Below are 144179 nucleotides of genomic sequence, written 5' to 3' on the forward strand. Positions count from 1 at the left end.
TAAGCAGATAAGAATAGAAGGTCGGCTTTGAGATATCTTCTAGAGATGGAAATTGCTGCCTATCGTCTGGAGATGGTACGTCCATCTTGGTAGAGTGAGGTTGCACAGGTTGCGAAGAGTGGTGCTTTTTTGGCGGTGGCGATTTTTGCTGACTGCGAGTGGTTCGCACTGGGGCTGGGGATCGCGACCGAGATCGGACACCTGCCCACGAACCCTTGCTGTTTTCGCGTTTATCAGTCTTGCTGATAGCACCAGTTGAAGCAGAAGGTGAAGGTGTTGTTTGTCCGGTGTCGATATCCATGGTCGTCTAAGTCGATGTGATGAATCAACAAAGTAAGTAACTCAGATGAAGGTAGCCTGAATGAGAAAAATGAATGATGCAATAGCCAAAAATAGCTGGCCTCTCTCGGGTGAAACCCTCTATCTCGCCGCACCACTACGCCCGTAGCAATGATGGCCTGGTTGCGTCCACAACTCAGGATCGATCAAAGCCTAGACTCGATACCTAGGTACCTCGGCCGGAGAGTTGAGAGCCAAGTGGAAGTATGACAAGCAACGCTTTTCTTTGTCCGTCGTCCCGCTAAAGGGTTTTGCCCTTTCTTCGGGTAAGTGCTTCATATAAAATGTAGTTTGCAGTTTAATGTGGTCGGTCTAAGAGGTGCACAAGTATATAATATTTATTTATTTATTAAATACATATACACAGAGAGGGGATGGAAGGGTGACAATAACATCTAATGAAGTACTAGTATACTATAAGCATGAGACAGCAATATTGTAGAAAATAATAAGTTTATTACCATGTAGTGCGGAGTTAAGACGAGTGCAAAACTGGAATAAATATGGTACAGGAGGCAATATGGAGAGAAGTAGATGAAGATGAAATGAAGTGCTCTGAACGCCACATCACAAGGTATTTGTTATTACAGACGAATGCAAGTTATTTTCTGTTCCTGGGGTGATTCAGGAACTGATGGAGACAGAGGAAGCCCATGTTAATAAGTGGTTACGGTGCGTATGATGGATATATGAATGATGGAAGCTCACGTGGCTCGTAGATGTGAAAGATTTCGGGATCCACTACACCATCATCGAGTTGCAAATGATAAAGAGTCATGAAGTGCTGCACGGGAGTATCAACGTAAGCTGAGGGTGCGTCGTGATCCCGATCGTACCGTAGGATATCAAGTAACATGGGGTGCTGCTGGTCAATTCGCTTGCAAACGTACCGAGTACGAAGCTGTTCGAGATGGTGCAATAAAGGTGGAAAGTCAATCAGCTCGTAAAGTAACCCTGTCGGATGCGGTAAGCTGATGCGATGTGCTAGGCGTAGAGCATGGCGCTCTAGGATAGCCAACTTCTGATAGAATTTGGGCGGTGCGGATGTCCAGGCAGTGTGACCGTATGTTAATGTACTGCGCATAAATGCTTTATATGTATGAAGTACTGTTAACGGTTTTAAACCCCAGGTTGTACCAACTAGGCGCTTGAGGAGGTTGAGCCGATTTTGCGCTTGGCGTATGATCTTGGTGAGGTGTGGGGTCCAAGTAAGTTTGGAGTCAAATATGACACCAAGATAAGTAAGAGTATTTGACGGCACGACGGGTCAACTTGGAGGTTTAATCGACTTGGATTACTGTAGATACGTGAACGGCGTCTACGTGGCAGGAAAACAATAGCCTGAGTTTTGGTAGAATTAATACTTAATCGCCATACATTACACCAGTCAACGAATGCATCAATTGCCGTTTGCATAGTTTTACTAATGGATTGTATTGTGCGGGCTGTCGTAAAAAAGGCGGTGTCGTCAGCAAACTGAAATATGTTGATGTTGTTTGGAACCACAAGGTCGGCAACATACAGTAGGTATAATAAAGGAGACAGTGACGAGCCTTGAGGAATGCCAGATTGGATGAAAATCGGATGAGAAAGTGTTCTGTTAATATAGATATATGCTAGTCGCCCTAGTAAGAAAGAATGGATGAATCTGATATGAGAGGATGGTAGAAAATATTTATGGAGTTTGTATAGTAAACCAGGGTGCCAAACTTTGTCGAAAGCTTTTTCTAGATCAAAGGCTACCAGACAAGAAGGAAAACCTGTGTTGTATTGATCATAAACAGCCGTAGATTGTCGTAATAACTGATCCATTGTACTAAAATGAGGTCGAAAACCGGCTTGATGAATAGGAAGTAGATTATTAGTTGCAAGATGAGTGTGCAAGCGGCGGACTAGAATGCGTTCTAATATTTTGCAAAGGCAACTGGTGAGATGAATAGGGCGATAGGACTGTACGTCAGTTGAAGGTTTGTTAGGTTTGGGAAATAGAAGAACTTTCGAGTATTTCCAGTCGATTGGAAAAAATCCAGTTCGCAGGATGAAAGTATATATGGCGCTGAGAAAAAGTAGGAAAGCAGGTGATGCTTGCCTGATGAGAACATAGGTAACAGAATCAAAGCCTGGTGCAGTGTTTCGTTTACGGAGCAATGTTTGGCGAATATCATCTGGTTGGATCGGAGTGGTAAGTTGATTATTGGGCTCTAAAGAGTGGCTGATAGATGGGCGCAGAGAAGCAGATGTTGGATCTGTACGTCGGTTTATTGAATTTTGTAGGCGCTGCGGTGTATGCCAACCAGGAAGAGGTGTAAAAATATCTTGAAAAAATTATGCAAACGTATTCGCTTTATCCATATCAGTGTTCACTGCCTGATTATTGTGAACAATGGGGTATGATGTGCGGGATATTGTACCGGTGAGTTGATGGAATTTGCGCCAATATTTACTGGGGTGTGATTCACTTGCAAGTGTGTTGCAAGTTTGAACCCAATGGCATTTCTTATAGGCAACAATATAATTGTGCGTAATTCTAAGGTATTGGCGATGAAGTCTAAGCGCTTCAAGATTACCCGTAGCGAGGTACTCACGATGTGCTCGACGAGAAGCGGATATGAAAGGTAAATAGTGCGAGGCAATTTTGGTTTATGTAATTGTACTTCTGCTGTTGGAATGGAACGGTGTGCTGCTTCTTGAATAGATTCAGTAAGATTAGCAATTGTGTGATCAAGATCGTATTGTGTAGTAGGCATGAGCAAGTTATTAACAGCAGTGTCCAGATCGGAGCGATATTGTTCCCAATTGGCTCGTTTGTAGCAGAATACTTGCTTAGGAGGTATGTTAGATTGAGAGCGAGGAGAACAGTGAAGTGTAAGTTTGATAGGCACATGATCACTACCAATTGAATCAAGCACATCGATATGAATACTCTGCGAGAGAGATGTTGATGTGATGACAACATCAGGAGTAGTATTGCTGACGGGGCGTGTAGGTTTCGGTAGAATATGGAACTCAGCAACTGTTGCAGTGTGAAGAAAGTCTAAAAAGTTAGTTTTGTCCCGCTGTGACCGACTATGAATGTTTAGATCTGCCATGATAATGTAGTGCCGAAAGGTAGAATCGATGTATCGAAAGAAGTCGTAGTTGATTGGTTTGCCTGGTCGAAAATATATGGTAGCGAAGGTAACAGTGCGGCCTCGAAAATAAATAGTCGTGACATTATGCTCAGGAAGGTGGAGTGTGAGCGGAAGTGGAACCGTGACTGCTCTATAAGGAAGGCGTTGGCTAACACCTATAGCTGTACCTCCGTGGACTCTGGGACCAGATGGAGCATCATGTCGGAGCAAGTGATATTTCGGAAAGTAACAGTTCAAATATGGTGCGAGGTACGTTTCGTTAAGTGCAAAGGCTGCAATTTGTTCTTCTTGAAGAAGTTGAGTAAAGAGCACATGGTGTGTTAAGACTCATCGAATGTTAAGAAAAAGTAAGTTAAAAACCATAATGATACGTATTATTCTAGCGTATGCAGAAGTACCCATATTAAACGTAGACTTCGAATGGTTGAATTTGGAAGTGAACTGTAGGTCCGGAATATGTAGCATGAAGTTGTAAGTGAAACAGTAATTTGGCTGCACACATGATCTGAGTCAGGATATGATTGCGATCAAAAGGATGGATATTTTGTAGAGAAATAGTGAGGAAGCGTAATAGGTCTTCAACGGTTATTGGATGGCGCAGCGAATTTGCTGGCGGTGTTGGAGAGTCAACAGAGCGTATGGGTACAACGAGTTCTGGCTTAGCTGGATCGGGTTTAGGTTTAGCTTTACACTTGTAGCTATAGATAGGGTGTCCCTCAGAACATCGAACGCAATGTGGTGGCTCCTTAAGATTAGGACAGCTTTTTGTGGGATGGTCAAGTGAACAGTAGCCACATTTGATGGTGTTCGGACACTCAGATGTCGGATGGGAATTGTATGTTGGCATTTCTCGCATCTAACAGGCAGAGGTGCTGGTGTGCGAGATGGTTCCATCTTGTAACGACGCCGGTATATATAGGCACCGTGGAGAAGCAGTTGGTCGATCAGTTGTTGTTGATCAGTAAGAACGCGGACTAAGTATGTTGGACCCTGGTTATTCTTGATACGTATACAACGCTTGACAGGTAGTCCTTCTTGGTGTAATTCGGAGTAAATTTCCTCATCAGTGAATTCAGGTTCCACTCCCCGTATTACGACAGATAACATTGGCGGACGCCGTGGTGGAGGTGGTGTTTTTCGTCCGCTGGAACTTAAAGTTGATATTTTTGCTTTTAACACAAAAAATTTCGAAAGTAGCTTTGTTGCGGACATGTGTAGCGAAGTTCGGATTTGTCGATTTCAGAATGATACCCCGGCGCGTCTTGATGATTTCTCGTATTTCTGGATGAGGAACATACTTTACTAGTTGTTGAAAGACAGCGCGCACTGTGTCGTATTTTGGATCGAAATCAGTTAGTAGGAAGTTATAAATTGTTTCTTGGTGTAAAGTTGATTGATTTCCACTGGAAGTGGATGCCCAATCCATATTGTTACTGACATTAGTAGCAGTAGGATCCGTTATTGGTGTAAGCCGTTGTTTCTTGGGATCTAAGATTTGTTCGCCGTCAGAAAGAGATCTGGATCGAATTCGTTGTCCGGTAGTGACACAGTTTGCATAAGTGGTAGGAATAGTGGTGGTAGTTGGTACTAGTCGTGTAGTGCCGGCAACAATACGCGGTTGCGTTTTTTGGTGACCATGTGGGCCAATGTTCAATGGAGTTGTTTGAAGAAGAGTCGATGGACCGGAAGCATTGCCAGAGTCCGCCATAGGGATGAGAAGTCCTAGGGCCAAAACACTAATAAAATCGGTATCCGGTGGAGGTGCCAAAGTCGTCAATTAGTTTCGGTGATATAGGCCTCCGAAGAGGAGAATATCAAAAACAAATCGTTAGCCCAAGAGAATTGCAAGTTCGTCAACAGTAAAGTCAATTAGATAAGTTAGCCTCCGTAGAAACTTAAACCAATTCGACGGTTGTTTCCTTAATCCTCAGTGAGGTAAGTAATCCAACCGTATTTCAGAAGTTCGCGATTCAACCAATGGGGATGGATAATTCAGTGACTCGCTTATTTTTCTCCGCCAGCTACGGATACCCTAATTTTTTACCTGGTTAGAGATTCCAGGTGGCCAGTTCACAAGCAACACGGTCACGGTCACGGTAATGCTGAAGTTTTATGCAGAGTATCGGGCCAAAGCCCCTGACTCTATGAGTAGAATGAAAGAGATCAAAATACAGAGGTACAGGTGAAAAACTGGGTATTACTATTGAGTTGGTAGGTATGGTAGGCTACATCTGCAACTGTCGCAGAGTGGCTGATGGTGACTTTAGGCGAGCATTATAGAGTCATTATATGCGTGGCATGCGATGGACGTTCCGGAGAGCGCATTCGGTGCCGATATTAGCAATAGCTGGGTTAATATGCCTGGATAAGGTACGCCAGAACTTATGGTGGAGATGGCGTAAAACTTCTCTAACAGGGGGAAGCTCTAGATCTTCCAGAATTTGGCGGTCGCGAGTATATCTGTCGTGACCAGTGATGATACGACCGGTTCTAGTTTGCACACTTTCGAGTGTCTGAAGGTGACTGGAAGAGGCATGTTGCCAGGCAGGGCATGCATAAGTAAGTGTAGACAGGACTATCATCTTGAATATGTGCACTCGGGCCTCATGAGAAATTGAACTGCAGCGAAAAATTGGATATAACGCGCCGTTGCTTCTTTCAAATATCTAATATGTTGCTATATTAGCCGCGAGTACTTGAAATTTCTACCTTTTTATATAAAAACGCAGAAAAATGTTTATACTTTAAACACAGCGTTCAGATAAAGTTTATACTGTAAGTTAAACTTGAAGTTTATATTAAAATATCTGCGATTCAGTCTACAGAGCAATTGTTACTTAAAAAAATAGACATACACTATTTCGAGAATCGAGATAAGACGGGAAATGTTTACGATAATTTTCGTGTCGTCTCGATTCTCATCTCCAAAGCGAAACGAAAATTTTGAGTTAGCCTTGTCCAGTCTCGAATGTAAAATGTTAATTATCATGTTATTTTGTTTGTTTTAGAAACGAGATTAGAAATTCTTCTTCTCGTGGGCAACATTAAACCAAACCGAAATATTCTTTCCAAATGTCACGTTCCTGCTTGTAATGGTATGACCTGAGCGATAATTTGCTCCTAGCGTTTAATCTTCTACGAAATAATAATAATTATTATTAGTTTATTATTATTACTATTATTATTCCTGAAGATTTCATAGTTCAAGTATTGAAACATCCGCGTATTCAAATAGCTGAATATAATCCCAGACAGTAATTTAAACTTGCTGCAAGTTGCCACAAACTTGCTGTTGCAAGGTAAATTAGCTTGCCGCAAGGTATACTATGCAAGCCAATTAGCTTGCTTTAAGCTTGTGGCAAGCTAATTAGTTACATCTGGGCAAGGCTTGGGGCAAGCTTGTCTTCACAAGTCAAATTATCTCAAACGCAAGCCAAGTATAAGCGTATTCTCAGTAATGGCAAACTTTATTAAGCTTATTGGAAGCGGAAAACACGCCAAAGAAGTTATATGGAATCTTGCACTAAGCGAATTTAGATAAAACAGTATGAAATCAGTATAATTTAACCGTGTGACTAAATATATGCTACAATATATTGTCCCCTCACCTCCCCAATTATTGAAGCATATGCACAACCATGAGAACACCCAAGTCTCCCATCCGCTTCTGCAAAACATCAAAATAAGCATAATTGTTACGGTTTAGTTGAGACTCGCAACGCTTTTTTTTAACAAGAGTTTCATTCCCATCCATCCCATCCAACACCTTCTCTGTGGCCAGAGATATTTTCAACCTTTTGATTTATAGGACATGGAGAATGATTTCAGGCTATATAATAATGTGGATTGAAGTAGGGAACCAATAGCAAAATCAAGTTGATGAGAATGTGTCAGAGTTGGCTATTGTGTTAAAATGTTTCTTGAGCACATGTACAGAGGTTATGGGCAATACATATGTGGATTTTCGTGGTAGATACGGCCGTCAGGATTATACTGATCTATGGCTTCGGTACTTTCGTATATTGCTAAGAGATGATCCAGTGGTGGGTAGGCATAGTGTGGTACAGCAGGAACTTGGTCTAAGAGCTCGTGGACGATGGGATGTGCCAATTGCATTCGTGTCGCTATGTAGCGTTGGCGTAGATGGTGGAGGTGTGGCAAAATGGTTGGAAATTGCGCCCGGCGATATATTTCAGCAGTGCGAGTATCGAAAGGGAGAGAGTAGGCCAGACGTAAGACATGTCTTTCGAGAACTTTCAGACGCTCATAGTAAGTTGGTGCTGCTGATAACCAGGCAAGATGTCCATACGTGAGTGCTGGGCGTACAAATACTTTATATGTTAACAGTAGTAGTTTTGTATTAAGACCCCACGTGGTGCCTTTAAGGTTTCGTTAAAGGTTCAAACGACGCCGGATATTAGCTTCTAATTGTTTCAGATGAGGCTTCCAAGTAAGACGTTTGTCGAATATTACACCCAGATATTTGAGACTGTTTTGAATTGGAATTGGAGAGTCAAAAAGGGTTAAATGTAGACGTTCCGGGTTGCGACTGTTACAGTATTTATTGCGTTTGAGCCCAAAGAGAGTCATTTGAGTCTTAGTTGAATTCAGCTTGAGCTTCCATTTCAGGCACCATGTAACTAGTTTGTCCAAAGCTGGTTGTAGGAGTTGATTAATGCGATCCACAGAAGATCCCAATGCTACATAAGCGGTATCATCAGCAAATTGTAGGGCATATAGTGGGGGCTGAGGTTGAGGCATGTCGGCTACATAAAGAATATATAATAGAGGAGATAAAACAGATCCTTGTGGCACACCGGTGCGGAGTTGAAAGGTGTGTGACTTTGCCCTGTTTATCTGAACAAAAGCCTGGCGGTGATGCAGAAAATTGGCTATTAATCGGACATAGCTATGAGGAAGCAGACGTTTGAGTTTATAAATTAACCCTTCATGCCAAACAGTATCGAACGCCCGTTCAATATCAAAGGAGATCAAAACAGATGGTAAACGCTTATTGAAATGGTTGACTAGTAGTGTAGAAAGTTTGTGTAATTGGTCAGCAGTGCTATAGAGTGGACGGAATCCAGCTTGAATAGTTGGTAGTTTGTTCGTGAGTTGTAGATAGTGATGTAGCCGTTTTACCATAATGCGTTCTAGTGTCTTGCTAAACACGTTATTAAGGCTACTCGCAACGCGCCGTTGCTTCTTACAAATATCTAACATGTTGCTATATTAGCAGCGAGTACTTGAAATTTCTACCTTTTTATATAAAAACGCAGAAAAAATCTTTATACTTTAAACACAGCGTTCAGATAAAGTTTATAGTGAACTGTAAGTAAAACTTGAAGTTTATATTAAAATATCTGCAACAGTTCTGTATTCTTTCTCGAAATAAATAGGCTCAAATCTGCTGCAATCTATGTTCACATTTATGCTTTATACGTAAATAATACAGTTCGTTATGCCTCATAGTTACCGAAATATGAGGAAATAAAGAGCGATATTATAGGTACGTGGGACTAGAGTACTAGAGTACTAGACGGAACAATTAAAAAAAATAATTAAGTTTGTCCTTTATTCAAGCTGAATGCTAACAATACACTAACAACGCGAACGCTGCCTTATCGCCGAAAGTAAGGAGGTCAGCGTCACGTGGATTTTGAGAACAACTGAAAATCGAACGCGCGCTGGATTTTTACTTCAATCTAAAGAAAAGCGTCTCGCAACCGAAGCGTGGGTTGCCCGCACTACGGCTTGCGCTAAGCAGAAATAAGCTTTTGTGTATAAGCCAAAGCGAAATAAAATCAAATAAAAGCGATAGGCAAGCTTGCGGCAAGCAAACATGCTGTCTGGGATAAAACGTATGTTGTCGCCGATCAATCGCCATTTTAATTCCTAAAGCAAAAAAAAATGTGCGACGTAGATTTGAACAAGCAACTTGACCACTGAACCGCGACTGCTACGTAAAAGATTCGTCTTTAGTCTTGTTACGTTAGGTTTCTTTGTCTCCTCTTGCAAAGTTGTATGTTATATTTCTTCGATTCGAAACGTCTTTCGTATTTCGTTTGTGAGTGATCTTCGCCAAACTTTATGTTAATAACTTGTTCTTAAAACTTTGGTTCACAAGTTTGTTTTTCTCCACACGAAACTACAGATACACAGATTAAATTCTCATATTTGCATTTGTTTCAAAGCAGTAGCCATTACCTGGTCAAAGACTTATGTCCGCCACGTTGCAGATTAACCAACATAAATTCATTTTCCGGAAGCGGAAGATTCATTTTCCGGATTTCGGAAAATTATGGAATTCGGTAAAATTCCGGAATTCAGAAAAAATCCGGATTTTTTCGAGTTTCAGAATGTTTATGATATCAGAATTTTTTAAATTCCGGATTTTTCGAATTCCGGAATTTTTCCAAAATCAGTTTTTTCCGAATTCCGGAATTTGTCCGGTTTTACTTTCGGGAGTCCGGAAAGTAAAAATTCCGGAATTGGACATCCCTAGTTGATACACAACCTTTCAGAACACTTGGCAAGTAGCTGTCTACAAACAAACAAGTAATGCAAAGCATTTTGTATCCTACAAAACGTCATGTATTAAAATCCGACAGCAGTTTCAGTATCTAACCAGAAATTGAATATATCTAGCTACTGGAAGTTGATGCATGAAGAATTGTATTGTGTCATATCTTTTTGTGTATTATAGAACCCTGCAAACCACTGAATGCAAACCGCGGCTTTCGTTAAATCTAAGTTTTAATATTCACAGTTACATCCATTTGTGTCTATATGATCTGGTTAGTGAAGCTTTCCATATGATTGGGTTAGTAAGACTTTCTCTGTTATCCACTAAAGTTGTGATGCGATTTACTACAGGATACAGAACGGATTATCAACTTAATCAAGTTGTATTACTACACATCTGCTTCCGCCTCTGTCAACTCTGGCCAATCTCGTTGAAGCGACATGTTTGGTTTCTATACCCTTTCTTCGTTTACTGAACTAAACGGTAACTATTCTGAATTATAGTACTGCGCATGCCTCGTAGATAAATATTTCTGATGCCAATAGTTTCCGTTTTCTCCAAGGAATGTTCTTTTTCTTATTCCCAGCATGACCCTTTTATTACATTATATGAAGAGCACATAGGTATAAATACCTCATGTATTACATACAATGTAGGTTTAACTCTTCCAGCAAAGAAGGAACATGTGATCATAGTATACAACACGCAGAAGTGAAAGCTGGTAATACAGTGGTCGTAATCCCTAATGACACAGAGGGTGAGTGGTGCCCTCACCGCTGGTCTAGTGGCAAGCAAGTGCGCCTTTGGTATAGGGTGTCCCGGGTTCATTCCTGGCGGGAGAGCCTTTATGATTTTTAACTGTCCTCGATGTTTCTGCGTTCGTGTCCCTGTCGTTATAAGTTATTAGAAAAATCAAGTTAAACGAGTGAAACAAGCAAAATTTTCAATAAGTAAGTTACTGAAACACGTTCGGTGAGTCAGTTAAAAAAAGTAGACAAAGCACTGGCTCTTCGCGCCGTGTATGCGAGTTGGAATCTATGTTGGACTGATTTTTATCCATTTGATAGAAAGCATTGTTTCTTTTCGCTAGAGGTAGTCACGCTTTTCGTATTTTTCGCCGTCCTTCACAGTTAAAGTAACTGGCTATTCTTATTCTTTCTACGAATGATGGATCTTCTCTTTGGTTTCATGTCAAACATACACACGTAATTAAAACACGCTGTTAATAATAATAATAACAATAATAATAATAATAATAATAATATGAAATATTACTAGGTAACTCGTATGCGTATTTCGCATAATACAATTTTATATTATCATGTGGAAATAACTGAGGCTGGCTGGCGAACCCCCAATTTTTTTTCGATGCGCCTTATGGGTCCACTGTGTCCCAGGTTGGTCCAATCCCACTATCACCTTATGTTCTCTCGATATAAGTTATCAACATTTTGCCTAAAGAGGGCTTTGTCATGGCCCCATGACTCCCCATGACAATGACTCTTCGTTGTTTTTGCATTGAAATCGCTTATTTTTCTGAGTACTATGAGTGCATACTGTCCAACGTTGCTCCCATCACTCTACCATTTGCCGTTCTTTCGATATAAATTGCTAATATTTTGTTTGTAAGGAAGATATGGCATTATAATCATTACGTTTGAAGAAGAATTGAGGAAGATATTGCTTTGCCACAAACAACACCTATTATTATTATTATTATTATTATTATTATTATTATTATTATTATTATTATTATTTTACTTAGCACTAATGTTGCCTACCACTATTTGCAATGCAATGTGTTACTAAAAAGCAAATCAAATAACATTCCTCGTCATTCACGCTCTCGAACTCGAAATACATGATTTACAGTTCTCTGTCTTAGGGGAAAGCACATTTCTTATATTATTCTCTCAAATAAAACGTTTCACAAGTTACTTCACTATCAATGTGTAACTTCATATCCTAACTAACAATCATCTTGTTCCGATAGGAAAGTATCCCCCCTGCAAAATATAATGGCTGACCGTAGCGAAAGGGTGTGAACCTTCTTTAAGTGATTTATAGGGTCCAATATTTCAATAAAAGAGGATAAGTTTCTGCACACAAATATGCCAGCAAAAGAGGAAATGTTACTCAAACTTCGTAAATACCCTTTATGGGCGAAATTTGGTTCCCTTGAAACTTTATAAGAGCTTGAAGGGCCGCCATTTTGAACATTTTCATCTCATTATTCTGAGTCAAGATATTTCAACAATTAATGTTTGTGCCATGTTCCGTCTCAATCCGCTGAAAATTACGCTGGTTATGGCATTCACAAATAGCGTTATATATATACAGACAGATAGATAGATAGACACACTGAGGGAGAGAGAAAAAGTCTCTTGCACCCTTCTCCCTTCTCGCACCTCTGCTGCATCTGAGCTAAACCGGGCCTCTTCGCAAAACGTATTGACCAGCCTAACCTAAACACAAGCCTCTTAGTAGTTAACGTAGAAACATCGTCGAGAGGTTTAAGGCATATAGTGATTGTATTTTTAATAACCATGAGTATCGGTTTCAAACCCCTCACTTCCATGTTTTTTTTTTTTTTTTTACTTTTTGCAGCTACGTCGGAACGTTCAATTTTTATTCTTTACTAATTGCAAATGGCGTTTACATTCAAAATAAGAGGAATTTTGGTTGCATTTGTTCGGATATTCTTCTCTTTCGAAATGAAAACAAGAATAAAAGCAATACGAAAAGACAAAAAGTATTATCAGTACTAAACAATACCAATAATATTTGCTGCGAAATACTAAATACGACCCCTTTTACCATTTCTCACAGCTGCATGCATCATTAGCAAAACAATTAAAAAATGTCCTTGCCGTGGATTTGAACTGGCGTCCTTTGCATTTTAACCACTTAACCACTACACCAAGATCATGGTTTGGTGAACGTTTAGTTGTTGCTGTATTTGTGTATTTGTGTTTTGTGTTCCCACTTCGACAATTTTTACTCTTTTTTTATCCGTTTAGCAGCTGTTTCTGGCTTTCTCTTTGGTTGTCGTCGTTTATTTACACTTTGCACTATTCGTATTCACAGCTTGTGCCCCTCTGCAATGTCTTATTCAGATTAGACTTTTTTTCTTGCTCCTGAGTAAACATTTGATTGATCTAATTCTCATACTCTCCATGGATGGAGCGCAGGAATGTCAGACTCGAAGAATAGGTGTACATTTACTTTCCTAACAGATAATACACACTTCTGTATTAGGGTAACTTTTTATAATAGAAAGTTGATGGGAAAAGTCTAAATCCCGAGTACTATATTTACTATATTTACTCTATCCAAGAAATTTTACAGTATTTATATTAGGTTAGGCAACTTCCATTTGACTTGCATTAAATTGTTAGTATTTATTTCAAGAACTTTTGGTTCAAGCTACTTAACTTCGTCATTTTAAATTTTAATGTTTTATTTTTTTTTTATTTGAGAGTTAATAAGCAAGTTAATTATAACACACAGATTTTCATTGAATATTTGTTTGGAAAATAATAGGAATTAATGATCTGGGATAAAAAGTTTAGAATTTTTGGGAGTGTTCATAATAGTCAAGTTAAAACCTGTTAAACCAAGGTCAGCTTATTTGTATTTTTTATGAATGATTGAAATCTAAATTTGGTTCGTTGCAATTCTTGATGCGTTGTTACCTCCAGTCTGTTAGAGTATTGAATGTTATAGAGTAGTGGTAGAGTTAACAGGTACATTTGTTATAAGTGATAATACTATTACTTTTGGCAGATATTATATTATATATGCATTTGTATTTCAGTGTTAAATTTATAATTATAGCATTTTTGAATGGTTCTGTGTTGATATATTTGGCGCGAAAAGCAAATATTTTGGTGCGAGATGGAACAGTTAGAATATATATTGGTGATGGAGATGAAGACATACCGTATTTTTCCGAATATAAGTCGACCTTTCTTTCCTTAAGAATTCTGCTTAACAATTAAGGTCGACCTATATGCGAAGTGGACTTACATTACGTGTCGACTTGTGGTATGTTCAGATCGACTTATATTCAGGACAATTCTAAAATAGCAACATTTGCATCCTCTGCAGATGTTTGTGGATGGCTCTTGTTGAACCCTAAATTATTTCACGTTGTAGGAACCTTCCCTTAACAGAGCTATTTTACTCCTTTAATATTTTATGTCATTCTTGGTTAATTTTTGTCTTAAATATGTTTCTTTATAGAAAGACGAAGTGTTTTGCCATAATTCTCACTGGTGTCTTTCGTGGAATCCAACTTATAGTCCATGGATGTGTGCTTTATCCAAAAAAGTGACGTGTAGATCTCCAGTTATATTAAAATGGATATAAAAAATATCATAAAAGCGGAAATAAGGGGTGCACAGCAAAAGCAGTTGAATAAGCAAGATCGAAGGTCTTACGATGTAAATTTCAAGCTCGTGGTGGTGAAATATGCAGAACGATACAACAACTATGAAACGTACAGATGTTTTGGGGTGTCAGAGAAAAATGTAAGGGACTGGAAGAAAATTGCACAGCAACTGATGAACTCTTGTGCTACAAGGAAAGCCTTTCGAGGCCCCAAGTCCGGCAAATTTAAGAACTCAGAAGAAGAAGTTGTGTTTTTTATTACAGAAAAGAGTGATCAGGGTCTCCCTGTTACACGTGAAGTTATTCACCTTAAATCTTTGAAACTTGCACGTGCAGCCAGCATCCAAAATTTCAAGGCAAGTTTAGGATGGTGCAGGAGAATTATGAGAATAAACGGTCTCTCTAAGAGAAGACGGACACAACGTTTTCCGAATGTTTTTGATGAAAATATACTTTAGTGTCAACGTTATCAGATAAACTTAAGAAAACTCACAATTACCTTTTGGAAGAGATTGGAAATGCAGAGGAAACTGTAGTTTACCTTGATATGTCAACTAAGGAGACTGTTAATATTAAAGGAGCAAAGTCTCTTCCGGTTAGAACAACAGGAACAACAAAAATGCGTATTACAGTGATGCTATGTGATTTAGCAGAGTAAAGGAAACTCCCACATTTCGCTATCTTGAAGCGTAAGAATTTGCCGGATGCTGTTATTGTGCGTGCTCAGGACAAGAAATGGATGACGGAGGAAGTGATGAAGGATTGGCTAGGGGTCGTTTGAAATCGACGTCCAGGAGCTTTGCTGAAACAGCGAGGAATGCTGGTGCTCGATGCTGGTGGACATATCGCGGATGGTGTCAAGAGGAAGCTCGATAATATGAACACTGATTTAGTCATTATTCCAGGGAATGTTATCACAACTTCAAGTCCTTGATTTTGTCGTAAACAAGCCGTTCAAAGACAAAACGCGATCATTGTACACGAATTGGCTTCCTGAGGGAAACCATTCCCTAACCCCTTCAGGAGAAATAAAGAAACCGACGGTATCACTTTTTGTATAGCGGATCATAGCTTCATGGAGAAATGTGTCCAGTGAAAGCATCATCAAGGGATACAAGAAGTATTGTGTGTCAAACGGCCTGGACAGGTCTGAATGTAATGTCTTGTGTGACGATACAAATGATGAGCAAAGTCTTACCATTTCAAGTGAGGGTGAAAAATATAGTGAGAGGTCAAGTGACAATGGAGAGGCACACAGTGAAACGTCAAGCGAAAATGAAGAGGAAAACTATAGCGGGGGATCAACTGGAAGTGAGTAAAACATAAAAGGAAGTCTTTAAGAAACCAAAATAACAGTAATGTGATCTAATTACGCTAAACACTCTACTAGTCCTACGTATAGTACGCACATATACATAATAGAGTAGATTGAGATTTAATGAAATTTGTAAAACGTTCTGTATTTTCTCAATAAAAGTTGTTACTTATACAAACTAAAAAATCGACTATTATTCGGGTATATATATTTTTTTTCCTGAAAGTGGTCCTAAAAACACAAGTCGACCTATATTCGGAACAATACGGTAAATATATTTACATTAGATATCACAGGATTAGTGGCTGGATTTTTTTTTTTTTTTTTTTTAGCATTCCTTTGAGCTTCACTCCTCCCCAAAATTCATTTTTTCAGGTAAATAATATAACGTAAAATTCTTCAGTTAATGCTTTGGATTATTTTCCTAAATATTAGGAGATGCAGTTTAGAAAATCCATATTTCATTAATATTGGTCGCACAGCATAATAAATTATAATAGGTACAGTGAATTGCGTAGAATTAACCAAAAGAAAAATAATAAATAAAAGCCGACTAGTGTTTCATTACAAAATTGTGCTGTCAACTGAGAAAAACATGTCCCAAAGTGGTCTACTTGCCGACTATGAAAATCACAAAGAAAAGTGTGTTATTTTTTAGAATATTGATGTTTGATAGGCATTAAAGAGCTGAAAGGAACAATTTAATCTTTATCAACTATATTATCAACCTTCAAATAAAATAAAGTTTGCATTTTTGGGACAAAAAGGTCAATGTGTTAGTCAAGAATGATGTTCGGTCATAAGAGGGAGAAGTGAAACAAATTGAATTTTTAAAATTTCTGAAATTAACTGTTGTGAGTATATGTAATTGTTTAATGTGGTATTATTAGCCATTAAAAACGGTTTTCCATCTTGGTTGAGCATTTAATATGCAAATATTTATTATAAAGCGAAAAAGTGGTCTATATGCGGAAAAAAGGACCAGATTTCGTCGAAAACCGGAATAATCTAATTTTATGTAAACGTTTACGGAAAATAAGGTTTGAAACGTATTTCCCTTTAGGGTGAGATATTACATGACAATTTTTAGTTCAATATTTTCATTTAAATGCTTAATAATGTATATACAACAGTGTTGGGCAAATTTCAATTGAATTAACAATTAACAATTAATCTGTAAATTTAATTGTTAATGGTAATTAACAATTGAAATAAGTAATGGTTAATTGTTAATTGCAGTTGTCCATTGAAAAAGGAGAATCAATTGCAATTGATCAATTGATTGAAAGTAATTGCAGTGGAAAGTAATTGCAATTGAATTCTGTAATTCAATTGCAATTGAAATTAATTGGCAATTGATTCAATTGCAATTTATTTCCACAGCAATTACTTTCAATTGATTGATCAGTTGCAATTGATTTTCACTGATTAATTTTAAACACTGTAGTTCAGAGAGGGCGTGGGGCAATGAAAACATTAGCCACGACCAATTGACTCACCACCCGTCGTGACCCACGACCCACCGTCACCCACTCTGACCCACCACCCACCATAAACCACTCTTATCCACTGTGACCCACAGACCCACCAAAACCCATTGTCATCAACTCTGACCCATGATTCACGCCCTCCTCTCTACTGACTAAAGAGTTTAAACTTGTAATAAAACAAGCCTATGAAATTATCACTCATCGGAGTTTGAATTTCTACGATCAATCGCTCAAGCACCGCACTAATACAATAACGGCGGATCTGACCTTTCTAATATAAATAAAATAGAGTTTGTTCGTGTGTCTGTCTGTCTATCTTTGTGCGGCCTGTGGACGAGACGAGTGGACCGAAACTTTTCAAAATTTGGTCACGGGTAGCTTGGTCTAGGCCCCAGACCAAGACGAAGACTTTTTTTTTAATTCCTTACTAGGGGGTCTCCAGAGGACGTTTACCGGGACCGGCCTCGGGACCAGAAAAGTCGACCGAGAGTTACCAAATTTTGGTCAAAGATACCTTGGTCTAGGTCCCACACCAAGGCAAAGCGTTTTAAACAAAATTCGAACCAGGGGCTCTCAGGGGGGGGCGTTTAACGTGACATGTAAAAGTAGAACGATATCAGTGTCGATTTCATAGTTTTCCCGGTCGCTGAGATCAATGGTGGAACTCCGATCGCATTAACTTCCAAATTCACCCAATTCGGCTGCGGGCCATGGGACAACGGGAGGGGGGATACCGAAACGTAAAAGTAATCCAAAATGACCGATATTAGTGTCAAATCCATAGTTTTCGCGGTTACTGATATCAATGGCGACACTACCATTAGCGATGACTTTCAAATTCATCCACCGATCCGGTCGGAGTTTGAATTTCTACGATCAATCGCTCAAGCACCGCACTAATACAATAACGGCGGATCTGACCTTTCTAATATAAATAAAATAGAGTTTGTTCGTGTGTCTGTCTGTCAAACTTTTCAAAATTTGGTCACGGGTAGCTTGGTCTAGGCCCCAGACCAAGACGAAGACTTTTTTTTTTTAATTCCTTACTAGGGGGTCTCCAGAGGACGTTTACCGGGACCGGCCTCGGGACCAGAAAAGTCGACCGAGAGTTACCAAATTTTGGTCAAAGATACCTTGGTCTAGGTCCCACACCAAGGCAAAGCGTTTTAAACAAAATTCGAACCAGGGGCTCTCAGGGGGGGCGTTTAACGTGACATGTAAAAGTAGAACGATATCAGTGTCGATTTCATAGTTTTCCCGGTCGCTGAGATCAATGGTGGAACTCCGATCGCATTAACTTCCAAATTCACCCAATTCGGCTGCGGGCCATGGGACAACGGGAGGGGGGATACCGAAACGTAAAAGTAATCCAAAATGACCGATATTAGTGTCAAATCCATAGTTTTCGCGGTTACTGATATCAATGGCGACACTACCATTAGCGATGACTTTCAAATTCATCCACCGTTGTATGTGGGCCTTGGGTGACCAGAGGGGAGAATTCCGAGACATGTAAAAATAATCGAAAATGACCGATATTAATGTCAAATCCATAGTTTTCGGGATAGCTGAGCTCAATGGTGAAACTCAAGACCGCGTTTACTTTCATATTTATCCCCCATCAGCTAAGAAAGGGGGGCATTAAAAGGGGATCACGAGACATGTAAAAATAATCCACAATACCGATGTCAAATCCGTAGTTTTGGCGGTGGCTGAGATCAATGGTGTTACTTTCATTAGCGATGATTTTTAAATTTAGCCACCATTGAATGCGGGCCGGGAGTCACCGGGGGTGGGGAATTGCGAGACATGTAAAAATAATGGAAAGTGACCAATATTAGTGTCAAATCCATAGTTTTCGCTGTCGCTGAGATGAATGGTGATACTTCCACATTCGTTGACTTCCAAATACAGCCCCCATCGGCTGTGGGCCAGAGGCATTGTTTTTTTTTTGTTTTTCAAAATTGGAACCAGAGGATTATAGAGACTAGGGACTTTTACCAACATATGTAAAAAGTAGTAGAAAATGGCAGAAGTTATTGTAACATTCATAGTTTTCGCGGTATTGGTTGGGGGTTAGTGGGGGCCAGAGGAGATTTTTTCACAATACGAACCTAGGGGGTCTGAGGGGTTTTTCACCGGGACATGTAAAAGTAGTAGAATTTGTGTCGAATCCATATTTATTGGGGTTGCTCAGACGTATAGTGACACCACCGATAGTGTATACGTTCAAATTCAGCCCCCACCGGGCTTCCCAATGAAAACACATGCACGTTGTTGGATATATATTCACACAAAATATATCCAATTTTAGAAATGTTTCTTAATTGTTCTCCCGTTGTTCAGTTAGTTTACATTGATATTTTATCAGATCCACGCGAAGAACGGGCATAACAGCTAGTACGAAATGGCAAAGTGTTTGTTATGGAACAAATTACAATGAATTCAATTATATAGATAATAATTATAATTAATAATTATTTCCTTGTTGAATTATAGATACTTTTCAGTGGAAAACTGAATAAAATTTAAAAGTCCCAAATCAACGTAAAGTAGACCAACGTAAAGGAAAAATGTATGAAATTTTCCATATAATTAAACTTACAAACTTAAATGGAAATTTAGCTTAGTTACATGGAAATTTTTTGTGTCGTTTTGTGCGCCTATTTCCTCGTTTTCTGCGTCACCGGAAATGGGTCAATGTTATCCTACAAATATGGCGGAACAAGTTAATGCTGTTCCGTCAGGAACGATTTCGAGGTCGTTTCCTTCACATCATCTTGTGCGTGTTTTCTACCGTTTTGTAAGCCTATTTCCACGTTTTGTGAATCAATGGTAGTGGGTCGAAATGGGCATTCAATGTGGGAAGAAAAATGATCCATTCTCCCACCAGTATCGAGTTTCAAGGTCGCTTTTTCGCTTTGTTTAGTGCATGTTTTTACCGTTTCTGCGCATCATTTTCACGTTTTGTAGGCCAACGAAAGTGATTCAAAGACGACCTACAAATATGGCAGAAAAAGACATATACATTCCACTTTCAAAGTCCATTTTGACCCTCTCCCACTGATGCACAAAGCGACACAAATCATGCATAAAAAATGTGAAGAAAACGACCTCGACATTCGATGGTGACGGAACAGCATTAAGTTATTCCGCTATACTTCTAGGTCATTTTGACCCATTTTCGTTGTCGCACTAAAGTGGAAATAGGAGCACAAAACAGTACAAAGCAGGCATTATACGATGCGAAAGAAACGACCTCCAAATTCGACAGTGGCGGAACAACGGCTCTATTTCCTCACACATTGATGGACCATTTTGACGCATTTCTGGTGATGCTCAAAACGTGGAAGTAGGCGAACAGAACGGTACAAAATACACACTAAACGATGCGAAAGAACCAACCCCGAAATTCGATAGTGGCGGAACAGTGAACCATTTAACTCCCACTTTAAAGCCCCGTTTAACTCCCCTCGGGTGATGCACAAGACGAGAAATAGGCGCAGAATTTTTTTTTTTTTAAAAAAGGCATTAACGATGCGAAAGTAACGATCTAGAAATTTGATAGTGTCCGAACAGTGGGTCATTTTCGTCACCCCTTGGAGGCTCATCTTGACACACTTCTGGTGACGAACAAAACGTACAAAACAGACACTAAACGATGCGAAAGAACAGACCCCGAAATTCGATAGTGGCGGAACAGTGAGCCATTTAACTCCCACTTTAAAGGCCTGTTTAACTCACTGACGCACAAGACTAGGAAGTAGGTACATAAAACTTTTTTTTTTTAAAAAAAAATAGGCACTAAACGATGCAAAAGAAACGACCTAGAAATTCGATAGTGTCGGAACAATGGGTCATTTTGGTCACACTTTAGAGGCCCATTTTGACACACTTCTGCTGACGCGCAAAACGTGCAAATAAGGGCACGAAACATTCACTAGTCGATGCGAAAGGAAGGACCACCAAATTTGGTAGTGGCGGAGCAGTGCATCATTTTCGTGCCACATTCGAGGACCATTTTGACCGTCTTCCAGTGACGCACAAAACGTCGAAATACGCGCACAAAAGGGTACGCGATGTGAAATTAACGACCTCGAAATTCGATAGTGGCGGAACAGTGGGTCATTTTCGTCCCATCTTGGAAGCCTATTTTGACCCACTTCTGGCGACGCACGAAACGTGGAAATGGGGGCACAAAACAGCACGAAAATTCAGTAGTCGATGCAAAATGAAGGACCTTGAAATTCTTTAGTGGCTGAGAAGTTGGTCATTTTCGTCCCACCTTCGAGGCCCATTTTGACCATCTTCCAGTGACACACAAAACGTCAAAATAGGCGCACAAAAGGGTAGGCGGTGTGAAATTAACGACCTCGAAATTTGATAGTAGCGAACTCTTGGACATTTTGGTCCCATCTTGGAAGCCCATTTTGACCCACTTCCCATGACGCACAAAACGGAAGTAGACGCACAAAACGACACAAAACGATGTGAAGGAAACGACCTCGAAATTCATTGGTGGCGGAAGAGCAATAATTTGTTCCGCCATATTTGTAGGCCCATTTTGACCCACTTCCGGTGATGCACAAAATGTTGGAATAGGCGCACAAAGCGACACAAAACACGCACAAAAGATGCAAAACAAAGTACCTCGAAATTCGTTGGTGGTGGAAAAAGTTAATGACGCCGTGAGCACCAGTATAAGTATATACTGTAATTCTTACCAGGGGGCGCGGTGGGTCAGTGGTAGAGCGTTCACCTCCGGTGCTTGAGGTCCCTGATTCGATCCCAGCTCGCGCAGTTTGGACTTTGGGGTGGACAAACACCGTGCTCGTGGATTTTCTCGGGGTTCTCCCGTTTCCTCCCACTTTCTTCATTTCATTCATTTCCCATCATCACCGTCTCCTTTAGCCTAACCGGCATAATCGTGGGACGTAAAACTAAAGATTTTTATATCATTTTTTGTAGTTCTTACCATCAAGGCTGAGAACTGCACGGTCCAATTTTTAGCCAAAGTAGAAGCCCAACCGGAATAGTGATGTCAACTGGCTCGGCTCGGTTCAACTGAGCGTACAGCTTGAGCTGGTTTGGTTGAGATTACCCATCGACTGGGCTCAATTGAGCCAATGGCTTGAACCGGCTCGGTAAAGACGAGTTATCGACTCGGCTCGATTGGAGCCAATGCCTCGAACCAGCTCCGTTGAAACGAGTCCATAGGCTGGGTTCGAGTTAGCTTAACTGAGTCAATGGCTTGAACCGGCTCGGTTGGGGTAAGCAATCAGCTCGGTTCGGTTCGGCTCGTGTGAGCCTTCGGCTAGAGCTGGCTCGGTTGGATAAGCTGTTGGCTCGGCTCACTTCTTGGTTCGGCTCGATAAGTGAATGAGCTGTGAGCGAGCCGCTTGAGTCGTTGACAATCCTAAACCCGGGTCGAGCAGTTTTAAACATGTTTGGCTGGAGGCTCATAACTTCTAACAATTTTTGGCTCGAGCCCGAATACTTGCTCCTCCTGAACTCAAACCAAGAACCTCGTGACCGATGTCCTTGCCTCCTGAAGATTTCTTGACTACCGAGATCGACAGTTAACTAATTTTTAGTATTCCGATACAAACCGCCTATATTCCATGTTTATACAGGTACACGGCGTTATAATAATAATTAGTTATAATAGTAGTAGTAGTATCAATGATAACTATATTGTCTATGTAGGATACTTGAAGATAGTAGTACTTGGAACTACACAAAGGATTTAGCTCAAATTGGCTCGACTCGACTGGAAACTCGATCCGAATTCGAGTCGAGTTGGGGGAAATTTTTCGAGCCGAGATCTCGAGTCGAGCTCAAAGATGTCTGCTTCGAGTCGAGTCGAGTTTTAAAGAAAACTCGCTCGAACTCGCTCGTGCTCATTCCTATTGTATGCATGACGGGCATATAGAGTTCTTTCGAGGGGGATAGAACCATAAACATAATATATTTAAAAAATACTTAGTTTCACGGCTTTCTTCCCAGGGGGGAAAGGGATGGTAGGTATCCAGCATTTCTTATAAGTACCTTATTTGCAATATGTAAAACAGTAACAATGGACAAAACAATATACACATATCTTCTTATCTTCAGTTTTAATTGCCGATTTCAATTGCAATTAACAATTACAATTAACAATTACAAGTTTCAATTGTCAATTGCAATTAACAATTGAATGTTTCAATTGCACCCTTTGCAATTGACAATTAACAATTAAAAGTTTCAATTGCCTGGTGACCAATTAACAATTAACAATTGACGAAAATTTAATTGCAAATATTATGATTGAATTCAATTGCAATTGAAATTAATTGTCAATTACAAATTGAAATCAATTGCAATTGATTTTCAGAGCAATTACTTTCAATTGATTGATCAATCGCAATTGATTTCAATTGATTTTTGCCCAACACTGATATGCAATAATTAAAGCTGCTTGTGCTTTATTTGCAGAATTCAGTGTTACCATCTCCAATCTGAAAACTTCAATGTCGTTTGACCGGTGTTTTAAATCAAATAGTTAAAACCGGGTGTAAGTTAATTTAATTTATGAACACGAATTCCTAATTCCTAATAAGACATGAAAAACAAACTTGACTTGACCTTTGAATCGAAATTTAAAAGTAGAATAAGCAGTGAGTAGTGGCCCATCAAATGTATTCTGTAAATATATCTTGTTTTTCGAATTTTTTTTCTTCAAAACAGTCAAAAACAATCGAGAAACAAATCACTTTTATCCAAACCACATCGTAAATATATTCTTATTTTTATCGAAACTAACTACCATTCTTCAAAATAATCAACAACTAACCCATATCAAAAGACTTATTTTAGTTTTCAATCGAAATTTGTAAGTAGAGGGACCAGGCTAAATCTGACCATATTTCATTTTTTTTTTCTAAACATATCTTTGTGCTTTTAGAAGTAAATATTTCTTCTTCAAACCAATCAATAACAAACGATTGGCTCTGGGTTTGGATCAAAATTTAAAAGTAGGGGAATTACAGTGAAATAATAAATATCTCTTCATAAGTTTTGAAAGTAACTATTTTTTTTCTTCAAAATGATCAATAAGAAACGAAAAACAAACGATTGGCTTGGATTTTGAATCAAAATCGAAATGTGAGAATCGAGAGTAAAGTTAGCTATACCCCAATCCAAAAGTTAATTACAGTTTAGTTTGTAAACATCTCAGTACGTTTATCGAAACACGATTTTTCTCCAAAACAATCAATAACAAACTAGAAACAAACGATTAAGATCGGTTTTAAAACAAAATTTGAAAGTGGGAGGACAGTGTGAAGTTGCCCCCAACTTTATTTTATAAACACCTCTTGAAGGTTTTTGAAACAAAAGATTTTTTCTTCAAAAGAATCGATAACCAATGAAAACATGCTATTGATTTTTGTTTTGAATCGAAATTTGATAGACGGCCACTTCACACTTCCACCACTAACTTAATTTTGTATATATCTCTATGTTTTCTAAACAAACGATTTATTATTCAAAACAATCAATAACGAACGAAAAGCAAATGTTTGTAAGCCCACATTCATAAATTGTGCGCCCCTGTGCTGTACATAATTTGCCGTCCCCTCCCACACAACCTTATGATTGATGATTACGATATTGAGTTTAACGTCGCGTTCAGCAGCGAGGCTATATGAGACGTGGACTTACTGAGTAACGTGAAATCCGAACCACACGAGCTCCCGCCGGGAATCAAACCCGGGTGTCCCACGCCATAGGCACGTACGCAAACCGCATAGTAGCGAATGAGCTCCACACAAACTTATGTCTGAAACAAGGAAACAAGCTTTGATTTTGCAAACATGCCAGCTCTTATTAAATAGAATTTAAGTATTACAAGCTACAAACGTTACAACGTAATTTTAAATAGCCTAATTCTTTCAACGATGACTACGACGTGGTATTCTGTCCAAAGGTAGGTGTTTGACCCGAAGGTTCCTGGGCAAGATGGGCCCATGGATAGTGCCATTCCCTTCCATGGGTTGATGATAACGTACCAAGGATTGGACCTACAGCTTAATTTGGGATTCGAACCTCTTGTGTCCCCACCGGGAATCTAATTAAGGACTTTTTGATTACAAGACAATGAGCTTAACCACTCATTCATTGCGGACACATTATCTCAATACTGGCATGTAATTTATTCATTTATGTTTTAATTTACTGTTCAGAGAAAATAGATGCTATTAATTTCTAGAGAGAGAGAGAGTAGCCTACTAGAGATCTAATGGGGACGTGATTGTGAAGTTGGGATTGGCTGACACCCTCTACTGAGACACCGATAATTATTGGTGATAATTGAGAAGAAAAATAACTGTTTGCATTATTCACCACCAGCAATGGTTTAATAGCATCCATATTAATAATACAATCCAAATGACTGCTCAAAGTTCTTAGCTCACACTTGAGCTGAGATATGGGGATCGTAAGACGCGTCGAGAGAATGGTAACTATAAAAGAGTTTAATATTCCTGGTCGACCGAAATCGGAGACAAACAGCTTGATGTTGCAATCATTTGTTGAAAATACTCATCTTAGCATTCATATATCTGCTGAACAGCATGAGATTAGTCACATGTCTGGGAAAAAAATGTTGAACAATATAAAGTTCCGCCCATAGAAAAGTCATCTGTTATATCAGCTAAATGAATATGTCTTTGATCACCGTGTAGAATTTTCTGAAGATATGATGAAACAAATCAATGATGATCCACCACCACCATTGTATTTCCTGATGAAGCCAAGTTCCACCTAATTGGTTACATTAACATATATGATTGCAAGTTTCGATTTGACAGCAATCTCATTGGTTCTTTGAAACGCACTCTAAATCCGGAAAACTTGAATATCTGAGAAGCAGTGCAAAATAATAAAATAGCTATTCCATTTTTTATTAATGACAATAAGATTTTTAACTGTGTGAGGAGATGCTTCGAAATCAAATAGTTCCGTCAATGAGACGCTGTAGAAGGCAATTTTGCCCGCAGATGGTTCCAGCAAGATGGTGCAAGACCACACTACATTATGAATATGCGGCAATTTCTTAACACGGAATTTCCTAAACAACGGATTGGCAGAAGAGGCGAGGTTGAATGGCCCGCTCGTTCTCTGTTACCCTGATTTATCGTCACTAGAACGTTTTTTTCTGGGGTTTTCTAAAAGTATACCAAACAACGCTAACCATTTGGGATAATCTTCGTCAAAGGTTATTGATGAAGTTGTACTTATTGAACTGAACATCATCAGGAATGCAGTATTTATCTTTTACTATCGAATTGCTCACTGTCAGGCCAAGAAAAGTGCGCAGTTTCAGCACAGGCTGTGAAACATCAGTTACATTTTGTTCATCTGCAAAATCTAGACAACCAAGTCGTGAGAGGGAAGGGGACTCACGATAATCAAGTTCTTCGGGAAAAACGGGAAGACAGTACGAGGCTGGTAAAGCTAATGTGTAGTTACGCATTCCGCAACTAGCGTAAGAGTAAATTAAAATAACAGGAAACAAAAGACAGGACAACGTTCTTTACTATCGAATTTCGTGTGAAACGGAATGTGGTTAGTGTTCAACGAAGTTAGGGTTATGTTAAATCCAAGTGTATCAGCCACACTTCCCTAAGAATTTAAGTGAACTTTGAGAACGCATTTAAAAAGCAAGTAGATCTACTGACTCTGGGATGTAGGGAAGGGTGTGCTAAAAATTAGACTATCAGACTGATGTATGTTGAACAACAAATGACACTCGTCTTGAGCATCTTTGACAAGTAACACAACAGACATGCGTTTATTAAAAAAAAACAAAAAAAAAACTTCTTGAGTTTTCTCTCATTTAACATACGCTGCATGTCATTGTGAGTAAATAACCGTTTGTTATTAACCCGTGAAATCAAGAAGATCATTTATAATATCCCAGTATTAATTAAATATATTTGTGCTTTATCCACGTTTCGTAAATTTGTTCTCCTGCGAAATCTCCGTCATTTTTGTGCTTTTACGTAGTAGTGTGAAATAATGATTTTATTTAATCTGTCTGTGTCACGTGGTATTTAACCAACATTTGGTCTATTTGATCTTTAAAGTTCCAGAGAAGATGTGTCTTGTTGTAAAGTACAAACACTTTACTTTCCATATCGTAAACGTTTACAACGGTCGCATAAAAATGTAAATGAAACCAATTTTATTTTATGCTAAGCCTTTTTAAAATATTGGTAAGGTATTCCGTGCTTTTTAGTTGCACGTGTATTTCTCGAAATATCTAGGTTATTATCAAACCCAGGTAAGTATACGGTATTTCTTTTTTTCGTGATTACAGCACCACCTAGATAGATAACGAAACTTACTTTAAATAAAATTTACGTACTTTCGGTCGCAAAATCAAAATCTGCAATAAAAATAGCGGTTTTCCATCTGAAATTTTCAAGTTGGCCCCTGGGCCCTGTGATGGGACCTCTGGGGGCAAATGTTCATAGGATTTTATAGGCCTCTGACATGGTTACATTCTTGCGTCACTAGATTTGTCACATTTTTTGTCATTTCGGAAATATTTTAGGTCTCGAAGCTAGGGAACGTCGGTACGATGATATTCATTTTTTGCGATTACAGCGCCATCTAGAAAGATAGCGAAAACGTACTTCCAGAGAAAGTTGCTTATTTTTGGCCGCAAAATCAGAATCAGTAATAAAAAGAGGGGTTTCCATTTGAAATTTACAAATCGGACTCTGGGGCCATATGATGGGACCCCTGGAGGCACTTGTTGTTTACATAACTTTATAGGCCCCTGACATGGGTACGTTCTTGCGCAACTAGATTTGTCACAATTTTTTTTCCATTCATTTCGGAAATATTTCAGATCGCAAAGCTAGGGGACGTCGGTTCGATGATATTCATTTTTTGCGATTACAGAGCCATCTAGTAGAATAACGAAGAAGTGCTTCAAGTACAATTTCTTAGTTTTGGTCGCAGAATCCGAATCTGAAATGAAAATAGGAGGTTTCCTTTTAAAATTTTCAAATTAGTCCCTGGGGATCTATGATGGGAGCACTGGGGCACTTGCTGTTTACAGAATTTTATAGGCTCCTGACATGGGTACGTTCTTGCGTAACCAGATTTGTCACGTTTTTTTCATTCATTTCGGAAATATTTCAGATCGCAAAGCTAGGAGACGTCGGTTCGATGATATTCTTTTCTTGCGATTACAGTGCCATCTAGAAAGATAACGAGAAAGTACTTCCAGGAAAAGTTTCTTATTTTTGGTCGCAGAATTTGAATCTCCAATTAAATAGGATCTTTCTTTTTAAAATTTTAAAGTAGACCCTCCTCCCCCCGTTAGGGAGGGGGAGAGCAACTTCATTTTATGTTAGTTGAATAGATCTTTTTAAAATGTTGGACACGTGTTTCGCGGTTTTTGAATGTCAAGTGTATTTCTCGAGATATTCCACTGTCCTGACCTTTTTGTTACGCACTATATACTATATACTATATCAGCCCTGCCCACGGCGAGCAGATAGTGGAAACTCTCCTCGTGAACGCTCACGAGCATTCTACGAGCAAATACCATTGTTCGTGCTTCGTGGATCTTCGGGTTTTGTCCTTAGAGGAGCGGAAGTGTTGTCAACCTTGGCGGTAATCACTAGCTTACCAAAAAAAAAAAAAAAAGTATGTATGGTAACTGATTGCCATTTAGTGTAAAGTGTTTTTTACAATGTGGTAACCGTTAACTATAGACAATGCAAACTTGTAACAGCAATCAAATGATAAACTATGTACGTTCCTTTTCTTCTTTTTTCTTTCCTTTTGTTAAAGAGGGATGTGGGTTTGTTATATCCGAGTGTGGGTTTGTTATATTATGTTGTTTCGCTTTTTAGGAAAAGAGATAATCTGTTGATAAGAAAAAACTGTAGCACTTGTTTGTAATTATCTAAGTATATCTCCAGAAAATTAGCTTATGCATGTATGTGTGTACAAATAGGCTTAGCAAGGGGTTGGTTGTGGAGATTAGAAGCCACTATTACACTATCAATAGGAAGAATAGTATTTCTTACTCCACTTTTAAAGTTACTTTGATCGCAAAGAATCAAACAAAATATTAAGAGAGCCAAAGAGATTTTCCATTTTTAAGTGTGACCGTTAGTGACTGCAATTAGTTTTTTTTTTTTTTTTTAACAAGGAGTGTCTTTTTAATAAGGAAAAATGTATTGTCCCTGGCTGATTGCTTGCCGGTGGCTTGTTAAAAGTGAAAAAGAATGTTAAATCATTTCAACGACTGAAGCTACACGCTTGTCTTTCTTCGATAGTTACTGACTGATTTTGAAAGTCACAATGTTGTAGGCCTACTGTAATAGCGTAGGCCTACTGTAATAGCGTAGGTCTACTGTAATAGCGTAAATTCGAAAGGAAACGTTCCAACTGAATGATACGAACAATTATTCCCAATGTCTTGAACATGAAACGTGGGTTGCACGGATAACGCTTAAAGTAGGCTGGACTGCACTGGAATTTCCTTCCGGCAAATTAGTGTTTGGTCGAAACTCGGTTCTTCTGTGTAATTGTCTCTTAACAACATTTGAACATTTCTTTTAGATAATAATAACTAACTAACTCTATGGTCTATGGAACCCGAAGGTTCAATGCCGCGTTTACAAAATATTTCCACTAACTTATGTCCTTAGCCAACTGGATCCAGTTTCTACTCTGTACTCTTATTTCTGCAAGATCCATCTTAATATTGTCTTCCCATCTACGCCTAGGTCTTCCTAGTGGTCTTCTTCCAATTGGGTTTTCAGTTAAAATTATGAAAGCGTTTCTAATTTCTTCCATTCTGGCTACATGGCCTGCCCACCTGAGCCTTCTACACTTCATAACCCTAATAATGTTAGGTGAGCGGTATAAACTATGCAATTCCTAGTTATGAATTTCCTCCAATCCCCATTTTCATCCCTCTTTGGTCCGAATAATAATAATAATAATAATAATAATAATAATAATAATAATAATAATAATAATAATAATAATAATAATAATAATAATAATAATGCGTATTATTATTATTATTATTATTATTATTATTATTATTATTATTATTATTATTATTATTATTATTATTATTATTATTATTATTTTCAACCTCCCGTCGTTCTCCTATCAATCTAGCAACGAAAGGCGTTTACAACTTAGCAAACGTGAAGCGAATGACAAATTACAGACCGAGTGCTAATGTAATACAACGTCACGAATTGTGTAAGCAAGCTAAAAAGGTCTGAAACAATTCGTTTCCGATTTTTGCAGTCGTTTTTACGTCTGTAAGATGACATGTTTAATATTAGTTTCTTTCTTTCTTTCTTTCTTGTTCATTTGTTAGTTACTTCAACGCTAACTGTAACCTCTATCATGCGTCTTCCTCAACCAAAAAACGTACCAATTTTATTTCCTGCAGTGTTTTCGCGTCACTGCTTTCGAAATGGGGAGGGGGAGAGCACACCTGCACATTTCACGCTTGCGTCTGCTCAATGCATATCATCGTGCGAATTTCTGGCCAGGCTTGGCCATAGGTTTTTTGCCATCATGTGTGGTTGGCAACACTTATCGGATGCAGTGGAAGAAGCGAAGCTAGCAGCACCTGTGCTCACCTGTTCTTATCTTCGCTCGTGCCCGCTCACGCTTTGGCTCCGGGAGCCAATTCATGGACAGGCCTGTACTATATATATATATATATATATATATATATATATATATATATATATATGTATGTATGTATGTATGTATTCACGGAAATATATACGTTTTAAGAAAATATCTGGAAATTCTTTAAGTTAATCAAAACAAATGTCGCACAAGATAATGAAAACAAAATACCGTATTGAAAACACCAAAAACGGCTGCCATAGAAAAGGCAATGTTGGATAATCAGCATGAAAGTGTTTTGTATGAAATACAGGGTAACAAGAAATAACCCGTACATAAATTGGCGTTTCATGCCAGGAATGTAATGTTCTGTAGCCAAATAATTGTTGTTTTGTTAGATTTTTGTGTATTTTTACATGTTTTTTCGACTTTTGCACGAGGAATTCCTGTTGTTGTTGTTCTGTTTCAAAATGGCAACCAAATGTAAAGCAACTTTGGACCTGTATCGTCAAGGAAAGCTTAAATGAGAAATTGTTCGTTTGCTTGTGTTCCAAAAACAAAAGTCTCAGACGCAGTTTGCGATTTTATTAGCTGGTCCTTGAAGGCGACCGTGCCGGAAGAAGAAGAAAGCGCACCATCAACACACACACACAAAAAAAAACGTAAGATTATCAAAAAGCGAGTGCATCGAAATCCGAGAGTTTCCGTGAGAAATATCTCTCGGTGATGAGGTGATTTTGAGTTTAACGTCCCGTTCAGCAGCGAGGCTATATGAGACGTCGACCTACTGATTAACGTGGAATCCGAACCACATGAGCTCCCGCCGGGAATCGAACCCGGGTCTCCCACGCCAAAGGCGCGTACGCTAACCGCTTAGCCACGGAGGAGCTCAAAAATCTCTCGGGAGACAGGGAAGTAGGGTATACATGTAGGTTCTGCAGACAACTTTCCCCCCTTCCACCCCTAACTACCAAAAAAATTATGAAGCCACCACTGACTATTGTACTTTAACACAGAAGGATAACCCAAAGTGAGATCGCATGGCTTTTATGACATTTAAAATCATAAAAACTTACATCTAAAATATTACAATGGAATCCTACAGAAAATACTGCATCTTAATCTCCAGTTTCTAAGCATTCATTTGACACTTGAATCATTAAAATCCGTTAAAAATTAACTTTAAAAAGTTGATGAGAAGGAATGTATAATAAAATAACATTTACTGGAATAGGTGATCTGTCACTGATTCATTTGATAGATTCCAGTACCAGCACAGGACCGTCCAATCCGATTCTCTTTCCTGCTGTTCACCCCAACATACATATATACATTAGCAACTCTGTTCCTTTAACACAGCTTCTAGGTAGCAATCGTAAGAGGGCGCTATATAGCAATTACGTTGTCTCCTCCAGGGAGACGACGCAATACATGACGTCATTGAATCCGTGACGAAATATCTCTCGAGTCTCTTTCTCTCTTTCCTTCCCATCAGCAATCAATGATATGCAAAACCATATATTGAATAAGTGAGTAACTGGTTGAATATGGTCACCTAACCGACAAATTTAGTTAAAACATCAATGTTCAAAAAAGAAAAAAGTCGGTGTTGCCAACTCAATATTTTTTTCGGAACGTTCCAGGGTTTTATTTTTTCAAGATATCGCTTTAAAACATATAGAGATGAATTCACACCATTACTAATAAATGTGATAATTGTTAAAAGTGAGTTGGCAACACTGGCAGCCTCACCCCAAATAACGTTAAAATTCAATAGCTCGGCCCCTAATAAACCGATTTCAAAAATTCAAACGGCAAATGAATACTAATAACATCACCAATTTTATAAAATGCATAAATGGTTGCATAATCCACAGGATATTTTCTTCTTTTTCAATATCTATACAAATTTCAACAAATCGAAAAAAAATACTACCATAATTTAAATAAAATTCTAAGACTTTTTTAAAAGAATAACATTTTCCCGAAAACTCAAAAATAAACACGTAAAAAATTCCCGAAATTTCGAATTTGTTATAACTTCATCAAATATTAACAGATTTTTAAAATTCAAACAGCAATCAATAGGCAAATAAATTTAATATTTATCGAATGTTTTGTAGGTTGCATAACTCTAAGGATATACTTACAAAAACTCAAATAAATCCCTTATTTATACATATATCTTTAAAATTCAAACGGTATTGTGTTCTGTATACCCAAAGGTCTTAGTTTTTTTATAGTCTTCATACTATAAAGACACTTATACACTTAAAACATACTTAAAATTACAAGTTTGGATATTGACAATGAAACCATAATAACACTTATACACTTAAAACATACTTAAAATAACAGGTTTTATTTTTGTTATTTTTTAGATTTATTTCTAAAGTAAAACTGATGTATTTTATAACCATTATCTAAATCTTTCAAACACTCATACTTAACAATCAGCTTATACTTTTTCAAATCTTTAAATACTTGCTCAGTTTCGTCATTATATCTTTGTGGTAATAACGTTTTATATTTCTCATCTAATGTACTAAAACTCTTTGACCATAACGCTGTGTTTGAATCAATTACCATAATGTTATCTCGTACGATTTACCTTTTTCTGACTCATCTATGCGAAGGAATCTCAATGCTTTAACGTCATTTTTTAGTCAAGTAAGTAGTCATAGCTTATTTATTATAAGGAAAATGCTCGTTTTATGAGAAATTCATAAAACCGATTCTCATTTACATACAGAAAATTTACATAAAATTTACATACAGAACTCAACAGTTGGATAATTATCTTTTAGACCAGTGTATTTGATTTTTATTCCATCTTTAACGATCTCATCAATCATTTTATCTGTTAAGTGTTTTGTAAATCTAGGTAGAAGAAAGACCTTAAACTCCTCACACTCAACTAAAATGCTCTTTCCAAACTTAGTTTTAATCTTTTCCATTTTCACAATCTTATATTCAGTATTTAATTCTAATTCTCTTAATCCAATAACTTGTTTTTGCTCAAGACTTCCAAGTTTATTTAAAAGCTCAACATGGCTCGACATCGTATTTATTATATAGAAAATCAATGAACACTATTCAATTTTTATATTCACCAAAAATATTTAATCATTTTTTATCAATTTCGTTTATGGAAAAACTTTAGTAAAACAATACAAACATACCTTTAACTATCTAAAACTCTTCTACTACTTTCTCATTCTTGGGATCATATGTAAAGTTCTTTTGTCCAATTAAAATCGCATAACATATAGTATCAGCAGCCACAGCTTCTGCAAAGTCTACTACAATCTTTATGTTTGTTCTCTCATTTACCGATACATTCTTCCTCTTACTGCAATTAATGACATACATTGGTCTGTTATCTATAAACTCTTTAGGGTCATAGTACATTTCGGTATTGCCACATGTTATTCTCTTAAATGCAGTATAATCTTCGTACATCTTAAAATAATCCCTGTTATAAATATCTAAGTTTCTTGATTCTTTTGGAAATACCTCATTCCTCCCATTCTTAAGATAGATATTCTTTACCTTACAATGATCAAACTTACTTGCATCTGCTGTTTGTTTACCACTTCTATCAGTTTGGAACATTACAACTACGAAATCAGGCATATTGAATTGTATAGAATTAAATTTAGTAGTAACATCAAACTTCAAGAAAGAACCTACACCAGTCTTCTGAACACATTGATAAGTATGGAATGAAAACATGATTTTAGGTTCTTTAAGAATATTCTACTTTAACTTGTTTTCATAATTAGATTCGTATTCAACAATAAGCATTCTTATCTCCATACTTTTTATTGTTATTTTTCCATCATGAGGAGCTGCTGCACCTGCTCCTGATGCAGTCCATTTGTACAAGACATCGTTATTGTTGTTAGCTTTTGTAAATGTTATTCTCAATCCACCTTTCCACATAACCTCTTTATAATCACTTAAAAAGCCTGGAGTTAATCTTAATGGGTACAAAACACTAAAGTCCTTTCTTAGACCAAGTTTATCATCTGTTTCAAACCTTGCTTGTTTTAGATATTCAACTTCTGGTTTGGAAATCTTTAATGTTCCGACAGCTGTAGACGTTATCCCTGGTAGTTCGATCTTATCTACAACAACTCCATGCTTTCTAACCTCAATTTGAGAAAAGAAGAATGGGAAGAAGTTATCTACTAGTTTTATGGTATCGTTTGCACCAAATATTCCTCCAACTGATGCACCAACAACTTCAAAAGTCATATGACAATCTGCTTTGTGTGGATGTATAAACCCGACCCCCACATCGAAATCAAACTCAATATATTTGTTAGCTTCATTCCAATTATTAAATGTTCTTGTGTTAGCTTTAAAACTCTGTAACTCGTAACTCTCAACACTATCCATTTATTATAAACAAAATCTTGAAACAACGTTTTATGGGATATACCCATAAAAGAATCATACATAAATAACAATTAAAAACTTATAATCCCCTTCCTAACTTAACCTTAGCATTCATAGCAGTACCAACCCCAAAAGCAGCTAATCGTTCGCCAATTGATGCGTCACTACTAAATGATCTTTTCCATGCTTTAGTTTATAGTTCCTTATCTGCAATATGTCTTGACTCTGTATCTTTATTGTCTCTGTAGTATATATCGTTTTCTTTACAAGCCTCATCTAATGGGTTAATATCTTTATCACCTCTTTCTAATCTTTCTTGTAGCTTAGTTCCCGGACCACAATACGAAAATCCTGGAATATGTAGTTCAAATGGGAGTTTATTAATCAAATCATTTACTAATCCTTTTCCAAGCTTCTCATCATTCCAGAATCGTGGTGGTAATGTATTTAAGATCTTAATCAAATAACCTATACCTTTTGGATCATTAGGAATAAATTGTGAAAGCTTGTTATTAATCATACTCACTATACCTACTTTCTCATTACAAAAGTTATTATTACCAGCCTTTTCTTCTCCATCTATAACTATTAACCGATCTATTAACTTTCTCACATCATCCATCCATATATATTCTTTAGTTATCTCTGTATATTGTTTAATTCCTTCACCAGTCCTTTTAGGAGTTGGAGGTAAAGATGGTTTAATATAATTATCCCAAATAGGCTTGATAATATTAATGTACTTAGAACCTCTATTCGATGCTACTTTTTTATCTCGATTATATTTTTGGAAGGCAGCATCTGATTCTATTATTATTTCCTTGTACTGTTCAAAATCGTCATCGTCATAATCTTCAATGGTTTTATTAGTATTCATTGTTAATAATTCCCATAGACCTTCAGTTCCTTTATAAGTTTTACCATTAATTATCAAATCATCACCACTCACTTTAACTTCAGAATTTCCTACCTTATTTATTGTTTTCCCATCTTCTTCTACAGTTCTTATTCCAAACACACTATCATTTTTACTATAATATTTTGTTGCAATCTTACCAAATGATTGTGCTGTTGTTAAAGGCTCTACTCCTTCAACTTTGTCTTTAATTTGTTTTCTCATTTGTTTTATTTCTCCCGTTATAGGCGTAATACTACTACTTGGATCACTATCATAAGTTATCTTTTTAGGTATTTCTAGTAGACTAGGATCTATTGAAGCCGTGTTATGTACAACTGGAACAAGTTCAGTTATTAGATTTTTATTTTGTTCTGCTACTTCTTTGGTCTCACTTCCCAAGTTTTGAATAGCATCAATTACAGGTTGCTCTTGTGTTTTAAATTTGTCATATATACCTGCTCTTTCTTTCTTCCAAGATTTGAAGCCCTTTATCAAGAACTCCTTTAACTTGATATTCTTATTAATATCTTTCTCATCCATTTATTATATAGAAAACGAACAAACGTTAATAAACATGAAAAAAGTCAAACGTTTATAAAGTGTTTTATCTTGTTCCTATACTTACCATTGTTTACCTTCCTTGTCATATCAATTACTATAAAACCATAATTTTCTTGCCAACATTTTGAACATATCTCTCTAAATTTATCATAAGACATATATCCTCCAACAAACTCATTATACACATGTTTAAGATTAGTATCATCTTGTCTAAATATGCATAGGAAGTTAACGTTATCTCTTATAAGCTGCTTAGGTACTTTTGAATATGTTTGTGCAAGATAGAAACAGTCTAAATGTCTCTGTCTACCTCTTGTAAAGTAATTTCTAACATTATCTTGATTCTCCAAAATGTAATCGTCAAACACAACTATAGAGTATTTTTCACATTCATATATAGGTGCAATAGAATCATTACCGCTTAAGAACGTTGCTATTTGCTTCTTAAACCTTAGTTCTGCTTTTTCAAATCGATCTTTTAATTGTTCATACTTTGGCTGATTCATGCTTTTAGAATATATATAGAAGTAATTATTGTTTAACCAACCTGGCTGTAATAAAAAATTAAATAACAAAAAAGATTTACCACACCCAAATGGACCCACTATAAGACATCGAATATCATCAGGTATAAGTTCTCCATTTCTTTTCTTAACTGTTGTTTCTTTTATCATCTCTTTTACATCCCAATTAATAGTTTTCTTACTCATTTATTATAGAGAAAATCGTCTCTTTTATGATCTTATATCTTTAAGTTGTTCTCTGATCTTAAGCAACGTATCTTTTATATATTCGTTATCCAATTCACCACTTAATGTTATTATCATCTCTAACTGTTCTTTAAATAAATTAATACAAGTTACAATGGTTTTATATTCATCTTCTCTTTTGTTTATGTTTAACTTAGAAGACAAACCTGTTATTATAGCACTTCCAGTTGCAAGAGATGTTGTTTATATTGAGTAAATTGTTACAGGTATAAAAATATTAATAAATCCAGTTCTTGCAGAAAGTATAACCGACAACGTGATCAAAGTGTAGTATGCATATCTAACAATTCGTAGTTTTCTCTTTTTCTTCTTTAAACTGTATTCTAACTTTTGGATGACATCTTCTATTAACTTGATTACTTTCTCTCTTGGAATATCTCTAGGTAAATCAAACTCATTCATTTATTATATATTAAATGGCTAAGGTATTTAAGTTAACGAGTGATACTTCTGTCTTAATGAAGAAACTCCATTACGAATTAGACAACAGTAGCAACTATTTAAGTATAGGACTAGTTGGGTTTTCTCTGAGGGAAGAACATAGACTGAAAGTATTTGAGAACAGTATCCTGAGAAGAATATTCGGACCCAAGAGGAACGAGAATGGGGAATGGCGGAATCTTCATAACGAGGAACTACATAGTTTATACGGTTTACCCAACATTGTTAGGGTCGTCAAGTCTAGGAGGCTTAGGTGGGCAGGTCATGTAGCTAGAATGGAAGAAAGTAGAAACGCTTTCAAAGTCTTGACTGGTAGACCCATAGGAAAACGACCATTAGGAAGACCTAGGCGCAGATGGGAGGATAATATTAAGATGGATCTCGCAGAGATAGGAATACAAAGTAGAAACTGGATGCAATTAGCTAAGGATAGAAGTCAGTGGAGAGCTTTTGTGAACGCGGCACTGAACCTCCGGGTTCCATAGGCCATAGAGTTAGTTAGTTAGTTAGTTAACTAGTTGGGTTTTACAGTACATATCTAACTCCAAACATAACAACAGAAAAAAAAACAGTTTCTCATATGGTGATAGACAAGTTTTTATACCAGAAGGGCAATATAATTTAAAATCACTTAATGAGTATTTAAAATCTCAATCCATCAACATAACATTATCAGAAGATCATTTAAGAAATAGAGTTAAAATAGAAACTGATAGTAATGATGCTACAATTGGGGGTATAGGTACTGTCCTCGGGTTTAATGTTCTTGAAGTTTTAGAAAAAAAAAAAACAAAACACATATTGGAAGTAAGTTGCCAAAGTTTCATCCCTTTGATACAATTAATGTTCATTGTAATACAGCAGATGGTATGTTTGTTAAAGGGGAACATAGGGAAACAGGAATTATAGCATCATTTAAAACAGATGCTGAGTTTAAACATAGTATTATTTATGAGCCTAATTATCCATTATTTTTTCCTATATCTAAAGACAAGGTTGACAATTTTGAGATAAGGATAACAGATGAGAATGACTCCTTAATTGAATTTGGTGGAACAACAACAACTGTACTTTTTCAAACTAAGATTTTCTCTTAAATAAATAAGAAGATGTGTTCTATTAAAGGTTGTATGTTTAGTGTTCCTTACAACGAACTAAAGGATTTAAATATTGATCATGTATTAACAAAGAAATGACTTAGTGATAAATCTAAGAAAATTAAAGAAGGTAAAGGAATGGATTTAACTTTAACTACTACACAAATGAAAAAGATTAAGAAAGAGCATATGGGTGGTTTTATTTTTACAATTCCAGCCATTCTAGCAGCTTTAGGAGCAGTTGGTTCATTAGCAGGCGGTGCAGCAGCGATTACTGAAACTGTACTTAATGCTAAGAAGAATAAACAAGAACTTGAAAAACAAAAAAGGCACAATATGACTATGGAAGAAAAGCAGGGAGCAGGTAAACCAAAGAAGTCAAAAAAACTAAAACCATTGACCAACTTCGATATAGAGAGGTTGGTTAAAGAATTAAAGATAAAACGATTTAGAGGTGTATTTATGAGTGATGAACTTCCACAAAAACAATATATAAATGAGTGTGGTGTAGTTAACCTCGATAAATCAGAGAACATTGGTACTCATTGGATATGCTATTGGAAAGATAACATAAAGTACGTGTTCGATTCTTATGGTGGTGTTCCTCCTAAACAACTAGTACAATATCTTGGTACCAAAAACTTATTTTACAATGACGAACGAATACAAAACTTTAATTCAGTTATATGTGGTCATCTTTGTGTTAAGGTTTTAAATCTTCTAAATCAAGGGTATTCTTTTAGTGATGTTATGTATATGATTAAAAATGATTAAATATTATTAAGTTTAAGTGCTTTTATGGTTTATATTTATAAAAGTTTTGTTTTAAGATAAATATGGAAGCTATACACAATAGATTTTTAGGTTATTTTGAGAAGCATGAGGATGAACTAGATGAACTAGTTAAATATAAATTTAATTGGTATTTTCGGGATGTTAGTAAGATAAACTTAAAAGATAAAAACAACGTATATAATGCTACTGGTTTATGGAAAATATTAATACCTAAATTTTTGTATACGGAAGAAGAGTTGGCAAAGTTATATCCAATAATTACTTTAAAGGTCATGTTGTCAAATTATAGTTCTAGACCATTAAAATGCAGTAATTGTGGTAGTAAGCAATTAACAAAAGGTAGGAGTACATACATTTGTGATGATTGTTCTGTAGCGAATGGTTTTGTTTACAGTACTAATGAAGGAATGAGAGCTGCTTGTGTGAGAAAACCATGGTATGATACTACAAAAAGATTTAAGTTACAGCTATTTCGTTTGCAAGCTTTACAGGATAGAATTATTCCCGAAGATGTGTTCAAGGTGTTAAATGATGAATTTAGAGATATATCAAAAGATTTAATATCAACAAAAGATGTTCTAGAAGTACTAAAGAAAAACAAATACACAAAATATTATGATGATGTTTATTTAATACACTATCACCTTACCGATCAAAAACCATTAAACTTACGACGTATGGAAGAAACACTTATAAATGAATTTGAAAACTTATACGAAACCTTTAAAGAACTGTATCCGAAAAGAGTATTGTTTATTAACTTAAAATGTGTTTTGTACAATGTGTTGAAAAAGCACGATGCTCATGTTGATATTGATTTTAATCACTCATCTAAACAAATAGAGATGTTAAAGAAATGTTTTGAAAAATTAGGATGGACATTTTCTGTATAATAAATGAGTATGGATATATTTGGTGATGTTAAAGATAGAAAAGATAATGTTGATATTAGTGAAGAAAAATTAAAATTGTTGGAGAATTTAAATGATGTTGTTAGCGTAAGTCAACTTAGATCAATAGAAGCACAATTAGAGAACGATAGAAAACGATTTGAAGATGCATTAGAAACGTTACAAGATACATACATAAAGAAAGAAGATTTTCAAAAGATTAGGATGGATACTACTAAATTGATCATGCAGAAATAAACTATACCTTTATTATATCGATTGAGAACTAAGAATGTTAAGGAGCCAATCTTTAAAATATTCAATCTTTCTAATGGTTACACATTTCTTTATAATGAAAAAAAAAATGCACATAGAATTAAGTTTGGATAAATACTTTCTAGAGATATATTTAGGTGATACTTTGATCGAAAATGTACCTTTTAACAAGAATGATATAATTACAATTAAACCAAATAAAAATTCAGCTATGGAAGAAGGTCGATTATTGTTTGTTGTAATTTACATAGAAAGAGAACTTTCTTAAGGACGTTTGTTATATAATAAATATGGATATTTTTGGTAACATTAAAAGTATAAAAGAACAATCTAGAGAAGTTTTTACATCCTGGGTTGATTTTAAGAACAAAAGATTGGTTAATGTATCTAATGCTATTGATAAACAAGATGTTGTAACATTAGAACAGCTTGAATCAGTGAAAGAAGAGTTTAATTTACTTACAAGAAAACAAATTGTTGAATTTCCATGTCGATTGGCAGAAGATGATCTTGGGAAACCAGCCTTTTTTGTATATAATTTAGCTGTTGCCTACAAATTTCTTTATAGAGATAGAGGTCTTAATAAACATCTTATAGACCTATTTTTATATGATGCTTTAGTTGAAAGTTTTCCATTACACTTTAATATGTATGATCAGTTAACAATTAGACCAACCAAAGATTCTGATTTAAAAGAAGGTAAGTTATTATTGATTATTATGTATATAGAAATAGAAGATGAAGGTGAAAACGAATCAAGTGATGAGGATGATAATGTTAAAAATATAGTATTAGGTAGTAATAAATTTTAATTTTTGTTGATTTTCTATACAATAAATAATGATGATGTATTGTGTTAAGTGTAAGAAATTGACAGATACGGATAAAGATACCATTAGAATTGAACAAACAAAGAATGGAAGATATCTAAAGAAAGGTATTTGTTCTGTATGTGGAATTAATAAAACTCTATTCGTTAAAAAGAATGATTGACTATATGACGGTAAAGGTATTAGAGAAGACATTATAAAAGAAATTCACAAACCGTCTAGAAAAAACTTTGACAGATTAAATGTGGTTATAAAAGGTATTGATGATCTTTGGCAAGCTGATCTTGTTGAAATGGATAGTGGAGTATTAAAAGGTGTTTCCAAATTAAATAAAGGTTATAAGTATCTGCTAACGATTATAGATGTGTTCTCGAAATATGCGATTGCTGTTCCTGTTAAAGATAAGAGTGGTAATAATGTTACAGAAGCATTCGAATCCATATTAAGAACGAGAAAACCTAGTAGCTTACAAACTGATCAAGGTAAAGAGTTTTACAATAAAGAATTTAAGAAGTTAATGGATGAAAATAGGATTAATAATTACTCAACCTATAGTGGGAAGAAAGCTTCTGTGGTTGAGAGATTTAATAGAACACTTAAGCAAAACATGTGGAAAAGGTTCACAACACAAGGAAATTATAAATGGATAGAGATATTACCAACATTGGTTAGTGAGTATAATAATAGAGTACATAGAAAAAAAATGGTTTAAAGCCTATGGAAGTTAATAAGAAGAATGAGCGAACAATATTGGAGAAAGTGTATAAGAAAGAACATAAGCGTGTTAAACCCAAATACAAATTAGGTGATCATGTTCGTATAAGTAAATCGAAAGGGTTATTTGAGAAAGGATATACACCTAATTGGTCAACAGAAGTATTTGTTATTAGTGAAGTTATTCCATCTAATCCACCTACATATAGAATTAAAGATTTAGAAGAAGAGGATGTACAAGGTAGATTTTACGAACCAGAACTATTAAAGACGAAACATAAAGATGAATACTTGGTGGAAAAGGTGTTAAGAAAGAAAGGTGATAAAGTATATGTTAAATGGCTAGGTTTTGATTATTCACATAATAGTTGGGTAGATAAGAGTAATGTTGTAGTGTAAATATAAATGTTTGTATTTTATGGAATAATAATCATAAAAGGTAATTAGGTTAAAACTTTATCGATAAATAAAATCATGGTGATAACAATCTATTTGTGTGGGTAAAAACTCTGAAAATGATTAAATTAACATTTTTATATAATAAATATGAGTACTATGGACAATTTGTATAGTTTAAATGATATTTGTTATGAACAGATTAAAGATAATTATTGGTATGGTATTTTTGGTGATTTCAAATTGATTATAGATAAGAGTACAGGATATTTCAATGCTACTAAGTTGTGTCAAGATGGTGGCTGGAGGTTTGATAATTGGCTTCAAAATAAAGAATCAACAACACTAATAAAAAGATTAGAAGAAGAGCATAAATCTCAAAAAAAATATATTACATGATTTTAGGAGGAAGACAAAGGATAATCAGGGGTACATATGTTCATCCAGAATTGTTCCAAGAAATAGGAAGATGGTCTCAATTGAAAAAAGATAATGATAAGTCAGGTTTTGTTTGTATAGCAACTACCAAACAGCACCAAGAGAAGAATATATATAAAGTGGGTTATACAAAAAACCTTGAACAACGCCTAGGTCAGTTTAATGAGTTTAGACTTGATTTCGAGTTATTTCATTATGAAGAAACGTATAAGACAAATGATGCTAAAAAGTTAGAGTCACTTGTGCATAAACAATTAGATGAATTTAAATATAAAGGTGAATTTTTCAAGTGTGAACTCAACACGATCAAAGAAGTTATAGAAGAAATTCAAGATGATGAAGTAATCGAAAAATTAAAAGGATTGGAGTTAAAAGATGAATATGTGTAAAAAGTAAAGGCAATGAGTTTTGGACACCCCTATCAGAAGAAGAATTTATTAACCGTATAGATTGCTTGTATGATAGGTTATTATCTGATAATTAAGGCTACAACTTTTATGATATAATAACCATAAAAGGTAATTAGTTAAACATTAAACAAACCATCTGTTGTAACATCGAATGCTAAATTTAATATACTACCTAAATCAGAATTATTACGGTATTTTCTTATTATATCTCTCCAATCTACATAATGTCTAAATAAATATATAAACTGTACAGAGAGGTTTTGATAAATTGAAATGTTATGCCAATGAACTCTGTCTTTGAACTGTGCAATAAATCCTTCTGTTAAATTTTGAGACATTGAAATCATTTCCCAATCTACTTTGTCAGCGTAATCTCTTATAAGGCTTTCTGATAATTGATGAGTTCCAGATAAGCGCCACCAAGAAACTTTATCTGCATGTTCTCGTATAAAGGCTTCAGAGAGTTTGCTTCCATAAGATATAGCATCAAAATCAACTTTGTCTATAAACTCATTAATAAATTCTTCGGATAGGTTTTGATTATACGATACTTCTTTCCAATCAACTCTATCTGCAAATTCTCTTATAAAGTCTTCTGATAAGTCTTGGCTTTCCGAAATAATCTCCCAATCAACTTTATCAGCTAATTCTCTTATAAACTATTCCGATAACTTTTTCCATGAACATATTTCACTCAAATTAACTTTCTGCAGATATTTACGTATGAAGTCTTCTGTAATGTGATCATAATTATATTCCTCCTCATAATCATCATAACCTATAGATAACCATTGTTCATCAGTCAGTGAATCTAATATTTCATCAGACAAATTCATAACATTTGCATAGAGATTGTTTTGTATAAGAAATGAGTTGTTTTCTTTAGTGGCTTTCTTGAACAAATGATCTAACATACCTATGGAGATGCTAAAATTTATTTTGTCTTCATCATTATAACCACCAATATCTAAATGTTTACATACACAATCAAATATAAGTTTGTAAGATAATATTTCCTTAGCACTAGTCATGTTCGTTTTTATTCTTAGATGTTTTAAATTTATCTCATTTTTGTTGGTTTTCTATATAATAAAATGGTTAAAGAATTTGATTTATTACATGATAGACTTAAACTAATTCATCATGCTCTTAAACTCTTAGCAGCACTACTAGAGAAGCAAATACTGTTAAAGGAAAATGAATTATTAATAATGTAACAAAAAATATCTGATTTGAGTAGTGATGATGAATATAAATATGGTAGTGATGATTATGATGATGATGATGAGTAAGTTTACAAAAATGATTTAATTTTAATATGTGTATATGTGACTTTGATGGGTTAATCTCATCAAAGTCGTGTTCTAATACAACGCGTAATATGTAGACAATGGCGGGAATGTACAATGTTAAGCGTTGTACTAGGATATATGGAACTAAAAATAGTACAAAAATGAACAGAAATAATCCGGCGAAGATAAAAATTGAGTAGTAAGATTTTCTATATAGTAAATAAGATGAGTAATTATAGTAGATTTACTGTAATAGAGTTAAGACGACAATGTAAGGAGAAAGGGATCAAAAGATATTCCCGATTAAGAAAACATGAACTAATAAACCTTCTTAAACAATATGATGATGAACAAAACAGAAGACAGATTAGAAATATATTCCCATTTAAAAAAGAAGTAATTGAAGAACCGAAACCAACACGTATACCTATAAAAGTAGAATTAGAAGAAACAGCATTAAAGAAACGTTTACAAACTATTAAAGTTGAAAACACAGGAGGATATAAAGACCCAATAATTTTTTTAGATACAAGTGGAAGAGTTGCTATTACAAAATCAAAGAGGAATTAAAATTTCACCCTGTTAAAGTTAACCTTGTTTTCATTTGTGACTATATTAAAGATAAAGAAATACAAGAGCGCAATTTCAAAACATCAAACGAGAGAATATTAGAATCAACTGACTTAAATGAATATATATCTTATGCAAAACAAAAACTTCGTAGAGAAATGGAAGAGTTTGAAGGTAGAGGATCAGGATGGACATTGCATCAAATTAAATATTTACAAATCAGATTAAACAAGTATGTACCATTAATAGCTTCTTCCTATATTGAACTTCCTAAACCAATTAAATATAAGAAAGCAGTGATTAATATTAAAAATAAAGACAACAAATGTTTCTTGTATTCTATTGCGAGCTATTTAAAACCTATAGACAGATGTTCTCAGTATCAAAGACCTTCACATTATAAACAGCTTGCTAATGAGTTGCAAAAGAAGTATTGTGATAACATTGAATTTCCAGTACAATTAAAAGATATTCCGAAACTTGAAAGAAGAAGTAATATTTCCATCAATGTTTACAGCTATGGCAAGAACTATAATGTATACCCACTTCAAATCACAAAAACAAAGCAAGAAAATCATGTTATTTATTATATATAAAAGATGATCAAAATAATAATCATTTTTGTTGGATAAAAGACCTATCACGATTAATAAGAAGTCAAGTGACAAAACATACTAAGAAGTTATACTTTTGTGATAGATGTTTAACAAGACACTTTCGAAATGAGAAGCAGTTGCAAAACCACGAGCTATATTGTAAAGAACATGAGGCTGTAAGAATAGAACTTCCAAAACCATACGACAATCAAATAGAGTTTCAAAACTATAATCGTTCATTAAGAGTTCCATTTGTCATATTTGCCGACTTTGAATGTATCTTATGTAAGTTAAAAAGAGAGCATAATTGTAGTAAAGCAGTAAAATATCAAAAGCATGGAACCAATGAGTTTTTGTTACTATGTCAAATATTCAAATGGAAACTATAAAGCTCCTGTTAGTTATATAGGTCCAGATGCCGCAAAAGTATTTATTGAAATGTTACAAAAAGAAGCAATAGAAATTATGGAAATATATAACAGGGTAGTTGATATGGCCCCTCTTAGTGAGGAGGAAACAGAAGCTTATAATAATTCAGATACTTGTCATATATGTGAGAAAAGCTTGAATGACTTACCACCAGCTTTTGAGAAAAAAATAAATATATTAAAAAAGAAAATAGAGTTCTATAAGGATAGAAATGAGTGAAAAAATAAAAGAATGGAAGCATGACTTAAAGAAGTGTTTGTATAAGATAAATAAAAATAAAGCAAAAGTAAGAGATCATGATCATTTAACTGGAAAGTTAGAGGTGCAGCTCACAGTTATTGCAATTTAAACTATAAAAATCCTAACTTTATTCCTGTATTTCTTCACAATTTAACTGGTTATGATACGCATTTTTTTATTAAGGAATTAGCTTATGATACACAGAAAATTAAACTGATTGCAAACAATGAAGAAAGATATATAACATATGAAAAATATGTAAAAGCAGGACCAAAAAAAGATGGAATAAATTTAAGATTTGTTGATTAATTTAGATTTATGCCAAAGAGTTTAGCAGAGTTAACTAGTAATTTAAAACCGGAACAATTTCGAGAAACATTAAAGTTTTTCCCAATTGATAAATTTGTTCTAGTTAATACTAAAGGTGATTAGCCATTTGATTATGTTGATTCATTTGAAAAATTAGAAGAATCTGTTCCATTATCTATAGACAAATTGACAAACAGATTAACAGGAGAAAAAATGAGTCCTGAACGTCATAAGCTTCATGTGCGAATTTGTAAAGAATTCGATCTGAAGTTAGTGAGGGACTTAACTGAACATTATAACAAAACAGATGTCCGTCAATTAACAGATATATTTGAAAACTTTAGAGATGTGTGTTTAAAGGCATATGGATTAGATCCTGCATGGTATTATACAGCACCAGGCTTATCATGGGATGCAATGTTAAAGATGAGTGAAATTAACTTAGAAATGTTAACTGATTATGATAAAATACTAATGCTAGAAAAGGGTATACGAGGAGGAATCTCACAATGTAGTAAAAGATATGTAAAAGCTAACAACAAATATATGCAAGATTATAATAAAGATGAGTGTTCAACATACCTAGCATATCTAGACGCAAATAACTTATATGGATGGGCAATGAGTCAATACATGTCTTATAAAGACTTTAAATGGATTAAACCTGGCATAGATATAATGAACATTCCAGATGATTCAGAAACTGGCTACATATTAGAAGTAGATTTAGAATATCCGAAGTATTTACACAACAAACATTATGATTTACCATTAGCTCCAGAAAATATGTGTCCACCAGAATCTAAACAATCAAAATTATTAACCACACTTTATAATAAGGAAAGATATGTAATTCACTATAGGAACTTAAAGCTATATATGTCACTTGGAATGATATTAAAGAAAGTGCATAGAATATTAGAATTCAAACAATCAGACTGGCTAAAGAAATACATTGATTTAAATACAAATATGAGAACGCGAGCTAAAAACAAGTTTGAAGAAGATTTTTATAAGCTCATGAATAACTCGGTATTTGGAAAAACAATGGAAAATATTCGAAAGAGGCAACCTATACAATTGGAATGTGATCCTGAAAGAGTAGAAAAAATAATTGCAAAACATAATTTTGATTACAGAACAATATTTACAGAGAATTTATGTGCTATACATATGAAAAAAGAGCGATTAACATTTAATAAGCCAATATATGTTGGTATGAGTGTATTAGAACTATCAAAACTGTTAATGTATGATTTTCATTATAACACGATGAAGCCGAAATATGGAAACAATGTAGATTTATGCTATATGGATACTGACAGCTTTATATATGAGATTGAGACTGAAGACTTCTACAAAGATATAGCAGAAATAGTTGACCAGTTTGACACGAGTGAATACAAGGAAAATAACATATATGGACTACCACTAATAAACAAAAAAGTTATAGGTAAGATGAAAGATGAGAATAAAGGTAAGATAATGACAGAGTTTATTGGATTGAGATCAAAGATGTATGCTTATAGAGTAGAAAATAAAGAAGAGAAAAAAGCTAAAGTAGTAACTAAAGCTGTAATATCAAAAGAGTTGCAGTTTAATGATTATAAAGAAAGCTTATTTAAAAATGTTAGAACGTATAAAGACATAAACATCATTAGAAGTTATAAGCACGATATATATAGTATAACCGTTCATAAGCTAGCATTAGATTCTTCAGATGATAAAAGATACATATTACGGGATGGAGTAAATACATTAGCTTAGGGGCATTATGGGATAGAATAAAAGTGTAATTATGTATAGTGTAGTGTAGTGTAGTGTAATTTTAGATGTAAGTTTTTATGATTTTAAATGTCATAAAAGCATATCCAATCTCACTTTGGGTTATCCTTCTGTGTTAAAGTACAATAGTCAGTGGTGGCTTCATAATTTTTTTGACAGTTAGGGGTTGGAAGGGGGAAGTTGTCTGCAGAACCTACATTCATACCCTACTCAGGGATCAACCACGAATCGGTGCGGCAAATAGCGAAAAGTTAGCTCAACCTTAAGGCTACAAGCTCTACAGGGTGTCTCAAAAATCCGGTATCACCCTTATTAAAATCCAAATGGATGTACTTTCAGCAAATTTGATATGGTAGGTGAACTTGATGGTTAGGGGGACACTTTCTGACGTAGGTTACGCGGAGGGCCGCTATCTTGGTGCTGCCATCTTGAATTTAACTTTTATATGACAAACGCTACGTGAGTCATGTGATACATGACCATAGGCTAGAATTTCACCAGAAAACCGAATCTGAAGTCAAAATTCATTTATCTTTATGTGGTAAACAGTTATCCACAATTGAAGTAAAGCTGCCGATTTTAATGCGCGTCATCCACAACGAGCACCTGTATCGCATGTGGCAGTGGCATTGTTATTGACCAATTTCGAGGAAACGGGAACAGTTGTGGATATACCCCGTAGTGGACGGCCAAGGACAGGCACGGACGAAGAAACAGCTACTGCCGTGCTGGCCTCCTTCTCGAAGTCGCCGCAGCGAAGCACACGTCATTTAGCAATGCAGTGTACCGTGAGTCACAGTTCCGTGCACAGGGTGCTCCAAAGGTATAAGAGGCATCCGTATAAGATACAATCGCAGCAACATTTGTCGGAGGACGATCCCGATCGTCGAGTCCAGTTTTGCGAGTGGGCTATTGAGTAATTGAGGGTAAATCTGCAGTTCGCTACGCATATACTTTTTTCGGATGAAGCTCATTTCTACGTAAATGGTGAGGTCAATAGGCAAAACATGCGCTATTGGTCCCGTGACAACTCCGCTTGGACAGATCCCTCGAAAATGACCGGTGCAGGGAAAACTATGGTATGGACAGTCATATGGGGAACAAAGATCGCCGGCCCGTTTTTCATTCCAGGAACGTTAAATGCAGACCGATACCTCGCGTTGTTGCAGGAAAACATAATGCCGGCTCTGATGTCCGAGGATGGTACCTTCCCTAGGTTCTTCCAACAAGATGATGCACCTCCCCAATATGGCATCCAGGTGCGCAGTTCCTGGATGAACAATTCCCTGGGACGTGGATTGGTCGACGTGGACCAATGGAATGGTCTGCCCGATCACCGGACTTAACCCCCCTGGACTTCTACCTGTGGGGACATGTGAAAGTTATGGTGTATACTGTGAAAATTCGTGATGTTCGCCATCTGGAATAACGTATCATGGCTGCTTGTGAACAAATATCCCCAGAAACCTTAATGCGTATCCATAGCAATTGGGAGAAGCGTCTGAACACGTGCATTGCCCAGCACGGACAACATGTTGAGCACATTATGTAATACGAAAGTCACACCTGCAATTGTGGATAACTGTTTACCACATAAAGATAAATGCATTTTTACTTCAGATTCGGTTTTCTGGTGAAATTCTAGCCTATGGTAATGTATCACATGACTCACGCAGTGTTTGTAATAAAAAAGTCAAATTCAAGATGACGGTACCAAGATGGCGGCCGTCCGCGTACTTACGCCAGGAAGTGTTCCCCTAAGCCTCAAGTTCACCTACCACATCAAATTCGCTGAAAGTACATCTATTTAAATTTTAATAGGGGTGGTAAGGGACTTTTGAGACACCCTGTAGAAATTTCACCTGCTCACGGATAAAAACCAGCGCGTGCGACTGCCGCCGACCAGCGCGTGCGACTGTAATCTCTTCACCGACGAGAAGCTGTTCGCCGTTCGACGAGAAGGTGCTCAAGCTCCAGAAAAACAGGACCTAGTTTGCAGAGCCTCCCGGCACCTCAGTCATCGTCAAACCCGCCAAAATGCTCAGTCGGTCATGGTCTGAGGCGCAATTTGATCAAATTGCAAGACTTTTCTGGTGTTCATGTTTCAAGAGTCAAGGTGAACCACGAGGTGTACCGACGCGACATTTTCGAGACCGTGGTACTTCTGTCTGCCCAGTGGCACTTCGGCGATACGGAATGGACTCCGCTCCCACAGGACTTCGCTCCGACTCACAGGGCGAAACGGACGAAAGACTGGTACAGAACCTATTTTCTGGGCTTCATCTGATATACCGAATGGCCACACTACTCGCCGAACCTCAACCTCTTGGACTACGGTGTGTGGTCGATTTTAAAGGCCATGTCATGGACTACACGCCACAAAATATTGGAGAGGCTGAAATAATCTCTGCGTCGTGAGTAGAACCGATTGTCACCCTAGGACCTGCGGGCCATCGCCGAAAGCACGTTTGGATCTTTCTATTAAAAACGAAATTAGGTAATAATAAAATAATTATATTTCCAGTGTGAATATGATAATATTAAAGTGTACAGTAACATAATCATCAGTAGCGTAGCGTGGTATTCCGAAATGGGGATTCCAAAGTTAGTCACTTGTGCGATACAATACTGCTGCAATCAGCAATACGAGGGGAAATATATGATACCAAGGAAATATGGGATTATAAAAAAATTACGGGGCCAGGTCACCCTAATTGGTGGCCTAGTGGGGCATACAGAAGCGAATGCGTGGATTACGTTAGAAGCTAACAAGCAATTGTCTCAGCTCCTTCTTACCACTACCGTTGTGACGAGAAATCTTGCCCCATTGTTGAATGAACATTGTTTTCAGTATTGTTATTGTGCTGCCAAAATGTCTTGAGCCGTGGCAAAAATGCGAACTAACGCTCACACCCTCACGTACCCACGCGTTGAGCCAATAAGGGTTCAACTGTTGCTAAGCGAGAGAAAGTGAGTGGAATTCCTTCAGCCGATAGCAGCGCTTGCAACGGAAGGCTAGGGATCAAGTCAATGTGGTATACTTATAGTTCCCTTCATTTCTTTTTCGTGGGAAGCTTTTTTCTCTTTCTTCACATACCATCCCTCAATCTTGTTATATATATATATATATATATATATATATATATATATATATATATATATATATATATATATATATATATATATAAAATATAGCCCCTAGAAATTTGTCATCTCGGGTCCAGAACTCAGTGTATACGTATATCATTTGAAGATGTAGAAAGCACTTAAAATAACTCAAGGGGCCTGTTTCTTTGTGTCTATTTTGCTGTCAGATATCCAGACTCGTAGGGTCCAAGCAATCTTTGCGAGGAGCGGGGAGTGCTGGCTCTCTTGGCCTACCAGATCAGTGACCGTGGTTCTACATAATGCTTTATATCTATGCTTGTGTGTGAGCTCCCTCAGAGTTTCTTGCTACGCCACTGGGCATACTATGTATTTGTGATGAAGATTAAAAGTTTGCGTTTAATTACGATTACAATTACGATGCATTTAATTAGGACAAAAGCATAACTCTTTTTATACTATTATTTACATAACTGACGTGCTTCAAAAAGGCATTGTACTAGTCATTTCTGTTTTGTTCTATTTCCTTGCAGTTCGCACTCGTACGTTCTGTATAGCTTAGTTCAAAATAGATAGAGTTGGAAATACTTGATAATATGCCAGCTTATATCTAAAGCAAAATGTAGTTGCGAGGGGCGAAGAGGAGTGAGAAAGCAAGTAGTTGAGCATGCGCATTCGACAGAAAGCAGACGAAAACCCCGATGCTTGTAGTAGGCCTGGATGCCCAAGGAACATAGCATACAAAAGGAAAGAATGAATGTGTATTTGAGTGACGCGCATGCGTAGGTTCCGCTTGTCAAAGTAAAGCGAGAGAGCGCATTCAGAAGATTGCAGTGGAAATATTTGTGATAATTACTAGCAAACAATTTATATATAATGAAATACGTGCTTCTTTAACAGGGAATGCCGGGCGTACTGGCGTTCCCTCATGCTACGCCACTGATAATCATATGATGTGTATGAGAGGAAGCAGAAGAATATATCACTTAACACGAAAGGCATAAACCAAGAAATTACTCTGTTAAAATTCCATAATCTGGAAAAGCATTTTCCATAATTAGAAGACACAAGTTTCTTTCCTCGCGTGTAGCATTTGTTTTCGCTAGTTCTCTGCTTATTCACCAGGGTAAGGAAGTGTAATACATATCCCTCACTTTTTTAATGCACTCTTTTATTACTCTCTGTTGCCACATATCAGACACTTCCATTAGCGATGACTTGCAAATTCACCTACCTTGTATGAAGTTCGGTGGGCAACGTGTGGGATACCGAGTCATGTAAATAAAGCCCAAAATGACCAATATTAGTATCAAATCCATACTTTTCGTGATCACTGAAATGGATGGTGATACTTCCACAGGCGTTGACTTCCAAATACTGCCCCCATGCGATGAATGGGTATATTTAGCTAGTATATAATAATACCCGCATTTAAATGACTGGGGATAGTTCGCGTTGGTCCCTTCGCGATTCTCCGCGACGAATCGAATGAGCGCGGACACATATTATGTCTTCGCTGCTACGCGGTAGTAACTTCAATATCCCCGACTCTAGATATCTCTTTCCAGTCGAAAAACCCCTACTCCTGTGGTACATTATCAGCAATTCGACGCGTCGCTATAGCGACGATCGACATTTACCAGCTAGTGGGCCACTACGTGTTAGCGACGTTTGCGGCATCGGGTTTAAACTTGCATGGTGGAATTACTGCACAGTATGTTATTATTTTTGTATTTTTTCCTGGATTGTATGTTATTTCGTTTATTAGTGGACATTAATTTGTCTCCAGGTCCTCGAATCAATGAATTTCAGCGTGCACTTTGGTGTATATAACCTTAGAGAAAACAGCCTGTTCGTTCCAAAGAGCAGAACTGACTTTAGTAAGATTTCAGTTACAGTTTCAGGTGGCAGCGTAGGGTAGGGGTAACGTCTTTGACTCACAAATAGTATAGGTTCAAAGCGTAGGTTCGAATACTGTTCAAGACAAAGATCTTTTTTTCTTTCAAAAATTATCGTAAGGAACTGAAGAGTGACTTCTCATACTAAACGAGCAATCCTTAAGAATGTGGAAGCAAACATCTGTATCATGATAGAGACGATTTACAAATGTTGGCTGGGAAAGGGTAAACAATAAATATGGGAGCTACTAGGACAATCCAAAACACTTAAGTGGTCTGTAATACCCACTTTTCATGTTACTGTTCTTAGAAAGAAACAGCATACCTTTTCTTAAATCCGTTTCGGCTAGAGTAAATCTTGTTGTATTGGTATCGTCCTAGACTTGTAAACTGAAAATCTTGGTTCGAATCCCAATCAGGCACTGTTTTTTTATTATAACATTCGCTACCAACGTTCGTTACAGAAGTTACAAGGCGAGAATCCGAATCTACATTCCTTGACGTTTCCTTATCATGTCTTGCATCTTTCTCTTTTCTCTCTCTCACACACAAATACACACTTTATGTCAAGGAAATGCACAAAGTATCTTCTTTTCCTGTGGATTACCAAGTCTCAATCGAATCACCGTGTCACTACGATGACCCGTGTCAGCTCTAGCGTGTTCATTCTATCATTGCGAATTACAACGTTATTTCCGCAATAGCTGGAATTGAAGGTGGATATTCGGAACAGACAAATAATCGGAAATGACTCGAAAGTGGCCCCATTTTAAGCTATTTCAAGCGAGATTTTATTTATATTATTTTCACACAAAAATTGTTTCAATCCTATAATTCTTCAATTTGTTTTATCCCCGTATGAAATGCGAAATATGCAAGATTTACAATGTCTATAAGGAATCAACATCCAATTTTCCATTTAAACATTTGTAACTTTTCATTATGATACACTGTCGACTTTCAACGTAGGCTCTTTCTGATAGAAATTTTGCCGTAAAAGAGGACTCTTTCAATTTTTCATTTTTCCTTTTCCTATATTTTTATTTTTCTTTCATTCTTTTTGTTAGTTTGCGTTAATAGTCTAGAATGGAAAATACGACATGCACTACCTACTCGCTTTATTATAATGTATTTCAACTGTGTACGTTTGATGGACACTACCGAATTTGCAACCGAACCACGCTGAAAGACAGGATGTGTGTTAAGCTTTTGGCATGATCTTAGATGTGTCTCGGAACTTCTCAGTTTCAATGGAAATTGAGTACTTAATTTGATCACCATGTTTGGTGTCCATTTTGAATGTGACTTAATGAATTTTTCTAGCATCCTCTGCCTATTTATTTGAATAGTTCTAACAAAAGATAACAAAACATTATTTCTATATTACTGTGGTATTTTTGGAAACGGAACTTTATAATGTTAGGTTATTTTCTTACTACGTTTAAATCCAATACTTTTATCTGTGCATCCCTTTCTTTTCTTCTTCTGTCTCCGTTTCTCTACCCGTGTCACTTCCATACCTCTAACAGATACCATTTGGTTTCAATTTTTCATTGAAATATAATCAAATTTTTCTCTACGTCAACTTATGAATCTCGTTTCGTTTCATTTTTATTCTTTCACTTTATTGACATTAATGCATGTATATTTTGAAATTAGAATTGTGCTTATGTTGTTGCTTATTTTAATATGCTAGTGAGGATAGGATGAGAGAGAAGGGGTGTCTCTACCAGACACTATTGTATGATAAGAAGGTATATATTGGGTGGCGTAGTTGCAAGGTGTTAGCTGTCGCTTTTTTATGCGGATTGTATAAGTTCAGTAATTCACCATGAATGTAGTCAATCAGAAGTGTGTTGTAAGTAAGAAATAACAATATCAATTGTTATATCTCTTTCTACAATTTGTCGAGATCTGAGAGTGAATAAACTTTATACTTTTCGTTACCGATTACCTCGAAATTCTAGTAGCCAGAATTAGTCGGGGATAGGGGATCTATATTTAAAAAAAATAACAATCTTAGCAAAATGCAGATGTCTTTTAGTGTAAGAGAACAAAATGAATTAAATCTCTCATTTCTAGTTCTATTAATCTTGCAGTTCTGAGTCTGTGTCAAAATTACTGACAGAAATCAGAACAATGAATTATGATTACTTTGTAGAACATTACACTTTATTATCGCAAGCATTTCATCTTCCGGTTTGCTTAGTTGTGAAAAATTATAGAGTATATTACTTTACTGTGTAAAGTATGTGTACAGTCACTGATTTCTGATAACAATCAGAAACAGAGGTAAAAAATAAATTGCAGTAGTAGTTTTCTATTAAGGGGAAGTATAACTACTTTTATTTTAACAATATTTTTGGCTTAAAATATTTGTTCGGGTTGACCCCCCTCCAGGGCCTAAAATTGAGTGGAGTACTCCACACTTTGTGGAACTGAAGGAAAGGAGTGTGGAACTATAATTCTTAAAGTGTGGAGTGGTATTAATGTGAGTACCTTACTTTTCTCGGATTATGTATTTAAATGCGTTTAGTGTGTCAAACTAAGTCTTACTAATTCAATACATTCATTATGCAATGGGTTACTCAATTCCATATAACTGCCAGCATATGACATTAAGCCAGAATTAATACGTATAGGTGTCTCCTAAATGGCAGGGAAAACCATTCCCACTTTTGAGGTGAAGAAACTTTTTAACTATATTTAGTTTTCAAACGTTTTAGGTTGCATTCATATAGTTTTAAAATATGCAACTAACTGCACGTTTATCTGTTGTTTCAATAGAACATTACACTTTTCCAACATAATGAAATGTGTTTTTTTCTAGATAAAAATTACTCGATCCTTTGAATCCGTTACAGAGATATGTACTACCAGAGATAACATACATCAATAACCGCCAAAAATTTAGCCAAAGCACCGTAGACTCTCAACAACCAATCATAACCCAGGAAATATTATCCGTTCGTTAGTTTCATGGGAAAAAATCTCGCTAGCCGGCCCGGGTTAATTCTTTTGTCTATAGATCAGTGGTCGCTGTTTGGTGACGATGCATTCTTGTCTTTGATAAAGTAATTTCATTACTTTAGAAACAATAACGAAAATGGAACAGAGGAAGGAAATAAAGAAACTAAAGGTAAGCCAATGTTCCTTTAGTTCGTCTTTATGCCTGCAGACATGACACCTGACACATGGTTCTCATCTAGTTGATTTACCGGTACTTTGTGCCTACAAGCAGCATAGGGTATTCAATTTTCCATGTTGCTGGGAGTTGGACATTAGGTCTATTTATTTTTATATGGAACATTGGAATTCAAAACCTCAGTAAAATTATACAGGGATCCCTCCAGGAATTTCTTAGTGTGGGCACCCACTACTGACTAAATATTACCCGGTTTTGAGAAATCGCGCTCACAGTCAACAGTATGAACAGGTACAGTAGGCAGTAGCCTATAACGCAATAAATTTGAGCCAAGTTGGGCATGTTGGAGAAAAGAGCATATGGTCTTATCAATGGAGAAGTACTTCACGAACTCGGAGTATTTTTATTCTTTTCACGTATTAACGCGGCAATTTTAAGTGTGGGTAAGGTGCAGGGCGGAATTTTAGTGTGGGGCGGCGTCCCGGCGATGCTAGGTGCGGAAAACGACGCCCCACATGGAGAGATCCCTGAAAATAGGTACGCCTACTAATATAAGAAACGTAACATCTGTTTCTGTTTCTTCGTCATTACTTTCCATCGTTTTGTGTATGCTGCAGTGATAATGGAGAGTAAGTAGAATGCTGTAGACTAGTCCCCCCGTATCGCTTTTATGAACCTACTATAGGGTGATTCAATAAGAACGTACCAGGCCTATATCGCAGCTAATACTGCACGTAGAGCCTTCAAACAAAAAATTGCATTACCAATTCGTATGTGTAGAATGAATAAAAATAGTAGCGACACCAGTGGCGTATCGTGAATATCTCCAACGGGGGTCATCTGGAAAATTTGACATAGAAACAGGGCTTGGTTGTGCCTCAATTGAAACAAGCGCACTATGGGAGAAACGTCGAGAGGAAACATCCTCGCACCATGTGACTTTCACCTAGTAATGCGACCGTGTTGCTGCCAACGAGGAAGAAATATGCCAAGGTATCGTAAAAGTGGTGGTCTCTTAGGAAGTGTATATATACCTGGAAACATATGACTTCATGCCCACCATGAGCCATCTTTTGCAGAATTAAGTGAACGAGAGATATATTTATTTATTTATTACTAAGCTAAAAGATACAATCTCAGAGGCCATTTTACACTGGAGCACTCAACAAATCAACAATAATAACAACATTGGGAAAGGAAGTAGAAGGATGGCGGCCAGGGTCTGTATTTTAAGGTACCATCTCAACATTGACCTGGTGCAACTGAGGAAAACCCTGGAAAACCTCAGTCAGGATACTAAACTCTGGATTCAAGCATGGAACCTTCCGATTGCGAAGCAAAAATGCTGCAATAATAATAAATGTTTGAGTTTTACGTCCCACTCTTATGTCGGCTAAGCTAAAGGAGATGGAGATGATGAGAGATGAATGAAATGGTGGAATGAAGAAAGTGGGAGGAAATGGGCAAGCCCCGAGGAAACCCATGTACACGGTGTTCGTCCACCACAAGGTTCACTTGGCGGGAGCAGAGTTGGAACCCGGGACCCCATGCACCAGAGGTGAACGCTCTACCAATTAGTCACGGCGGTCCTTATAATAATAATAATAATAATAATAATAATAATAATAATAATAATAATAATAATAATAGTAATAATAATAATAATAATAATAATAATAATAATAATAATAATAATAATAATAATAATAATAATAATAATAATAAGTTGTAGTAGTAGCAGTGTCATTGATAATAATTGTATTGTGTATGTATGATACTTGAAGAGAGTACTTGAACTACATGCACGATTCGGCTCGTTTTGGCTCGACTCGACTCGAAACTCGAACCAAATTCAAGTCGAGTTTTGAGACGAGTTGGAGGAAATTTTTCGAGCCGAGTTCAAAGATATGTGTTTCGAGTCGAGTCGAATTGCAAAGAAAACTCGCTTGAACTCGCTCGTGCCCATCCCTAGCACTAAGCATTAATATAAACTTACCCTGCAGTACCCAAATTTGTTTGAAATTCTGAAAGAAAGCAAACCTGGTTGGCTGCTGAAATTTAGATCTACAATATGAAATGTGTATAACTTACTGCTACTCAGTATAGAATAGCGACAGTGCAAGCATTGAAATGCACCGGGGCTCCCGCTCAATCCGTTTATTATTCCATACTTAATATTTATATTGTTATTCGTTTCTTGTGTGAGAAAGAATTATTATGAAATTTTAGATCACTAGCAATTTTGGTATGATTTTTTTTTCTGTTTTGGTGGCCACCTTTGAATTGTCAAAATACAAGTGACGTTGGAAATTAAAAATTATTTAACTGATTAGTATTGTGTTTAGCTACATGGTTAGCGCACGCACCTACGATGCGCATGGTCTCGAGTTCGATTCCCGATTGGGACACCCAACAATTTCAGTGTTGAGCAGCATTAAAAGGACAATTGGAGAGCTACCTGAATTAAGAGGTAACGGACTCCGGTCTAGAATGCCGACATAAAGTACTTCCTGTGTCGTTGCACTAATTTCGCATCCTCGTGGCGATGATAGCTTTCTAAAGCCAAAACGGACATGATATTTCAACATTATTAGCTTCCAATCAAATAAAAGAAAAGAAGCAGAAATTCAGACCAGAAGATTTGTTATACAGCGTTTAATCGACATAGTATTATTTATAAGAAGATAAGGAATTGTTTACAGAGCGGGGGAAGGAGGTTCGAAGGGGCGCATTCATTAGATTCTGTCAAAGACCATGGAATTTCCTTGAATTGGTCATGTTAATTGCAAATGGTGATGTGATTTTGCAAAATCATGTTACAAAGTGTATTGGAGACACCAAATCGCACAAGCTGAAAATAAAGAAAAAAAGCGAAGTAGAAGGAAAGTCGACAAAAGGACAAGCTGGACGAGGCTCTGTCTTTCAAAAAGATTCTTGGCCGAAATGTTATTTGGAAAGACCTTCAAGACAGTGTTGTTTATAACTTGATGGTGAATAGTACACAAGGAATAGCTTTTATGGACCAGTTTTCAATCTGTGTCCGCTACGTAGTCCAAGGAAAGGTATATGGAAGACTTAAATTTAACAGTTGTTGATGATTCAAGTGGACTTGCTTTGTACGAATATATAAAGTTAGAGCTAGTCGAATGTGGCATTAAAATTTCGAATATTATTGCGTGTTCTTTTGATGGGGCGAGTAACATGAGCGGCTGTTACAACGGCCTTCATGCGCATTTCAAACGGGAGAATATATATCTAATTTACACTGCATGGGACATGTACTAAATTTGGCTGTAGCTGATTCTACAGTAAATTTGCTCCAAGCAGAAAATTTATTTGGTTTAGTAGAGGAATCGGCTGTTTTCCTTAGTTCTTGTTACAAGAGAATGAATGACAGTCTGAGAGAGGGATACTAAAAATAAACACTGGCAGCACCAAACTATGCAGACTCAAAAAAAAAAAAAAAAAAAAAAAATGGTGCCACAAGATGGTGGAGTAAGCATACTGCACTTTCACCAGTTATTGGCGTACAGTTTTTGAGAAGTGATACCAAACCACGAAAGTTGATCCATTTATTGAATGGTTTAATAAAACATTGAATGGAAGCTTGGATTGCAAATCAAAGTTCGCGGCCATAAATATGATAAAGATAGTCCAAATTCGAATATGTTCTTATGCCTTTTGTCATGCTCGATATTTTTCTGATCACAATTCCCGTTTCAATATACTTAAAGAAATGGATTACTGTACAGGTTAGAAATTGGTACAAACTGTGATACAACAAATCACTGCTAAAATTAGTTCAGAACACTTTGCATTTCTCACTTGAAAAATCAAAGAGTGTGCAATTGCCATGAATAGTATTTTACAGGATGTGGATGACGTAGAAGTTTCAATGTACGTCGATGAGAAGAGAATTTCGAAGAAAAATGCCTAGTGAAAAAGCAAAAGATGGAGATTTAGAAGTTTCTCCAGTTCAGAAATTTAAACAAATCTATTTCCTTATTATCGATAGTGCTACTTCAAGTATTGAAAAAAAATATTTAATCCAAACAGATATTTCGAAAGATTGTCCATGGCTCCATAAAAAGAATCCCTGAAATAGCAGGCATTGACGAATTTCCAACAGAAGTCTTACGCACCATTCCTCACCTAACCTTAGTTGATCTTAGACTCAGTGGGATCAAAGTGATGAAATTGATGTAAATAACTTAAATGAAGACGATTGACGGTTCAGTCAGTAGAAAGCGATGAGAACTATGTCAACTGCTCAGTGAAGAAGAATTGTTCTTGATGCATAGCATGTACTTTTAATATTGTTTCGTGGTCACAACCTGAAATTTTGACCAATCTATATACAGATTACAAGTTTATATTAACTCTGCTTTGTACTCAGCTAACCTGCGAAAGGTCATTTTCAAAACTTAAAATTGTTAAGAATAGATTAGATTAGAATTTCTGCGCTAAACCAAGATTTAATGTCTAAGCTACTTTTTATAAAAATAGAATGAGATTTGTTCCTAAATTTAGATAAAAGTTTGATTATAGATGAAGCAGAAATAACGAGTGAGAAACTTAGGAAAAGTTATTAATTTAATAAAGCATTTAGACATTAGGCCTATAGACCTGATCTTGATAGAAGGAGACTTCTTTCTTCTGTTAGTAAATGTTGTATTCATAATATGCCAATATTCTTCATCATCAACATGATACAGTATTAGATACTGAAACATTATTTTACAGGTTGTTTGAAATTTTCTTTTTATGAGTGAATCTAAGTACAATACGTACACAATTTGTGAATGTTTCCTTGATATACAAAAAAAAAAAAAATAAATAAATAAATAAATAAATAAATAAAAAAATAAAAAAATGTAAAAAAATACAACAGTACGGAAAGCATGTATGCATATTTTTGTATTTCCTTGAGCATGCGATTCCATATCCTCCTCTTCTCAAACTTTATTAAAAATGCACAGAAATAGTGTCAGTTATTAAACATGTACGGAAGTGGGAAAGCTCTTATCAATATCAGAATATGTCACGTCATCGCCCATGGCACTTTTGCGCATTCTGGAAGGATTTCGAAATGTACGCATCTGGGAATGTACGCATCTGAGAACTAATCGAAAATTTAACCTTAAACGAAGAATGTTGTTTGTGAGCAATCACCTACATAATGGATAGCGTTAACATCAGGACTCACTGCACCCTTCCTCTGTGCAATTCTGAATTCCTCAATAAATGTGGAAAGTAAGTAGCTGCTCTGTTGCTGGGCAGAAAATCTTATTTATGCTCATACTAACAGTAATAGGTATACCTATATCTCGGAACTTGGCCGACAGTCGTTCACGCACAACTAAGTGTTTGTTAATTTTGTCCTAACGTTGTTCCTATCACAATCATTTTTACCTTATTACTTTTATGTAACGCAATAGAAAACTGTTCACATCCACATAGTTTAAATCTTGTCAGATCTTTGATACTGATGTTACATGAACCGATATAATGCAAATATTGAAGATTAGTACCTCAATCTATTATTATTATTACTATTATTATTATTATTATTATTATTATTATTATTATTATTATTATTTCCAATAGAATGAGGACATATAATAAAAGAGAAATTTTCATTTGCTATTATTTTATACACTCGCTTATTATGAAAGTTTTTTTTTCTTATAAATCATATAAGAACGACCACAGTCAGAAAATTAATGTGTAACTCTATGTAACGCAGTCGAGTTTGGACATCTTCAGACACCAACGTCTTAGTATGAGTCAATAAATCACCGGAACCTCTTGCAAGGCGTACATGTAAATGGTGAAAAGTTAAAACTGTATGGTGTCGACGGTAGTGGTGCGTGTATATAATGAGATCTATGCTAGTTAGTGACCTAAGATGACAAGAATTCGTTTTCACTGACGGCCTGGTATTCCCGTTCTCTTTACTTATGTTGCACTAAATCCAAGACAGAACCTTGGTACTTCTAATGGCTGCCTCTTAAGGAAATGAATACTCATCCCTTGTTTCCTGAAACAAATAGGACTTGCAAACATTGCAAACTAGGCGACAGGAGGAAGGCAATTCATCTCGAGCCTACCGTTGGGTGGGGAATTGGAATAAACGTAAGAACACTGTGGAGAAGTTAAAGACAAGACAAGGATTCTCTCCTTGCTGTCATCAACACTTTAGTTCTTCCTGTATTTGAATGAACTGGCGGATCTATAATGACAAAGAAACAAAAAGTTAAAAACATTTTGTTATATGTGTATAACAAGAGTATCTTTTTGATTAAAAAATAATGAAGCGCTTAATAGTTTGTACCATTCCAAATATTCAATGATGAGAAAGCAAAAATTGGAAATCAGAACCTTTAACTATTAATTATAATTTATACGTGATTTTCTTGTACTCCTAGTTGACATAAAAATTCAAAGTACAAATTCAAATGATTCTCTACGAATTGATGTTGGAATTCGTGTAGACGTCAAAACTAGGGATGGGCACGAGCAAGTTCGAGAGATTTTTCTTTGAAACACCACTCGACACGAAACAGATATCTTTGAGCTCGAGTCAAGAACTTGACTCGAAAAATTTTCCAACTCGACTCGAATTCTGATCGAGCCTGTGTCTAGTCGAGCCAAAACGAGCCAATCTTGGTGTAGCTTCAAGTACTCTCCTCAAGTATCCTACATAGATAATTTAATTATCGATGATACTACTGTTACTTCAACTTAATAATAATAATAATAATAATAATAATAATAATAATAATAATAAACTACATGACACCCCACATCGGTAGTTGTGAAATCTAGGAAGCAAGGACATCGTTCACGAGGAGGTGGGTTTGGGATGTGGAAGAAGCAATTAATCGGAATGGATGTCCCTTTGATCTACCCGAGAGGGATAAGATTTCAAAACGTGGAATTTGTACCCTCCTGCTGTTTTAAAATATATAAATGTAAGGAGAACTTCATTGGCATCAATAGACTGGACATTGCAAAAGTACTCGATTAAGATAGTTCCCATACTATTGTTTTAACTTCCCTTTTATCTAGCCAGGGGGTAAGACTTCCACGCGTGGAATTTATATCCCCACTGCTGTTTTAAAGTATATAAAAGGAAAGTGGACTTCAATGGTATCAATCAACTAGACATTGCCGAAGGACTCGATTAAGATAGTTCCGCCACTATTGGGTCCCTTTGATCTAGCGGGGGGAGTAAGACTTCCACGCGTGGAATCTGTACCCCTTCGGCTTCATGAAAGGGAAGTTATAACGATAGTATCGGAACTGTCTTAATTGAGTTCTTTGGCAATGTTCAGTCATTTTATACAATTGAAGTTCACTTTCCAATTATATATTTTAAAAGAGCAGGGGGAGTACAAATTCCTCGGTGAAATCGTACACTGCCCAAATGGATCAATCAAACAGAAGTTATAAGAATAGTGTCGGAACTATTTTCATCGAATCGTTTCGCAAAGCCCAATCGTTTGATGCCATTGAAATTCTCTTTCCATTTATACATTTTAAAACAGCAGAAAGGATACAGATTCCATGCGCAGAAATCTTACCCCCCCCCCCTCGGCTAAGGAAGGTTAAGATCAAAGGGAAGTTATAACAATAGGGTCCGAACTATTTTAATCGATTTTTTTCGAAATGTCCAGTTGATTGATACCATTGAAGTTCACTATTCATTTATATCTTTTAAAACCGCGGGGGGAATACAAATTCCTCGCTGAAATCTTACATCCCTTCTTCGCAAACTGAAAGGTAAGTTATAACAATAGTGACCGAACTATTTTAATCGATTGTTTTGGCAATGTCCAGTAGCATTAGAAGTACAAATTCATCGGAGAAATCTTACACCCCTCCGCTAAATCAAAGGAAAGTTATAACAATAGTGTCCGAACTATTTTAAACGATTCCTTTAGCAATGTTAAGTCGATTGATGCGATTGAATTTCACTATACATTTATATGTTTTTAAACAGCGGGTGTCACTAATTCCACGCGTGGAAATCTTACCATCTCTGCTAGATCAAAAGGAAGTTATAACAATAGAGTCGGAACTATCTAAATCGAGCCCTTTGGCAATGTCAAGTCGATTGATAAGATTGAATTTCACTATGCATTTATATATTTTAAAACAGCAGGGGGAGGACAAATTCCTCGGTGAAATCTTACACCCCACTCCGCTAGATCAAAGGAAAGTTATAACAATAGTGTCCGAACTATTTTAATCCATTCTTTTGGCAATGTCCAGTCGTTTGACACGATTGAATGTCATATTCATTTAATATTTTAAAACATCATTGGTAGTCTAAATTCCTGGGTGGAATCTTAACCCCCCATCCCTCAATCAAGTTATAACAATAGTGTCGGAACTTTTTTAGTCGTGTCGTTATGCAAAGTCCAGTCGTTTAATACCATTGAAATTCCCTTTCCATTAGTATGTTTTAAAACGGTAGCAGGTATACAGATTCCATGCGCGGAAATGTTACTCCTCACGACCAGATGAAAAAGAAATTAAAACAATAGTGTCCGAACTATCTTAAACGAGGCTTTGTGCAATGTATAGTAGATTGATACGGTTTAATTTCACTATTCATTTTTATTTATTTTAAAACAGCATGGGGTGCACAAATTCATCGGTGAAATCTTAACCCCCCTCTCTATCAAAGGGAAGGTATAACAATAGTGTCGGAACTAATTTAATCGAGTCGCTTGGCAAATTTCAGTCGTTTGCTACCGTTTAAATTCACCTTCCATTTATATATTTTAAAACAGCAGAAGGTATACAGATTCTATGCGCGGAAATCTTAAACCCCACGACTAGACGAAATGCAAATTATAACAATAGTGTGGGAACTATCATACCCGAGTCATTTGGATACGTCCATTCGTTTGATACGAGTTAATTTCACTATCCATTTTAACATTATAAACCAGCTGGGGGAGTACAAAATCTTTGGTGAAATCTTACACTCCCCCACCGCTAAATCAAAGGTAAGTTATTACATTAGTGTCCGAACTATTTTAATCGATTCCTTTGGCAATGACCAGTCAATTAATACCATTGAAGTTCACTTTGAAATTATATATTTTAAAACAGCGGGTATCACTAATTCCACGCCTGGTAATTTTACCACCTCGGCTAGATCAAAGAGAAGTTATAACATTAATGTTGGAACTATATAAATCGAGCCCTTTGGCAATGTCCAGTCGCTTGATGCAATTGCATTTCACTATCCATTTATATATTTAAAACAGAAGGGGGAGTACAAATTCCTCGGTGAAATCTTACACCCCACTCCGCTAAATCAAAGGGAAAATATAACAATAGTGTGTCAACTATTTTAATCCATTCCCTTGGCAGTGTCCAGTCGATTGATAACATTGAAATTCAATTTCCAGTTATATATTTTAAAACAGCGAGGTGGGTACAATTACACACGTGAAAATCTTACCCTCCTCGACTAGATCAAAGTGAAATTATAACATTAGTATCGGAGCGATCTTAATCAAGTCTTTTGGCAATGTCGAGTCGATTGATACAATTGATTTTCACTATCCATTTATATAATTTAAAACAGCAAATGGGGTACAGATTCCATGCGTGGAAATCTTAACCCCCTCGGCTAGATCCAAGAGAAATATATAAAATTAGTGTCGGGCTGTTTTTTTTTTTCTTTTTGTAGAACCTATCCGTGTCGGTTGATATGACTACCTGGATTGGGCTCCTACTTGGACCCAAAAATTTGACCTTCAGATCTCAGCCTTAATCGTGAGGACTACGTATATAGGTGCTTACGATATTAGAGGCAGTCTCATCTTAAAAATCGATTGTCGTCTCGTTATCGAGACTAAATGAGATGGAAGCACTCGAGAAGTGTCCGTCTCATGAGGAACACTAAAAATATTCCGCATTACTGCTTATAATTATCATGGCTTATAGCTTTTCAGTCTAATTCTGTTAGGAATCCAAAACGAGTTAAAACGAGGTGAACTAGCTAGCCATTTATCAAACTCTACTCGACCTCAAAAACAGTGACTTGGCTCTTAACTCGGCAGGAGAAAATTAACTTTATCTCAACTCGTGTTCTTCACAATTCAAAAATATTATCTTCATAACTGCATTATATGACTGCTATGTAATTTAAAAAAATCATTTAATTGAGTTAGCATTGATTTCATCAGTGAAGCTATATGAGAATTGGACCTACAGCTTAACACGATATCCCAATCATATTAGCTCCCGTCGGGAATTGAACCCGTGTCCTCCACGTCAAAATGGCATACGCTAACAATATGGCCATGATTGAGCTCGATTACAAACCGATAAGCTAAAGCTTTATAGATGAAAATTATGTAAGAAAGTTATAACTGTTCAAATTTATCTCTCAAAGTTTCTAGTCACGTCATTTTTGTGTTTTTACGAACTTTACTTTTAAAAAATGCAAAATTATATATAGATGACAGTGGTTAAAAACATGGTTTTATTGATAATTTAAACTAACTGCCATATAGATAATGAAGTGCTAAAATACCCACGGTTACTTGTCATTCTTCAACGCATACTTTGGTGGCAACGAAATATTGGTTTCATACTTCATATCACACACACACTCTCTCTCTCTCTCTCTCTCACACACACACACACACACACACACACATATATATATATATATATATATATATATATATATATATATATATATATATATATATATATATTCTTTTTTGTCAACAACTCATCGTAATATTTCGAAATTCCTATTCGAAATCCCACAAACCGTAATCACCACGCGGTCTTACCTAATACGCTTGGGAGATTTCATTTAACATTTTGTAATATCGGACTCACTCTTCAATTTTACCAACCTGGAACGAATACGCGGATTTATCAAGTACATTGGGACCACAAGCATTGCTATAGTCTCCGTTAGACTAGATGATATTAATGGTGTGGTATTTCGATTTTTTTAAACACAAACCACATTTTCAAGCGGAGAGAACGGAATCGGTAAAACCCTTTCTCTTCTGTATTGTCACGAGTGAGCCAACCCATACACGCATGTACTTGTGTTTGTGGGTGCGTGGTGGCATGTGGGTCTCTTCATAACCATTGACCCGCATATGTTTGCTTTCTCATAACAAACCGAACCACACTTTTAAAACCAATTAATTAAGGCAAGTTACGGTAAACATTAAATAAGGGAGGAGAGAAGATATAGTATCTGAAAGATTTTCCGTGTGACGTCGTTCTAATAAGCTTATTTAACGTGGGAACTTTAATCAGTACACACATTATCTGAATGTGGTTAAACGATTACTTTGGAATTAAGATATTACGGGATACAAACTTTTGATTTTCAGTCCTGAGGTACAATTGTGAGCAAAATAAATGTCGCGTCTCTTTATTCTGGAAATTTTATGAAAATATTTCCGTTTTCTTTATATGTTCGAAATTTCGGAAGGTTTCCCCAGCAGGAAAGATTAATAACAAACTCGTTTTTAATATTTGTGTTAGATGTTAGCTTAAAATAAATAAATCAGAAGCAAAGAACATTAAATCGACCAAAATCACAAAAATTACTAACTTTGCTAAAGTGGGAAATTTTCAAGAACGCGAGATAATTCCGCAGTTCAACATGAAGCAGCGACATCTATATCACTGAGAGAAATGTGGATTAAATCTAAAAACGAAAATTTTAACGAATTATTTCTAATATATCTTATTACGTGCATTATCTGCGAACTCCAAATAAATGAATGTAGGTAAGTATTAACGAACAGATAGAGTTAACAATTGAAATTGCCTATCCAAAAGGACAAATTGGTAGCACGATCATAATGAAAATCGTGTATACCACAGAGCAGGTTCATTTCACTTATAAAAGTGAATAGCTCAATTAGTTAAAACAAAGAGTCTGTATGCCGGAGGTAGTTGGTTCGAGCCCCATAAAAGTGCAATTTTCGTTTTGATTACTATGGTTATTTTCCTTTTTTATGTGGGAAAGGATGAATTTGTAACATATGTGTAAAATTCATAACGATACAAAATATTCTTTGTCGCACTTGCATTAGTGTCCCTAATTTTTGTTTGCAAACAGTTTCGTAATTATTTCTCCTGAGCTCACTGCTTACTATATGCTCGCTGCTACATAACGAATGTTTTCCAGTAAATTCTAATTTGGAGAATGTTATAAAGTTTCACAATGTTTATCACTAGATAGTCTTCTATCTACTTTTTGGGACACCTTGATAACATATCTCCCTATTAAATGTTTAATTTTCCCTATATATATTTAATTACGGAAAAGTTTTACAATATATTTGTCTTAAATTGAAATTGTTTTGAATTTATCACATGAGGTAAGTAGCCCGAAGGAGGACAAATCAAGTAAGTGATATTCTACGTAAAAGCAACAAGTTGTAGAATGATGATGCTTCGTATGTTCAGCACATAATCCTTAGGTTAGAGAGCCACACAGAAAAATCCTGTTTTCTTCTCCCCTATGACCACTCATCTTAAACATCTACATGTAATCATTCCTGTCATAATTTCGGCGCTCCAAAGACATTCATATTTAATAATAGTGTTAACATTATTATTATTATTATTATTATTATTATTATTATTATTATTATTATTATTATTATTATTATTATTATTATTATTCCTGAATATGCCACTCTTACATAATGTTATAACCTTCGACATTTTATTTTAAAGTGCTTTCTTTAGTAATAATTTAAGCAACTACGTAACAAAATTTAAAATGTAGGAAAAGCACGACGTTTTACCTTGCCCTTCTCTTTTCAGCACCCTCCGAAAAGAAAGTATATAATTTCTGACAAGCACGGCAGACAAAATGAGTAAGAAATATATTTGGAGGTTCCTTTCCTCCTTCGTGAATGGAATATCAAGTAGCATTTTTTATTCTACCGAAATGACCCTAGGCGGTTATGGTTAGGTAACAAAATAAACACCTAATATATTTATAGCGCCCCTTAACTGTAATATTACCGCTCCTTTATTTGTTCGAGACCGCGCCCTACACAACAAAGGCCGACAAAAAAAAATAGGAAAAGTGTCTAAAGATTACAAAGCACTTTACGATTTGTCAGAAGCAAGGCAGTGTATACACAACAAAGCTTTCGCTAACAAGTGTTTCACCCTTGTTTCGCTTATAAAATGAGGCAGAATAAACTTTACGCTCCTTTGGGGGTCCCAAATATCTTCTACCAGAATTTAAGGAAGGACGCGAAGCCCCCTTAACGCCACTAAAATTAAATCTAGCTGATCGTAAATAATAGTAACGATAGTTAACAGGATCTGCAGGAGTTGACTTGGACATTTCCAACACATTTCCAGTGTTTCAAGTATGATAAGCAATCTGTTTATAAAAGAAATGACTATTAAAACGGTGTTGTGTTTCCAATTCAAACATTATCATATGGGCAACACTTTAATATGAACTACTTTACAGTCTCTTCAATTAAATCAATTTTATCATATTACATTATCAAATCTATAAGAATAACAACGAATAATAATAATAATGATATTATTATTATTATTATTATTATTATTATTATTATTATTATTATTATTATTATTAATAATAATAATAATAATAATAATAATAATAATATAATCAGTTTTCCTATCACTATAAATTTCTAAGTAATATTAGTGGTGTAAAAATTGTTGAAAGTGTATAAAGAAAATATTCTAGTATCTGAATGTAAGAATGATACGTATGGGGATAATGTGTAGAGGTATTTAATCCTGCTATATTAAAACCTGAGAATGTAATGATTAGATTCTGTACAAAATTAGCTCTGTACTAAATTAGAAGAAAACGTTTTAAATAAAACAAAACATCCATTGTAGGCCTATAATTATGCCGAAACTATCTCCAGTAATACAGGGGTAAATTCAAGTCATATACTAAACAATAACGCTCATTAACAAACTAGATTTCATGTTCACAAGGAAAATTTCAGGTTTCTCTCTCTCTTGCCTATTCACAAGTGTATCACAAGGGTTTAGGAACTTCTGGTTTCACAGAGACAGATACAGAAAAGAACAGATTTATTATTTGATCTCTAGTACCGTCACCTGTCAAATTTCAACAGGAAATGTCGTATAGCATTTGGGTATTCTTACCAGTAGGATGGCACCCCCGGTAGCAGGCAAATCGCCTTTTTCTAGTGCCTCTTGACAGCAAGGATTCAATTTTCCAGTGTCGCACCATACACCATGAACCCGTACCGTCCAACCATGGAAAATGGAACACCCCGAAAACTCATTCTCATATATGAGGATGTACTCGTTCCCTTTTCTGAGCACTTTTTCAACCCGTATTTTAACATAGCAGAAATTACCTAAGACAACGAACATAGCAGAGCTAATAAAAGACTATGATTACATTTTCCAACTCTATTTAACATAACACTACGAACACGAAGCATAGCCAATAAAAGAGTATAGTTTATTTTTCAACTCCTATATTAACATAGAAGACTACTAACATGTAGCAGAACTGATGTCTTATTTCAACCACTATTAAATATAGTACATATTACATAAGACTATGAACGCATGTCCAATCACCTATTTAACATAAGACTACGAACATGTAGCAGACTATGAACACATTTTCCATCTTCTATGTACCATAAGAGTACGAACACGTTTTATAGCCCCTATTTTAACCTAACAGAAATTACATAAGCCTACGAACACACTTCGCAACCCCTACGACCAACTTTATAACAATTCTTTAACATAGCCTAGGGGTGTACTCGTTCTCTTTTATGACCACTTTTTTTTCAACCCTTAAGTAACATAGCATAGAATACATAACATTGTGAACACAGAGACTACGAACGCATATTTTAGCAGCAATCCTATGTAATATAGTGAAGACTATAAACGGATCTATGGCATACCGCAACCGTTATATAACATAATAGATATGAAACAAGAAATGTTACATAGCATTAGGCTATGAGTACATTTTCCAACCCTATTTAACATAGCAGAGACTTGACCACTTATAGTAAACTGCTTTTTAGGGGTGTACTCGTTCTCTTTTATGCCCACTTTTATCAACCACTATTTTAACATAGGATAAATTACACAGAGACTACGAACACCCATTTTTGCAGCACTCTATGTATAAAAGAGTATGGTCTATTTTTAACCACTATTTAACATAGCACATATTACAACATCTATTTAATACAACAGGAATGTACTCGTTCCCTTCTATAAACACCTATGTAACATAGTAGAAATTACACAAGCATCCATCTGGCATTGGATGTCCCAAAAGTTCTGAACATCGAGCTCAAAGTCAAGAATTTAAACCCGAATAAAACCTTAAAGAATCAACATATTGAGGTACTGTCTACACACTTAGTAATAGGTCTTCAACCAGTACATGCCCCAAAAGTACTGATCAAATATTAACATTGTAATATTTGTAATATTAACATAAACGGATATCGCTATTATTTTACAAATAGGTCTTTAACACGTGCAGATGGAGTCATGATATTTGTAAACGAGCAAGTTGATATTGACAAGGTAACGGAACTGAATCTTGCTGACGCCACTGGAATGCGCTTACATTTAAATAATGCAGAAGGTTGTAACATAATAGCTATATATCGCACTCCAAGTTGTGATGAGAAAGCATTTCTACAATCACTAAATGATGAGCTTAAAAATTCATCAACTTGCTCTTTGCTTTTAGGTGATGTTATTCTAGATATAGACACGTATTTAAACTTACTAGTCATGGTTATGTTTCATGCATAAATAAACACACTAGAGTTACAGAATATAGTAAGACTTGTATAGATCATGTATTTTTAAAGTACCAAAGTCCACTGAAGTCACATCAGCTGTGTAGCAAATAAGTATAATTGACCACTTTCTCACTAGTATAAATGTTCCCATTACAATGCAAAAGAGGGAAAAATACCATACGAAACAACAATTATAGATTATACTTTATTGAATGAAGAATTGAAAAAATGTAACTGGAATCTGGTAATACACAGTAATTGTGTTAATACTGCAACTTCGAATTTCATCCAAATAATGAAAAATTGTATAAGTAATTCACGTATTAACAATAAAAATAAAAAAGTAAGTAGTAAATATCGCAAAATAAAACCATGGATAACAAAAGGATTAGTCAAATCTGTAAGAGAAAGAGATAGATTAAGTCGTTTAGTAATAAAAAAAACAAAAGGATTTAGAATTTAAGGAATATTACAGAAGGTATAGAAATAAACTTACACAATTAATAAAAGAAGTTAAAAATGACTACTATAGAAAACAAGTTACATTATGTAATAACAATGTTAGTAAATTATGGAAGGTAATAACAGATATTATAGATAAAAATGACAAAAAATATGTAGAAATAAATGAACTACACACTAAAAATGGTCTAGTAACGTTTGAACGTGATCCAATGTTAATAGTTGAAAGTTTTAATAAGCATTTTTCCAGTGTTGGCAAAAAAATAGTTAACAAAGAGATTGATGATAAAATAAATTTGAATTTGAATTCTCAAACTAAAGTAGTAAACTCTATATTCTCCACTCCAATCACTGAACAGTAAATTGAACGCTTCATAAATGAATTATCACCAAAAACAACATCTGGTATAGACGGATTATCAGCAAGTGTATTGAAACATACGAAATCAAATATATTAAAACCTTTGCAGTATATCTTTAGCCTAAGCTTAGAAACAGGTAATTTTCCGATGATTTTAAGACTACTGTAATAATACCTATATATAAAAAAGGCTCAAAGGCTGACCCTAATAACTATAGATCTATATAAATCCTCAGTAATTGTGCTAAACTGTTAGAACAATGTATGAAGAGAAGATTAGTTAATTTTCTTGAACAAAATAAATTATTTTCTTCAAATCAATATGGATTTCAAAAAGGTAAAAGTACATCAGATGCGGTATACATTTTAACAGAGATTGTTTGTAAAAATGTTGATAAAGCTGAAAAAGTAATTGCAGTTTTCCTAGACCTAGCTAAAGCATTCGACACAATATCACACAAAATTCTCTTAAGTAAACTAGAAAGATCTGGAATAAGGGGTTTATCGCTATCTTGGTTTAACAGTTACTTGAAAGACAGAAAACAGGCCGTCCAAATAGGTAATTTTCAAAGCAATTATTTATAGGTAAAACAAGGAGTCCCTCAAGGAACTGTATTAGGCCAAATATTATTTTTAATTTATATAAATGATTTGTGTAATTTAAAAAATGGATGGGCATATACAATCATTTGCTGATGACACCTCACTTATATTTACTGGTAAAACATGGACAAACGTATTCAAAAAACTGAAGCAGAAATGAAGAAAGTAAAACAACGGCTTGATAATCATCAGTTAGTACTAAATGTTGAAAAAAACAGGTATATAGTGTTTTCACCAACTATAACAGAACAGTCAGAGAACATGTCACTAAAATTGCAGTATTGTCAAAAGACTGAAAAATGTAACTGTAGCCCTCTTATTAGTGAAAATAAAGTAAAATACTTAGGTATATTTATTTATAAGTATCTAAAATGGTCTTCTCACATTACACATATCGCCACAATACTAAGAAAATTATTATATAAATTTGTTCAGTTACGAAACATTGTAAGTATAAAAATATTACGAACTGTATATTATGCTCTGATAAATAGTATACTTACATACGGTATATTAATTTGGGGTGCTGTTTACCCTACTCATTTAAAACCTGTGATTGTTCAGCAAAATAATATTGTAAGAATATGTTTAAGAAAGGGACTTGAAAGTAGACTAAAAAGACTCTCTGACCAATTCTCAGTACTACCATTTTCAAAATTATATTTGCAGAAGGTATTAGTATACGTTAAAAAGAACAGAAGCAAATTGGAAGTAATAAAACATACGTATATAACCAGAAATGTGACAAACGAAAATTTAGAAATTAGAGCAACGAGTAAATCTATAATTCAATACCAAACATATTACAGAATTCCGAAGATCTATAAAGAACTCCCACCCCGATTCAAAGACAAAAGTAATTTCGAAACACATAAAAGGTTAATTTTACAGTGGTTAAAAGAATTAAAAAGTGTTTAACAAACTATTGTTAGCTAAAAGTAAAAATAAACCTCATAAAAAATAAAACACGAGAATTAGGCTCACACACAAGCATTTGCAAACACAAGGCTCACACACACATAAAAAATGCAAAAAAATCGCAATATAGAAATAAGTGCATTGAATTAAGTTACCCGACACTGGGAGATAGACATGACTTCTGGAAGTCCGAAGTCCTGTCATCTCTGAATACCGGGTACGTTAAACTCTACTAATAAAGGAAATCTAGGAAGTCAGATTTCCTTTAGAGAAGTAATAGCACTTATAAACAGAAAATTTACTTGTTAATTTCTGTAGCAGTTATTTTTCTTATTCTTTTATTTTCATTATTATTTTGTATATTGTTATTTTATAATTTAATATGTTTATGTATTTTTATGTATATTCTTTAATATATTAAAAAAATAGATCAAAGGTCAAATATTTAAACCCGAATAACTCGTAAACGGAGTTACATATTGAGGTGCTGTTCCACATTTAACAATAGGTCATCAATTACTACATGTCCCAAAAGTACTCACCATCGAGGTCAAATGTCAAATATTTAAACCCTAATAAATCGTAAACGAAGTGACATATTGAGGTGCTGTTTCCACATTTAGTAATAGGTCATCAACTGGTATATGACGCAAAAGTACTGACCATTGAGGTGAAACGTCAAATATTTTAACCCGAATAAATCGTAAACGAAGCCGCATATTAAGGTGCTGTTTCCACATTTATTAATGGGTCATAAAGTATTGCCCATCGAGGTCAAAGGTCAACTACTTAACCCTTAATAAGTTGTGAACAGAACGACGTATACATTTCTGACCAATTCAGTTTTGTACTAAGCAGAAAAAGCGAAGAATTAATAAATTTGGGTGTCCTATTTACTTCTGTACTAAACAGGAAAAAACAAACAAATGACATTTTAATCGGTTTAGTATTTTATACCATTTTGCACTATTTATAGAAAAAAGAATAAAGTTGTATCTACCAGAGAAAAAGCAAATATATGCCATTTTTACTACATGAGAATTTCATATCATCTTTTACTATTTAAACAAACGAAGGGGTAAATTTGAGTGACTTATTAAATTTGGTACCAACGAGAAATGCTATTTTGACTAGCTCAGAATTTTTGTAAAATTTTGTACTGGTTAAATAAGCAAATGAATATACTTGTACTAATCAGAAGAAGCGGAAAAGGGCCATTATACTAGCTTAAAATTAATGTATCTTTTGTACTTCCCAAATAAACGAAATAGCAAATTAGGATGTCCTGCTTTTTGTACCGAGCAGAAGAAAACGAAGAAGGTCCATTTTACCTAGCTGAGTATTTTATACCATTTTGTAAAATTTAAATAAACAAAGGAATATCTTTGTGCTAACCAGAAAAACTGGAATAGGGCCATTTAGCTAGATCAGAACTAATGTTCCTTTAGTACCACTCCAATAAACGAAAGAATAAATTTAGGTGTTCTACGTATTATACCCACGAAAGAAAATTAACGTCCATTTTAATTAGCTGTGTATTTTACAGCATTTTTTTTAAAAATTTAAATAAACAAAGGAATATATTTGTACTAACCAGAAAGGACGAAGAAGGATTAGTTTAAGTAACTCAGCATTGTATACCTTTGCTTGCTATTGAAATAATCGAGGGAATAAATTTGAGTGGTCTATTTTGTTTTTTTACCAATCAGAAAAATGCAAGGAAGGTCCATTTTAACTAGCTCAGCATTTTAAACCTTTTGGTACCATTTAAAAACTAAGAATAATTTGAGTAGTCTATTCAATTTTGTACCAACGAAAAAGGACCATTTTAACAAACTCAGAATTTTATGCTTTTTTGTGCAATTTAATGAAATAGTTAAATAAATCCGGGTGTCCTATTTCCTTTTCTACCAGAGAGAAAAAAGCGAAGAAGGACCATTTTTGACTGGATTACAATTTTAATACCCTTTCTAATATTTAAAGAAACTAAAGGATAAATTTATACCAACCAAAAAATAGTGAAGAATGAATAAATTTGAGTGTCCTATTTCCTTTAGCACCAAGCAGAAAAAAGTGAAGAATGAATAAATTTCGTTGGTTTCTTTACTTTTGTATTAACGAGAAAAAGCAAAGGCCCATTTTATCGAGCTCAGCATTTTATACCTTTTTTGTGTCACTTAAAGAAATGAATAAAAATTTGGATGTCTTATTTACTTTTGTACCAATGAGGAAAAAGCGAAGAAGGATCATTTTAACTAGCTTAGTATTTTATACTTTTTGTGCTATTCAAATAAAGGAAGGAATAAATTTGTACTAACGAGAAAAAAACAAAAAAGTTTCATTTTAACTAACTCAGAATTTTATATAATTTTGTAATACTCAAATAAACGAAGGAATAAATTTGGGTGGTTCATTTAGTTTTGTACCACCCACGGAAAAGCGAAGTAGGTAGCTCAATATTCTGTACCATTTTGTGGTACTAAAAAAACGAATGAATAAATTCCTGTGGTTTACTTTATTTTTGTATCAATCAGAAGATAAGCAAAGCAGGTCAATTTTAACTAGCAGAGCATTTTATACCTTTATGGGGATTCAAATAAACGAAAGAATAAACTTGAGTTGTATATTTAGTTGTGGTGCTTGATTTTGTATATTTTTGTGACATCCAGAGAAAGGGCCACTTTAAAGTAGCATTGGTAAATAAATTTTCATTGCCTCCCCCGTCATGTAAAAGCATGTATTATATAAGCAGCCTTTGCCTAATGAAATTACACAAAAATGTAATGTTAATAGCCTTCTGCCTTCCACACTAGTAGGGTGCTCTATGTTATATAATAAACAGATTTGCGCTTAATAGACTGTACCTTAGGACCCTCACTATACTAACAATACAAATGTTAGGTAACGCATTCGTAACGTTGCTTGAACATCAGCAGCAAGAGAAAGAATAATTCAGCACTTTTTATAGATTGTGGGCAACATAGAATTTGAAACGTTTTATCTTTCTTGATGAGCTGATTTTTACTTTGATATGATCATTTATTCGTCTGGTTTTCTTCTGCCTTTTCCTCTATCAAACAGTGATCCAAAATGGCCAAACATGCTGTTTCTTGTTTTTTCCTTAGTACGTCTTCGTCCCTTAATAACGATAATTGCTATGGAGTCTGCTCTACAGAATTAAGTTAAAATTCAATGTATGATGTTACTCTCTTCTGTAACCAATGTTAACTCTGATTGGTTAAATCTTATGTTCAAGTATGTAGTTAGTGACCGGGAAACTTTGGACTTTAGCATCGCCGTTAATATTTTGTCAACCTATAATAAATGTAAGACTAAATGCGCTAAACGCACGTTCATTAACCATATGACTATGAGCCTTACTTAGTGGGGGGATGCAATTAAAATTTATTTAGCAATGCTACTTTAAAGTGGCCCTTTCTCTGGGTGACACAAAGGTATACAAAATCTAGCACCACAGCTAAATAGACAACTCAACTTTATTCTTTCGCTTATTTGAATCCCCCAGAAAGGTATAAAATACTGCGCTAGTTAAAATGGACCTACTTTGCTTTTCTTCTGATTGGTACAAAAATAAAATAGACCACCCAAATTTATACCTTCGCTTATTTGAGTATCACAAAATGGTACAGGAATATTGAGCTACCTTCTTCGGTTTTTTCGTGGTTGTTACAAAACTAAATGGACCACCCAAATTTATTCGTTCGTGTATTTGATTAGTACAAAATGTTAATTCTATCCTTTTTCTGCTTGTTGCAAAACTGAATAGGTCACTCAAATGTATTCCTTTGTTCATTTGAGTATTATAAAATGATATAAAATTCTGAGTTAGTTAAAATGAATCTTCTTCGTGTTTTTTTTTCGTTAATACAAATTTGTCCTTCGTTTATTTGAAAGTCACAAAAAGGTATAAAATGATGAGCTAGTTAAAATTGCATTTCTCGGTTGTACAAAATTGAATAGGTCACCCAAATTTGTTCCTTTGTTTATTTAAGTATTAGAATATGGTATAAAATACTCAGCTATTTAAAATGGAATTTTTCGCTTTTTATTCTCCTTGGTACAGATTTATCCCTTCGTTTATCTAATAGTACAAAATGTTTAAAATACTGAGCTAATTAAATTGATCTTTCTTCGGTTTTTCTCGTTGGTACAAAAGTAAACAGGACACTCAAATATATCCCTTCGTTTGTTTAAAAGACTCAAAAAGGTACGAAATGCTGAGCTAGTGAAAATGGCATTTTTAATTGTACAAAATTGAATAGCTCACTCAAATTTATTCCTTCGTGTGTTGAGTAGCACAAAATGTTAATTCTTTCCTTTTTTCTGCTTGCTAGGAAACTGATTAGGACACATAAATTTGTTCCTTCTCTTATTTGTGTATTACAAAATGATATAAAATTCTGAGTTAGTTAAAATGGAACTTCTTCGCTTTTTCTCGTTAGTACAAATTTATTCCTTCGCTTCTTTGAATAGCACAAAATGATATAGAAATTCTGAGCTTGTTAAAGTGGCATATCAAGGTGGTACAAAATTGAATATGTCACTCAAATTTATTCCTTTGTTTATTTGAGTAGTACAAAATGATATAAAATATTCAGCTAGTTAAAATGGCATTTCTTCTTCTTCTGGTTGGTACAAATTTATCCCTTCATTTGTTACTGAGTTACTTAAAATGATCCTTCCTCGCTTCTTAATAGTTGGTACAAAAAGTAGGAAAGCCGAATTTTTATTCATTTCTTTAAATGACACAAAAGTATAATAATTTTGAGCTCCTTAAAATAGGTATTTTCCGCCTTTTCTGGTTGGCACAGTTCAAAATGGTATAGAAATTATGAGCTAGTTAAAATGGCATTTGTGGTTTGTACAAAATTAAATAAGTATCTCAAATTTATCCCTTCGTTTTTTTAAATAGTACGAAATGCTATCAAATTTTCATGTAGTTAAAATGGCATACACTTGTTTTTTCTCTGGTAGATACAAATTTATTCTTTTTATTGAAATAGTACAAAATGTGTACATTACTCAGACAGTTAAAATGTCATTTGCATGTTTTTTTCTTGTTTGGTACAGAAGTAAATAGGATACCCAAATTTATTAATTCTTGGCTTTTTCTGCTTAGTACAAAACTGAACTAAGTCACAAATGTATACGTCGCGGTGTTCACAACTTATTAAGGGTTAAATAGTTGACCTTTAACCTCGATCGTCAATACTTTTGGGACATGTAGTAATTGATGACCTATTGTTAAATGTGGAACAGCAGATCAATGTGCGAGTTCTTTTACGAGTTATGAGGGTTTAAATATTTGACCGTTCACCTCGATGGTAAGTACTTTTGATGTATGTAGTAGTTGATGACCTATTACTAAATATGGAAACAGCACCTCAATATGTGTCTTCGTTTACGAGTTATTAGGGTTTAAATATTTGGCCTTTGACCTCGATGGTCAGTACTTTTGGGGCATGTAGTAGTTGATGACCTATTAGTAAATGTGGAATCACCACCTCAATATATTGCCCGATTTATGAGTTCTACGGGTTTAAACTTTTGACCTCGATTTTCAGTAGTTTTGTGTCATGTATTGGATGATGATGTATTACTAAAAGTGGAAACACCAACTCAATAAGTTGTTCCGTTTAAGAGTTATTTGGGTTTAAATATCTGGCCTTTGACCTTGATGATCTGTACTTTTTTGACATGTAGTAATTAATGACCTATTGTTAAATGTGGAACAGTACCTCAATATTTAACACCGTTTACGAGTTATTCAGGTTTAGATATTTGACCTTTGACTTCGATGATCAGTTCTCTAGTAGTAGTTGATGTTGTGTTAGTAAATGTGGAAACAACACCTCAATATTTTGCTTCGTTTACGAGTTGCTATGATTTAAACATTTGACCTTTGGCTTCGATAGTCAGTACTTTTGGGACATGTACTAGTTAATGACCTATTACTAAATGTGGAAACATCACCTCAAAATGTTGCTTCGTTTAGGATTTATTCGGCTTTAAATTTTTGACTTTGAGCTCGATGTTCAGTACATTTGGGACGTCCAGTACTAGATGATTGCTTGTGTAATGTCTACTATGGTACATAGGTATTGATCGAAGGGAACGAATACGTACCTTCTGTATTAAATAGGGGTTGTAATATGTGCTCTTAAATAGTTGTTAAAAAATAGGCCATACTCTTTTATGCATAGAGTATTGCAAAAATAGATGTTCGTCGTCTCTGTGTACTTTCTCCTATGTTAAAATAGTGGTTGATAAAAGCGGGCATAAACAAGAACGAGCACACCTCTAAAAATAGGTTTACTATACCTGGTCAGGTATCTGCTATGTTAAATAGAATTGGAAAATGAACTCATAGTCTAATGCTGCGTAGCATTTCTTGTTTAATATATACTGTTATATAAGGGTTGCGTTATGCCATAGATGTATTTTTAGTCTTCACTATGTCACATAGGATTGCTGCTAAAATAAGAGTTCGTAGCTTCTGTGTTCACAATGTTATGTATTCTATGCTATGTTACTTAAACGAGCAGTTCGACTTAGAAATGCACTTTTTACAATTTATTTCCATCTGTAGAGTTGAAAATTCTAAAAGGAATGGTGTTTGTTTGATCGCGATACGTTCAGTCGTTAGCGAGTAACAGAGGAAGAAAGATTTTGTGATGACGTCATAGGTGGGCAAAGAGCGAGAGCAGGCTTACAATACATACTACACAGTGCCAAGCATTTCGTTTGTCAGAGGTGCGGTGGCACGTTCTAAGTGCGGTTTCATTTTCCAGAAATGATTGCAAAGACTTACAAATTTCATCTGCATGTAGAAAATGATATTTGATGGTGGGCTGTACAGACGTTTTTACAATATTATAAAACGTATCCTATAAAGCATGATTTCAGCGTTTCGAAAAAAATCGAAACCAATATGCAAATAGATGGCGGACGAGATTCCGACAACACCTAAGTACCTTTTCTTTAATCATTCTTCCGATTCCGAAACATAAGTATGTTCATTTTCACGTTTTGTTGCAATTTTTAACGCTGACCCTATAATTTTTTGCTTCAAGGTTTGTACAGGAGCGCAACATATGAGCCAAAAATGAAATAACATCTGTAAAGTTTGCCAGAATACGAAAAACACTTCACCGGTTAAATTTCTTTTATTCTCATAGCTTTCCGCGGAACAACTCTCATCACCTGTTTCATCATCATTGTCACATGATACAGAGAAATTAAACGATGAATCAATGTCTTGAGGAACAGTCATCGTCACTTCTACAAGCCGGTATATTTCACTCCCTAATTCACATTGTATAGCTTATTTCTAAAGCAGTATCCTCAGAATCATGACTGACATCGTCTCTATTACCCTCTAATGCCTCGTCTTGACTACAACCGTCAATTGCGTCTTGTACGATATTTGTACGTTGGCAACTGGACATAGATCGGTGCTTGTTCAATGGCTCGGATTTTAAACCTTTCAATAATATACTTGGAGCAGCATTCTTTCTCAGTTTGCGTGTAAATAATTATCCTGTCATTAGCCAGAAGTGGATCTAGACGGTAAAAACTCAAGGGGGAGGAGTCAAAACCCAGACTATGATATGTATATCATATTTCCTAAAAACTTTCAAAAATATCTAAATAATAGCTTAAATCAATTTTGTCACTCAAAAACTGGAAGACCTTGGCCCCCGCCCCAGTCTAGATCCGCCACTGGCATTAACTTTTCTTTTAGTAAACTTGACTTCTCGAAGGCAGGCTCTTCAAAATGTTTGGAACACGAGTGATTTTATTTGGTACATTTTTTCCCATTGATTTTCTTGAGCCATAATTTATATCGATCTGGTGATTTCTCACGACTTAGAAGCGTAAGAAAAAATATTTTACGTCCTCAGCTTCAATCGCACAAGAATTACAATCGAAAACACAGCAGGTGTTAGGCATTTCTATTTCACTTCACAGACACAGCACGCGCTGTACCAACAAGTGTTTTCTACTTCACACTAGTGTTCTTTTCAGAAAAAAGGCCGGGGGGGGGGGGAGAAAGGGACACTTAGTAATCGGAGAGGCACATTATTTTTACACAGTACTATTATATTTATTACATTATAGACGTATTATTTTGGTCTCCTCCGGGGGAATCTCTCAGAGCTCCGGGAAACAGTGCCACCATAAAAACATGTCTGGAAGAAACACTGTTTCGCACAACAAACGTAATTACTGCTCTCTCTCTACTCTTTTTTTATACTAATGCTATAGGAAAAACAACTTACAAAAACTTCCCTCAAGAATTCAACACAGAGCAAGACTGCTAACAAATCCAAAACACAATCTATTAAATCCAATGCACTATTAAAAGTTTATCAGCCGCGTACAAGGGAGTGGTTGCTGACTCACATTGAGTTTCTCGCGTATCCCACCAATGACGTCAGCATTTACGATTCATCAGAAAAAATGTCTGTAGAATCTGAACGAGACGGCCTATCAAGATATAAAATAATACGGGTCTCTTATTTTTTGTTACTTTTTCTATTGCACCAAACTTGTTTTTAACTCGAACTGCTCCTTTAAGGGTTGAAAAAAAAATGGTCATAAAAGAGAACGAGTACACCCCTAGGCTATGTTAAAGAATTGCTAAAAATGTGGTCGTAGGGGTTGCGAAATATGTTCGTAGTCTTATCAAATTTGTTCTATTTTAAAATAGGGGTTAGAAAACGTGTTCATAGTGTGCTACATGTTCGTAGTCTTATGTTAAATTAGGGGTTGAAAAATAAGTCATACCCTTTTATTAACTATGCTTCGTGTTCGTAGTGTTGTGTTAAATAGAGTTGGAAAATGTAATCATAGTACTTTATTAGGTCTGCTACGTTCGTTGTCTTTTAGGTAATTTCTGCTATGTTAAAATACGGGTTGAAAAAGTGATCGTAAAAGGAAACGAGTACACCCCTAAAAAGTGGTCGTAAAAGGTAACGAGTACACCCTTATAAAAGAGAATGAGTTTTCGGGGTGTTTGGGTTTCCGTGGTTGGACGGTACGGGATTCAGGGCGTATGGTGCCACACTAGAAAATTGAGTCCTTGCTCTCAGGAGGCCATGGAAAAAAAAAGCGATTTTTAAGGTACTGGGGTCAAGTGACGCTATCCTACTTTTACCTATAGGAACAAGAGAATAAAGTGCTATAGCATTTCTGGCCTGAGTAATTAAGATTATTTTTAATTGAAAATAGATAATAGTTTTTGAATAACACATTGAATTGATTTTATTTGGAAGGAATGTATTACACTTAAAAGTACGATCTCTATAGTAAAGAAAAATAAACAAAACCCTCCTTACTTAATTACAGTCAAACAACAACGAGAGTGTAAGTGAGGAATTATATCGACTTCGTAATAAAGATTTCATTTCACTCGTAACTGTAGTTCCTGTATGTTGTCTTCCGTAAAATTTATTATCAGTTTATTTCTCTAGACTTACAAGGGGAAGTCAGGCATTAGTAATTGACCTTTCGGGCCATTTTTTGCGAAGTAGTAGTGCACATTTCAAGAGTTAATATTACAAACTGGGAGAGCGTAATGGCCAAAAATAACGGGAAAAAAGTCTCAAAGTTTTCTACTCGCTGCATATATCGTATGGCACGCATACTTATCAATGAGGGCGTGAAAGAGTGAGGAAAATATGCGACTCATATACAATAAGTCCCGGATTCGCTTTCCGTTCGAGTAGAACTTTGTTTTGTTTTCTGCTTCAGCCAATAAAGTAGCCATTTGTAACTATAAATAAAATATTAATTCACTATATGTTTATAATGAATTAAACAATAGAAATTTTCAAATCACTTGTAAAATCTTTCAATGTTCCATATTAACTAGCAATAAAATTTAGTCTATTTCTTAAATATAATGACATCACGTGTTATATTACGGTTACGAGAGTCGTTGTGCAGTAAATGTTCTTGACGCTTCTTGCCTACTTATGTTGACAGTATGCGAATTGCAAAGGAGTTGAGGGAAAATCTCGTTTGCTAATACTGGATGTTGCTATAACCAAAGGAGATTTCAATCTCATTCCCCTTGTAATTAACACACTGTCAGCAAATGTAGATACGAAGCGTCAAGAACATTTTTTACACAACGACTGCGGTAACAACTATATTTACGGAATAGATTAAATTTTGTTCGTAGTTAACATGGAAAATTGAAAGATTTTACATCTGATTGAAAATGTCTATTGCCTTAATGCATTATAAACATATGTTGAATTAATATTTTACATATAGTTACAAATGACTACTTTATTAGTTGAAGCAAAAAACAATAAGTTTGACTCGAACGGGAATCGAACCTGGAACCATTTCTACTTGAGTCGCAGATTCTTCTCACTCTGCCACGCCATCACCTTATAAAATTGCGCGTCGTACGATGTATGCGGCGAGTAAAAAAACTTTACGATGTATTTTCCTCCGTTAGTTTGGGCCATTGCGATCTTCCAGTTTCTAATATTAACATGTTAAATGTGCATTATCACCTCTCAAAAATGGCACCGAAGTTCATTTACCAAGGTCTGCCTTCTGCTTGTTAGTTTTAGAATATACTTGATATAACATATCATTAAATTACGAAAGTTTTCTCAGTCTGTAGGGACAGTCTGAAGGTCTTACTTCACAGCATATTCACTTGGTGTAGTTGCTAGCACGTTGGACTCTTGAACTAAAGGTCGAGGGTTCGACTTCCTGTGGGTGAGTATTATGCATTTTTTTAACTTTAAGATTTCTACATGTCGCAATTCTTGTTAGAAGTTGCAATTTCTATTTCATTTTTTTTTTTTTTTGGAATTTAATGTAGAACTCAAAAGGACTGTTTTATGAAAACTCGACTCCAAATTAATAAGAAGTCCAATGGCTATCTGCATCAATAATTGCTTGTATTCTTCACGGCATCCCACCAATGAGATGACGGAGGTAGCGTTCCCTCTGCGCAACTTCCTCCCATACGTTTTCTACTAAGTCCCACAAAGTAGCCTTCTTCACCTCAGCCCACACATTTTCGATCGGGTTCATGTCAGCCCCACGTGGAGGCCAATCAAAAACATCTAGATCAACCTGGTCTGCTAGCTAATTCTCTACTACCCCACATGTTTAAACGGAGATCAGTCGGGATGAAAGTTGACTACGCCCTCAGGATAAAGTTGTGTAACAGATGGCAGTATGACGTTCTGAAGAATGAGCTGATAATCTTGCTTTTCTGTTGTATCACGTTTCCTCCCGCAACCGGAGCGTCTACCAGCTTCCCCAGTTTCTCGGTACCGCTTCACCCAACGTTGAGCTCTTCTTGGGTTAACCCCAAAACTTACATATGCTTGCGAGACGCTCTATCCCACGTTAGCAAGGACAAGAATGCCTTCCATTTCGTTCTCTGCCATTACGCTCTATTGAATGATTACACCTCCGGGTTGGGATTGTAAAATATTACTTCTAAGAACAAACGTGATTGGCAGAAAGCAACACTGAACAGAACTCCACAGAAATGCATGCTAAATTTATATTTATAGCTACCATTTTGTGATTTGCCCTCAAGGTCAATTGAGTGGTAATTCAGTCCCGTGCGTGTTCTTAAGCCGTGTTCGTATTGCTTCGAACGGTTTTGACGTATTTGTTTCCCAACCACCATAGGAACAGACAATCATGGCAACTCATAGCATACAAAACATTTAAGCAAGTATATTTGTCGTGAAATTACACTGGTCGGCAAAAGGAAACATTGTCCCTCCCACGAATGAAAACAGGTGATTCCTATAGGTTTGGAGCTTCTGAGTTCGAATCCATAACCCGTTTTTCTTGAGGACATACTAGTTTTCAGGGAGGAGGGGGAGGTTCAATATCCACCCAAATATGCTATTCTCCAGCATGTTATAATTTCAATATCCATATAAATTATGCAGACAAAATTGCATAAAAAGTTAAACACTTACGTGTGACTTAGTTTTCCTACTCCTCTTGTAATTACTACAGGGTGTCTCGCGTGTCACATTCCAACAGAAGTCTGCCAACATATTCACACTCCATTTACCACTCCAGCGCCTCTCCATGGTAGCTACTTGCTGGTGAAACCTTTCCCCGTGTTCATCAGAGACCTCAACCAAGCTGTACATTTCAGGGAAGAAGTCCAGGTGGCAATGCAGAAAGCGTAACTTTAGGGACATATTACATCCCATATTTCGAAATGAAGTAATTAACCTGCCCACAATGTCTTTGAAATCAGGTGACTTATCATTCTCTAGAAGGTTACTGCACACTTCTCGAAAGGCCTCCAAAGCCTCACTTTCAACTTCATTAAGCTTAGAAGAAAATGTAGTATCCTTAAAAATGTCTCTGATTTGAGATCCCGTAAAAACGCCTTCTTTCACCTTTGCCTCACTGAGTCTTGGGAATAGTTTTCTGAGTTGATTAAATGCTTCACCATCCAGGTCCAGGGCCTTGACGAAGGCCTTCATGAGCCCTAATTTGATATGAAAGGGTGGTAAGAATATTTTCTCCGGATCCACAAGACGTTCATTAGCAACGTTCATCCCCCTGGGATCAGTTGCTTCCTTGGCGGCCATTTTCGATGGTGTACTGATCATTGGCTCGACAACCACAATGACACAAGAAGCAGCAGTGCTTTGTGTAACCTCCTCGTAACCGGTGAGGATGGCAATAACCTTAAGGGTCAGCGTATACAAACCCCTTGAACTGTTCGTACTTTATTTTCTGCAATAGGTTTCGTATGTTCTCGTATGTTTCTTTCATATGTACAGCATGAGCAATAGGAATGGCTGGCTCTTCAATACCATTGTGTAGTAATATTGCCTCGAGACTTATCCTAGAGGAATCTACGAATATCCTCCAATCTTCAGTGTTGTAGATCAACTTCAGTTGTCCCATAAGCGATGGAATGCCACTGCAATACACCAAATTACCATCCTTTGTAAAATTAGGAACCTGGCCCACCTCTCTTTTCCTATACATCGATATATTCAATTCTTGGCTTAGTAGATTCCATTGTTGAAGTCGTAATGCAAGCAACAGGGCCTTAGACTTGGGCATATTTAAGTCTCTGATCAGATCATTCAGCTCTTCCTGACTTATCACATGTGGTTCATTAGTGTCAGGCACTGGAGCGTAATTGGGATATGACTGTGTACTCGAAAATTGTGCAACATCCTCACAAGCAGCAGGTTATTCATCGGATGAAACACTGCGCAGGGTGTATGAGTCTGTTGGTACGGATACACGATGCATTAATTCCAACGTCGGTATCCTGGCTGATGAAATGTTTTAGCCATGCAATTTCTTCTTTCTTCTGATTCGTAGCAGTGGGTGTCAGCATGAGTTTCAATGTAACATCAGAACAAATTGGATTAGTGGGTTCTTTTGACTTAAGGATTGCTGGTTCCACCAAAACAAACTCGTCCGGAAGATTAGGCACACTTCGCTTTTAGAAGTTACTTATGTCACACTGTGTATCTTATGTAGGCCTTACTGTTCCTAAACATTCAGGTGTCGGATTTTGAAATATTGATAACTTGTCCCATGAAAGAAACTGTCCGAAGTTGAACTACTAGGATTGTGATCTATGTTATCGTACGCCCCAATTGTGAATATATCTTTACGTAGTTTTGCTGGACACAATACCCTTTCTTCTTGGTACCTGACATTTACAAGTTCACACATCGCTGTTGAGAGTTCCAGCACACGAGTGTAGGAGATTAAAAGTCCAAGTGCATGTAGCTTTTCCACTCTCTCTTTTTTTCGTGTTTTTCCAAATATTGAAATACTCATGTAAACTGGCAGCGGAGGTTCTCTATCAGTTTCATGCCTCAATATGTTTCCAGTTGGTTTTCGGGATTGTATATTAAAACAAAGCAATTGCAATATTGTTAAAAATTGTTGTATAACAACCTCATTGTCTTTAATGTTGGATCCATACAGGAGCATATTCACAATGGCAAGTAGGGAGCGAGGAACAGATTTACGTTGGGATTCAGCATCTAAATCACCATGCGTACTTTTGTTGTCGCATTTCTTTCCATACTAATTTAGAAACACGCAACAAAGCAAGGGCGTCTTCATCTTGGTCGTTTTTAAAGATTCCAACATGGTATCACCAACAGTATTATCATATGCTAATATATATTCTCTGCCAGAAATTTTTGCCGTAATATACGGGAAATGTTCGAGAATCCTCTGTCGTAATCTTGAGATTTGTACATCTGGCATTTTCTCATCCGTTTCTAGTAGTTGCATTAGCCTCATCTTGCACATTTTTGTCAAGACACTTATCTTGAAAACTGGTTGCGTTTCATCTGAACCCTTCATACTTTCCTCCATGAAATTAACAACCTCTGCAAAAACTACCCCTTCACATACATAAACATTGCAAGTTGATGTATATTGACAACTCTCAGACATGTTATACAATCCTGCTAGGCACTTTGCATGGTATTTTTCTTCTAGAGTAATCATATCACTACTACTAAGTTTTGCTCGTAGAACACTATTTCCTTGTTCAATGACACACTTCATCACCTTTTGATCTCTTGTAACGTGGTTACATTAAACAATTGATCCTTGCTGGTCGCAGAACCATCACCAAAGAAGCACATCTCTTTAGAAGTAGATGATCGGTGTTTACGCCCATGCGATAATGATGTAGACTCTTTGCCGCCTTCATGAAGCTTCCGTTTCTTTGCTCTTTCGAACATTGTAGAGTTATAATTTAAAGCACATTTTTGTGCCATTTAGCTTGTCGTTTTAAAAATATTTTTTCCACTCTACAGTCATATTTATCAAACAGTTTTATTTCCTTTGGTTAGTCACAAATAGATTGAAAGTTTCTAAATTCTTCGGAAGTGTTGCGTATCCAGCGTTACGAAAAGATGCATTTGGGCTATTTGCAGGACATACCAAATTTTCATGAGATATCTTTTTACGCAGTATACACTTTGTCCAATCAACAGTTTTAGTTTTTTATCACCCAGGTCACACGCAGGAACTAATCGGAGACGCGTTGCTATTTTTGATTGCCACCTTCAAGTACTCAAGTATGAAAAAAAAATAAGAAAATAAGAACAGGGATTTGTTGGGTGTTGCATTGCTTACGTCGAGTTTACTATTTTATAAAGGAACCACAAATATATATAATTAATTCCTAACACATTTTAAACAAAAATTGCAATCCTTGACCTCAAAAACCTATAAATCAATACCAAACACTCAATTCCTGCGACGTATAACAGAAAAACTGTAACCACGTAGCCATTTTGGAATATAGCCGCCATCTTGAATTTATTTGCGTTTAGACGATGCTTCCCCGACTTCATTTCATTGTATAACCTTAAACATTATTTATACCAACGGGGATATTCTTATCACAATTTGCAGTTATTATACACGTAGCACCTCAACTATGTTATTCACACCAAAGGCTGTTTTCATGGACTCTTGGTTCAAAACTTCGCGTTTAACGATGCATTTTGTTTTAAACTACGCATTATATCAGTTTCGATACTTTTACTGATATATGTGTGTCTGTGAATAAACTATTTTGCAAGTCGTAGCCAACTGCAGCATTATAAAGTAAACGAAAACGGGGACTTGAATCTACGTCCTTTAAATTACAAGCATAATCCCTTAAATGCTTGCGCTATTTTGTTGGTCTACCAATAGTTCGCTTAAACCCTGAGGTATTGAAACTAGTCTTCCTTTTTCCTTGTCTAGGCAATGAGTTTTGCAATGTGTAATTTACTGTAGTTTCCGTTAACTCTTCATGTAAAGGTATAGTGCATCCACATATGCTTTCGTGTTTTAATTCAAGTTTCTTTCTTTTCTATTTTTATTTCCTTTCTCTATCCAAATGCATTTCAACTGATTTTTTTTCCTTTTTTTAGAAAACAAGAATGTGAATTGTTCATCGCCACAGGGCAAACCTTTAGTGAGACGTATTCTACCTAAAAGCTTTGGTATTTTGGAATGATTATGCTTAACTTCTCATCATGATATGTTTTACATATAATCGTTTTCTGTTAAAAGAGCGTATGTGTCTAAAGTTTGATATTATTTTTGTAGGTTAACAATAACTTACAGTTACATCCTAACAAGCTAATAAACTGTCAATACCAATATGCATGTACATATACTTTTCTTTTTCATAAACCGAACCAAATCGTGAGAAATCAGTTTTCTGCCATTTCCCGAAATTTTGTTTTTTGCACATACGTCCTTTCTACAGAAAATGATTCAATACAGTACATGCTTCCTTTACCCTTTTGTCACTTTCTTAGAAAAGAAGATATGTTGTATGAGAGTAAATAATCAATTGAGTGTAAAATGCTCCAGTAGCAAGAAATCCCGGGCCACACACGGAGTCCTAGTAATTTCCATATCGATCATGTAGAATGTAAGTGTGCTTAGCGGAGCCCAAATGGGTCCCATGCTTACAGACCCATGATGATAAACGATATAACTCATATTTATTGATTTGTGCAGATCCTGCCGAATTGGAACTAAATTACTAATTTCTTTCGGAATTATTGTGCTAACGTAACTATAAGATGGTTTAAGCCAATGTAGCAGTCGATATGGGGTAATGTCGTCCAATGTCGTTTTACCTCAATATCACTCTTCGCAGTTTGACATCGCGCCATATGTAATGCAACGACTTGTTAACCGTTCTAGGAGGATCAACCTTGAGATCCATATGGATAGATGTCGCAGTTTTCCACTTACCCATCAACGGCCCGCCGATATGTGCTACTGGGTGGTTTCGGCTTGTAGTTACATTATAAGCAGTAAAAATTGCTTTGTCCCTTTGACATAGTCATTATTATTTCAACTTTATTCTTAGTAATTTAAAACAGTATTACTCAAAGTTAGCATTAAACACTACAAGGTACGCTCGCATTTCCAAAGGATACACTGGAATAAAAAAGAGCAATTAGGAGCGTTTGAGATTTCATTACATTTTACACCTTTACTTATTATTGGACGAAATCAGTTATGTATTTTAAAAATTATCTAAAGTTTTGACTTCTTTAGTAACTCTAAGGTGAGTTATCTCAAAAGGTTAATATCAACGGAGAGAGAAGAACATTCCAATCTCTGTTATTCTTTCCACCTCTTACACTTAGTGATACTATAACGTAATTACATCATTTGTACGACGGCAAAATGTCACTGATTGACCGTTAGACGTTGAGAATGGACATAGATAGTATTGTCCATTGGGCAATTGTACTGCTGATAAGAAAACATGGGCAATTGTACTGCTATGTTAATTTACCAATATTATCATTACAATACGATAACCATTATGCAGTAAAGTCTACACGATTAAGCTAACTGAAATGTTGAGGAAAACATAGGAAAGAAACATTAATGTAAAATGGATTCTACACGATTAACCTACTAACTCTATGGCATATGGAACCCGAAGGCTCAATGCCGCGTTCACAAAATATCTCCACTGGCTTTTATCCATAGCCAACTGGATCCAGTTTCTACCCTGTATTCCTATTTCTGCAAGATCCAACTTAATGTTGTCTTCCCATCTACGCCTAAGTCTTTCTCATGGCCTTTTCCAAATTGGGGTTCCAGTTAAAATTTTGAAGGCATTCCTACATTCTGGCTACATGGCTTGCCAATCTCAGACTACTAGCTTTAATGAAAATGAAATGAAATGAAATCTTTAAGATTTACTTATGCCGGTTAGGTTAAATGAGACGGTGAAGATGAGAAATGAATGAAATGGTGGAATGAAGAAAGTGGAGACGGGAGAACCCCGAGAAAATTCACGAGCATGATGTTTGTCCACCACAAAGTCCACACGGCGCGAGCTGGGATCGAACCAGGGACCCCAAGCACCGGAGGTGAACGCTCTACCACTGAGCCACCGCGCCCCCTAGCTTTAATGACCATAACAGCGTTTGCACATGTTCCGGACAATGCCGGAACCTGTTCCGACAATGCCGGCGATGTAATCGGCGGCAATGCAATCAAATGCTAGCTTGCACACGCTTTCCGACCCGGCAAAATAGCCGGTGGAACTCCGGGGACCGGCAAATGCAGTCGGCCTAGCCGCCGACAATGTCGGTGTCGGCTCCGGTTCCTGTTTTGTCGGCAGCAATGCTTTCCTATGCGTGGATGTACCCGCAGCCGGTAATGCCGGAGCCGGTTTCCTCATAGGTTTCTTAAATCTAGCTACAGTGAGTGACTGGGAAGGCGTTGTGTATTCTTGTTTCTTTTCCTGTATTTGGATTTTTTTGTTTACTTCTGTTTTTTTGCTGTTATTTTCTTTTTTTCCACATCACTTTAATATATAATGAAGAATTAAACAATCAAAATGACAAATATAGCGGCTAGCTATTTACATAAATTATCAGCAAGAGAAATTCAGATCTTGTTTGAATTACTCAACTACGGCAAAGCGGAAACTGAGTTTCACATATGTTATCTTCTACAGCCGAAACTTACTAAAACGATTTAAACAAAGGGGTCGTTGGATTCGTTTTTAAAGAGAATATGTCTTAACACACATGAATTCATAATTTAAAAAAAATCAACATGGCAGAAATGAACAAAATGGAGATATGAAGGAATTGTGAATCTAGGAAAGCTGCCCAGTGTTTATCCTGTTAACTATGCAACCCAGTGTGTAGGGTATGAATAACATTCATAATAAGAAAACAAGGGTTTAAATCTCCATCATAATCGAAGAAGTAGGCATTCCCAAGCGTAACAAAGGTTGTATATAAAATTAAAGTAAATAAAAACTAAAACGCAACTACAGAATGACCTGAAAAAGCACAAGGGATGGTGGTGGCTCAGTGGTAGAGCGCTCACCTCCGGTGCTTAGGTTCCGTGGTTAAATTGCAGCTTGCCGTGTGGATTTTGTGGTTCTCGTGGATTTTCTCGGGGTTCGCCCGTTTTCTCCCACTTCTTTCATTCTACCATTTTATCCATTTCTCATCATCATCGTCAGCTTTAGATTAACGAGCATAACCGTGTGATTAAAACTTAAAGATTTCATTTCATATTTGAAAAAGCACAAATAGAACAGGAAAATTTCCAGTTTTGTGGTTGCGTGCTGCTTTACCCATAGCTCATAATAAAAATATTCATGTACTCTGTGTCTAGTCTGGCATTTGTTCCATAGAACGATTGTGTACTGACAGGGAAGGGTCACGCAGTGGCTCCGCTGAGATCCGAACGAGAGAGTTGTGTTTGCATTTGATATGTTATAACTAGATGAATCCCAAAGTTATACGTGCCGCCGGACGGAATGTCGTGAGTTGCAACACACTTTGTAATATAAAAGCTAGAATGCTGGTAGAATAGTTTGAGCCGAGTCATTTGTTCGGAAACGGTTGGGTAAATGGAAAACTCGGATATTACATATCTCGTCATTTTCAAGGGTCCACTTTTTCGGGAAAAAATGTTTGCCCCAGGGTCCTCACAGAGTCCCAGACGGGGTCCAACTCAAAACTTTCAAATGGCAAGCGGGGTTAAGTAGCACATCGTTTGAAAGCTGTTGTAAAATGAAAGAAAATACAGTAAGTCTCGACTCTATAACAACCTGTGCAAAAAGGCGGAGGGTCAAAATGTAAACAAAAACTTAATTGAAAAGTCCATGGTCACCCTTATAATTCGGAAACGGTGAGACAAATGTGAAAATATTAAAGCAAGTGTGGCACTATTTTCAAAGTACAACAATTTAAGTTAAAACCTCTTGTCCCAGGGTCCCCACAGGGTCCCAAGTGGGGTCCAACTAAAAAGTTTCAAATAACAAGAGTTGCTAAGTAGCTAATCGTTTGCAAGATCTTGTTAAATGAAAGTAGATGGAGTAAGTCTCAAATTTCTGCGACAACCCTGTCCAAAATTGCTGTGGTTCAAAATGTAAACAAAAGCTTAATTGAAAAGCTATGGCCACCTTGAATCCAAGATGGCCGCTTGAAACCTATGTCATTCATAACAGTACAAATCTAAATCTTTAGTCTCCTTTATTATGTATTTAGAAACAATAGGAAGACTAAAGAACAATTGAATTTCGATACACTTCAACTATTATTTCATTCGGTAACAACACATATATGTTTTGTTCTTAATGCATGTTCGCCACGGTTCTCTCAACATCATTTACTTGAATATAACGAATATGCGATGAACACACAACTCTGCTAAACAAATGTTGAATACCTTCAGGTACTTTTCTAATTTTGTCATAAGTAGTTCATGCATAAAGGACTTGCTGCACCAGTAGGTTGGGGGCTCTATTGTAATGTATTCTTGATGGTTACATTTGTATGTCACTCGTTGGTTTGATCTCAATACCTCAAACAATACCAAATATACAAAAAATAACATATGTTTATACAAACTAACTTTTCACGCTGCCAGCCATATTGGATTACAGATTATACTCTTTGATATTTTGTGGATATCTACTATTAATCATAAACATAACACCACATTTCGCTTTTCCAACACCAGTGGTGTGAGCTGGACATTCGTTCGATACATAGTGCGGCATTTTGAACTCAAGATGTTGCGGTTTTTAACATTTCTCATATTTTCGTCACCTACTAATCAACATTAATGCCAAATTATGTTTTCCTAGCTTCAGCAGTTTGGTATGCTTATCCTTTCGATATAGATTTTAAGAGCGGCCATCTTGGATTTAAGGTGGCCATAGATTTTCAATGAAGCTTTTGTTCACATTTTGAGCCGCCGCAATTTTGGACAAGGTTGTCGTAAAAAGTCCATCTTCTTTCACTTAACAGGAACTTTCAAATGATGTGCTACTTCTCTTGCCCTGGGGACCCTGGGACAAGACGCTTTCACTTAAATCGTTGTACTTTGAAAATAATGCCGCACTTCCTTTCTTGTTTTCACATTTGTCTCGCCGTTTCCAAGTTATAGGGGTGACCATGGACTTTTAAATTGTTTTTGTTTACACTTTGACCAGTCGCCATTTTGAACAGGGTTGTTGTAGAAAGTCAAGACTTTCTCTTTATTTTCTTTCATTTTACAATAGCTTTTAAATGATGTGCTAATGGACCCCCTTGCCGTTTGAAAATTTTGAGTTGGACCCCTTCTGGGACCCTGCGGAGGACCCTGGGACAAAGCTTTTTTTATCCCAAAGAGTTTGTCGTTGAAAATGATGAGATACGTGTTGGCCGAGTTTTCTACTTACCCAACCGTTTCCGAACAAATGACTCGGTTGAAGCTATTCTGCCAGTTAATTTTTGTAGTTTTTACATTACAAAATATGTTGTAACCCATGATATTCCGCCCGGTAGCACGTATAGCCTTGAAACTCATCTAGTTATAACATATCAAATGCAAACACAATTGTCTCGTTCGGATCTCAGCGGATCTACTGGGTGACCCTTCCTTGTGAGTGAATAGGACTGAGTGAGATATCATTTGTTTATTGCTGGACTCATGTTCTCTCCTTCACGTTCAAACTGAAACTACTTCTCGGCACTGGCATTACCAGGATGTGTGTGCAAAGAAGCGCCGGCACCGGTTTTGCCGGCCGCGTGTGCAAATAAGCTCCGGTTTCGGTTCCGGCATTGCCGGGGACGTGTGCAAACGATGTAACAATGCTACGTGAGCGGTATAAAAAGTGCAATTCATCCACTGTTACTACCAAACAAAATAAAGAATCAAACTACAAGTTTTTTACCTGTTGTTCTAAATAATCTTAGCAAATTAGTAGTGTTGTTTTAATTTAATTCGTAAAGTTGCACTACCTTAAAAAATAATACAAATATTAGTCTTTAATACCAGACTGTAGGAATTTATATCGGGATCGGCAACGTTGAGTTGGAAAGGAGGGCGAAAGAATTATATAACTAAATGCATGCCGAATGTGCTAAGCTGCGAGAGGATGTTATCGCCCAGAATACAACTTTTGCCGATCGTTGCTCTAGAGGGATTTGTCCAGGATGGTTTGGTATCGCACTAATAACGGTGAATATGTTTATTTACAGCGCCGTTAAAGAAATAGCAAACTTTCTGAAAGGAACTTACTTAGGAATTATCAGATCATCCTTATACTTAGTCAGAGCCCATTCTGAAAAATTGCATCTGGCGTTTTCGGGGAAAGTTCTATGGGACTATTAGAAAAATATATATTTCCGTTTCCACGCTGATGATAGAATTTCTGAAACAGTTATTAAATTACGTGCGAAGCATAGGCGTAAATATCGCCCCCGCAACCCTGTGTCGTTGGGACCGCACAAGCTGCAACGCCAAAAAGTATATATAAAGTACGCAGGGGCGGACCAGGCCAAATTTTCACCCGAGCAAAGGGAATTTTTGGCGCCCTGCCCCCTAGTACTAGCCTATATTTTATAATTTATCATAGTGTTTTAAATATTGTAAGCCTATTTGTCAAAACACGTTCATTACCTAGGAAAACTTTACAAAGAATATGGCCCCCTATAAGCAATACCAACTTCGTGACTAGCTTGGTCTAGTGGCTAGCACGTCTGTCTTCTGTGGCCCCAGGTCCAATTCCCGGTTGGTTACTGTTGAACGATAAATGTTGTTCGGATTCCACTATAATCAGTTTCCACATATCCTTCGGACATTAAGGCATAACAGTGGAACGAGAGACTCAAGCAAACAAAGAAACAATACTTACACCCCTCCACTCTTTATTATACACAGCATCTCTCCATTACTCGATACAGCCCACTTAGTACTATGAAACTCTTCTTCCAAGGTGAAATGGAAAAGGATTATGCAATTTCCTCTACTTTACAAGAATAAAAACCAAAACATTCAGTAGAAAACACAATATAAATTTACTTTTTGAGGCTCGTTTTGACTCTCGCACCCCGAGCAGTCGCTCGGGTTGCCCGGCCCTTGGTGTGTCCCTGAAAGTACGGACGCATAACTAAGGGCTGCGGAGGAGAGGTTAACCTTCATGATATGCCTCTGGTTTGACGTGTTTAAAATGTTCAGTAACTGATCGGTTAGTGAAATAATTTCTAAGGATACTGATATTTAAAGTTTAGCTAAGACAAAGTTACCTAACCAAATACATTTGATATCGTGATGTCAGAATTTTATTTTTCCTTACAAAATAAATAAATAAATAAATAAATAAAAATAATAGTAATGAAAACCCTTACTCGTACTGTGCTCGATCTAAGAACCAAATTCGTACAGATTAGTTGCTCTGACCAACTGAGTTTCGATTTCTTACGCGAAATAAATCTGTTATATTACGAGGCAAGCTTTTCATTATGATCGTGCTGTTAATTTATACTTTCGATAGATAGTTTCCGCTGTTTGCTTTATCTATATAAATAAATGTATAGATTCATATATTAAGAGTCTTTGTGTAATGTGTGAAATAATTCACGACAAATATACTTGTTTAAATGTATTGTATGCTATCATTGATCTGATTGACTGTTCCTGTGGTGGTTGGAAAACAAATACGTCAAAACTGTTCGAAGTAATACAAACACGGCTTAAGAACAGGGAGGAACTGAGTTATCACTCAATTGACCTTTAGGGCAAACCACCAAAGGGTAGCTTTAAAAGTAAATGCAGCATGCATTTCTGTGGAGTTCTGTTCAGTATTGCTATGCCAATCACGTTTGTTCTTAGGAGTAATATTTTACAAACGTAATCTTTGGTGGAACCAATGGCAGAGACCGAAAAGGAAGGAATTCTTGCCCTTGTTAGCATGGGGTACCAGCATATGCAATAAAATATCGCGTCTCCTTGAAGTGATATTTTATCGAAAATAACTCCTTTTCCTTTATACGTATATTCGAAGTTTTTGAGGGTTTCAAAATGACGAAACGTTAGTGACAAACAAGGACGCATTTAGGAATGGGTCCAGGGGTCCGGACCCCCTCTGAAATCTCAACTTTTCTCTAAATTTAGCCTAATCTTAGGGATTAATTTTCAGCATTTTATTATAATTTATCCTAATATTGAAGTCAGACTCCCCAGATAGCTTTAGACCGCTCCCGAAATAAATTCCTGCATACGTGCCTACTGACAAATATATTTTCAATATATTCCTTAAATAATAAATTAAAATAACTAAATTAGGAGCAAAAACCTTCAGTACGGGCTAACTTTTGTCCACTGCCAATATTGTTAGAAGGTATATTAATAGCAAAAACTCCTAGTCAATGCTGAACCTTGGAACTTCACCACGAATAGCAAGCCCATTATTGAGAACTATGTATGAAACATTTTATTAAAAGTTATCCATCCTTTATGTGGCATGAAACTATTATATACACGAAACTGCACTCTCCTAAAATGTGTATCTACACATTGCTCTACGTATCTACGAAGCAATGATTTATTTTTATCGAAATATGTCCGCAGGAAACTTTAAAACCCAGCTATTTTATTTAAATCGCAATAAACTCTGTAAACGTGCGTTAACATGAAGACAAAGCTTGGTCCATTGGTCAAGTGTTGAAAGAATGAAAACTCAATGTTCGTAGGTACGAATCTATCCACCCACCACAACATTTTATTCTTAAGTGTAACGATGAAATAAGAAATAAAAAATGTATAACCGTTAAGACAAAATCTCAACCAAGTCTAAAGAGAACAATATTGAAATAGTAACACAATAACGTCAACCAAGAATTATTTCATGTAGCGTTTGAACGAAATTACAGCTGTCAACGATTACAGAGGTAAAAACAGGCTAATAGACTTAATCCAGTCTAGACTTCTGAATGCATTTACTTCCTGAAAACTTCCGTCTCTTCATTGGTATGCAGTTAGTCATGGTAAAATCTTTCAATTGGAAGTGAAATCTCATTTTTACCTAAATTATAACAGTTTTAAATCAATAAGTGTCTGTGTGTAAAAATGGGTGTATCTTATTTGTAGTTCTGAGTTCCTTTCACTTTGAAGCGACAAATGAGAGAAGAAAGTATGGTGATGAAAAAAATCAAATTTGAGATTTCAACGAATTTACATGTATTATGGCCTCTAGTACCGAAAAAGTTATTTTTCGATACATGTCCATCTCTTCGTCCGTCCGTTCGCTACACTTTTCTGTGCACACGCCTAGAGGCCATACCGTTCAACTTATGTGCCCAAATTTTAGTTTAAAATTTAATAGTATTTCCTATAGTTTTTTTTAAATTTCCCCCTACTCCCAAAACAAGGCTTGTTTCCCGTAAGATGAAAATACAAAAAAGAAATTTTCTCATAACTGGCTCTAACGATCTTGTTTTCTTTCTTTTTTATAAATCCATATTTAATTAACAACCCTTTTTTGTGGTATAAGTCATTTATCTGAGAGTTTAGTTTATACTTAGGGGTGAGTTTTTCTTAGTGATTTTCTCAAAATGGACTCAAGTGTTATCGTTCATATTTCATAAATAAATATTTTAGTAATAAACTACTAATATGGCATAAGTCATTTGATCAAAAAAATGTACGAGGGGTAATTCATGCTGATCTTTTTTCAAACACGACCCAGGAGATTTTGTTTATATTTCATAAATAAGTATTTCATTAAGAACCTAAAAATATTACATAACTCGTTTGCACTAAAAAAATGCGACCGGTAGTTTATTCTTGGTGGAGTGTGTTGTTTGGGCGATTTTCTCAAAAACGAGTCAAAAGAGTTAATCCATATTTCAGAAATAAATATTTCGTTAATAAACTAATAATATGGCAAAACTTGTTTGTCCTGAAAAAATATGCAAGGGGTAGTTTACTCTTGGCGGCGTTCTTCCTCCACGATTTTCTCAAAAATGATTCAAGCAATTTAAATAAATAGTTCATTAGAAATCTAATAATATGGAATAACTCGCTTATTCGGGGACTTACTTTTCCCTCACGATTTTCTCAAAAATTACTCGGGCAATTTTATTGATAATTCATAAATAAGTATTTCATTAATAACACTATATTTTAGTATGTTATTTATATGGAAAAAATACGACGGATAGTATATTTTTGGGGGTCAAGGTTTTTCCCGACAATTTTCTCGAACGACATGCGATTTTGTTCAATTTTCGCAAATAAATATTTCATTAATAAAGAAAAGTACATCTTAAATCATTGTCCGAAACAATTTACAGGAGGTAAGTACTCCTAACGTGTTATTTTTGAACGAGTTTCTCAAAAATGACTCATTTGATTTTTCATAATAAAAATATGCTCGAAGTGTGAGTTAGTTTTGTAGTGTGTATTTTCTTCAATCGAAGTGTTTTATTCGATAATCTGATATTCGATGTATTTGGATAATACGACAATTTTATTCGCATTATTCAAATACACTCTTCAGTAACAACTACGCCCTAACGCAGTTAAGAAATTGAATTGAAAAAGTTTAGTGCGGTCGCCCGTACCCTGTAATTCAATATTATTCGGTAAACTCCGTACCTTTTGTGGTGAAATAAGGCGTTTCTTTTTCGAGCGACAAAAGAGAGAATAAAACATGGTGATTGTGAAAATAATATATCAAATTCAGATTTCAACGGATTTACATGTTTCATGGCGTCTACACACCGAAAATGTGATTTTTCGATACCCGTCCTTCCGGTCCATCCGTACGCTGGACCTTTCTGTGCACTCGCCTAGAGGTCATACCATTCAATATTTCTGCTCCAAATTTTAAATTTAGGGTTATATAGCATTCCTACATCAGATTTTTCAATTTTTGCTTACCGCCTAAAATAAATGTGGTTTACTAACAGACGAAAATTAAGAAAAAGCTATTTTCTCAAAATTGGTTTTAACAATTTTGTTTATTTTTCATTAATCAATTTTTAATTAAGAACCATATATTTCAGTATCAGATATTTCTCTTAGAAAAATTTACGAGGAGTAGTTTATTCTTGGAGGTGACTTTTGTTCGACGATTTTCTCAGAAAAAATACCCTGGCAGTTTGTTCTCACTTCATAAATAAATATTTAACCTTACAACATGCTATAAGTCAATTGACCTGCAATATGCATGAGTAGTAGTTTAATCTTGAAGTTGAATTTGTTTCCACTGAGTTTATCAAACACGACCTAGTTGATTTTGTTCATATTTCATAAAATATCAAAGAAATAGGGTGAACCTAAAATATGTGCAAATACTTCAGGAGGTGATTCGTGACATCGAAAGAAGACAAAAAAGTCCTCTTGTAGTTTTTAAAATTCAGCGTCAGTTTCGAGATATAGGGTTGCAACTTGAAATCCCAAATCGACTCATGACATTTGGAAAGGAGTACAAACACGTGTAGAAGCTTCTGGAGGTGGTTCTTGAGATCAAACCAAGACAAAAAGTCTTGTTGCGGTTCTTTTTGAATCCGCTTTGTATTCGAGATAAAATATTGCTAACTTGGAATCAAAAATCGACTCCTGACAATTGGAAATTAATACAAACATGTCCACAAATTTTGGAAGGTTTTTCCTGAGATACAAACAAGAGAACAAATCATCTTGTCTTTTTTTAATTCGGCTTTGTTTTCGAGATAAGGAGTTGCCAAATTAAATCGACTCCTGACAATTGGAATTGAACACACACATGTGGGTAAACTTTGATAGACTATTCATGAAGTCAAGACAAGAGAAAAAGTCGTTGCTGTTCTTTTTACAGACTAGTTTTTGGAGTCGATTTCGGATTCCAAGTTGGTAACCATGTATCTCTAAAACAAGTCTGAATTCGCAAAATGCAAGAGGACAATTTTCTCTTTTTGATGTCATGAATCACCTACCGAAGTTTGTGGACATCTTTCAGATTCACCCTTAATGAAGCTTCTTTTTTCGAAGTTAACTATTAACTCTAGGCATTATTTATATTTTTTAAAATGGCAAATGCCGTTATTAATTTTAAGGCACAGAGCTACTTCTGAGAGAATAGATCTAGAAAAATAATTTTAAAACTTAGACTTACGTTTTCGAGATATTCCAGAGAAGACGATACATTTTACAAGCAATCTCGTGACCAAAGCATTTGTCTCGTCTAAACTTGGATGCCACAAAGCGCGTCTCGTCTTTTCTCGAGACATGTCTCACCTCGTGCGCATTCGTTAACACTTGGGACAGGATTATCTTTCTACTCAAAGCATTGTTTTTATAATGGTTGAATATTTATGATAATTGCCGTCAACGTGAATTACAGTCTTTCAGTTGAATTAATTGTTTATTATTATTATTATTATTATTATTATTATTATTATTGTTATTATTATTATTATTATTATTATTATTGAAATTAAAATTAAATGGAATTTCTTAACGTTGCACGATTATGGACCTACGCTAAGGGAGAATGATGATGAATGACATGGTGAAATGAAGAAATTGGGAAGAAAATGGAAAATCTGAAGAAATCCCATCCTAGAGATGCAAAAAAGCCGGTTTTTTAATCGATGTTTTTTTTACATAAAAAGCCGGCTTTTTTGGAAAAAAAATAATTTTGGAAATTTTGACTTTTTTTTCATTTTCATGATTTTTCTACCTAAATACCTTTCTTATAGTATATTCTATAGTTAGATAAGAATTCCCTGACCAAAATGGCATATTTAGCTCTGAAATTCAGCATCAAGATGGATGTAGCACATGTCTTACGAATTAAAGCTAACATGAAGAATGTAGTATTTGAGGGCAATTTTAGAGGCTATTTACCTTTATTTTAACTTTTGAGTAATCGACAATTTTTTCTTCTCTAGATCATTTTAGTTTGTCATCCGTGTTTCATTTCTAAGAGCTTAGTATCGGTATTCTATCTTCTAGCGCAGAAGTTAAACTTATGTTTTTCTATATATCCGTCAAAACGTACGTTTTTCAATATATCCGTCAAACCGTACTTCCACATTTCTGTTATACTGTAGCTGCGCAACGGTTTAGCAATAATTTTCCGTATACAACCTTGAATACTAATTTATACAAATAATCAGTAGCGGATTGAGAAACGTACTTTCGGACGGTTTCTCTGATTGTTTTGTTTTCTAAATTGTCCTAATTTTATTTGGGAGGAGCTTGAAGTTTATGAGTACAGGCATAACTAATACTGTATTTCCTTTCGTTTATATATTTAGCGATAATCTTCCGGATACAACCTTGAAGATCATTTTATACTGAGAATCAGTGGTGGATTTAGAAAAGTATTTTGGGAGGGTTATTTTTTCTTACTAATGTTTAGTTTTTCTAAACATTCGTAATTGTTATTTGACGAGAGCTTAAAGTTTATGAGTAAAGTCATAAATAATAGATATTTCGTTTGTTTTAGATATTCCGTAATTTTGGGGAACATGCTTCAGTCCGAAAGACCGCCCCCCTAACCTTCGCAAAACCATCACTGCTGGTAATTAGTAATAATAACGATTTAAAAACAATAATGAAGTCGGCCAACTCACAGTACACGCACTATTTCTACTTCACAGATGAAATGAAGAAAAGCTTTGTCAGAATGGTCGAATGCTGGGTTGAATCCCGGACTTCCCGATAGAAGCGCAAAAGCTCCACTCAGTCAGGTTTGTTGTGCAGTTGTATTTATCTTAACTTAAATATAGTCCGTAGTCCTGCTTTTTTGGTGGTGTTGGTGGTGGGGGGAAGAGTTCCGTAATGATATGAAGGGTGTGACCCAAGAGCATGGTAACCAACAAATTTTCAATTGCTGAGATAGGCAGCAACGCATACCGTTTCGTTTAATCCTTCATCAGTTGTCGAAGTGAGACCGTATGCGGTGTTATGCCATACCGCCTCTGGTTTTTCAGTAATGAGAACATTCCGTCTCTGTTATTAAAGTGATCAAGACAATATTTAAATAGCCGGTATGTTGAGTCAAAATCATAGTAAAATATACCGCCTCTACTTTTCCCCCCACTTCGAACACTGTCCTCCATGTATAGTCTTGTGTGATAAATCAGCTATCCGACTTTATAAAATTGGATTGTGCAGCAGAAAATCTCGTATTTCTTAAAATAGTAAAATTGTGGGTTACCATGTTCTTGCCTCAGACCCTTCATATGTTTAATCTTGTGAAAAATTCAGAAAACTTGAGGAGTGAATAAACCGTAATGGTGGTTATGTAAAAATGAATAATTTCAAGAATATACAGAACCAAAAGCTCTATATGTGCAGCCTTTAAGTGTATTATATAAACAAATTTAAGTATTTCTCTTATGTTTTATTTTAATTTTATTTTGTTCCAAAAAGAGGGTATGGAATATTTTGAAGTAAAACTACTACATACAATTTTGCTAGTTATTTGTGTATTTTTTAAAAGAAGTATTTACTTTTAGGGTTGGCTGGTTTACACCAGCTGTTTTTTCTTTTTTTTAAAAAAAATAAACAGCTGGCTTAAACCCAAATAAATAAATAAAAAGGACGAAAAATGCGAATCGTGCGAACTTCATGGTGACGTTTCCACACATCAATCCATCTGCATTAGTTTTATTTCCTTTTCACCTTTTAATCAAGGTGTCCTTTTTCAATTCTCAGTCGAGCCACAACCCTTCTTTCATACGTAAACAAAGTAGCGGTTCGGATGTAACTTTAGGCGAAAGTCTTCTCCTTGATAACCTCGGTATTACGTAAGGATGTTAAGCCTGAACATACGAAACGAAACCAAATTGTATATTTCTGCATGCCTTAATGCCTGTTGTTTTATAAAGAAGTCAAGATTGCTTAAATATATTGATAGAAATTGGCAAAATTTATCAATTGCCTACGTAGCTTCCAACATTAGCTTAGATTGGATTTTCAATGGTATGTACGTACTACATTTTTCATTTAATACCTCAGTTTTAGCGTACTGATTATGATACGTTGATCTTTAAATTTTACAATAATATGATTTTTCCGTTATTGTTTTACATTTGGAGCAATGACGGGATTTTCCGGATGGCTAGGGCGGGAGTTTCCCAATTTAAGAAATTTACTGACCAGACTTTTTTAAGCTTATATGACCTCTTCCAGCATAATAGCATAATGTTGCATAATAACACCAAGGCAAAACAAACTTATATCTGTCAACATGTAATGTAAATACATAAAGCGAAATACCTGAACACAACAAACATGATTTAAACTAAAAAAAAAACTAGTTTAAACACCCCCCCCCAAAAAAAGGGTCTTTGGCATTTTCAAAAACAACCATGGTTCTTGCAAACCCTGCTTACTTTTGTATATAGGAGGTTGAAAACTCTTATTGTATACAATGGTTCCGGGGCGGCGGTTGGACGTTAAAAGTGGGGGGAGCAAGACATGATCTGAATATTTGCATATAAATGTTACTTTTCCTGGTTGTTTCTGAAATTTTGTTTGACGAAAGGTTGTATATCTAATAGGATACTATATTTTTCAGTTAAAATACCGTATATTGTATTTCATATTTTATTAAGTAAATTGACAAGAGCAACGCAAGTAGGACTAGCCCTTTGTACTCCTAAACAACGAAAGTGTAAGAAGAGATTTGGTTCCTTGCTCAGGAATATTCTAATATTCTCTCTGGAAAACTGAGTGATCAGATTATTGAATAACAAATTAGCAAAACAAATAAATAGAAATGATAATATTAATCATAGTAATGAATAATGATGCTTGTTTTGTAAAAGTTATATTGAAGCAGAGATTAATGAACAACTTAATTTTTAATTCCACAGATGCTATTAAATGTGTATTATTACTCTTAGAAAATGAAATACAGTAAATACTACAAGCATATGCTACGACATTTAAAGAAGTATTTGCTTTTGCAACTTCCCGAAACATGTTCGTTGCCATTAGTTGCAGTTTTCACTTTCTTGGAGCCCATCAAAACACAATACTTAGAATCGCTAGTAGGAAGAATTTACTTGGGTCAGGCGTGGGAAAATTTTCAAATTTTTTCCATGGGAACGTTCCCTGGACGTTGTTGCTATGCTAGTATAAGGAAGTATACTCTTGGACGCCTACCAGAAGTAGAAAGAAGATAAAAAATGCCTTTTTCGTGTTCTTGTCGTGTATTGGCTAGCGATTTCAACCCCCAAACCCCTCTACTTCCTCGTGCGAAGAACGTAAGCGGACGTTGTTGCTATGCTCATACTATTGGACGGCTATCGGATCTTCATCAGAGTCCTTTTAGTTATCACGATCGAAGCTTCCCAATTGATTGATTGATTTTCGTCTTTTCGTTATGTATTGAATAGCTATTTTGTATAGCATAGGGTAGCTATTTTAGACCTTTACCCCCAATCCTTTGATATTCAGTGATCGAAACACTCCAATTTGATTGGTCTTCGTCTTTCCCCGACCCGTTCCTCCTGGGAAACCGAAGAGCATACTTAATGTCTTAAAATAGTCAATGCTTTCTCATCGAGAATCGAACCTGAACCCTAAATATGCTTTCATTTTGAAAGCTCTCTCATTGGAATCGAACGCAAGACCAGTACTTCACGATTTAGAGTTGAATTAATCCTTGCATGAAAAAAAATTTCACGTATATAGCACTTCGTATTGATTTTAGCGTAGCATATGATATACATTGTTCGAAGCCCTTCATTTCGAAGCACTATAATGCTTTCAAGTGTTCAATGCTCCCTTTCTCTCTCTCTTTCATCGATAATCGAATCCGGACCAAAGTGGTATTGAAACGTAAATAACAAACATAAAATAATTTTTTTAAAAAATACAGCATCACATTATTATTATTATTATTATTATCATTATTATTATTATTATTATTATTATTATATTGGAAAGTGAAAGTGAAGCAGAGAACTAACCTTGATTGTAGCTTCGCTAACTTACGATATAAAGACTCTGTACACAAAAATCCACTTTGGTAGGGAGCTGGGATCGAATTTGGTACTTCATGATTTTAGAGTTGAACTAGTCCTTGTATGAAAAAAAAAAGAATTTCACGTATATAGCACTTCGTTTCACGACAGAAATGAACGAATTAACTTGAAGTCTTAAAATATTCAATGCTTTCTCACCGAGAATCGAACCTGAACACTATTATTATTATTATTATTATTATTATTATTATTATTATTATTATATTTATTATTTTCGGAGTGAAAAGTGAAACAGACAACTAACTTTGATTATAGCATCGCTAACTTACGATATAAGGGTTCTGTACACAAAAATCTACTTTGGTAGGGAGCTGGGATCGAATTTGGTACTTCAAGATTTTAAAGTTGAACTAGTCCTTGCATGAAAAAAAATCACGTATATAGCACTTCGTTTTCAAGACAGAAAGGATCGAATTAACTTAATGCCTTAAAATGTTTAATGCTTTCTCACCAAGAATCGAACCCGGACGCCAAGGGTCGCGGTTCTTCGTAAGTGTATGGGACATGTATAAACATTTTCGACTGACTTGCACATCATCGCAACCGATTTCCCCAGAGGAACGAATTAACTTAATGTCTTAAAGTATTGAATGCTTGCTCATCGAGAATCGAGCTCGGATCCTAAATATGCTTTCATTTTGAAAGGTCTCTCACAGGAATCGAACACAATACCAGTACTTTACGATTTAGAATAGAATTAATCCTTGCATGAAAAAAAGAATGCTTTCCCAATGAGAATTGAACTCGAACCCCAAAAGATCGTGGTTTTTCGTAAGTGTTATGGTACATGTATATACAAGAAGAAACATGATTTCTTCTTTGTCATCCCTTCCTCCATCATGCATGTGTGCACAGATATGTGTATGCATAGTGTCATTAGTCTCTGTTGATCAGCTGCTGAAGTAACATGGCTGTGTAAATCATAAGTTACTTTATAACATTGACTTTCATAGATTTCGAACATAATTGAACATAGAAACGTAAGCAAGATTTCATTTAAGCAGACGATTAGATAAATACGAATAGTGGAAGATTAAGAGTGGAACTGCGACCAAATTCTGTATCTGAAAAAAAACATTCCAACAAATGCCAGAATTACCATTAGTAGTGCATACAAATGTTTTGCCCCTCAATATAATCAGTATTGTACAAAGGAATTACGTTTAAGAACATTCGAACATTAGCCTATTTCATCAAAACAATGTCCGGATCAATTAAGCAATGCTGGATTTTTTTACACGAACAAAAGAGACCAATCTATATGCTTCTATTGCGCTGGTGGATTAAAAGATTGGACTGATAACTAGGGCCCGGATAATTATGTACTAAAAACAATGAAAATATGTACATATATATGTACATAAAATCTCAATAATATGTAATAAAACCCTTCCAAAAGAGCAAAATATGTAAAATGAAAATACCAGCATTTTCTATTACGTTTTCTACATTTGATGTGGTAAATACAATATTTATTCAATTGGAATGTTTACTACCTGTTACTTTTCCAGCATGATCTCCGCAACATTAAGAAACAGAATGAGTTTCAAATTTTCAGTCAGAAAACTTATCTTGTTATCGCGTATAAAAGAGTTTCTATGCACTAAATGGTCGTTTCACTCTACACTAAGTCTTGCTTCATATTTATACTTTCAGAAATCATCCAAAGGTCGTTCAACTGTACATTACGGGAGAAATCTAGAACACTGGCCCGCCTACCTGTACAACAGATAGTAACCTACCCTAACATAGCCTAACCTCTCTAATCTCTAATTAATCTTAATTAACCTTATTTAGGAAGGAATTTTTACGAAAACTTTGTTTATGCCATTGTACATCTAATGGGCGTCCAGCGTTATAGAACCTTCCCGTACATTACACACTTAAAACGTTTTAGTAAAACATATCCTGAAGAACAAAAGATTCTCAATTATTTTTTTTCACTATTTCAACAGTCGATCTCCGTAACAGTAAGGAAGGAAAATGTGTTTCAAATTTTCAAACACAAAACCTCTCCTGTTATCACGCAACAGAGCTTTGTATTGACTGAACGATCGTTTAACATTACGCGAATTAATTGGTGCATACTTAAACTTGCACAAATCAGAAGGTGCGTATTCAATAGCCACGACATGGATTTAGCTTCACTTAACACTCTACTAATAGCATAGATTGTCTTATAGCCTGGATTTTTCTCCAAAACGAAAGTTATCTTCTTATTCACTGCATCCCCAACAGATCCTTTCACACCTACCAGAGAAACAACTGTTGAGCGAACAATTTCAAGATTGTCTGAAAGGCTAGATGATGATTTCTCCAAGGATTCAATAATACTACTGAGACACGAAAAAATTTCTCTAAATGTAGGCAATGCTTCAACTTTCCGTCATCAAATATTTGTTTCGCTATTTCTATGAAAGATGCGTCTTCAGAATCAAAATGTAACACTTGTTTCACTGCATCAAAGTTCGTAACATAGTAACTCACAGCATCAATCCAGCTTGCCCACCTCGTTAGTACCGGCTGAGGAGGAAGAGGTAATTCAGGGAACAGTTCTTTAAATTTCTCAACTCTACTGGAAGCCTTCAAAAATACCTTCTTTGTATTTGAAATTAATGCATCCACTTGTGAAAATCTAGAACGAACAAATTTTGCAACACGATGAAATGCGTGGGTAAGACAAGTTAGATGTAACAGCTTCGGATACAATACTTGCAAAGCTTCTGCAGCTTTGCGCATGTACGGTGCTGCATCAGTCACTAGAAGGAAGACATTGTTATGCTTGATGCCATCAGGCCACAAAAGTCCATTAGCATCATTAAAGAGTTTTGCAATGGCTTGATGGTTGCATCGCGGCAACAAATCACTAGTTAACAAGATAGGCTAGCTGACTTCATTATCTTTCAACAAACCTAGTACAACATTACCAACATGTCGCCCCTCTACATCAGTTGTTTCGTCAATTGACACCCAAATAGGACCATCACCGATTTCCCCACGAATAGAGTTCATTGTTTCCACATATAAATCAGGCACGTAATGCTTTCTGATTGTAGATTCATCTGGAACTGTTTCGTGTGTGAATTGTTGCAGAAATTCACGAAGTACTGTATTGTTTAGTTTCCAAATAGGGATATCAGCACATACCATAGCACGGCACAGATCACTTGAAAACTGAGACTTCCGTGGCCTTGGACTACTTTGAGCTTGAGATTCAGTTACTAGCAACTGCTTTTCTGGTTTAGGTTTTGAGGCTTGGGTCTGATGGCGTGATGTGGATATGTGTTGCACAACTTGGGAATGTTGAGCGCATGAGACACCCTTCTCACACACCTGGCAATAAAACACTTTTCCATCTGTGGAAAAATGCTCAAACTCTTCCGTGAAATGCTTAAGTTTTCTTGACAACGGGGTTTTGTCCTTTGGCATCTTGGAAACAGGATTTGCTGACAGCACAGGAGATTAAATATTCAATAAAATAGCTCACACTTTTCCTACGGCATGCGTTGTGGCGGCAGGCGCTTCACTTTTGTAAATCAAGAGTTCAGTGTTATCAATTGCGTGAATGCGAACTTCCCCATCTGATTTAATATTTTTCGCTGAAGGTAAATATTAGTGGGGCGAGTTTGCGACAAAAACACGATAGGCAATCGTAAAGCCGCATCGCGATAGTAATTCGATTGAATTATTATCTCACGTAAGGATGTGAGCGCTACTACCGCGACCGAGAGTGTACGATTGCTAATCAAATCAGGTTGTGTCCAACTCTCTCTACCAATCCGCCAAACTACGATTTAATACTATTTTAAAAGGGTGGAACGCAGTGAAACAATATAAAATAAATAAATAAATAAAAAATTAGAAATTAAAAATAAAGCAAACACTTTAAATTCAAAGAGAGGTGAGTGTTTCTCTTCTTTTCAGAGTCTATTGTTGAACAGTTTTTGTAAGAAAAATCCATATAAAACATGAAAATACCAAGAAATATGTAAAATTATGTGCTCATGAGTAAAATATTTAATTATATGTACATAAATGTAAAATATGTAAATACATGTACTTTCAAATGGGTGTTTTTAGGCACTATGGGTCACAAATGACATTATTACCCTGATTTGGTATAAAAATATAACCGCTACAAAAATATGTAATTAAATAATTATCCGGGCCCTACTGATAACGATGTTCCATGGATAGAACATGCGAAATGGTTTCCTAATTGTCCATTTCTTTACCATAAGAAGGGATATATGTTTATTAAACGAATACAGAAAAAGTGCTCTGATATGCAAGTATTTCGTAGTGCTCCGAATGATGATATACATAAAAATGCCAGTAAAAGTTGCAATAAGGAACTTAACTTCAATATGGTACAATTTGAAGTGAAATTTGAATAAAGTTCCATTACATACTTTTTCTTTGTATATACCTGTAAAAAAGTACATGTACATATTCTAAAGTTACCAAAACAATATGTATTTATACAAATAATTTACGTATGTGCTATTATGTATAACGTCCAGGGATTTTATTGATAATGATGCATTAGCATCGTATTTGGAAAAATGGAAATATATGTTTAATATATAAAGGAATGAAGATTAATTTATCTGGACGTAACATGCACGATCTTGAATTTACTGAACTGATATCATAATCGTAAGTGTATAGGGCATATATAAACAAGACGAAACATGATTGTTCCTCCTCCTTGTCATATTAAATGTTGAATATGGTCTTAATTTAATGAAAGCCAAATTAATTTGTATTGTACTGAAAAGTGGCACATATGAATAAGTGAATCGTGTTGGTAAAGGCCTTGTATTTGGATTTAAGTGAAATTTTAACAAAATGGGAAAACTTGTACATTTGATTCCACTTGTTTTCAGACTACAAACAAAAAACTCATAGATTCAATTATGACTGGTTTATTTGATAGTGTACAAACACTGTTAAGTTTGACGGAAAACGAACTCTAAAGTTGATGGGTGTCAATGAAGTGGACTTCTGTTCATAAAGAAGCAGAAAATATTTTTCATTTATACTGAGCAGTGTAGTACTAATTGTAGTGCATTTAATAATAATAGTAATAATAATAATATAGTGAAATTGAATTCTTTTATTATTTTCACATAAAATTTGTATTTTGTGATCGATCAATACGGTAGGATTTTTAAATTAGTATATTAATGTTGTTGTTATTCCGATACTTCCTCTTTTAGGAATTAAGAAACTTCATTTAGAATGCTTAATCTGAAAAGAAACCGTACAGACATCTTTTTTTTTACTAAGGAAACGATGTACACTTATCTTTATTACGACAGTCTTTAGTTCGATCACAGTACAACGTACGTTTACGGTGAACAACATTGTGTTTGTAGATATTTTGAATTTATCAGAAAGTCCACACGATGTGAGCCGTGATCGAATCAGGGACCCCAAAATACTGGATGTAAATCCTTCATCACTGAGCCACCATACTCGTCAAACCTGAAATGTAATAGGTTTGTTTATCATGTAAAGACCCCCACGGAAAATAAAGATCGGATCGGATTTATGATAATCAGTGTTAAAACCAGAAATATTTCCTATCATTTCAATTTGAAAAGAATTAAAGAGATGACAGAATTTATTTTGGAACGGTGAATTGTTTTCAAAGAAACCAGTTTCTGATCTCAACATTTTGAGTGTTCATTCTCGAAGTATTCTCAAAAATCTTTTGTCGTCTTGTTTCGTTTTGAAAATGTAAGTACAAAATGATGATCTAGAAGTTATCAGCGTCCTTAAAGGATGAAAATTTTAATCAGTCAATTAGACGGATAGACATAGCTCTTTCATGTGGCTTCTCGTTGCATTACATAGTCTGGAAGTCAATCTTCAGATTTAATTGTAGTGTGAAAAAAAGACAAGCATACAATGCAAGACTACGAAGAGGTTTGTATGTTAATTCCTTGTTTTATCACATTGAATGAAGAAAGAGAGAGAGAGAGAGAGAAAGTATATGTGAATGTGTGTGTGTGTGTGAAAGAAGAAGAATGCAATGTCATGGCTGCGATATCTCGTTTCTGGGGAGTGTGATTATAATAATCTGTATTCGTTCACAGAGGACGACGATTTTATGCAGGTCAGCGGGAAAGACTAAAAGAAGTTTATATTGCTAATTGTCATGCACTGTGGTAAAGTGCATGCAGTCCCTAGTTCGACCTCCGAACATCGTGTCCGTGAGTTTTCATGGTCTACTCATACATTATAATTCTACTAATTATTCATTCATTGATTTGTCTTAATCACCCGTCTCCCTCAGCATAATGGGCATAATGGGCATATTGCAGGCACATTAGTTGACAATACTACGAGTCTCTGATGTTTCTGTTTCATTTCGAATTTGAAAAAAATGTACTTGTCGGATTGCGACTTATCTCTTTTCATACCGAAAAGTTTCTCGATTAGTTGGCAAATGAATCCAAAAGTAATAAATGTTTCTTCACGAACTATGAGAATTGTCTGAAACAAAGAGAGATGTGTTTATGCCCTTATTATTATTATACTGAACAGCTAACACCACCATCATCATCATCATCATCAGCCTTGAAGAAACATGAATCTAGCAAATTCCGAACTCGTTATCTTTCTCTTTTTAGAGTAATTAACTGAAGGTGCGATGATTGACGAATCTGAGGCACGGATCATCATTAAGTTCCAGCACTTGCTTTGTACAGGATGCATACCAAGAAGCTTCAGTATTTGAAAAATGAAGTACTGGTTGTAAATCCTTTACCACTGAGACACCACACTCCTCAAACCTAAAATGTAATAGGTTTGTACATCATGTAAAGACCCACCGGAGAAATAAAGATACGTCCTACAAATATGCCCTTTCTCGGTAAAAGGACATATGATTAAGACAAATTAATAACGAAAAAATAATAGTTGATAGAATGACAATGTGAATGAACGTTATATCAGTGAGTCATCATGCATCCTGAAATCCATTGAATTTGTGAGTAGAAGAACAATACACGTACTAAAAAGAAAAGATACATGTTCTTCTAACCTGACATAATTGCTTTAGAAAAATAACAAACATAAAAATAAAAAAAAATACAGGAATGAACAAAGCAGAAGTAAGCAGGAGAACTATTGCTCACAGTTTTTTTTTGTTTAGCACAATTCCCTATTAACATGAACTCGGATTGAGGCAGGAACCCCCAAGCACCAGAACTAATCACTCTACCCATGCCTTTATCCATAGGGATGACGAGCGTCCCTAAAATTTTCACGGTAGGCTTGCAAATGAACTAAAATATGATTGAATTGGGTCTCTCCTAAATTCTACTCCCCCTCTCCCTACAATTTGGGACTGGCTGTTGACAATCTACCATTAGGACTCAACCATTGATTCATCATGACCGTTAAAAAATTAAATTGTGATTACTCATCACTCTTTTACAAAAAAAGTTACGAACACTGTCAGCGAACTTTTCATTGTGATAATACCAAAGAGACAGTAGACAGTATGGCTAATGAGGTAATGCTTAAAATTACTAATATTTGGCGAACATGGGCCCATGATTAGCAATCAAAATTGGCATGTCCATGCTCCCTTTTAGAAAATTTTGTCCCAACTGGACCTGATTCAAAATGTTAGTGGGTTACATTAGATAGTATTTGCAAAGATGTGATCTGCACAAGAGTAACACGAAATCGTTTCTTAGAAAATTAATTACTTTCAAAACGAAAGTCTAACATTAAAAATGAATCGAATGACTCCATTAAAAGATTGAAATCTATTGTACACGTTCATCATCATCATCTTTAAACATCACAAGTTTACTTTTTTAATAAATGAACTACATACGTGTGAAGATAAATATTAAACCAAGACATTCATCAACAAAAGTGAGAAGTGTTAACGTGATGTTCTGACGTAATACTGAACAACAAAAGATAGCATATATCTAAAGAAACACTGACCTATCCTATATACAGAGGGAGTAGCAGTGTAATATTCTGCGATATAATACATGATGCATTTTTATATAACTCTGCACATGTCGACATCAGGTCCACAATTTGAATTACACTAGTGAAAAAGGGTTGCATCACGTAATGGCCAATAAGTTTTGATCTGTATTTGTTGGAGATACAGTAGCATCATTATTACGTATAGCCATATAATCTTCCTGTACACACGAAAAAGAAAGTATTCTACAGTTGACAAATTTTCTTTTTCGCATTAACTCGTGAACAAATGAATTAATCTGTTTTTCACGTTATCTTTGGAATAGTTATAATTTGATAACTTGTCAAGTCGGTACTGTAATAGGAAAATAAATTTTATCAACTGAAGAATATTTTTCCTGGCTGTATGTGCGCTAAATGATTATCCGCGAAGATGTATTGCTTTTTAAGACAAACAAGAAAAGGTAATTCAGATGACGAATTACATTAGTCTTGTGTTACGTTTTTTGAACAAATCTGAGAAAGCGGATAGATCTAGCAATGTAGTATTCTGTGATATAATATATGATGCATTTTACATAGCTCTGCACATGTTGACATCAGGTCCACAATTTGAATTACACTATTAAAGATGTACCTAGACTTATATCCGGTTAATCGAATCTGTAACTGTAACTGACCACTTACACTTCTAAAAATTGCACAAATCTGAAATTTTTAAGATGAACCTCTAATGCGAAAAGAAAGTTGCATCACGTAATGGTCAACAAGTTTTGATAAGTGATGACACTACGGATAAAAAATATCTATATCCTCCTAACTCTAGCAATTCCTCAAATTCAATGCTAACAGAGCTAATATAAATCAAAAACCATTGCTGATAACGGGGTCTTGGGTGTACAAATTTCTAATTTCGATATCGTTTATTTTCTGAATATAATGGTACATACACTTTAATGAAACATAAGACTCCATAATTCTATTGGTAATACTTAGATTTTGTAAACAAAGTAGCTGGAATTCAATCCGTTTGTAGTTTAGGAAAATGAACTGAATAGTTATGTACGAGGAACTTCATTTCAAATTCTATTTCAAAACAAACAAGAAAAAACGTAATTCAAATGATAATACTTATATGAATTTAAATAATCACTATCTATAGCAATTAGGTACCACAGTAGAGGTGATTAAATTCCCCATTCATTATGAATTCTTTGAAAAACTTAGTCTAGAAGGACTAGGTTTGATTATATAAGACGTAAATCTACAGCCTAACGTGGAATTCGAACTACATTATCTATCATCGAGAGTCGAACTCAGGTTTCCTATAATATATGTACGTACATCCACGAAAAACAATGAAATAATTAATTCCAACACTAATACTATCTACGTTACGAAAATATCAATTAAATAAGCACTGAAATAATAATCAAAACCACCACTATTAAACTATATAAATACTATACTTATAAAATGATTTCTTTCCGTAATGTTAAAGAGCAAGAAATACAGCCCTACTTATACTAGCAGTAATAGCAACTAAGTAACTAGCTACGGAATATATAATACGATGCTAATCACTATATTCAGGTAAATATTACAACTAACTTCATTCTATACTATAAGAATCAGAATATCTCGAGGCTATACGAAACATGAATCTACAGATTAACTTGGAATCCGTCAAGAGTCGAACTCAAGTCTCCTACACAGAAAGTACGTGCACTAACTGATTGGACGCGAATATGTATTGCTTTCAGCAAGTAGCAAGAGATACATTCGGAAAACTAATGTCCTGATCAATTAAGTGATGTTGGATTTTTTTACACGAACAAAAGAGACCAAACCGTATCCTTCTATTGTGCTGGTGGATTAAAAGATTGGACTGATAACGATGTTCCATGGATAGAACATTTGTGGTGGACAAACACCGTGTACGTGGAAGGTTCCAGGTTCAAAATCCTGTTCACGCCAAGTGAACTTTGTGATGCACAAACACCGTGAACGTGGATTTTCTCTGATTTCTGAAGCAGGCATAGCTGTGGGACGTAAAACTCAAAGAATTCAAATAACCTTAATAAATGTTATTCGTCGTGTACGTACAATTACTTTTATCAATTTATACATGACTCATGCAACAGTGATTGAGATCTAAAATTTGGATGAACTAGTATTGCTCATAAGTGTTGGATGTTTCTATATCGTCTTGAATTTGAAAATGCATCGTGTTCGTATAACTACTTTATCAATTTTAAGTTTATATATATATATATATCATGTAACATTAAAAGTGTTTGGGATCTAAACTTGAGTGAACCAGTGTTACTTACGATTCTCGGATGTTTTTGTATCATCTCGAATTAGAAAATGTACTTATCGATTTGAGACTTGCCTCTTTTTGTACCCAGAAGTTTCTCTCGTTTCGTTGGCAATACTAGTTACCCTAGTAATAGTATTTTGAGGTTTCAACTTTAGATCTTCATAATAAATCTTTCAATCCCTCTTCATTTGTACATTTTGTTTCTACTTTTATATCTCTGTAGTTATTAGATAAAACATAAAATGTGAACGCGATTTAAAAAACAAAGATAGAGTAGGAATTTTGAAAGAAGCATTTAAATAAGAAATAACCTATCTTGTGGATCTTTGAATAAGAAGTTAAGAAAAAATTCTATGAGGAAGAACGCTACCCACGCACACACGATGTTTGTGCACCACAAAGTTCACTTCATGAGAACTGTGACTGAACTCGAACCCGTACACAACATTTGAGGTACAATTCATGTTCATTCCTGTTCTTTGTTTACTGTAATGAAAAGGTGTGTTCTAGGTCAGATCACCACCATTCCTTAATATTATGACTTTTCTGTAAATTTTGTCTAATGTGGACGTCTTCCTCATCGAAAACTTGGGCGAACTAGTATTGCTGATAAGTCTCGGATGTGTGTGAATTAGTATTGCTCATAAATCTCGGATGTTTCTGTATTGTCTTGAACTTGAAAATACATCGTGTTCGTGCAATTACTATATCAATTTAAAGTTTTTATAAATATGCCACATGTAACATTAAAACAGCGTCTGAGGACTAAAACTTGAGTGAACTAGTATTGCCTAAGAGTCTCGTATGTTTCTGTTTCATTTCGAATTTGAAAAGTGTACCTGTCGATTTGCGACTTATCTCTTTTCGTACCGAAAAGTTTATCGATTCGTTGACAATACTAGTTTACCCAAGTAATAGTATTTTGAGGTTTCAGCACCTTGATAAATGTTATTCATCGCGTTCGTAGAATTATTTTTATCAATTATGAAGCATGTCGCTTATGTAAGTGATAGTTTAAAAATAGTTGTGTTTTACACATGTAGACATGTTATTATCAAAACGGCAGGGACTTAGTTGCCATCCTAATACTATATACGTAAAATTCATTTTTTTTTCATGCAAGGATTAGTTCAACCCTAAATCGTGAAGTACCAATTTCGGTCTTAGCTCCCTAACCAAAGTAGATTTTTGTCATAAGTTAACGAATCTACTTCCCCAAATTAATAATAATAATAATAATAATAATAATAATAATAATAATAATAATAATAATAATAATAATAATAATAATAAGATTCAAACGATGAATTTGGTACATACTTTTCCACAACATTAAGATTTCCTGCTCGAAGACTTATTGGTGAATGAATTCAAATACGATTTTTCATACGACGTAAAATATTAGTGAACTAATGAATGATATATAATCAGAAATGTATAAAATATATCACTTTCACTAAAATCACTACACTGAAAAAAATATTTTTTTCTTTTCATAATAATGAATTCAAATACGATTTTTTTCATACAACGTAAAATATTACTGACTAATGAATGATACATTTTTCAGAAATGTATAAAATATATCACTTTAATAAAATCACTAGACTGAAACATATGTTTTCTTTCTTTGCGTGTTTCATTTCACTATTTTTATAGTAAACTTGATAATGCATATTATTTCCAGACAGTTAGATATTTTTTGTTATTTAATTTACGTCATAAAATATATCATTTTCACCAAAAATCACTACACTGAAAAATATTTTTCTTCTTATTTTATCAATACATATCCATCTCATCGATTTCATCCAAAGGTTGAGTATAAGTTTCCCCCCACCATGACTGTGTTTAAATTCTGTCAAATAATTAATCCCTGATTGCTTCTATAATTTTTTGTTTACATAATACTTTCATTTCCAATTTTAATCTTTCAACATCAATGTTTATATCGCCGTCCTTCTTCAAAGCAAGAGATACATTCGGAAAACTATTGTTCATTTCACCAATAATATTTTGTTCATCCACACATGTATGAATTGCCTCAAGTCCAGTACATGCAAGACATTGCGATTCTACATGATTGCGAATAGTCACTGTACACAATTGAAAATATTCACATACCTCCTCAATGCAAAGTTTACTTTTTTTTACGGTATGCTCAATACACGGTAATATTTCCAAGAAATGAAACCATTCGCTTGAATTTAAGTATACACTTTTTCGAGGAGCATGAAGTGTACCCTTTTTCTCTATTATAACTATTTTCTATTATAACCATCAAGTTTCGCATAAACAGTTCATTATTTCGTCCAAGAGAATTTATAGATGTAATTTCAACTTGCGAATTTAAATAATCCGAAAGAAATGGGATCAAATGTACAAGTTTTTCCCACTCCGACAAATGTAACTCAACTCCAAAAATAATTCCTTTACCAATACGGATCACTGGCTCAAATGTATCACTATCCAAACCAATACAAATTAATTTTGTTCTCATTGAACTAAGTCCATATTGGACACTTAACAGCAAACACTCTTTCTTAGTCACCATAGTCGTTGAACAAATACTCATGGGCATGTTACTCCAATAGCCGAACAGTACAGAATAATGTCACTATATACACACACATACACACACATGTTTGTCTGAGCACACGTGAAAGGGAAAAAAGGAAGGGAATGAAGAAGAAGTCGATAATCATGTACAGCGGGGGACACTTCTAAATGGTACACCTTACCCGTAAATCTCCATATGGCTGTACCATTTAGAATAGTCCCCTCTGTACATGTCCATACACTTATGATGCGCTCAACTCTGTGAATTCAATATAGTGCATGCTATGCCCCGTTAAATTAATCTTTTTTTTTCCTTTGTATATTAAACATACGTTTCCACTTTGCAAATATGTTAATAATGCACCATTTTCTGCTTCTACTTTTTCAGTAAATTGTCCTGGTAGAATCACTTTTTGTCCTGCTTCAAAAGTCACACAAACCTTATTTCCATACACGTTTGTAATTAATTTGCAATCTACAATACGATAGGTTTTATTGATTTCTAAGTCTTGTATTTTCTCTAAGTTTGGTTAATAAATTCATAGACGATGCCATCTTTAACTAATGGATAATATGTTCACTCTCGAAGACGTATTCTATGTGTATGACCATTAAATCACCTTGTCCTCATTGTTTTAAGAATTCGCAGGATACCTTTCTTATCTTTCGGAGGAAATAATAATAAAGAACTCTCCTGCGTGAGACACAAAACTTAATACATTCACGAAGGATTGAAAATTTTCAAGCTCATCGATTTTCCTTAACATTGTGTGAGAACATGATGTCTTAAGAAATCCCACGAACAAAGTTAATTTCTTTGATCACATAGGAAGTAAATCGTAAACGAAATACGCTGAATTGCATAAATCATGAAATTTGCAACTAAGTAAGTTAACGAATAGTGTAATGAGAGAATTTGCTTATCATGGGTACAAAGATTTATTGCACTAATTTTACAGCTAAAAAAGTGCTAATGCTATATCCATGCATATCAATTATTTATTAACTTGAGAAAGGCCTACGACTCGATTATGTGGGAAACAAAGTTTGAAATACCGAGAAAAGTTATTTAAACTAATTAGCATATATTTAAATGAATCTATAAGTAATACATTTTTCTTCACGAACTATGAGATTGGTGTGAAACAAAGAGAGATGCGTTGACGCCCTTATTATTATACTGAGCATCTAGACTAGTAATACATGAAGGCAAAATTTGTATGTGATGTCTTGTACTTCCAAGTCGAGTTGCCATATTACATGATTTAACGGATATCTTCCGATTAAAGCCTTAATTTAGAACAGTGAAAACATAATGAATCCTTTTTTTATGATTTTTATAGGGAGTTCTGTCCGACATTGGATCTCCTTATAAATTTTTGTAAAAGTATCGTTGATCTTGCTTCTCGATATATTCTATCTTGTCTCGAGAATGAACTATATCATGAGGGACGTACCTTCGCTACAGAATTAAGATTCCTTGTTCAAAGTAATTCTACTTAAAGAACGTCTAAGACGATTTTTCGTTTCTTTTATTTTTTATTAAAATGTAAGTTTCCAAAGATAGCAATAAGAACAGAAACACGACTAAATGTAGAATGTTACAAATGTTGATCGGGAAAACAATTGTGTGGGGGTTCAAATCACTAGCCAATACACGACAAGAACACGAAAAAGACATGTTTTATCTTCTTCCTACATCTGGTAGGCGTCCAAGAGTATACTTCCTTATACTAGCATAGCAACAGCGTCCAGGGAACGTTCCCATGGGAAAATTTTGGAAATGTTTCCATGCCCAACCCAAGTAAATTCTTCCTACTTCATTTCATACTCCAGTTATATAAAATGATCCTAAAACCTAGAATTACGTTGAATTCACTAAATTTAATTGCATATACATTCGTACACCCCTAACATACCACTTCACTCGTATATTACACTATAAAACAATGGAAAAGGTAGAAGTTGTTTCTTATTACGCTGTTTTCCCTTACATTTTAGGAACTGTCAACTTTGTTCAAGTAAAGAATAACTTGTGAAAGATTTTTTTTTTCGAAATGTTCTCTCAATTAGTTAAAAAGCGGCTGATTAACATATCGAGCCCTTGTAAGAAGTGAAAGTATGGTGAAATTGTTGTACTCCAATAGGTTAATTTTGGGTTACTTTCTGTAGCAATCAAAACGCAGTTCTTGCAGTTTTCTTTACTCCACGGGAATACAACCAATACACACTCGCCGAACGTCAAATATATGGCACCATTTTTCTATGAGCCAATAATACAGTAGGACGTCGATAATCCGAACTAATTTGGACCACAGGTTGTTCGGATTTTCTAATTCTTTGGATTTTCGAAAATGACCAAGAAAATGCCACTTACTGTACTGTATGGAATGCTCTTTTATCGGCACAGTTGTTATACAGTACATACAGTAACTACAATACCGTACGTAAAGCTACATACACTTAATTTTTCTAAATAACCTGCTCGTACACTCAATTACACTGTTCTTGTAACTCAAACTTATAACTTAACTTGTATAGGCCTAAGAGAAAATAAAAATAAAAATATGTATGACAAACAATTACATATGAATGAGCTTTCGTACAAGCACTGACTTCACACAAGTTTGTGTATCGCTAGCGCTAAGACAAAATGTAAAAAAAAACTCCTAGGGATCGCGTTCGGATTTTAGACGTACGGATTATCGACGTCCTATTGTACATACATAAACTTTCCATTTCTAAATAAAACTATATATATTAACACTGCAGTGGTCGCGCTTTTCAGATTACGTGTGTGGTCGCGCGGATCACTATTGTGATCCACAGCTTAATTTCTTTTCACATGGTTATATTTATAGTACTGTTATTATATGGTGGGCGGAGAGTATAAAGCAAAGTATCACGCACATTTTAATATTTTTTTTATTATTTAAAGAAAAACATACTTATTTATAAGTTTTTTTTTTTTGTAATTTTAACAAAACTCATATCAAACTTATAACTAAACTTATTCATTTTATTGTCAATCGGGCAAGCAAACGCCCCAACAGGTGTATGGGCACTTTTAGCGTTACCCTGAGGGACAGGTGCATGAAAAGGAGGTATATGGAATTCTAGAAGTATTGTATTGGTATATGGAACTCTAGAAGTACGTGACAATTGAGGCTTCAAATACCAGCGGGTTGACTCTTTTTTTTTTTTTTTTTTACATTTTCCCTATCTATGTAAAAATCACTTAAATCAAAATTAGGTAGTTGAGGTTCTCCAGTACTTCTTGCTAATACTGGAATATCTTCCTCTGCTACTTCTGCAAGAAGTGGAGGTTCTGCTGCAGCTTCTGCTTCTTCGTTTTGTTGATCTCCATTACTGTCGAATTCAGAAGAAACTTCATTATCAATCAAGAGGTCTTCCTCTACTCCGTCTGAGTCTTCTATACCAAAAATGATTTCACAATCACTCCCTGTTTCATTTAAGCACCTACGTATCTGTTCACGGTCTATTTTCAACAGTTTAAAGATTAATTATACTTAACATATAGAAAACAAACATGGTGATACAAAAAAAATGGTCAAGTTTTAAAAAATATAGTCCGTGTTTGGTCGCGTGGATCACAATAGTGATCCAACTATAAAAACGAACACCCAATAGACGCACTTTTGACAGCAGGAAAGCTGTCACAGCACTGGTCTGTTTCACATGATGTGGGTGGAAGGTAGATGGCTGCTCAAAGTCAATCCTTCTACCAACTCCTAGTGGCAACACAAGATACACCCCTGGATCACAATAGTGATCCGCGCGACCACTGCAGTGTTACTGGGTTACTTCAAAAAAGTGCGGAGGCAACTGCCCCCTTTGACCCCCTAATCGCCGCCCATGCAATGGTTAATCCTTTCGAATTCATAATGTAAATATGTTGAGAAGTAAAATTGTTTGAAATATGTTTTCAAAATTCATGGTTTATTTTCGAGGTTTTATATTACTATCGGCATCAACCACTAATTAAATGACTGTTTGTGTTATAGAAAAGCGGAAGAAAATCTGCTTTATCAATTTAAAGCAGAATTTTGAAAAAAAAAAGCCCAAACATTCCCAAGAAAAAAAGCGAAGCAGAAAAAACCGAGTTTTTTTTTTTTCAAAAAGCCGGGTTTTTTCCCAGCCCTTGCTTCTCTATCCCATCCACACGGTATTTGTCCACCTCAAATTTCAGTTGACGCGAAGTGGAATCGAGCCACGGACCCCATGCTCCAAAAGTGAACGGTCTACTACTACTTTTTAATTCGTCCCAACGGGGATAATCAACTCAATTGCCATTTTTTTTAAATTCAATCCTTTGGTCATATATGTACGGCAGGGACATAAACACAGAAATATCAAGGATGTTCAAAATCACAAAGGTTCTTCCACCGGGAATGTGACCTGAGACCCTTGCCTGAACAACAATCTTTTAAAATTAAATACTACAGATATAAAAACCGATTAAGTAGATAATAAAAATAGTCATTAAGAGAAAATCGAATTGGAAAATGCAAACATTAATCGAATGTCCTGTTATGGGGAAATAGTTAATTATGGTAATTCTTATTGTTAATAACACAATCTTTAATGACTATAAAAGACCTCATTTGGAACAGCATATTATTTGTAGAAGCTTGATAATCTTTACAACCATTTGAGCAATTACTCACTTAACGTACTTTGTACAACAATGCCAATTTATAAGAATTAGAAACATGAATTGCGAAGTATCCTTCTTGGAAAATAATGTATCATATAAAAAGAAATAATCATGAATTACAGAGCATACAATGATAGCGCTGATATTTAGTTCCTATACACATTCAAATCGTATAAAATCACTGTCGAGGAGTGGCTTTTTATGATTTTATTTTACAGTATTGCAAGGAGAAACAGACTCTGGCAAAATATCTTCGGGGTCATCTTTCAGTAAAATATTAATGCACATTTAAAGTGTTGATATTACAAACTGATAGAGCGCAATAGCCAGAAATTGCTCAGAAAAAGCGTATTAACATTTCCGACTTGCCGCATGTATGGTATGGCGCGTAGAGTTGTCAAGTAACGGCGTGGAGGAATAAGGAGCATCTGCGACTTCCTGGCAAGGTGTTCCTGGTTCAATTCCGCACGAGTTAGCTTTTGTGATTTAACCAAAAACTTAACCATTTGCAACTAGAAGTAAATTTTTGTGACCACATATTTATAATGCATAAACAATAGAAATGTTCAAATCAGTTGTAAAACAGTTTCATGTTAACCAGCAACAAAATGAAAACTATTCCGTAAATATATTGGCATCACGAGTTATATTATGGTTACAACAGTCATTGTGTAAAAAAATGTTCTTGACGCAATACTCTATACATGTGGACAGTGTACGAATTAAAAGGGGGAAGTGAGGGAAATCCCATTTGGTAATACTGGATGTAAGCTATAACAAGGAGCGTCATTGCAGACTTCCCTTCGGAAAGGGGGCGGGGCAATAGCACCACCGATTTAAGATTTTCACGTTTTTATTAGTATACAGTATTAGTAAACAATCGATTAAAGTATCTGTATTTCTCATGCTCTTGGGGGTTGGGCAATTGCCCCTACTGCCCCCATAAATAATGCCCCCGGCCATAATTGTAATAGTTTCCCACGCTATTGCTGTCTAATGCACAATCCACCCCTTTGCAAAGGTTCGGTTAATTCGTACACTTTGCACTATGTAAAAACGAAGCGTTAAAAACACTTTTTCACAATGACAGTCGTAACCAATATATAACTCTTGATATCAACATTTTATGGAATCATTTACATTTTGTTGCTAGTTAACATGGAACATTGAATGGTTTTACAAGTAATTTAAATGTTTCTATTACTTTATGCATTATAAACATATGGTGATATAAAAAAAAAAATCCTCAACCTGTCATAGATAAAAAGTTAACCGAAATATACAAAATGATGTACAAAGAATCAATGCATTACATAATATACGAAATTCCATGCAACACTGTGGTGTGCAATGTGGTATAATTGAATCTTCATATAACAGTGCTTGATGGTATTTTTTTAATAGATGTGGCAAGCGTGGAACGGATTAACTATTTGGTCTAGGAATTAATTCGTGCGGTTGGTACGCACACATTGAAGCTGTAGTACAAACACAAAATACATAAATACCTTAAGAAAAATATTGTCCATCGCTAGCCACCACTTTCGCCCATCTGTCAGGCAATGTACGGATTCCGTGGCGAAAGAAGTCCTCATCCTTGGAAGCGATCCAGTCAGAGACCCATGTTTCGATATCTTCTGAAGAAGTAAACCGCTGTCCAATCAAATCGTTGTTCATGCAATCGAACAAGTAGTAGTCCGAAGGAACAACGTCTGGTGAATACGGCGGGTGGGGTAAAACTTCCCATCCGACATTTTCTAAATAGGTTTTGACCGGTTTTGCGACATGTGGGCGAGCGTTATCATGTTGAACAATAAGTTTATCATGTCTGTTCTCCCATTCTGGTCGTGTTCTGGCCAGAGCTTGCTTCAAACGCATTAATTGTCGTCGATAACGTTCTCCATTCAAAGTTTCACCCGGTTGCAGCAGCTCATAGTACACCACACCTTTCATATCCAACCATAGGCACAGCATAACCTTTGCACAGTGAATATCTCGTTTTGGTTGTGATGGACTGGTTCACCTGGTTTCACCCAGGCCTTTTTTCGTTTAGGGTTCTCGTAATGGATCCACCTCTAATCACCCGTAATAATTCGATGCAGAAACCCCTTTCTGCTCTGTCGTTGAAGCAGCAATTCGCAAATGGTTTTTCGTCTTTCAACGTCTCTGTCTTTCAATTCATGTGAAACCCAATGTGACATCTTTTGAATCATTCCCATGGCTTTCAAGCGTTTGGAGACTGTTGTTTGATCAACACCTAATGCTGCTGCAAGTTGTTCCTGCGTTTGACACGAATCCTGCTCGAGCAATGCTGTCAATTCTTCGTCTTGAAATTTTTTTGGCTGTCCAGCTCGCTCTTGGTCTGCCAAGCCGAAATCACCACATCTAAACCGTGCAAACCACTTCTGACACGTTCGCTCAGCTAGAGCATGGTCACCATACACTTCCATCAAAATACGATGACTTTCAGTCGCACTTTTCTGCATGTTAAAGTAATGCAGCAGGACACCCCGCAAAAACACTTTATCAGGCACAAATTGCGCCATGTTCACTTAACTACAAACTGGTGTTGTTGACGCTTTAATCCATTGCCCTATACTACGAACGATACGCGATGACAGGGGTTTGCAACACATGTGTGAATACACGGAACTGTGGGACGCTCCGTTCGTTGCGCCATCTCTTGTCCACCCGCACGAATTAATTCCTAGACCAAATATTTAAGATAAAAAACTTCTTCTATAATAGGAGCAGAGGGGAATGATTTAAAAATGCAAGCTGCGTTTCCCCGCTGAATTGCTAAACTGATAATATTTTATTTGTACTTACAAATGGTTGGCCACTTTATTGGTTAAATAAAATAAAACGAAAATAAAATCTTACCCGAGCGGGAATCAAACCCGGGACCATTTTCACGTGAGTCATAAATACTCCTCACTCTGCCATACCATAATTTGGTAACTTCATGCGTCGTGTCATATATGCAGCGTGTCCAAAAATTTGAGACGCCGTTTCTCCCTATTTCTGGCTATATCACTCTCTTAGTTTGTAATTTTACACTTTAAATGTGCATTACTAGGTCGCGAAAGATAACCCCGAAGATGATTTGCCGAGGTTTGCTTTCTGCTTCTTAGCTCAACTCAGTATAAGACTTTCGAATGTATAACGTTCAGTAAAGCATGTTGCCGTTTTGGATAATGAAGAGCAAAAGTTTCTCTCGAAAAACTTAGGTGGCTTACTTAGGAAATACTAGTAGTACGAGACAAAAACAACCACTATGAGTTATTATTATTATTATTATTATTATTATTATTATTATTATTATTATTATTATTATCAATAATAATAATAATTGAAGCGAGCTTAACGAGTTTCAACCGTCCAACTCTACCAACGTTTGGATGCCTGTTCTTTCGTCTGCTCTATGGCAACTTCTCATAAAATACGTTTAATTTAGTAAAACTAGTAAGTGCCTTCTTTTAGTTTTGCGAAGTAACTGTTGCATGGAATTTCAATCTGCAAAATGTAAGAGATAAAATTAGCCAAATGGTGCAAGTTTCCACTAATGTATACAAAACAATTTTGGAATATCAACTACGTGAATCTTGTCACATAAAGAAGCCGAAACCCCTACACTGAAGAGCCCTCCAAGATTTGATCATTGTCTCCTCGGACTGAAATTGTCATTTTAAGCCAATACTTTAATATGAAGCGAATAATTTCTTTAAAATAGACGAAAAATTCGAAAGTTATAAGCACATTTATATTTTTGCGATTTCTCATAACCTGGCCGTAACCCCTACACTGCAGAGCCCCCGGTGATTTGGTCATTGTCTACTGGACTGAAATTGTCATTTGGAACCAACACTTTAATATGAAGCCAAAAATTTCTTTAAAATAGACGAAAACTTTGAAAGCATTAAGCATTTTATTATTTTTGCCTTTTTTCCATACGGCGGTCATAGCTTCTACACTAAAGAGCCCCACGAAATTTGGTCATTGACCAGTCGGACTGAAATTCTCCTTTGAAACCAAAACCTTAATGGGAAGCCAAGAATTAAGCTTTTACATCAATTTGAACTGAGTGGATTCCGATTCACCCCACTATTATGTTTAGTTTAGTAAAGTGGTAATTTGTGACAGCTCTACATCATCAAAAGAATCTTTCACTTCACCGCCCCAAGCGAGTCCGTGCTGGATCCGCCACTGAATCAAAGACACTTTTCCTATTCTTTTTGTCACACTTAGTTGTGTAGGGGCTCCCTCGATCAAGTATAGAAGCTGTAATATTACAGTCAAGGGGCGCTATATATTAGGTATTTCTTTAATTACCTACTCCTAATCGCTCAGGGTCATTTTCGGTAGATAAAAAATGCTACGTGACATTCCAATCATGAAGGGGGAGAGTATGCTGTAAATATATTTCTTATTCATTTTGTCTGCCCTGCTTATCATAAATTAATATTGTCTGCCCTGCTATCTGTTGGGAGGGTATTAAAATGGTAGGTATAAAATAAAACGTCGTCCCCTCCTACATGGTTGATCAAATTATTACCAAAGAAAGCATTTTAAACTAAAATGTCTAAGGTTACTACATTATGTAATGATGACATTTTCAGGATAATAATAATAATAATAATAATAATAATAATAATAATAATAATAATAATAATAATTTCTGCTATTATTATTATTATTATTATTATTATTATTATTATTATTATTATTATTATTATTATTATTATTATTATTATTATTCAGATTAGTCGACAATGAGTTCGATAAATATTTACTGGAACAAGACTTAAATGCAGTAAATACGTAGTGTAGAAATAATTTTCTAAAAATTAATGGTAAGAAAACAAAATTTATGACATACACCAATAAAACTCAATATTATGTCAGTAAATATGAGGTCAACGGTGTACAAATTGAGAAAGTAAGCATTATTAAAGACCTAGGTATTACATTTGACAGTCAGTTATAGTTTTCTAATCATATAAATTGTATTGTATCCTCGTCGCCAAAAGTGCCTTTACATCGCCGTGACGGGTATGTGACTGCGCAGTACTCTAAGGAAGGGATGGTTGCATAAGAATTTGTGATTAATTTTGAAGAGTTTTTATTTTGACTAGGGAAATAACGTAGGTATAGAGAGTAAAGGCACAGATTTCAAGCATCAGTGCACTGTCATCTCTGTTTTTCAATTTATTGCCTTATATGTTAAGTTAAAAATCACAGCATTTGTCACTTATGGCGTAGATCATCTTACTTTTTAAAACTGCCACTTTAGCTTATTTGTCCAAACACTAATCTCCAGACATGATGTAGAGAGAAGAGAGAGAAAGAGGTACAACATCTGTAAGATTTATGTAATTCACTAAGGAACTATAGAGACTGACTGAGCTAATTACTGCTACTAGCGCTTCTCACTCTTCAGGAGTTTACTACGATCTGTTTCCTAAGTCCTAAATCTGTGCATGAATTATATCATTCGCCTCACTGTAATTATTGGGGAATGGAAACTGATTACGCTGAACGTGAATATGTTTTGCTGTCATAAAGCAAGGACCGTAATAAATGTAAATAAGGTTCTCATTATTATATAAAACACATAAGTATTTATTCCGTGTATAAAACAACATAATACAGTAACTAAGCAACATCATAATCACTAACGCCCGCAGAATTTTTTCCAACGCAGGGGGGAAAACCCATATAGAAAAATCTTTGAGTTTTACATCCCACGTTTTTGCCGGTTAGGCTAAGGGAGACGGTGATGATGAGTAATGAATGAAATGGTGGAATGAAGAAATTGGGAGGAAACGGGAGAACCCCGAGAAAACCTACGCAAACCGTGTTTGTCTAACACAAAGTTCAATTGGCGTGGGCTGGGGTCGAACCCGGGACCCCAAGCAGCAGAGGTGAACGCTGTACCACTGAGCCACCGCCTCCCCTGAGTCAAACGGCCACGCGTCAAAAGGACCCGAGTCAAAATGTCTCCGCAACAAAAGGATGCGAGTCAAAAGCCCCGAATCGAAACGCAACTCACCAAAAGGGCCCGGGTCAAATGGAGCCGAATCGAAAAGTCCCTCATAAATATAGCCCGGGTCAAAAGGGTCCCATGACAAAATGAACCAAGTCAAAAGGCCATGCGTCAAACGGGCCCGGGGGAAAGGAGTCCGTTACAAAAGGACCCGAGTAAAACGGCCCTGTGTCAAAATTTCCCGGTGAAAAGGGCCCGAGTCGATAGCTGACGTATCAAAACGTCCCTCATTAAAAGACCCCGGGTCAAACGGGTCCCACAACAAAATGACCCAAGTCAAAAGGCCATGCGTCAAACGGGCCCAAGAGAAAAATAGCCCGCTGCAAAAGGGCCCGAGTAAAACGGCCCTGGATTAAAAGGGCCAGAATCAAAAGGATCCGAATCAAAACGTCCCTCAAAAATAGAGCCCGGTCAAACAGGTCCCACGACAAAATGACCCAAGTCAAACGGGCCCAGGATGAAAAGGGTCCGGCTACAAAAGTTTCCAAGTCAAACGGGCCCGAGTCAAAAGGCCCCTCATAAAAGAGCCCCAGTCAAAAGTGTTCCACGAGAAACGGGCCCTGGTCAAAAGGGGCCGAATCAAAATGCCCCTCATAAAAAAGCCTGGGTTGAAGGGCCCTCAATAAAATGACCCAAGTCAAAAAACCATGCGTCAAACGGGCCCAGGAGAAGAGGGGACCGCTGCAAAAGAGCCTGCGTCAATCCGCCCCGGATTAAAAGGGCCCGAATCGAAAGGAGCCGAATCAAAACGCACCTTACAAATCGAGCCAGGTCAAACGGGTCCCTCGACAAAATGACCCCAGTCAAAAGGACCTGCGTCAAACGGGGCTTTGTCAAAAATGGGCCCGCTATAAAAGGGCCCAAGTCAAACGGCCCCGCGTCAAGAGGGTCCGGGTCAAATGGTCTCCGCAACAAAAGGGCCCGAGTTAAAAGGTCCGAATTAAAACGCCCCTCATTAAAAGGGCTCCGGTCAAATGATCTCCGCAACAAAAGGGCCCGAGAATAGTTTGTTAACGCAAAAATTTGTGATTTAGGTAGCGATAATAAACATAACAATTATAAGGACTGTCTGCATTTTTGCATTACGTTACTATACTCAGAATTTTTGCGAAGACTGTTAAGGAATGACAACCAACATCAGTAACAGAGGCGACTTTTGATGGAAGTTACAATTTTAAAAATTAACGCTTTACGAATGTAATTCACGAGAACTGCGCAAATGTATGGTGGAATTTCATTTACGGTGGAAAACATTAATGGTCTCAAAACAAAAACACAACCACTTTTTGTTCATTGCTATGCAAATTTAATGATTATTATTATTATTATTATTATTATTATTATTATTATTATTATTATTATTACTTTCTCTATTATCATCATTAATAATAATAATAATATACAAGGTCAGTGGTAGCCCATGCTTTCAAACCAGTATATGCCACTGCTCGAAAGTATTAACTCTATATTAACATCGGTCGTCTTTCGATCATTTTATGTTACTCCGTCCCATTCCCCAAGGTGTGCAAGGGTGCCTTCTTAATCCTTGCCCCAAGGCAAGAAAAGCAAACAATATTTTCGCAAACACAGCCAGGCTTAGAGAGGGAGTGACACACAACGCACACAGCTCGCTGTATAGCTGCAAGAGACCTATGGGTAATTAGTTGCCCTCTTGTTACAAGACGTTTAGTCAGCACCTATCAAGGTCAGTTCCAGCAGCAACAACTAGTTCCTTCTGTTTATTTTTCACAAATATTTTTCACCTTCATGAGTAAAGATCACGTATTGGGTAGATTAAATGACATGTGTCAAGTATATATTCTCAAAAAGATATGAGTACTCAAAAGGCAAAAACATGTAGCTATTTTTGTTTTCCCCTTTTCTATTAGCCAGTGGAAGTGTGTATGGTTGTTTGACATTCCTCTTGTAGTTTGCTTACTATTCCTTCTTCTTTTTAGTTGAGCTTTTAGCTATGAATACCACCGCGACAAGACGTGGTTCTTATGATAGTGGCGTATTTTCGCCCCGAGAAATTACAGAAATAATAAATAATGTAGACTACGGTGCTTTTGAAACGGACGATAAACGTAGTTTGTAGGAACATTCTAGCATCAAGTTGTGACACACATGCCTTTTTTCATATAGGCTCGCTGCTGAACGGGACGTTAAATCAGTGGCGGAGTAGACACACACATTATATATACAGAGTGGCGCATTTTAATCTTTCCACGGAAATATCTCCAAATCGTTTTAGTATATATATTGTAAAATCTGTCAACTTGGCCACCTGTCTATCTTGGAACTTGGCCACATTGAAACAATGTTTACCCTATGATGATAATGATAAATTTACCTGCATATCTTGGCCACGCAAAGTACCATTTTGTAGTTTTTCTTAACTATTTCGTATTCCCATACGCGAAGCAGATGTTACGTATTTGTAAGTGGAGACAAAGAAGCATAGATTCCCACGATTTGTTCTTGGAAGTCAAAGGCTAGAACACTACCCTGATAAAGGGTTGGGGAAGGAAGATATGAATAAGAAAAAGCACGTACAGGAATTCCGGAAATGACTGCATGTATTTGTTTACCCTATCTGTTTTGGTAAAATCATTAGCTATAGCCTATCAGCTCAGTTTATCAGTGGGGAGCTTTAGTAATTTTGGAAAATTCTCAAGGCTAAAGCTAACCATCTCAATTCTCAACTATTGGCACATGACTTCTTGTCAAAATGTAGTGGAGGTTTTGAAATATGAATTCCCTTAACATTTCTCAAAACATCTTTTGCTCCGAGGAAAACACTTGTAGCTCATTAACAAAAAGTAGTTAAATGATTAATCTATATACATTATTTTAAAGTAGCTGCCGTGCCATTGCTTATTAACAACCAAGTAATACTAGAAATCCTATTCTAAAAATACACGAATCACCCTTATTTTTTGTAAGTTGGCCACTTTTCATTGGAACCAATGTTGGCCAGCATAGACAGGTTTCGCTGTACATATATATATATATATATAGTATTTGTAAGGCATATGTTTACTCTCTTCCTTTAAGTATAAAATTTTATAATTAGATAAATTTGCTGAATAGTTTTTTTTTCGAAGAATAGATTTCTGAATGGTACCTCATTTGCAAGAAATGGGTCATTACTTCCCCATACCCTCCTTAGGGATAGTCATTTCTAAATACCTTAGAAATGAACTGTAAAGTGAACAAAAAAAACGATAGAAGTAAAAAACCCAACACCTTACAACACCTAACTTAATACCTAATACCAAATACCTTAACTAATACCTTAGAGTTTTGTGAATGAGCTTTATACCCTGTTCTTCATTACGGCGAAAACCTTAATAAATCTTTTTTTCTTTTTTTGAATTCAGGTTCCTACAAAGCTTCTATTCCAAGTTCTTTATTGTAAGTGTCCGTAATTCAGAAAGTTTGTCATGCAGTTTGTTAAGTAAGTTACACTCTTTTCAAGGCATTCATTGAATGTCTAAAAAATACTGGAGTTGATGGAAAGCTCAATACCATATTTAGCAGCTTTGTAGTTTCCTGATATATGCTTTAAAGTTTATTACTGAGAATATATTTCAAGTATTCAGGAAGAGAAATGTGTTTGTTCTATCGGAACATATGTTGATAAGTTTATTCTTAAGCTGATCTGAGCAAAAAGTATTATTAAAGGTGGATATCAAGTCATTCAGTTTGCCGTATAAATTTTTGTATTTTTCAAATCTTTCATCTGCACAATTATTGAGCGAAGAATCTAATATAAATAGAGTTTCTTTGTGTGTCTATCTAAATATCTTTGTGCCTGTGTGCGCCAGCGGACCAGATGAGTGGACCGAGTTACCAAAATTTGGTCACGGATACCTTGATCCAGGCCCCAGACCAAGACAAAAAGATTTCTCGTTTTGAAAATTCGAACCGGGGGGGGGGGCATTTACCGGGACATGTAAAAGTACTGGCCACTCTCGCGAAAAATATAAAATTGATAGAATTTCCAATACATCTAAACTTTTCTTCAGGGAGTCTTTTTTTTTATTCTGATGTTGGAGACATGTAGGGACAATATATATATATATATATATATATATATATATATATATGCTAATGTTCTTCAAGGATACAACAATTTAATATTTTATAGAGCGAGCTCGAAAGATGGTTTAAAATAGAAACAAATAACAAGAAATAGCGGTCTGTTTCTGTCACTTACAAATCCAGCTTAAAATCCAGATATGTGCCCCTGTAAACGTAGTCAGAACAGCAACTGTCTTTTCGCAAGTACTACAGTGAAACCTCTACCAACGAACACTTCCCGTAACTGACATATTTTTTAATCCCCAAACACTGTAATGGGAAAAAACATATTGATAAACCACTCTAAAGCGGACACTCTCTAGTACCGACACGGACAGTCTTTCCTGTCTTTTATAGGTATTATTTACCTCCGTATTACGGACACATTCTCTAGAAACAAGTTGGAAAGTGCAGTAAAAATACATTTTTAGTAATTCATACATGTGTCATCAAGGAATCATTGTGACATTTTGCCTCTCAACTGGCATCTCAGCAACCCAGACGAAGTCTCTGTTTAACAACACTCTCATGTCCTTTGCTTACATCCACTCCCACCCAAACTGTTTTAGACAAAAACGTGTTTGACAGTTACCCACAATTTGGGATGATACGTTATGGTAGTATTCCGCTAGAATCTGTAAGCAAGCAGAAGACAAGTTTGGTATTTTTGGCCCGCGGGTACACATATTGTCTGAAAAAAGACACTACTGGACTGCAATTATCTCACAAATTAAAACAACATACCGAAAATGTAGTAAGTAGTAGCAAGTGTAAAGAGCAGAGAACTATATCATCTTATTTCCATGTTGTGCCTCGAACATAGAGTATTGGGTGGCGGAGGATAATTCAGGCATTTTTGTAATATTCGTAAATACATGATTCATGCAAAAATATTTGTTTTCTAATTGTGTATTACCTTGTTTACTAATTTACGTCATAAAATATTGAAACCTCTCTAAGGCGGACACCTCTCTATAGCGGATAATTATTGATTCCCCATGGCTGTCCGCTTTAGAGAGCTTTCACTTTACTACATAGCACGAGTCTTTGGACTTCGCACGTGGTTATTTGTTTCTCCTACGCTTCTATAGGAATAATGTTCAAGGTTTCGCGAGATCCATCGCTTTCTGTCTTTCATACGCAAGCATTAAAAAAAAACTCAGAATAAATTATATGAAATTTTAAGTTCAGAATCTAAATTGCAAAATTTTAAGTTAGTAATTTAGGCTTAATGGCTTAATACATATAACATTTTAAAGGGTAGAGGCTGTCTCCCCTGTCTCCCCTCAGGCCTTGCCACTGCGTTAAACTCAAAATCAAAACTTAACACATACCTCTTTTTATTTAAAAATATTGTGTGGTATACAATATGCGGAATTCAAGATGGCTACAATGATGTATACTAAATCATTTAACGCAGGTTCTACACCAATGCCAAATTTTAACATTTGCTTTTCCTCTGTCTATGCATCTCTTTGTTACTGCTCTATGATGATACATTTTTTCTATTAGATACATATGTCAAAAATAGCACACTCTGTCTCAAGCAAATGATGTGTAATAAATGAGTTCACATTCTCATTTGTGGGAATATGCAAGCCTAAGTTGAAGTGTAAAATCATAACCTTTTACATATAAAACAATATTGTGTGATATGCAATATGGCGGAATTCAAGATGCCTTCCATGGTGACCACACTCCAAATCAATGCAGGTTTTGCAATAATACCATTTGTAACATTTATTTTTCCTCCGTCCGCGCATGTCGTTATTATTGTTCTGTCCCAATACTTTTCACTAACCCTGTATGCAGATTCACATATGTATTCTCACAGTAAAAATAAACTAGTCTTTTCCACAGAATATTTTTCATACTATGCTTTGATCCAGGAGTAGAAATGAAATTTTACAAGTACGGGGGAAATCAGCAATAGATAAAGTTTGTTTGGGCTATGTCACGAGAATACAAACTCAGAAAGACAGGAGTCAGGGGCAGACTGGCCAGAGCCGTTAGCCCGCAATCGCGGCCTAGGCCCTCTCAAAAAAATGAAATAATAAAGAAAGAAAGAGAAAGAGAGAAAAGCTAAAACAGAAAAAAAATAAATAATTCGGTAGATCACTGTTATTATGCTGCCAACACACACTCCTCTTCTATCCTTTCATCAATCAGTAAGTTATCTTTTTCAATAAGGTCCTTTTGTTACTGGATTTGTAGCTAGGTCCATCTTTCACTATGGTCTTTTATTATCAGAAACTGTGATTTAGTTTGTACCTGGAGCCTTGGACCCTTCTTTCAATATATTGGACAGTTGGGACCTTCTTACATTACATTAAGCAGTTGTGGCCCTGAGTCCTTTATTCATTATATTGGGCAGTTGGGGACCTTCTTTTATGTGCTCCTAGGCACTTTCTTCATCATGTTGAGCTGTTGGGACGCGGAACTTTTTTCATTATGTTGGGCAGATGGGGCCCTTTCATCGTTGAAGACTGGGGTCTGGTTTGTAGCTGGGTCCATATTTAACCATAGGCTGATTGGTCCTTTATTGGACATCTTGTAGGTCTATATTTGATAACTCAAAAATGAAAAAACGGCGTATTTTTTAAAAAAAAAATATTTTCTATCAAAAACGTTTACAAAATTGCAGGAGAAAACAGTGGAAGACGGCAAGAAAGCGGGCATTTTCAGCATAATGGTTGATTCTATTTAAGATGTTTCAGTGCTGAATCAGCTTCCTATAGTAATTCTCTGCGTTATAAGCGGTCATGTATTTGGGCGGCTGTTAGCAGTTGTTGTAAAGAGTGACACTATAAGACAAGTTATTTAAAATGAAAACAAAAGAGTACTTTGTGAAAACAATGTTTTGATCTCTGTATTGTGAGTTGCTCTTTTGATGGAGCTGCTAACCTGAGTGGATGCTACAAAAGAGTTAAAGCATTACTGGAGAAGGATAATCCTGAAATCATTTACACCCAATGCATGGCTCATGCTCTTAATTTGGCTATGACAAATTTGACTGAGTAGATCCCTGAAGCTGCAAACTTATTTGGTGTGGTTGAAACCAGTACCGTGTTCTGTCTGAATACTACAAAAGAAAGAATGTTTGGAAGAAAATGATTGATGCAAGCCACGAGGAACATGACCAACTACGAAAAGTTCAACAAGTTGGTGCAACACGATTGTGGAGCAAAAACAAGGCACTAAATGCAGTAGTCGACACTAACGAGTTTCGCTACGAAACATGAGGCCAAGGTGAACACTGTAATGATGTGCTCTGTGTTTCAGGACTTGTTTACAGAAACGAAGCATGTTTCAAAATTCCTACTGTCTCACGGATTGGACTATCGTTCAACCTGGAGACTTGTAGACAACTTGCTGCAGTAGCTTCAGAAGAAAATAGAGGCAAAAGATGTCTGTTTAAGCTTTACGAAAATACAAAAATATTTTGTGTGAAAAAACAACAGCTTGTGAAATCTGGTGTAGAGATGGCAATAGAAAAAGACTTTCCGCCCAGAATAATCTTAAAGAAGAAGAAAATATCAGGAGAGCTGGCGGCAGTTGAACTGGGAAAGAACTTAAATATAAGTGAAAATGATTTATTCAGAATAGAAAACTTCAACGAAAATTCTGAATACAGCTGTTACATGTGTCAGTGATAGATTTCAGCAGCCAAATGAACTCCAAATGCTGGATCCCAAGCACTTTTTGGAAATCGGGTAGAATGGTGTGTCTGCAGGAGCATTCAGAGTTCTTGCGAAAAAACTAAATATAAAATAGGAGGAAATATACAAAGATCTCCAGCAATTCTTTTCGTATATTCTGTCACAAAACGTTCTTTTTTTGATGATCCTGAAGAGAATGATGCCCCTGAATCCATAGAAGATGATGATGATTATGCATCTGAGCACGCTATGGGAGATTGAACATTTTGGACGGGATTCACGGCAAGAGTGATAATGATGCTGCAAACAACTTGTGTATAAAATTTTTGTCATGTGCAGGGAAAATTTTGTACCAATTTCTGTCAGTCTAGTTGTTTTAATAATTGATACATTGCATAAAAACATGCGTTATCTCTACCATGCATACAAGTTACATGTGAAAGGTGCTTCTCAAAGTTAAAGTTAGAGAGTAAACAAATCTCAGAGCTAATTTGTGTGAAGACATTTTGGACACATTTTTACTAATGAAAATGGTAAGAGAGATGTCAAATTTAGTGTCTGTGAACGAAGTTATTCAGGAACTCTGCCATTCATTATCTGAACTGAAAAGAATCTTAACGTTTTAAAATTTTTAGTTGTTCAGCAGGGTTTTTCATTTTCAATAAAACGTCGTGTTCATTCCAGAGTCAAAACTTAGTATTAGTTGTTTGTTACAATTTTCAGTAAGCTGTTCTGTTCTTTCCATAGCAAAAAGCTATTGGCTACTATTTGTTTAGTGTTTCAGATACTATACACAGTGTCTCAAAAGTCCCATGGCATGCGGTAACTCTCTTATTATCAGAGTTACAACAAAATGTAAGAGGGGAAACCGTCTCCAAATATAATGTTTTCAATCTAAAGTGCAAGAATTTTACAAATCGGACAAACCGTTTGAGCTGTACGCTCTATATGCGCATAATGTTACATGAAAATGCAACGTTACCATTTACCTTGATCCAGAACATAAATGAATGAAGTTACTGTCTATAAAAAACTTTATTTGAAGACGGTATCTCCTCTTACATTTTGTTGTAACTCTGATAATAACAAAGTTATCCTAAGTAAAGAGGACTTTTTAGACAACCCGTTTTCTCTGTATATTTCTCTTTCGACAGTGCTTTGACTGAATTCAATATTCATTTATGCATTGATCTATTTTGAAATTTCACCGAAACTTGTCTGCAGCGCGGCTGTATAAGATAGACCAGGTTTGTTTCGGGGAGGCATGAGCCCCCGAGCTCATAGCTGGTTGCGCCACTGATTGTACGATATTTTAAAATTGATATTATAGTCTGAGAGCCCTCCATGGTAACCGCGGCCTAGGCCCTAATACACCCAGTCCGCCTATGACGGAAGTGCAAGGAAACTTTCATGGAGAACGACTTAAGCGAAAGCGATTGTTGCAAACCAATCAATAAGAAAACAATCAAATTTCCTTTTTGTTACTAATAACCACAGATATATTTCCTTCTTTTGAACAAACATTTCAATTTACTAAGAGGACACAAAACCCTTGTGCATGCTTGATTTCCAATCTTGCTTTGAACTAAAGCTTTTTACCCGTGAAACATTATTTACCTTCCCGTTTGACGCGGGACCTTCCTGACTTTTGTCACTTTGACGCGAGGAACTTTTGACTCAGGCCCGGCTCACGCCTGGCCGTTTTAACCCGTGCCCTTTTGTAGCGGTGCCCCTTTGACCAGGGCCAGTTTGACGCAGGGCCCTTTTGACTCGGACCCTTTTGTCGTGGGACTATTTTGATCGAGGCCCTTTTGATGAGGGGCGTTTTGATTTTCCCTCTTTTGACTCGGGTCCTTTTGTTGCGTAGACTTTTGGCCCAGGCCCTTCTGACACCGGGCCATTTTACTTGGGCTTTTTGTAGTGGAGCTTCATTTCACCTCGGCCCGTTTTACGTTAGCCCTTGCGATTCGAGATCTTTTGTTTGGAACTCTTTTGACCCGGGCTCTTTTGATGAGGGGCGTTTTGATTCGGGCCTTTTGACTAAGGCCCTTTTGTTGCGATGATATTTAATCGGCCCATTTGACGCAAGTCCGTTTGACTCTTACCCTTTTGTAGCGGGGCCCCTTTTTGACACGGGCCTGTTTGATGCAGGGCCTTTTGACTCAGGTTCTTTTGTCGTGGAACCATTTTAACTCGACCCCCTTTTATGAAGGGCGTTCTGATTCGGCCCCATTTAACTCAGGCCCTTTCGTTGCCGAGATCTTTTGACCCAGGACCTTTTGACGCGGGACCGTTTTGACTCGGGTCCTTTTGTAGCGGAACCCCTTTTGACCCGTACTCCTTTGAGGCAGGTCCCTTTTGACTCGGGCTCTTTTTGTGTAAGACCCTTTTGACCCGGCTGTTTCGATGAGGGTCGTTTTGATTCGTGCCCTTTAGACTCTTGCCCTTCTGTTGCTGAGATGCTTCACCCGAGCCCTCTTGACTCCTGCCCTTTTGTTGCTGAGACCTTTGACCCGAGCCCTTTTGTCGCGGGTTCCTTTGACTCGTGGCCTTTTTAGCGTGGCCACTTTTGACCTGTGCCCTTTTGTTGCGGAGACCTTTTGACCCGGACCCTTTTGACGTGGGGCAGTTTCGACTCGGGTCTTTTGTAGCGGGGCAATTTTGACCAGGACCCGTTTGTCGCAAGGCCCATTTGTCGCGGGCCCTTTTGACCCAGGTACTTTTGATGAAAGGTGATATGATTTGGACCCTATTTTGCGGAGACCTTTTGAACCTGGCCTCTTTGATGCGGGGCCGTTTGACTGAGCCCTTTTGTAGCGATGCCCATTTTGGACCCAGGCATGTTTGACACAGGACATTTTGACTCGGGTCCTTTTGTTGTGGGAACCTTTTGGCAAGAGACCTTTTCAAAAGGGACGTTTTGATTCGGGTCCGTTTGACTGGGCACTTTTGTAGCGACGCCACTTTTTGACCAGAGCTCGTTTGACACAGAACCTTTTGACTCGGGTCCTTTTGTTGTAGGATCCTTTTGGCCAGAGCCCTTTTTGTAAGGGGTGTTTCGATTCCGGCCCATTTGACTCAGGTCTTTTTGTTGCGGAGACCTTTTCACCCGGACACTTTTGACGCGGGGCCATTTTGACTCTGGCCATTTTGTAGCGTGGCCCCCTTTACCCGGGCTTGTTTGAGGCAGTTCCGTTTTTACTATGACTCTTTTGTCTTGGGACCCTTTTGACCCAGCCCTTTAGATATAGGTCGTTTTGATTCTACCCCTTTTGACTCGGGCCCATTTGTTGCTGAGACCTTTCAACTCGGTCCCTTTTGATGCATGGCTCACTCGGACCCTTTTGTAGCGGGGCCCTTATTTGACACGGGCCTTTTTAACGCAAAGCTTTTTGACTCGGGTTCTTTTTGTGTGATACTTTTGGCCAGGGCCCTTTTTATGAGGGACGTTTTGATTCGGGTCCTTTTGACTCAGGCCATTTTGTTGCGGAGGCCTCTTCACACGGGCACTTTTGACGCGGGGCCTTTTTGGTCTGGCCCTTTTGTAGCGGGTCCCTTTTTTCGCGGGCCGTTTTGACTCGGGCCTTTTTATGTTTGCCCTTTTGTCTGTCCTTCTGACATGGAACCCTATATATAAGGCAGCAGCTGAAATATCTGGGACAAGGGGCCTGGTGGAGTATGGGTAAATCAATAATCGATCGATCCAGGACGCAGTAAAATTAATTACACCACTGTTCATATGTCTTTCTTTCTATTCTCTCAACATCATGTCTGGACATGAATGTTCTGACTAATGGGCTACAGCGGCGAAAGACGATATACGCTACCAATATTAATGTTATGGATTTTAACTTAACATATATAGGGCAATAAAATGAAAAACACTATATTGGTATTTTGCCCTACCACCGTTGGGAAAAGTCCTGCGGGCGTAAGTGATTATGATGTTTCTTAGTTACTGTATTATATTGTTCTATATATGGAATAAATACTTCTGTGTTTTGTATAATAATACGTACCTTATCTACATTTATTACGGTCCTTGCTTTACGACAGCGAAACATATTCACGTTCAGCGTAATCAGTTTTCATTCTCAAATAATTACAGTGAGAAGAATGCAATTATTCACGCACACATTTAGGACTTAGAAAAGTGCCCTACGAACATGTCGTAGTAAAGTCCTGAAGAGTGAAAAGCTCTAGTAGCAGTTGTTAGGAGTTATTAACTTAACATATAAGACAGTAAATTGAAAAACTGAGAATACGAATATTTTCAGAGAGGACAGTGCGGTGATGCTTCTAATTTATGTCTTTACTCCCTATACCTACGTTATTTCCCTAGTCAAGATAAAAACTCTTCAAAATTAATCACAATTTCTTATGCAACCATCCCTTCCTTAGAGTACTGCGCGGTCACATACCCGTCACGGCGATGTAAAGGCACTTTTGGCGACGAGGATACAAGGTGCCAAAAGGATAATAGGTTTTTTTTTTAAACAGTGGCCTGTATTTCAAAGAGATAAAACGTATGTATTTTTATATAAATTACTTGTAAGACCAAAATTAGAATTTGGTTCGGTAATTTGGAACAGCACTTCTAAAACTTTGACAAACAAGATTGAATCTGTGCTAAAATGTTTTATTCGACTGCTATGTTTTAAAATGAAAATGAGCTATTACTCACATA

The sequence above is a fragment of the Thermobia domestica genome, chromosome 6 (genome assembly GCF_964235325.1).
Source record: "Thermobia domestica chromosome 6, izTheDome1.hap1.1, whole genome shotgun sequence".
Classification (NCBI taxonomy): domain Eukaryota; kingdom Metazoa; phylum Arthropoda; class Insecta; order Zygentoma; family Lepismatidae; genus Thermobia; species Thermobia domestica.